Source organism: Monodon monoceros, unplaced genomic scaffold (genome assembly GCF_005190385.1).
Source record: "Monodon monoceros isolate NGI ecotype Baffin Bay Population unplaced genomic scaffold, NGI_Narwhal_1 Super_Scaffold_7, whole genome shotgun sequence".
Taxonomy (NCBI): domain Eukaryota; kingdom Metazoa; phylum Chordata; class Mammalia; order Artiodactyla; family Monodontidae; genus Monodon; species Monodon monoceros.
In genome coordinates this window covers 21,737,668-21,881,846 of record NW_021703784.1, presented here as the reverse complement: position 1 = coordinate 21,881,846, position 144,179 = coordinate 21,737,668, and the positions used below count along the sequence as shown (strand labels likewise).

The window sequence follows — 144,179 nt, the reverse complement described above, 5'->3', positions numbered from 1 at the left end:
CATCAAACGTACATAATGTCTGGTAGTTCTAAGTACAGTGATACTAAATTTGATCACTGCGTTGAGGTAATGACATCCAGATCTCTCCATTGTAAGGTACATTTCTCCTGTGTGATTAGCATAGATAGATAGATAGATAGATAGATGATAGATAGATAGAATTAAACTTAAAAAATCTACAGAGTGATATTTTGGCAGCAATGATTTGTAACCTGAGCTGCTCATTAGAAATCACCTTGTGGGACTTCCCTGGTGGCACAGTGGTTAAGAATCCGCCTGCCAATGCAGGGGACATGGGTTTGAGCACTGGTCCGGGAAGATCCCACATGCCGTGGAGCAACTAAGCCCGTGTGCCACAACTACTGAGCCTGCGCTCTAGAGCCCGTGAGCCACAACCACTGAGCCTATGTGCCACAACTACTGAAGCCCACGCATCTAAAGCCCATGCTCCACAACAAGAGAAGCCACCGCAATGAGAAGCCTGTGCACTGCAACGAAGAGTAGCCCCCACTCGCCGCAACTAGAGAAAGCCTGCACACAGCAATGAAGACCCAATGCAGACAAAAATAAATAAATAAATAAAATTAAAAAAAAAAAAAAGCAATCACCTCGGAGCTTCTAAATAACTTGATGCCCAGAACCCATTCCAGGCCAATTCCATCAGAATTTCTAGTAGTTCATACAGGCATTGACATTGTGCAAAGCTTATCAGTGATTCCAGCAAGCAGCGGAATTTGAGAACCACTGATGGAATGGTTTTAGCCTGATGATCTTCCCCTGATCTTTGCTTCAGTTTTTTCACTGGTGGTTAAAAATTGGTGACTTTCTAATTCTATAATTCCCTCTCCCTGTATTTAAAAAAAAAAAAAAAAGCTTTCCCTTATCAAAGGAGTAACTGGCTATTCTAAAATACAATTCTACAGAAAAGGCAGGATAAACACTTAAATTTTTCCTCATACTTTCTCATTCTTACTCTGGGAAACTCACATGGTTACATTACTCAGATGTCCAAGAGGCTAATGTGAGCCTATTAACTCTCAAATCCTCATTCAAGGAGTCACATCATATGTGCAATCTTTGATATCCCTGTCGTGTGATGCTCTGCTGCTGATTGTCTGCTTGATCTCTGTATTATGTTCCTATGGGCGCTGTAACAAATTAACAAAAACTGGGTGCCTTACAAAAACAGAGATTTACTTTCTTACAGCTCTGGAGGCTAAAAGTCTGAAATAAGCATCAATGGATCAAAATCAAGGTGTCAGCTTCCTTCACACCCTAGGGGAGAATCCATTCCTGGTCTTTTCCAGGTTTTGGTGGCCACCAGCATTCCTTGGCTTGTGGCCTCATCATTCCAATCTCTGCTTCTGTGGTCACATGGCCTCTTTCTCTTCTGTGTATGTGTTAAATCTCTCTCTGCCTCCCTCTTGTAAGGACATGTGTTTTCATTTAAGGTAAATTCAGGATAATCTTGGATAATTTCCTCATCTCAAGATACTTACTCATATCCACAGTCTTTTTTTCTACATAAGGTAACATTCACAGCTTCCAGGACTTAGGAGATAGATATCTTTTGATGGGCCATTTTTCAACCTACCACAATCTCAGGAGAAGACAAGCCATATGGGGACTCAAAGTGTGGTTAGCCTATTCTTCATTCTCTCTCCTCCTAAGTATTACTAATAACAGCTCTTCTTCTATACCTTACTGGAGATGGATCTCTCTCTCCATATATATAGACTCTCAGGTGTATGCTGGTCCTAAGTTATGGTCTGTCCATACAGCAATCACCTATTAAAATAATGTATTAAAATAATGTTCAGAATGCCCATCTCCCTGTGTATATTAGCAACTCAGTTTCCTCAGCCTTTCTCCTTCTATCTCTCTATCACTTTGTTTCTCTTTGTATTTTAAAAACCTAAACATGATCTTTTTTCCCACTGATTCTTCCAGTCCACAAATTTCTGTCTCTCTTTGACTGTATGTATGCTGTCTTCGATTCCTCACCTTTATCATGGTTAAGACTTTTCCTTTCTTTTCTGCCTGGGAAATATTTGCTCTGGAGTTAATCTCAGAATGTCTCCTCCATAGCTGGCAGCACTCCTTGATAAAGATAGGCAATGTTAGACTTCAACAAAAACAAGAATGTGATTTCCAGATAATATCCCACTTCATTCTAGACCTGTGCTGTTTTCTGGAATTTGGAGGCTTCATTAGATCTCACTGGGTTCCACAGTCTTTTCCTCTACTTGATTTCTCAAATGGCTCTATTTAACATCAATATTTCTTTCTGTGTTCATGGCAGGTGGTAATTCATCTGTAAATGTTCATTTGGCCTTGAACGTCTTTCTCAGTATTCTTGTTACGATCAGAGGAAAGCAAAGAGTAGTACAGAAGCACCTACCAGCATGCCAAAAAACAATTATATCCTTATGCTAGGCATCCTTTCCAAGAAACTTCACACCGGGTTTTTAAAAAAATCCTTTGCTTTCCAAATTCCCAGGGAAGTAGTTGAGTGTCCTCACATTTTATAGGGGAACAAGATGGGACTTGATATTAACTATAGCAATCAACACACTAAATTACAGGAACTTTTTTTTTAGTTCTATTCACTTGTAATAACTAAAACCCTTCATGTCATGTCAAATGAACCCTATTTTTATTAACACCTTATCAAGCCAGTATCACTACTGTGTGATTCTCTGCTGCTAACCTCAATTATTTAGAAAACTTGAAAAATGGAATATGCAGATAATTCAATTTTCTGGCATTCAAAAGAAAATTATTTCCAATATTTATTATTACATATCTTTCTAAAATATGAGTCCACTTTCCAGTCTCAGTAAGCATGGAACAGTGGTCATGATTTACTTTATTGCTACATGACTAAGAACCTTGCAATATTGTGGGGTAAATATTCTGAAGAGTAATTATAACTATAGCAAAGATTCTTAATCTGGGTTTCATAGCTGAGCATCACAGTTTATGAGCTGTCAGAAATTATATACAAAATATTGTACAATTTTCCTGTGAGAAAATTGGCCATAACTTTCATCAAATTTTCAAAGGAGCTGTAATGAAAATAGACTAGTTATTTAAAATATGCAATGTATGTAGAGCATGATACTATTTATATAAAGAGCTATGTAGTTCTTGTTCACAGGTCCACATAAATGTAGTAAAAGTATATATCCTGCTTGGGATTGGTAAATACCAACATCAGAATAGTGCTTAACTCTGTGTCTTAGTCTGCTCAGCTGCTATAACAAAATGCCATAAACTAGGTGGCTTAAATAACAGAAATTCTTTTCTAACAGTTCTGGATGCTGGAAGTCCAAGATCAAGGTTCTGGTTGGTGAGGACCCTCTTCCTGGTTTTTAGATAGCCACCTCCTCACTGGGTCCTCATACAGCAGAGAGAGAGAGAGAGAGAGAGAGAGAGAGAGATGGCGTTGTGTCTCTCTCTTTGTTTAAGACACCAACCTTACCGCATCAGGACTCCACCCTTTTGACTTCAACTTTATTACCTCCTTATTGGCCCTTTCTCCAAATACAGTAACATTGGGAGTTAGGGCTTCGAAATATGAATTTTGAGGGGACACAAGTCAGTCCATAGCACTCTGGGAAGGGGAAGCTACATAAAGAGTTTCAACTCTATATGCAGTGTTTTTTCTTAAAAAAAAAAACAAAAAACTAAACAAGTGTGGCAAAATGTTGAGCTCTAACAGAGTAGGGGATATATGAGATTTTGTTAATAATTCTTTATGCTTAAAGATTTTTTTAAAATAAAAACAAGCAAACAACTTATTTAGATTTCTCTAGAATGTGAGTTCCATGTGAGAAGGGATTTTGTTCACTTTGTTCCTTTCTGTATCTCAATTACTTAGAACAGCATCTGGTCCAGAACTGACATTCAATAAATATCTGTTGAACTGAATAAAAGGAAATGGATAAGGAATTAACTCATATCTTTACTGAGCCTACAATATTCAACAACCTTAAAAATTGTTAGTATTGCTGTGTTCATTTTCTAGAGTTACTTAGTAACATAGATGAATATTATAAATCCTATTAAAATACAGCAAATAAAGTCATAAGTGTCAAAATGATGGTCATAGCAAACCTCTGTGTGAGACAGTGTCTTACTTATAGAATTAATAAAAATCAAAAGAGGTTTGGGGTTAAATCTGACTTTTTAAAATGATTCCTGCCAATTGCTTTCAGTTCTAAGGGACTATGACTTTCCTACAGTCCTGCTAAGGGACAGCAGCCATGTTTTCTAACATAGAAACTTATTGTTCACTGACTCTGATTGTGTCAGGATGGGAGTTGATTGCAGGGTTCCTCCTCTATTGGTTGGCCGCAATCTGTAACTGAGTGAATTGTTTCAGAAGGATGAGCTGGGCCAGATTCCTTTCAGGTGTAAGGAATTAAGTGGAAGTGGACAGACTGAACAATTTACAGGAAAGGCAGAAACTGAAAATTAAGAAGTGTCATAAAGTAGAGAGAAGTGGGACCTTCATAGTGGACAAGGTAAAGGTCAAAGTTCTAAGAAAATAGAAACTCAGAGGACACAGAAGAAGGCAAATGGTAGAGAGGTGAATATAGAACAGACCTGCAGAAAAAGAGATGCTGAAAGAGAAAGAAAGAGAAAGGAACCCTGAGGGCATTTCTAAAGCCAAAAGCAGCCCAACTGAAAAGCATCTAGTCAACTTCCTTATTTTATTTTATAAGTCAGAAAACTAATGAGTTTGGTAATTTGCCCAAGGTCAACAGTGATGAAGAAAGGGCACTTCAGTGTATTTACCTTCCTTCAGTGTTTCTCTAATTCTTAGAATGTAGTAATCCAGTGGCAGAGGGAATTAAACAACTCCCAAGGTGTAAAGGCACAGCCTAAAGCAGCTTATCTTCAGTGCAGAGCTTCTGTTTTAGATTTACTCAAAAATTGCAGCCAATGTTACAACTGGTTCCATAGAGTCTCTGTTTTAACACAATGATATTTAACTTCATAATATATGAAATTGTGCTGTATTTGGTCCCACAGTTCGATGCTCACACTGCCTGTCCTCCAAATTTGAGAAGAACATTCCACCTCAGTCCAAGACTATCTTCATTCCCAGAGCACACCTGGCAGTCTCAGATACAGTTCTTTGAATGGTGAACTCCCTTCCTCTGAGCATGTAATAGATATTCATTTGCATGAGATCAGAGAAAGGGTCTTGGGAGTACTCTTGCATTCGTATGTATCACCTGCACCTAGGAGTCCCTGAAGCCTTCAGACTTCTGGGATCAACCTTCCCTTTAACAGCTTGTTTCAGCAGCTTGGCCCATCATCCCACACGTTGTGAAAAGACCAGCTTCCCGCGTCCCCCCACGGCCAGATTTTCTGGGGGTGCATATATTCTCACTGACTTCTTTCTCCTTGGTGGGTCATGTCCACTGCGTTTTCCATCTGCCCCAGTTGAACACTAACTGCACCCTCAAACAAGATAGCTGCATTGCTGCAAGTTCCAAGAAAACAACTTACACTTGAGTGTGAGACAACTTCTTAAATGTTTCTGGATCACCTCTAAATCTTGTTCACATCTTATCCCTGCTGTTCACACTTGTTCCCAGAGCCATCATCCCTTTGCTGGGCAGCCGCCCATGCAAACTTTAAGTTCCCTTCACTTTCTGAGGCAGAGCAGCTCTGATCTCTTTTGCTTCTGCTGTTCTTCTCAGGCCCATGTCCTGTGGGCATCAGCCTGCATTGCCAAATAGATCCATCTATACACATTTCCTAAAGGAAAGAAACGTGGTCAACCCAAGCAAAGGGAAGTTTGTAGTATTAAAGAGATGGGTCAGGGAGGCCTCACTGAAGATGTGAGATCTCAGCAAAGACTCAAAGGGTATGGGGCAGCTGGCCAAGAGATTCTGTGGAGGAAGAACGTTGCTGGGAGGAAGAGCAAGAGCCCTCCAGCAGGAGAGGGCCTGGTGTGTGCACAGAGCAGGGTGAGCAAAAAGAGAGCAGAAGGAGAGGAGATGGGAGACACTGGGGCCTGACCCTGACCGTGTTGCAGCTCAGAGCTTATAGCAAACTTTGGCTTTTACTCTGAGTGAACTGGAGCCCTTTTAGGGTTTTGAGCCAAATAAGCTACATGATCCGACTTTGGTTTTCAAAGGACTCTGCCTAAACAGGCTAGAAGGGTGTTCACAGGGGAGGGATGGTAGAGCACAGCCTAGCACAGGATGACAGAGCCCAAAAGGGAAAGAAGAGTATCCTAGGCAGGACAGCCCAGTGAGGAGCATCAGAACCATGAGCAGGAGAGAAGGGAGACTGTACGGGGAGGGGGTTCCTCAAAAAGAGCCAGCATTCCTTGGAAAAATGCCTGATTCCAAGGCTCAGACAAGGACAATATGAGTCTGGAATGTCTTATGCCAAAAAATAAGAAAATGTTCAAAGAATGATAGGAACATGGCAAAAGGATACATAAGTCTTTTTTTTTGCAGTACACGGACCTCTCACTGTTGTGGCCTCTCCCGTTGCAGAGCACAGGCTCTGGACGCACAGACTCAGCAGCCATGGCTCACGGGCCCAGCCGCTGCGCGGCATGTGGGATCTTCCCAGACCGGGGCACGAACCCGTGTCCCCTGCATCGGCAGACGGACTCTCAACCACTGCACCACCAGGGAAGCCCTACAGAAGTCATCTTGAAAGAGCTCCTACTAACCTAATTAGGGAAAATATGAGCATCAAAATAAGTAATGATAGTAATATGTAAAATAGGAATAAAATATTAAAATGATTAAAATTATATAAAATTAAAATAAGTTAAAAATTAGACAAAATAGGAAACAGTGAGTCCATACAGATTTTAAAAATCCATAGATAAATTGTAAGTGTAATGTGGAATGGGATATGTACAAGTACCTTCATGCAAATTACTTATTAATTATAAAGGAAGAAATGGTAAGAAACTGAAGAAGACCAGCAGACACTAAGTGATTAAATTGAACCTCATCAGTAACAGAAAAAATTGAAATTGTGCACCACCTAGAAAAACACAACTCACTTCTGTCATATTCCTGCCAAAGCAGCATAATTTAATTCTATTTATGAGGAAACATGAGACAGACGCACAATGGAAAACATTTTACAAAATACCTTGTCTGTTATCTTCAAAACTATCAACATCATGAAAGTCAAAAAGAAAAAGTCAAGGAAAGATTGAGAAACAGTTTTAAACTGAAGTTATCTAAAGAGACATGATAACAAAATGCAATGCAGGATATAGAGCTGGATCCCTTTGCTATAAAAGTTACTAAATATTGGGACCAAACTGATGAAACTTGAATGTGGTCTGAGGACTAAGTAATAGAGATGTATCATTCTTAATTTCCTGGTTGTGTTGTTACATAGAACAATGTCCTTGTTATAGGAAATACATGCTAAGGTATTCAGGGGAAGAGAGTAATGAGGAATCAGGTAAGCAATTTAAGCTCACGTGGTTCAGGAAAACTAAGTTCTTTATACTGAACTTGTAATTTGTCTGTAACTTTGTGGAGCATAGAGGATATTTAGGAAAGTGAAACTACCCTGTAAGATACTCTAATGGTGGATGCATCATTATGTATTTGTCCAAACCCATAGAATGTACAACACCAAGAGTGAACCCTAATGTAAACTATGGACTTTGGGTGATTAAGATGTGTCAATGCAGGTTTATCAATTGTAACAAATGTACCACATTGGTGGGAGATGTTGATAATGCAGGGTTAATAATGTGTGTGTGTAGGTTCCAGGGTATGTGAGAATTCTGTACTTTCTGCTCAATTTTGTTGTGAACCTGAAACTGCCCTAAAAAACAAACAAATAAAAAGGTCTTAAAAAAAGAGAGACTATTATAAGAGAAATATTCTGTCTCTTTTATTTACCACATCAAAATTTTAGTTCTGATAAAGTGGACATTATTCTGCAGAGAATACTTGTCTCCTAAAGATACCCAGATAAAAAGACAGGGAGATTAGTTATGCTGAATAGAGCATTTGCTTTAAAATTAAATTTCCCACCTTTTAAAAATGTCACTTGTTGGGGCTTCCCTGGTGGCGCAGTGGTTAAGAATCCGCCTGCCAATGCAGGGGACGTAGGTTCGAGCCCTGGTCTGGGAAGATCCCACATGCCACAGAGCAACTAAGCCTGTGCACCACAACTACTGAGCCCACATGCCACAACTACTGAAGCCCTCACGCCTAGAGCCCGTGCTCCACAACAAGAGAAGCCACCATGGTGAGAAGCCCATGCACCGCAACAAAGAGTAACCCCCACTTGCTGCAACTAGAGAAAGCCTGCATACAGCAATGAAGACACAACGCAGCCAAAAATAAAATAAATAAATAAATAAAAATATACGATATTCGTTTTAAAAAAATGTCACTTGTTTATAAGATAATCTGTGTCTTGTATTGACCTAAACTGTCCTGGATTTTACCTTTTTGTCCCAGGTGGCTCTCTGTCTTGGATTTTAACCCAGATCATGTTTTATGAACCCTGTCAAAAGCTACCTAATTCTAGGACACAAATGTCAATGTTATGATTGGGAATCTGAAGTCAAAGTAAAGAAAAATGAAGGGAATACTTTTATAGATTTACACAGAGTAGACAAGAGTAGGTATAGTAGAAGATAGTGGACATATCATTAATATTTGTTAAGAGAGCATAGTTGACCTATAACTGGTATTACTTCAGCGATTGAAAGAATAAATGTGTATGAATTTGTAAAGTGATTTAAATACTCGCCTTATATTCAGTGCTTCTATTATTATTATATTTTGGCCTTGGAGGTTGTACCTCACTAGGCTTATTTAATTTCCTGTCTAAGAGGACATTTTGCCTTAGATATTTATCCAACATTTAAATATTTTTAAACCTATCTTTCCCATGTCCCCATTATTGTAAATAATGTCATCATTTCATTCTTATGTCATGGTATATGTGGAGCTCCACATCTCCTGACAGTGTAACAAAGAGTTTAATTCTGAGTTGAACTCAAGAGACTTGAGCCATGGAGGACAAAATAATGGCCTTAGACAAAAAAGCCTTTGTTCCAAAAGAATTCAATCTGTGACCTAATTAAGTCCCAAGACATTAGTTAAAATGCAGAATTCTATGGGCTTCCCTGGTGGCACAGTGGTTGAGAGTCCGCCTGCCGATGCAGGGGACACGGGTTCGTGCCCCAGTCCGGAAAGATCCCACATGTCGTGGAGTGGCTGGGTCCCTGAGCCATGGCCGCTGAGCCTGCGTATCCGGAGCCTGTGCTCCACAATGGGAGAGGCCACAACAGTGAGAGGCCCGTGTACCGCAAAAAAAAAAAAAAAAAAATTGCAGAATTCTAGAGTCTTTGAGGGAGGGGATGTTCACTTTCAAAAAGAAATCTTGGGGCAGAGACAAGATGGCAGAGCAGAAGGATGTGAGCTCACCTCTTCTTATGACAGCACCAAAATCACAACTAACTGCTGAACAACCATCAACAAAAAAAATGCTGGAAGCTGCCAAAAAAGATATCCTACATCCAAAGACAAAGAAGAAACCTCAACCAAGAATACTCTATCTAGCAAGGCTCTCATTCAGATTCAAAGGAGAAATCAAAAGTTTTACAGACAAGCAAAAGCTAAGAGAACTCAATACCACCAATCCAGCTTTACAACAAATCCTAAAGGAACTTCTCTAGGGGTAAAAGAAAAGGCCACAACTAGAATCACAAAATTTACGAATGTGAAAGCTCACGAGTAAGGGCAAACATAAAGTAAAGGTAGAAAATCAGCCATACACAAATATGCTATCAAAACCATCAATTGTGAGAAGAGAAGAGTACAAATGCAGGATATTGTAAATGCATTTCAAATTAAAAGAGCAGCAACTCGAAATCTTGTTTATATATATATAGACTGCTATATCAAAACCTCATGGTAACCACAAACAGAAAATCTAGAATAGATACACACACAAAAAAAGAAAAAGGAATCCAAACACAACACTAAAGTTAGTCAGCAAATCACAAGAAAAGAGAACAAAAGAGGAAGGGAAGAAAAAAGACCTACAAAAACAAATCCATAATAATTAACAAAATGGCAATAAAAACATACATATCAAAAATTACCTTAAAGAAGAAGATAAAACAATTGTAAATATATATGCATCCAACATAGGAGTACCTCAATATATTAGGCAAATGCTAACATCCATAAATGAGGAAATCAACAGTAACACAATAATAGTGGGGGAATTTAACACCCCACTTACACCAATGGACAGATCATCCAGACAGAAAATCAATAAGGAAACACAGACCTTAAATGACATATTAGACCAGATGGGCTTAATTGATATTTATAGAGCATTCCATCCAAAAGCAACAGAATACACATTCTTCTCAAGATCACATGGAACATTCTCCAAGATTAACCACATGCTGGGCCACAAAGAGAGCCTTGGTAAATTTAACAAAATTGAAATCATATCAAGCATCTTTTCCAACCACAACGTTATGAGATTAGAAATCAACTACAAGAAAAAATTAAAAAACAAACACATGGAGGCTAACCAATATGCTACTAAACAACCAAAGGATCACTGAAGAAATCAAAGAGGAAATCAAAAATAACCTGGAGACAAATGAAAACGAAAGCATGATGATCCAAAACCTGTGGAACACGGCAAAAGAAGTTCTAAGAGAGAAGTTTATAGCAATAAAATCCCACCTCAGGAAACAAGAAAAATCTCAAATAAACAACCTAACCTTACACCTAAAGCAACTAGAGAAAGAAAAACAAACAAAACCCAAAGTTAGTAGAAGGAAAGAAATACTAAAGATCAGAGTGAAATAAATGAAAGAGAGATGAAGAAAATGACAGAAAAGATCAATGAAACTAAAAGCTGCCTCTTTGAAAAGATAAACAAAATTGATAAACCTTTAGCCAGACTCATCAAGAAAAACAGGGAGAGGGCTCAAATCAATAAAATGAAAAATGAAAAAGGGGAAGTTACATCAGACACCACAGATATACAAAGGATCATAAGAGACTACTACAAGCAACTATATGCCAGTAAAATAGACAACCTAAGAGAAATGGACAAATTCTTAGAAAGACACAATCTCCCAAGACTGAACCAGGAAGAAATTAAAAATATGAATAGACCAATCACAAGTACTGAAATTGAAACTATGATTAAAAAACTCCCAACGAACAAAAGTCCAAGACTAGATGTCTTCATAGATGAATTCTATCAAACATTTAGAGAAAAGTTAATATCTATCCTTCTGAAACAATTCCAAAAAATTGCAGAGGAAGGAATACCCCCAAACTTATTCTATGAAGCCACCATCACCCTGATATCAAAACCAGAAAAAAATACCACAAAAAAGAAAATTACAGGCCAATATCACTGATGAACATAGACACAAATGTCCTCAACAAAATACTAGCAAACTAAATCCAACAATACATTAAAACGATCATAACCATGATCGAGTAGCATTCATTCCAGGGATGCAAGGATTTTTCAATATCTACAAATCAATCAGTGTGGTACACCATATTAATAAATTGAAGGAAAAAAGAATATAATCACCTCAATAGATGCAGAAAAAGCTTTTGACAAAATTCAACACCCATTTATGATAAAAATTCTCCAGAAAGTAGGCATAGAGGTAACATACCTCAACATAATAAAGGCCATATATGACAAACATACAGCCAACATCATACTCAACTGTGAATAGCTAAAAGCATTTTCTCTAAGATCAGGAACATGACAAGGATGTCCACTCTCCCCACTTTCATTCAACATAGTTTTGGAAGTCCTAGACATGGCAATCAGAGAAGAAAAAGAAATACAAGGAATCCAAACTAGAAAAGAAGAAGTAAAACTGTCACTGTTTGCAGACAACATGATATTGATACTATACAAAAAAAATCCTAAAAATGCTACCAGAAAACTACTAGAGCTCATCAGTAAATTCAGTAAAGTTGCAGGAACAAAATTAATACACAGAAATCTGTTGCATTTCTATACACTAGCAACAAAAGTTCAGAAAAAGAAATTAAAGAAACAATCCTATTTACCATCACATCAAAAAGAATAAAATACCTAGGACTAAACCTACCTAAGAAGGCAAAAGACCTGTATTCCAAAAACTATAAGACACTGATGAAAGAAACCAAAAATGACACAAACAGATGGAAAGATATACCATATTCTTGGATTTGAAGAAACAATGTTGTCAAAATGACTATACTACCCACGGCAATCTACAGATTGAATGCAATCCCTATCAAATTACCAATGGCATTTTTCACAGAACTAGAACAAAAAATTTTTTTAATTTGTATGAAGACACAAAAGACCCCAAATAGCCTAAAGCAATCTTGAGAAAGAAAGACGGAGCTGGAGAAATCAGGCTTCCTGACTTCAGACTATACTCCAAAGCTTCAGTCATCAAAACAGTATGGTACTGGAACAAAAACAGAAATATAGATCAATGGAACAGGATAGAAAGCCCAGAAATAAACCCATGCACCTATGGTCAATTAATCTATGACAAAGGAGGCATAACTATACAATGGACAAAAGATAGTCTCTTCAATAAATGTTTCTGTGAAAACTGGACAGCTACATGTAAAAGAATGAAATTAGAACATTCTTTAGCACCATACACAAAAATAAACTCAAAATGGATTAAAGACCTAAAAATAAGACCGAATACTATAAAAAACTTAGATTAAAACATAGGCAGAACACTCTTTGACATAAATTGCAGCAACATCTCTTTCAGTCCACCTCCTAGAGTAATAGAATTAAAAACAAAAATAAACAAATGGGACCTAATTAAACTCAAAAGCTTTTGCACAACAAAGGAAACCATAAACAAAACAAAAAGACAACCCACAGAGTGGGAGAAAATATTTGCAAATGATGCAACTGACAAGGGATTAATCTCCAAAATTTACAAACAGCTCATGCAGCTCAATATCAAAAAAAACAAACAACCCAATCAAAAAAATGGGAAGAAGACCTAAACAGACATTTCTCTAATGAAGACATACAGATGGCCATGAAGCATATGAAAAGATGTTCAACATTGCTAATTGTTAGAGAAAAATAAATCAAAACCACAAAGATATATCATCTCACACCAGTCAGAATGGCCATCATTAAAAAGTCTACAAACAATAAATGCTGGAAAGGATGTGAAGAAAAGGGATGTAAATTGGTACAGCCAGTATGGAGAACAGCATGGAGATTCCTTAAAAAACTAAAAATAGAGCCACCATATGATCCAGCAATCCCACTCCTCAGCATATATCCATAGAAAACCATTGTTCAAAAGGATACATGCACCCCAATGTTCATTGCAGCGCTGTTTACAATGGCTAAGACATGAAAGCAACCTAAATGTCCATCAACAGATGAATGGATAAAAAAAGATGTGGTACATATATACCATGGAATATACTCAGCCATTAAAAAGAATGAAATAATGCCATTTGCAGCAACATGGATGGACCTGGAGATTATCATACCAAGTCAGACAGAAAAAGGCAAATATTGTATAATATTGCTTATATGAGGAATCTAAGAAAATGATGCAAATGAACTTATTTACAAAACAGAAACAGACTCACAGACTTAGGAAACAAACTTATGGTTACCAAAGCAGAAAGGTGAGGGAGAGGGATAAATAGGGAGTTTTGGTTTAACATTTACACACTACTATATTTAAAATAGATAACCAACAAGGACCTACTGTGTAGCACAGGGAACTCTGCTCAATATTGTGTAACAACCTAAATGGGAAAAGAATTTGAAAAAGAATAGATACATGCATATGTATAACTGAATCACTTTGCTGTCCACCTGAAACTCGCACAACATTGTTAATCAACAATACTCCAATGTAAAATAATTTTTTTTAAAAAAAGAAGAAAAGAAATCTTGATAATTTTTCCTGACTTCAGCCTGTCCTCTGTTCCTTTACTTCCTCAGCCTCTCCACTCTGGCCAGCTCGCCCAGAACCTCTCTGCCTGCCTCCTGCTCCTGTGTCACTGCCGCAATTTCCATACCATAATTTGCCCACTCATTCTTTTGGCATTTGTATGGAAGCAGACAAAGTAGAATCCAAGGTAAAATGCACTGACCCAGCATAATGAGACATTTCATACTGATAAAAAGAATCATCCAAACTTTAAAACTCTTATAACAAAACATAGGCAAAAAGCTTCATGACATTCGATTTGGCAATTATTTTATGAATATGACACCAAAAGCACTGGCAACAAAAGAAAAAAATACTTTATCAAAATTAAAAAATTTTGTGCACCAAAGGACACTATCAACAGAGTGAGAAGGCAATTCTCACTCTGGAATGGGAGAAAAATATTTGCAAATCATATCTGATAAAGGATTAATATCCAAAATATATAAAGAACTTTTACAACTCAACAACAACAGAAGCAAACCTGATTTTTAAATGGGCAAAGGACTTGAATAGATATTTCTCCAAAAGTTATATAAATGACAATAACCACATGAAAAGTTTTTCGGCAGTCCTAGTCTTCAGGGAACTGTAAATCAAAGCCACAATGAAATACCACTTCATACCCACTAGGATGGCTATTATTAAAAACAAAACAAAAAGCAGAAAATAACAAGTATTGGCAAGGATGTGGAGAAATTAGAACACTGTGCATTTCTGATGGGAATGAAAAATGGCATAGCTGTTATGGAAAAACAGTATGGTAGCTCAACAGAAAATCCTCAGAATTATCATATGATCCAGCAATTCCGCTTCTGAGTATATAACCAAAAATACTGAAAACAGGAATTTTAAGAAATATTTGTACACCATGTGCATAGCAGCATTATTTACAATAGCTAAAATGTGGGAACACCCCAAGTGTCCAGAGACAAATGAATGAATAAACAAAATATGGCATATACATTCAATGGAATTTTACTTAGCCTTAAAAAGGATGAAATACTGACACATGCTAAACCATGGATGAACCTTAAGGATATTATGCTAAGCACAATAAGCTGATCACAAAAAGACAAATACTTATATAAGGTACCTAAAGTACCTAGAGTAGTCAAATTCATAGAGATGAAAAGTAGCATGGTGGTTGCCAAGGGCTGGGTAAGGGGTAGAATGAAGATTTTGTGTTTAATGGGTGCAGAGATTATGTTTGGGATGATGGAAGAGTTCTGGAGATGGATGGTGGTGATGGTTGCACAACAATGTGAACATACTTAATGCCATGCAACTATACATGTCAAAATGTGTAACATGGTAAATTTTGTTGTGTGTATTTAATCGCAACTTTTAAAAGGTATACTCCAATTTGAAGACACAATGAAAGACACACTGGTCATGCATTTTTATTAATCTCACAACATAAATTAAAATATATAAAACAAAGTTATTAAAAATACAAGGAGAGAAAGGATAAAAGTCATCAGTATTGGAAAGACAGAAGCTGTTATTTACCAACAGTGTGATTGTGTACATAGAAAACCCCATTGAATCTACAAAAACAAAACCCACTAGAATTAATAAGTGAAATTAGCAGGATTAGACCATATAAAAAGTCAAATTTTTGCCATAGATGCCACCATCAAACAATTGGAAAATAAAACTTTTTAAACATAACATTTAAACAGCATCAAAAAATGTAAAGACCCTAGAAATACATCTAACAGTGAATAAGATTTCTAACTGAAAACTACAAAACATTGCTAAAGAAAATTAATGGAGTTCTAAATAAAGGTTTATGGATTCAAAGACAATATTATTAAGATGTTCACTGTTTCAAAACTACTTCATAGATCCAATACCATCTCTATTAAAATGTCCACCAGATTTTAATAGAAACTGACAAGGTCATTTTAAAATTTATATGGAAATGCATAGGAGCTTCAATAGCTGAATTGAAAACTTAATTCCTATTTTAAAATTTACTGTAAAGCTACAATAATCAAGACAGTGTGGTATGAGTATAAGAATAGACAAATAAATCAATAGAAAACAATACAAAGTTCAGAAATAGATCCTTATATATGTGCTCAGTTGATAATTGACCAAGGCACAAAGCCAATTCAATGGGTTAAAAAAGACTTTTTAACAAATGCTTCTGGAACAATAGGATATTTTTATGGGAAAAAATGAATCTTGATCTCATCTCACTCTGTATGCAAAAAATAATACAAAGTTTCTTGAAGAAAACATAGAAAAATATCTTTGGGACCTTAGGAGTAAACCACTATTTCTTGAAAAGGACAGCAAAAGCATTAAAAATATAAAAATAAATTAGGTTTCATCAAAATTTTAAATTTCTACTCTTCCAAAGTCATCAATACGGGGGGGCGGGGGGGGACGACATCAAGATGGCTGAAGAGTAAGAAGTGGAGATCACCTTCCTTGCCACAAATACATCAGAAATATTTCTACATGTGGAACAACTCCTACAGAACACCTACTAAACACTGGCAGAAGAACTCAGACCTCCAAAAAGGTAAGAAACTCCCTCACGTACCTGGGTAGGGCAAAAGAAAAAAGAAAAAACAGAGACAAAAGAATAGGGATGGGACCTGCACCAGTGGGAGGGAGCTATGAAGGAGAAAAGGTTTCCACACACTAGGAAGCCCCTTCCCGGGCGGAGACTGTGGGTGATGGAGGGGGGAAGCTTCAGAGCCACGGAGGAGAGCGCAGCAACAGGGCTGCGGAGGGCAAAGTGGAGAGATGGTCGCACAGAGGATCAGTGCAGACCAGCACTCACCAGCCCGAGAGGCTTGTCTGCTCACCTGCCGGGGCGGTCGGGGGCTGTGAGCTGAGGCTCGGGCTTCGGAGGTCAGATCCCAGGGAGAGGACTGGGGTTGGCTATGTGAACACAGCCTGAAGGGGGCTAGTGCGCCACTCCTAGCCAGGAGGGAGTCCAGAAGAAGGTCTGGAGCTGCCAAAGAGGCAAGAGACTTTTTCTTGCCTCTTTGTTTCGCGGTGCGCAACGAGGGGGGGTTAAGAGCGCTGCTTAAAGGAGCTCCAGAGACTGGCATGAGCCGCGGCTATCAGCGCAGACCCCAGAGATGGGCATGAGATGCTAAGGCTGCTGCTGCAGCCACCAAGAAGCCTGTGTGCAAGCACATGTCACTATCCACACTACCCCTCCCGGGAGCCTGTGCAGCCCGCCACTGCCAAGGTCCCGTGATCCAGGGACAACTTCCCCGGGAAACACACGGTGCACCTCAGGCTACTGCAACGTCACGCCGGGCTCTGCCACCACAGGCTTGCCCCGCATTCCTTACCTCTCCTTCCCCCTAGCCTGAGTGAGCCAGAGCCCCTTAATCAGCTGCAACTTTAACCCCATCCTGTCTGAGTGAAGAACAGACGCCCTCAGGCAACCTACACGCAAAGGTGCAGCCAAATCCAAAGCTGAATCCCAGGAGCTGTGCGAACAAAGAAGAGAAAGCGAAATCACTCCCAGCAGCCTCAGGAGCAGCGGATTAAATCTCCACATTCAAGCTGATGTACCCTGCATCTCTGGAATACCTGAATAGACAACGAATCATCCAAAATAGATGCGGTGGACTTTGGGAGCCACGATATATTTTTTTTTTCCTTTTTCTCTTTTGGGAGTTTGTATGTGTGTGATTTTGTCTGTATAGTGTTGCTTTTATCATTTGTCCTAAGGTTCTGTCAATTTTTTGTTTTGTTTTGTTTTTTAGTATAGTTTTTAGTGCTTGTTATCATTGGTGGATTGGGTTATTGCTTTGGTTGCTCTCTTGCTCCTTTCCTTCTTTCTTTGTTTTAATTAATTTTTTTATTTTTAATAATTATTTTTTATTTTAATAAACTTTATCTTATTTTTTCTTTCTTTTTTTCTTTCTTTCACCCTTTTATTCTGAGTCATGTTGATGACAGGGTATTGGTGCTCCGGCCGGGCATCAGGCCTGTGCTTCTGAGGTGGGAGAGCCAAGTTCAGCACATTGTCCACCAGAGACCTCATGGCTCCATGTAATATCAAATAGCGAAAGCTCTCCCAGAGACCTCCATCTCAACACTAAGACCAATATCCATTCAACGACCAGCAAGCTACAGTGCTGGACACCCTATGCCAAACAACTGGCAAGACAGGAACACAGCCCCACCTAGCAGAGAGGCTGCTTAAAATCATAATAAGGTCACAGACACCCCAAAACACACCACCAGACATGGGCCTTCCCATCAGAAAGACAAGATCCAGCCTCATCCACGAGAACACAGACACTAGTCCCCTCCACCAGGAAACCTACATAACCCACTGAACCAACCTTCGCCACTGGGGGAAGACACCAAAAACAATTGGAACTACGAACCTGCAGCCTGCGAAAAGGAGAACCCAAACACAGTAAGTTAAGCAAAATGAGAAGACAAAGAAACACACAGCAGATGAAGGATCAAGGTAAAAACCCACCAGAAAAAACAAATGAAGAGGAAATAGGCAGTCTACCTGAAAAAGAATTCAGAATGATAGTAAAGATGATCCCAAATCTTGTAAATAGAATGGAGAAAATACAAGAAACATTTAACAAAGATGTAGAAGAACTAAAGAGCAAACAAACAAAGATGAAAAACAAAATAAAAGAAATTAAAAATTCTCCAGGAGGAATTAATAGCAGAAAAACTGAGGAAGAACAATGGATAAGTGACCTGGAAGGTAAAATAATGGAAATAACTACTGCAGAGTAGAATAAGAAACAAGAATGAAATGAATTGAGGACAGTCTCAGAGACCACTGGGACAACATTAAACACAACAACATGTGAATTATAGGGGTCCCAGAAGAAGAAGACAAAAAGAAAGGGACTGAGAAAATATTTGAAGAGATTATAGTTGAAAACTTCCCTAATATGGGAAAGGAAATAGTTAATCGAGTCCAGGAAGCACACAGAGTACCATACAGGATAAATCCAAGGAGAAACACGTCAAGACACATATTAATAAAACTACCAAAAATTACATACAAAGAAAACATTTTTAAAGCAGCAAGGGAAAAACAACAAATAACATACAAGGGAATCCCCATAAGGTTAACAGCTGATCTTTCAGCAGAAACTCTGCAATCCAGAGGGAATGACAGGACATATTTAAGTGATGAAAGGGAAAAGCCTACAACAAAGATTACTCTACCCAGCAAGGATCTCATTCAGATTCAATGGAGAAATTAAAACCTTTACAGACAAGCAAAAGCTAAGACAATTCAGCACCACCAAACCAGATTTACAACAAATGCTAAAGGAACTTCTCTAGGCAGGAAACACAAGAGAATGAAAAGATCTACAATAACAAACCCAAAACAATAAAGAAAATGGTAATAGGAACATACATATCAATAACTACCTTAAATGTAAATGGATTAAATGCTCCAACCAAAAGACATAGACTGGCTGAATGGATACAAAAGCAAGACCCGTATATATGCTGTCTACAAGAGACCCACTTCAGACCTAGGGACACATGCAGACTGAAAGTGAGGGGATGGAAAAAGATATTCCATGCAACTGGAAATCAAAAGAAAGCTGGAGTAGCAATTCTCATATCAGACAAAATAGACTTTAAAATAAAGACTATTACAAGAGACAAAGAAGGACACTACATAATGATCAAGGGATCAATCCAAGAAGAAGATATAAAAATTGTAAATATTTATGCACCTAACATAGGAGCACCTCAATACATAAGGCAAATACTAACAGCCATAAAAGGGGAAATCGACAGTAACACAATCATAGTAGGGGATTTTAACACCACACTTTCACCAATGGACAGATCATCCAAAATGAAAATAAATAAGGAAACACAAACTTTAAATGACACATTAAACAAGATGGACTTAATTGACATTTATAGGACATTCCATCCAAAAACAACAGAATACACATTATTCTCAAGTGCTCATGGAATATTCTCCAGGATATATGATATCTTGGGTCAGAAATTAAGCCTTGGTAAACTTAAGAAAATTGAAATTGTATCAAGTATATTTTCTGACAACAACACTATGAGACTAGATATCAATGACAGGAAAAAATCTGTAAAAAATGCAAACACATGAAGGCTAAACAATACACTACTTAATAACCAAGAGATCACTGAAGAAATCAAAAAATACCTAGAAACAAATGACAATGAAAACACGATGACTCAAAACCTATGGGATGCACCAAAAGCAGTTCTAAGAGGGAAGTTTATAGCAATACAATCCTACCTTAAGAAACAAGAAACATCTCAAATAAACAACCTAAATTTACACCTAAAGCAACTAGAGAAAGAAGAACAAAAAACCCAAAAGTTAGCAGAAGGAAAGAAATCATGAAGATCGGATCAGAAATAAATGAAAAAGAAAGGAAGAAAACAATAGTAAAGATCAATAAAACTAAAAGCTCGTTCTTTGAGAAGATAAACAAAATTGATAAACCATTAGCCAGATTCATCAGGAAAAAAGAGAGAAGACTCCAATCAATAGATTTAGAAATGAAAAAGGAGAATTAACAATGGACACTGCAGAAATACAAAGGATCATGAGAGATTATTACAAGCAAGTCTATGCCAATAAAATGGACAACCTGGAAGAAATGGACACATTCTTAGAAAAGCACAACCTTCCTAGACTGAACCAGGAAGAAATAGAAAATATAAACAGACCAATCACAAGCACTGAAATTGAGACTGTGATTGAAAATCTTCCAACAAACAAAAGTCCAGGACCAGATGGCTTCACAGGCGAATTCTATCAAACATTTAGAGAAGAGCTGACACCTATCCTTCTCAAACTCTTCCAAAATATAGCAGAGGGAGGAACACTCCCAAACTCATTTACGAGGCCACCATCACCCTGATACCAAAACCAGACAAAGATGTCACAAAGAGCGAAAATCACAGGCCAATATCACTGATGAACATAGTTGGAAAAATCCTCAGCAAAATACTAGCAAACAGAATCCAAAAGCACATTAAAAGGATCATACACCATGATCAAGTGAAGATTATCTCAAGAAGCAAGGAATCTTCAATATATGCAAATCAGTCAATGTGATACACCATATTAACAAAAGAATAAAAATCATATGATCATCTCAATAGATGCAGAAAAAGCTTTCGACAAAATTCAACACCAATTTATGATAAAAATCCTCCAGAAAGTAGGCATAGAGGGAAGTTACCTCAACATAATAAAGGCCATATATGACAAACCCACAGCCAAGAAAGAAAAAACACCAAAAACAACATTTTATAAGAATACTTACAGAAACCCTATTTATAGTAGCCAAATAGTGGTAACCATCTCAAATGTCCATCTACAGGTGACTGGATAAAAAAATTGTGGTATATTTATACAATGGACTATTACTTAGAAATAAAAAGGAACCACCACCTTCACAAGCAGCAACATGTGCAAATCTCACAGATATTTTATTGAGTGAAATAACCTAGACACAACAGAATACATGTGGAGTGTTTCCATTTAAATGAAGTCCAAGAACAGGCAAAGCTAATCAACAGTGCCAAAGTCAGAAAGCAGTTGCCCCTGATCAGGAGAGGAATTGACTAGAAAGTGGTATGAGGGAATATTCTGAGGTCACAGTCTTATATCTTATTTTGGGTGGTGGTTAAATGAGTAAATGCAATCGTCAAATGTACTGAACACTTAAGATTTGTGCATCTCAAGATTAGTGTGGGTACATCATACAGCAATTTTTTTAATGTGACTTTCTAAAAAAAAATGTATTAGAAAACTAGAAAAAAAACTGGAAGGAGACTTCTTTTACTTGATAGAGTATCTTCCTGAAACACACATCATAAATAATAGGGAAACAGAAACAGTCCCATTAAAGTCAGAGGTGAAACAAGGATTCTTAACACCATTGCTATTCAACATTATCCTGGAAATGCTTGTCAAATAATACTACAAAAAAAGAAATGAGGTAAATAAAATGGAAAAGAAAAGACAAATTTCCCATTTGCCAATGATTGTCTGCCTAAAAATTTGAAAAGAGTCAATTGAAAACATATTAGAACTAATAGGAATTTTAGAGATGATCAGACATAAGATCAATATACAAAAATCAATTTCATTTCTGTTTCCTTAATCTTTTCAAAGCACAATGAAAAACTATTCCATTCACAACAGAATCAAAACTACAAAACAGCTATGAGTAAACCTGTCAAGAAGAGTAAAAGAAAACAACAAAGAAAGCAATAATAAGAAGTAAGGATTTTTTTTTTTTAAAGACTAAACTAAATACAAAATTTGTAAAGTTTCTGGATGGAAAAACTCAAAATTGTAAAAATATCCATCTTTCCCAATTAATCCATAAATTCAATTTAATACTAGATAAAGCTTCAATAAGAATATTATGAATCCTTAGCTGATGCTAAGTTTCATATGATAAAGAAAATATGAGTTAATAGCCAAGATTAAAAAACAAAAACTATAAGAAGAAAGCACTCTTCCAGGTAGTCTTTAAAATATTTTGAAGCTACAGTAATAAGATTAATGTGATATGGATTTAGAAATATATAGATAAATAAAACAGAATACAAAGTCTAGAAACAGACTCATATGTAAATAGGACTTCAGTATATTCCATAAAAGTGGCATCATAATCAGTTAGGAAATGATGTACTCATTGAACAAATAGTATTAGAATAAACATCTATTTGGAAAAAATAAAACAAACCGGACCTTCACTTTAACTTACATAAATACAAAATGGCAAATGTAATAGAAAGCTAAAGGTGAAAAACAAATTTAAAAATTAGAATTAGAAAAACAAAAAAATCAATTTTGAAATCTTAAAATTGAAAAGGCTTTCTTAAATTATAAAACTCCATAATTCAAAATGGGATAGATTGATGGATTTAATTAAATAAAACTAAAAACTTCTTAATGATGAGATTTGCCATAAAGTTAAAACACAATACCAGTAGAAAATAATAGAACATAAAACAAATAGAGAATTAATATTCAATCCACATACAAATCAAAGGTTGTATAAAGGTAATTGTCAGAAGAAATCTAAGTGTCCCATAAAAACCTATCAAAAGTTGTCTGGCCTCTCTAGTAATCAAGGAAATACATTTTAAGATAATATATTTTAAAAGATAATATTATATTCCTCCCATCAGACTAATAAGAATTTAAAAGATTTATAATACCTAGTATAAGCAAGGAGGATGTGGGAAAATAGTTACTGCTAGTAGATAAATTGGTAAACTCTTTTTGGAAGGGATTTGGCAGTACTTAATGAAATTTTAAATGCATATACCTCTGGTCCAGCTATTTCATTCCTAGGAATTTAATTTACAAAAATTTTGTACATGTGTACAATAAATACACATTAGGATCTTCATTTAGTACTGTCCAAAACATTTAAAAATATAGCTACATATTAAAAAGGAAATTAATAAGCAAATACTGTAGTTAAAAAAACCATGAAATAGTCATGTGGAATGTATTACTATTACTCTAATGAGGCAGACCCGATATTCTGACATGCAAAGATCTCACATGCATAGTGCAATTTGTAAAGCAATGCATATAGAATGAGCCCACTTACACATTTTAAATATATATATATCTAGGGCTTCCCTGGTGGTGCAGTGGTTGAGAGGCCGCCTGCCGATGCAGGGGACACGGGTTCGTGCCCCGATCCGGGAAGATCGCACATGCCACGGAGCGACTAGGCCCGTGAGACATGGCCGCTGAGCCTGTGCTCCGCAATGGGAGAGGCCACAACAGTGAGAGGCCCGCGTACCGAAAAAAAAAAAAAAAAAATATATATATATATATATATATATATATATATATATAGTGTAAATATTCAGAAAAAGACTGAAGGATATACTTCCAAAAGTTATAGAGGTTACTTCTGGGAAAGGAAGTGTGATAAGTAAGGAGAGACAGCTTCTGACATTTGGTTCTGTGTACTTTCTATTGCTTGACTCTTTTTTTGTTTTACCTCTTTTATTAGATTGGACTATTTGAAATTGCTTATTTGGCCATTTTAACCTACAGAAATATAAACTTCATAAGATTCAGTTTAACAGAGTAAGAATTTTTGGTGTATTGCCTGTGTAACTAAAATAAATGGATAAGAAAAGAAAAGAGAAAACTAGAATATGTATACACTCCCTCAGGACTGAGTTAAATGAACAGCATTAGCCAGGACTCTAAGAATTTATGAGAAGCTGTCCGAGAGAAGGGCCACCGTCGGTCACTTCTCATTTAAAATGGCTGCCCATTCATCATGTTGTCGTTCCGGCTGTTTGTCCAGGAGTTTTATAACCTTTTCAGCTTTGGAGAGACATGCCCTCTTGCCTCCTCCCAGACCCTGGGACGCTGCCTATTGAGTGTGACAGTGGTTCCAGAACAATGTGTTCCTCTTTGAACACATCTTGACATTTTTGTGTACGGGAAATAAAAATACCACATTTTACAAGAAGCACTGAGAAATGTGATAGTCACTATTTCTACACCTCCATTAGTAATTTTCTAAAATAATCCTGAATTCAGTGGCGTATTACTGTAAAAACAGTGACCCAGGCATCTTTTTTTTTAGCCATTACCGAAAACCCCATTAGCAATCTTATTTGAATAGACTCAGCCTTTTCCTGTAACCACTACAAACAATTTTAAACCAATCCACCTTTCTTCTTAATTGAATATAAAATTGTTAAAAGCTTCATTTATTTTTGTAACCATGCTTTTTTATGATCTTTGCACTGATTTACAGAGAATATATCATCTTAGTTAAGAAAAGAATTTCTCCTAGTCTATTGAAAGATGACAGGTATAATCACTTTTAAAATTTTTACCAAAGTAAATTTGAATAAGGTCTGTAGGTTAGATAATAGTATTAGATTGATGTTAATTTCCTGATTTTAAAAATTGCTCTGTGGTTATATAAAAACATATTCTTGTTTTTAAGAAATACACACTGAAGTATTTAAATGTAAAGGAGTCAATATATCTCAACTTATTCTAAGACATATCAGAAAAAAATTATACACTCACTTATAGAGAGAACTATAAAATAAATAATAAAACACGTGTGGTATGATGTGTACATCTGGGTAAATATGGATAAAAGGTAAACAGGAATTTTTGTACTATTTTGCAACTTTTTAAAGTCTGAAATGATATTGGAATAAAGACTTTTTTAATCTATATTTTCTCCCAAAGTGATCCATGGATTCAATAATGATAACAATTTCTACTGCCTCTCAGTGCCTCTGTGTGCCAGGCATTGGGGCAGACCTTTACAATTCCAGTCCCTGGGAAGTGACACTATTAGCCTCACACTCCTGAGCTTGTGAGGGCCTTGGCTAGGAGTTCAGCAATGCTGTCTTGGGCCTGTGGTCAGCCCCCGATCTATGGCTTTAGAGGCTGTTCTAAGCCTGCACCACTCTCTTCAAGCCCCCTTCCTCCCTCACTGCCCTAACACCCTCCACTCCCTCAACACATTAATTCATTTCTTTGCTCATTATGCAATTATTTCATTTCTCTTCTGTGTATCCTGAATCTCTTCTTCTCAGCTGACCCCCCTCAAGCCATACACTCACAGTGCAGTTACTCCCATCCTATTTAAAAAGTCCATCCCTAACTCAGTTGTGCTCCTCTGGCTTCCACCCTCTTGTCTTCCTTTCACAATCAGGCTTTTGAAAAGAATAATCCGTATCTCCAACCCTTCTTCATTCACAACAGTGGAAAGAATCTATATCCTACGCTGTGATTGAATTTTGCCAGTTTTTTTGGTATAGGCTTCTAATAAACAGGGAATATTTTAATTGAAAAAGATAGTGACAGTGTCTTCAGGAAGAAAAAGACAGACTTTCTCCTAGGTATGCAAAACACACAATGAATCAAACAAATAGCTCCTGGGTATCTATGTACAAAGTGCTCTGTGAGGGATTAGCTACTGGATGTTTAAGAGAAGAGTCTTGTTCATAATCTATTTCTGGCTATAAATATAAATCTCACCACCAGAAACAAAATAAATGCTAAATACAAAGATTCTTAAAGTAGTGGGATACTATCAAATAATCTCAATTTTTCTAGGTCAAATAAGCTACTGGCAACCAAGGACAAGGAAAAAAAACTGCTGCCAGGTGAATCTGAGCTCTAATTCTTTCATCACCAAAGGATAGTCAAGTATTGTTCTCACTTAGTCCTAACCATACCCAGAGAAAACCATAATTCAAAAAGACACATGTACCCCAATGTTCATAGCAGCACTATTTACAATAGCCAGGACATGGAATCAGCCTAAATGTCCATCAACAGAAGAATGGATAAAGAAGATGTGATACATATATACAATGGAATATTACTCAGCCATAAAAAGGAACGAAAGTGGATCATTTGTAGAGATGTGGATGGACCTAGAGAGTGTCATACAGAGTGAAGTAAGTCAGAAAGAGAAAAACATATATCGTGTATTAACACATATATGTGGAATCTAGAAAAATGGTATAGATGATCTTATTTACAAAGCAGAAATAGAGACACAGACGTAGAGAACAAATGTATGGACACCAAGGGGGAAAGGGGTGGGGCGATGAAGTGGGAGATTGGGACATATACACTATTGATACTATGTATAAAATAGCTAGCTAATGAGAACCTACTGTATAGTACAGGGAACTCTACTTAATGCTCTGTGGTGACCTAAATGGGAAGGGAAATCCAAAAAAGAGGGGATATATGTATATGTATAGCTGATTCATTTTGCTGTGCAGTAGAAACTAACACAACATTGTAAAGCAACTATACTCCAATAAAAATCAATTTAAAAAAAAAAAGAAGGCTTAAAATCCAGGACAGTTTGAGGCTTTGCTTGTTCCTTTGGGTTCAAAGTATCCAGTAGACCCCAATCTTGAGTTGAATGAGCCCATCCCCATTGCCTTCTCCCTCCAGGAGGGGGTTGTAGTTAGTTTCCTCACCATTCCCTGAGGGTAAGGCTTCATTCCCTGAATCTGGACACTTATCACTATACAAAGACAACTTGGAGCTGCAGGAACAGGGGGCAACATTCAGCATTGTTAAATGAAAGGATGAATGAATGAATTGTATCTCTAGTATCCAGCACATAGATGAAATTTTAGGAGTATTTCTTGAATGAGTAAGTAAACTCAACCCAATAGATAAAAGTCAAGGCAGAATTGCTGGCCTTGCAATTATAATCCCAACCTTTCCCCACTGCCCTCCCCCATTCCCAAGCTCACCCTATTATTTGGAAATATTTGAGGAATCAACAGAGGCTGAAGACCAATTGATCATGTTTCAACTAGGATCATTTCTAAGCTAAATGCAGGTAAAAGCAAAGAACTTGCATAGCCAGCTCAGAGGTGTGGGTGATAGGGAGCTAAATGCCATGAGACAGTCCTGCAGTTTTTCTCAGTTTTTAGTTTTATTTACCCATTCATTCAACAAATAGTTACTGAAAAATTATTGTGAGCCGGACAATTTTCTAGTCACTGGGGGCAGAGCAATGGACAAGCCAACAAGGTTCTTCTTTCATGGAGTTACCGTTTCATTCATCCAAATGACAAATAATGACTGTGCCAAGCCGTCTATAGGGCAGTGGATATACATTCCTGCCTCCAAGAACTTTACATACATATATATATGTGTATGCCCAGAAATTAACAAACACTGATATATTGGAAAGTAATAAATCCTGGGGCTTTGGGGGCAGATACTGAAACAGGAAAGGGGATGGGAGTGTGGATAGAGCATGCAGTTTTAAATAAGGTGCTCAAGGTTGAACTCACTGAGAAAGTGATACTGGAGCAAAGTCCTGTAGGAAGTAAGGGAGCAGGATGTCCAGGGAACAGCATTCCAGGCAGATGAAAGCAAATGTAAAGGCGCCAAGTTGGGAACACTCTTGGCTTGTTCAAGAAATGGCAAGGAGCCTAATATGACTGAAGCAGAGTAAATAAGGAGGAGAAATGAGGTGGGGGCAGAGGGAATTATGTTGGATCTTGTTGGCCATTTTAAAGATTTTTCCCTTTCCTCTGAGACAGGAAGCCATCAGATGATTTCTAACAGAGGAATAACATGATGTGACTCAGGTTTTAGCAGGATCACTCTGGCTGTTCAGCTAAGAACAGGCTCTAGTGTGGCAGGGAAACGCTGTGATATCTGTGGGATTTTGTAAGCTGATAGTGAAAATATAAGAAATGATGCTCCAAGGAGAAGAAGGGATAATTTCTGGGAAATGTCCTTGAGTGGGCAAGAGGGGGATGGCTCTGGTACCCAAGTGGAGGAGCTCCCAACACAGAGGTTTCACCAATAGTCATGGGGGGAAGACAGAGTTTATGGGCATAGATGCATGTAAGTGGGTAAATGTGATGGTGAGAGCTTGTGTTATTTGTCTCACATTTTCCTCAATTTTTCAGTGAAGTGGGAAGCAAGACCATCAACTGAGAATGAAGATGGAGTAGGCGGTATTACAAATTTGAAGAGAAAAGAATCATTGCTACACGAATGCATTTTAAAATAATCCCTTAAAAAAACTCATAATACACGTAATACTAAAATTTTGGCTATAGATGTGGTTCCAGAAAAAAAAGATGAAAATGTTTTTACACACACACCATATGTAAAGCCATCTGAGTGCAACAACATGTACAAACCAAGTGACATGATTTGGCACATTTCCATGAAACAATGAAAACGGTAAGTCAATTCCCTAATTCTATTGAGATTTGAATCAGGTAAACATCTCTTTATTACTGAAGTCTTTTAAATTTAGGTCATTGCATAGGAGTGAAATACTGGAGTGTAAAACACGTGTCCAGAGTTAAGCAAGTGAGAAACACTGGTTTAGGAGCAAGATTGCAGGGTCTGTCTCACACCCCGCACTGAATTTCAGCCACCAACTTCCTTTCGAACTGATTTCTGTGTTGTACCTCCCCCAGAGGTGAGGAACCTGGAATTCCCAGGGTTGTTTCACCCCTCCAGTCCCACTACAGGAAAACATGCTTAGAGTATACTCAGTGTCACTGCTGCATTTTACCAACTGGGTGAGACAACCTTGTGGTGTACCATGCAAAAAATTAAGGTGAAGTGCAAAGCCAAACACACCTGTCTATTAAACATTTTTAAACCCGGAACATTTTAAAGCATGAGACACTCTCTTGGTATCTTGGGAGACTGTCTTCCAGCTGAACCTTTGACAACATTGTCCAGCATCCAAGACTGCTTGTTGGTGCACCAAACTGGGCTGTCGTACTGCTATGGCCTAGGGTAGGGACTCAACTGTCCCACAGCACAGAGAGCATTTAGCCAAGAGGAGACGTGGGCATGGTGAGAACCAGCAGTGAAAGGGGAGGGCAGAGGCCAAGGTCCTTGCTCTGGGTCATCAGCAATCTGCAGACTTACCTTGGAAGTAAGTGGCCTCATCCTGGAAGCTTTGAAAGTTTGTCCCCACATGGAGATCTTAGCCCTAGAATTGTTATCTGTTTTGCATTTTCACTTTCATTTTTAACCCATTGGATTTTAATTTTTTAAATTTCTCAATCTCTTGGCTTAATTGCATTATTTTAACATTTTACATTATTATATTTATTTTTGAAATATCTTCTTGGCATATGATGGTTTTCTTTTGCTTTAATTATATTTAGTCTATTTTACCTTCCTTACTATTCAATTTTTGCCTTTTAATATTTTTAACAATATTCAAAAGCCTATATTTTATCTAGTTTTCTAGTCACTTTTAATTCTCTTACTACTTTCTATAATAGCTATATTTCTGTTTGTCTCTTTTCTTAACTAGTTGCAGGATTGCTTCTGATTTCTTAGCATTGCCTGGGGGTTCCCCTATTTCTTCCAGTTTTAACAGCCACTTTCCACCCACCCTACACACGCCCAAACGCCCAGCTGAAACCTTTAACACAGACAATTCAGAAGACCCAGCAGCCACGATTCCTTCCTCAGACAATAAAGTTCCTATTCTAGCTGTACATACTAGCACATTTGGAATGATGGTTGCTTCTCACACTGTGCTCTGTGATGTCCTTCTGTAATGTCCTTCTACCATGCATGGTCTCTGCTGTACAAATCAATGGATGGGAGCCAGACCTGTGGAGGATCACTACACAGCAGAAGGGAGAGGAAGGTGCCAGGTTTCTTCCAGAGAGGTACCACAACATGCTGTCCTCAAGCTTATTTTAACAAGGGGGAGTCTCAAAACTTAAAACAACTCTGCTAAGAAGTCACATTATGGACCAACAGAACCTTCAAAATATAAACTCCCTTAACTTGCTATAAGTAATATAATTAATCTAGACAGGGTGGGATGATGTGTCCATGATAAAAACAATATATGATATGATGCTGTTCATGTATGAATTTATATTTTTATATATACTCCTATAAAGATACACAAAAACAGTGATCACCAAAAGTTAATGATGGTTATATCAGGGTAGTGGAATTTTAGATGAACCTGACTTTCTTTTTTTTTCTTTGTATGTTGCTTGAATTCTTTAAGAAGAGCATGTGCTACTCTTATTTTATATAAATTTATTTATATATTATATCTGTGGAAATAAAGACCAACCAAATGAGTAAAGCAAAGCCTATTTATTCAGAGCTTGCTATAGCAAAGGCGTGAACTACATCACTTGTGTTAGGCTCAGAGAGACTCAAAGGCCGGCAGAGGAGTGGGAAATGTTATAACGGCGAAAAGAGAAGGCTTCAGGTGTGCCCTGACTGAAGGCTGTGGGCACAGGGAAGCTGTGGCTAGGCTAACTAAGACTGGGGCATCCTTTGAGATTGGTTAGGGGTGCACATTTGGCTTTCTCAGGTTGGTCCTCAGCTGGAAGCAGGGACAGAAATCAGGGAAGCCATTAGTTATTCATCAAGTTCTGATCATTTTGGAGTGATTGTTAGGCAAGTTATTGTTTAGCTTCCTGGATTACCACTAGAGATAGCAAGCTGGCTTCCTGCAAGACTGATTTACAGTGGGCTGGCTTCCTAGGCTCATTATTGTAGATAACGGGGTTGGTATCATGGGCAGGTTGCTGCAGGTAGTGAGTCAGAGTTCTATTTGTATTTATGGTCTGGCCATTGGCTGTTTGTATATTCAGTCTCTCATACTTTACTATATGTATAGATAAATATAGTTATACTTATTGACAAACATATTTTATATAATAAATTTAAATTTTATATAAAAATAAAGCTATCTAACCGTGAAAAAGGTAACAAAATGATCTTTAAATAAAGTAGACAAATGAACGGTATAAAGGAAAAAATGCCTCCTCTTCTTAGCCCTTACCTTAATGTAGTATTGGTTCCAAAACCTATTTATACACATCATCACACTATCAAAAATAGGAGTTTATTAAACTGAAATGGGAAGGACATTCCTACTTCTATAGGAATCTTTTTTAACCAGAAGGACTTCTAAATTCCATTTCCATTTGCACTAAGTACATCCTGCTGATAGATTGATAACCCCATCACCCTTCTACAGGTGTTTGCTGAGGACTATTAGGCAGCAGGAATGAACCTGGCTTGGTTAGCTAGGTAAAGGGCAGGCAGTGTGCTGAACTGGCCTGGAAGCACCGTGATCAACCATCCTAGTCACTTGCCCCAGGTCCTCTCATTGAGGAAGTTAAAGGTGAAAAACACCCCAGATGAGGGTAGTTGGGGCAAGGGAGTTAGCAAACAAGTAAGCCAAACACTACGGCAGAGCTGTGCAGAGCTCCTTAAATAATCCTAGGGTCACTGGGACATGTCTTTTCTTTGCAACTGAAAAGAGCGAAGCTAACACTTAACCACTCAAGAAATAGATGATACTTAAAATTTTTGAAAGTATTTCATTAAAAAATGTAAAATAGGGCTTCTCTGCTGGCGCAGTGGTTGGGAGTCCGCCTGCCAATGCAGGGGACACGGGTTCGTGCCCCGGTCCGGGAGGATCCCGCATGCCGCGGAGCGGCTGGGCCCGTGAGCCATGGCCGTTGAGCCTGTGCGTCCGGAGCCTGTGCTCCGCAACGGGAGAGGCCACAGCAGTGAGAGGCCTGTGTACCGCAAAAAAAAAAAAAAAAAAAAAAGTAAAATATCAAGATAGGAGGCCCTATGTTTAGTTTGATTAACCAATGACAAAGATGTGTTTATTGACAGTTTTCCACCGTACCTCTTTCAAAAAAAGATACTGGAAGCACAAATAAAAACTGTCTGAAAGGCTTATATCTTCCAGCTTTATAATTCTAAAGGGACCTTGTATGACTCGGGTTCCTCAAGTGTCATAGACTCTAAGCTGTTCTCAAACTGAACCTGGTCACTGGTTTTGCAATTCATCTGAATATACCTCTTAAATTGAAGTTTAGGGTGTCCCTGCTTTGTCACAGAACCATTTAGTACTTACTCCACTACTGACTATGTAACATTCTCATCTCATAGAGAAATCAGAAAAGAAAAATTTAAGACTGTGGAGTGAATGTCTGCTTGAGAATAAGTTTGCATTGTTTTCCTTCTGTTCGCCCTGAAGACACCTCTTAAGAAGGGGTGGGTAGAGGTTTAGTACAGCCACACTTAGGTCAGGGCAGGACTGTAGGGATTAAAGTTAGGCAGCCTACACATATATACAATGGAATATTACTCAGCCATAAAAAGAAACGACATTGAGGGCTTCCCTCAATGGGTGGCGCAGTGGTTGGGAGTCCACCTGCCGATGCTGGGGACGCGGGTTCGTGCCCCGGTCCGGGAGGATCCCACATGCCGCGGAGCAGCTGGGCCCGTGGGCCATGGCCGCTGAGCCTGCGCGTCCGGAGCCTGTGCTCCGCAATGGGAGAGGCCACAACGGTGAGAGGCCCACGTACCAAAAATAAATAAATAAATAAACGACATTGAGTTATTTGTAGTGAGGTGGATGGACCTAGAATCTGTCATACAGAGCGAAGTAAGTCAGAAAGAGAAAAACAAATACCATATGCTAACACATATATGTGGAATCTAAAAAAAAACAAAAAACAAAAAAAAATGGTCATGAAGAACCTAGGGGGCAGGACAGAAGTAAAGACGCAGACCTACTAGAGGATGGACTTGAGGACACGGGGAGGGGGAAGGGTAAGCTGGGACAAAGTGAGAGAGTGGCATGGACATATTTACACTACCAAATGTATAACCGATAGCTAGTGGGAAGCAGCCGCATAGCACAGGGAGATGAGCTCGGTGCTTTGTGACCCCCTAGGGGGGGGGAAGGGGGGGGGGGGGGGGGAGGGAGACACAAGAGGGAAGAGATATGGGGATATATGTATATGTATAACTGATTCAGTTTGTTATAAAGCAGAAACTAACACAGCATTGTAAAGCATCTTTATACTTCAATAAAGATGTTAAAATAAATAAATAAATAATAAATTAAAAAAATAAAAATAAATAAAATTAAGTTAGGCAGCCTGGAAAGGAGGATGTTAGGATTTAGGGCAACCACCTTTCCAAGGGGTACATGGGTAGCTAGAGTGGCCACCTTTAGAAAGGAGAGTAGAGCCCCACTGACTGGAAAAGAAGGTTAGACAGCAAAGTGGTGAGGTCACTGGGGACAAGGAGAAGGACAGGACGAAAGAGTTGTGTCATAGAGAAGAGCAGGCACCTCCATTACTACTGCTTACAACTCTCAGTGCCCTGTCATTGCCCTTTCCTTTGGGCAGCTTGCCTCTTGACCAAGCTACATGAGCTCAATATAGTCTCTGGTTATTTATGTTCACACAAAATGAGGGTAGGCACAAGTGGTCTTCTGAGAAGTCAGATGATAACCTCCAGTGGTATGTGTTCTGACCCCACTTCTTTATAATTTATACATTCATAGCTTGAAATTACACTTTAAATGGCCTAGAGAATGTCCCCTTCCATATATAATAAGAAGACAGGTATCTCCCTACATGCTATTAACAAGGTTTTATTATGAACAGGGAATGGATTCATAATCAATTGGTCCTTGAGTCTATTGCCAGAAAGAGAGGCTTGGTATTAGTTATGTGAAAGCTAAAACACATTGTCTTTGATAGTCTCCAAAATTAACTCCAAAGTTTAGCATAAAATAAACACTTACCATAAATTAATTTGATTCGTCATCTAGTGATACATTTTATCGTTAATTTATCTTAGAAAATATCACAAGAAAGCAACTGAAAAGCTCTAAAATCCATCTCTTCCTCTTTATCAGCTCTGCCACTCATTCTTCAATGTTTCTTGACTGGACAACCATAAATGAGTTCTAACAAGTATCCTTGCTTCTGGTCTGCCTCATCCTGGCTACTTTCAATGAACTCATTCTGCCCATACAGATGTGTGAAATTATAAAAGTCCCACCACTTAACAGCCCCAGTGTAGGTTCCCACTTCCATCCTCGGAATTCACTCAAGCTGCCTCCTGCTCCATGTATTCCAGTCTGGTACCCTTTGCTCTTGTCTCTTCTGGATTTCTGACCCCAGATTTAATGGTTTCCTTTGGACAATTCTACTCCAACTCACCTCCAGTATCTCTCTCAGACAGAATCCTGATATTCACCTCATATCATTTTCCACCTAGCACTTGGGTAAGAGATACCTCTAACCCTCCCCACACCAGTCTTTTAGCACCTATGCCAAGGGAAATTGAAAAGTTTCTAGTTTTAATTTCTTCATTATCTATCCTCTAAACTTAAGGCAGATTCATCTCTCTAAAATTAAACATGATGTTTCCTCCCTGCTTAAAATTCTTCAGCAGCTCCCTGTGGCCTGACTTCAAGAGATAGTACAAATTCCCCATGGCAAACATGGTGGACAAAGTCCTTTGTGATGTTGCCCCAACCATGTAATTGTGGTGCACAGGCTTAGTTGCTCCATGGCATGTGGGATCTTCCCGGACCAGGGCTCGAACCCATGTCCCCTGCATTGGCAAGCGGATTCTTAACCACTGTGCCACCAGGGAAGCCCTAATCATTTGTTTTTAATATTTGTCTTCTCACTAATTATCTTTGAATCTCTAGTTCCTTGGATAGTATCTGACCCATAATTATCATTGAGTGAAGGAACTAATAAATGAATTAATGAATGTTAGTGTAGATACAAAACACATTCTTAGAAAAAATGTAACATTACTTTTAGATGTATAACTCTACCAGAGTTGAGTAATATCACTGATTTTTTTATGGTGAAAGAGAAGAAAAAGAAGTAGGCATTCTCTAGTTTGAACAATATTTTGTGAGAGTTTCTCTTGGGATCCTGGTGATTCCTGCACATTCTCCAGGAATTCTGAAATAAAAGAGGTTGTAATGGAAAAGAACAGAAGGAAATTGAAAGAAACTCAAAATGATAGCAGCTGACGGTTTTGCCAGGTAAAAACATTAAAACTTTTTCTTTGATAAATTTTCAAATATATGAGTTACTAAGAAAAACATATTAACCAACCAATATTATACAAGTTAGGAGGGAAGGAAAATTTGCATCCAGTGATGTAAGTCTGTAGGTGATGCTATGAGGAAACATCATGCTGGCAGGCAGGCAGGACATCAGCCAGGAAAAGATGACACTGTAGTATTGTTATTATTAGTTGAGTTTTACAAGGGGTTCATAATTTTGCTGCTGTTGTTGTTGTTGTTTTCTATCGTAATGAAGGAAAAAGAAGACATTTTTGTGTGGCATCAGAAGATAAATAGAACCTGAGACCTGTTTTACAATGTACATAGCTGATTATATATGCTTTCGTTGGTTCTACTGATTTTTTTCTTTTTTTAATTCTGAAAAGTTGGATGGGAGGAAGAAGTTTCCTCCCCTACCCTACATGTCTCAGATGCTTTTGATTCTCTGATCTATTTCCATGTAGAGATAGAAATGATTATCCAAGAGTGTACTGAAAGAGCTTATATATTAATAATAGGATAACAATATGACCTCTATTGTTTTTATTTTCAAAGCACATATCGATCTCAACCAGCCACAGAGACCACTAGCATATCAGGCACTGGACAGAGAAGGCAACCTCAGCATTATCTACCTCCTACTCAGCTCCTATCAAGAGCCTCTCTGAGAGTGGTATGATTTAGAAATTATCTTTCATGATATGCAGTCCCTCTGTTCTTCTATGGTAGAAGATATGTTACTTTGTTACTGCATCGAATCAAATCAGACTGTCAGATGAGATGTTTATCAACAAAACCTGCAAGAAATAGTGATATTAAATCCCCTATTTGATTTCCCATAAAAAAATAAAATCACTGGAATCATCAATGACCATCCTTAACAGAAACTTTCATGTGTAACATTTCTTAAGATAAAAAGAAAAAATAATAGGACTAAGAAAATCTCAGTTACTCTGAGAGATATTGTGTATGATTCCTCCTTCCTACTAAGTGAAGTCATAATTTAAGCCCAGTAGCTTACTTCTCCAGGTCCTCTGAGCCCAGTTTGCAATAAAAGCTCCGCTGGTCATTATCAGGTAATATGGCCACTCCAGCCATAACTTGTTATCTCTTGAGTTTACAAGCCACCTTCTCCATTTATTCTTGCTTTTCCTCTATTTGCTTTAGGCTTAAGCCTTTTTTAGTGGTAATTTCTTAGTCTTATTCTTTTATTCACTCATTCAACAAAATGTATTGCCGTGTATTGAGAGCCCACTATGTGCCAAGTCTTGGAGCTCGTGATTAAGACAGAAGCAGTCATGGAGTTTACAATCTAAGCTAGGAATCAACTCACACTAAGTTATTTTGGGCTCTTTTACAAACTTATGATCTCTCTGTCAAAAATTCCAGGCTCTTTGCAACTGTCTCATCCCCCATGTTGGTCTCTCTGAACCAGAGGGCTCTGCAGACACTACCAGACACATGGCCATCAAGGACCTGCGTAGCAGAGTAATACAAATTTCCATTCTACCCGTGTGCAGCCCCTGACCCCAAGTTCATAATGGCCTTCTAGAAAGAAGCAATTTAACATAGGTGCAGATTCTGCCAGAGGCTACTGACTTTTGAGGATATTCTAATTCCCATGATACGATCCTTGTCTAAACCTTCCCGACTTCCATTCCTTGCACACTAAGCTTAATCAACACAAAACTACCCCAGTTCCCTGAACACATCATGTCTTTCAATTCTCCACATCTTTGCAAATGTTCCCTCTCACCCTTCCTTTGCCAACTTGTCTATCTGACATAGTGCCATCTGTCATTCAGATCACTGCTTAAGGAACGCCTCCTCCATGATGCCTGCTGTCCTCCCTCCTCCCTTTCTCTTCTCCTTTCCCAAAGTAATTCCTCCCTCTTCTGTGCTGGATAGTTACAGTGCAATGGTTTCTAGCTTAGTCTCTGAATTCAAATTAACCTGAGTTCATCTCCTGGCTCCACCACTTAGCAACTACGTGATCTTGGACAATTTATTTAACCTTACTAGGTCTCAGTTTCCTGATCTGCAAAAGGGGACAATAATAGTATCTATCTCATAGGGTTGTTAGAATTAAATAATATAAGAAATTAAAAGTATTTAGGTTCTGACACATAATAAGCACTTTTACCATTGATCATATCACATTGGGTTGTAGTTATTTATTTCAGTTTCACTCCACCCAACTAGACTAGAAGCTTCTTAAGAGCAAGAATCACGTCTTATTCATCACAGGGCCTGACATACAGTAAATGCACAATAAGTGGGTTTTTAACTGAACCTAAAAGTGGCATAAAATGTGCATAATTCTTTGTAATTTAATGCAATTCAAATGAAGGACTTTTAAATAACTCCTACTGTACTAACTGCAGTTAGAGAGCATCCTTCTCCCACACCCTCTTTAAAATTTCCTACTCCTTTATGGCTTAACATCAGTCACTCAACAGTTATCTATCTAGTGCCGACCATGTGCCAAGCAATGTGCTAGGCAGTGGAACTTTCTTAGTGAACATGAAGCAGTTCCAAGCCTCTAGAGAAGAGACAGACAAGTAAACCAGCTTACACAATAAAGTCCCGTGGGAGTCACAGTGGGATAACATACAAAATGCCATGGAAAAACTTAAGAAGAAGCAACTATGCAAATTTCGGAGTCAGAGAAATGAAACCTGGCTGAAATTCAGAGTGCAGGGTCTTTGGGAGTTATACTCTTTACCCACTAAGTTAATAGTTGACCAACCAGCTGCCCAGGGGCACCCCTGGTCCAGAGGCACCCTTCTCTTAATATTAATGACAGGTTCTAGGGTACTCTGGAGAGCAGTACCTTAGGGTCTTGGGCAACCCTAACTTCCTTGCAACATTACTGCCTAAAGGATATTCAGCCTTTAGATGGTGATATAGTTAAATGCAAATGCGTTGTGAAAAACACGAGATGCCTGGGCCAGTATCATCTGGAGCCTCCCAGGCCTCATAGAATTCACTGCAATAAGTCTTCCTGTTTTAAACAAACACATGTCTCTTCTTGGAAAGATCCAGGTTTTTTCAAAACACCTGTTAAAATTATACATGCATAAATTATTTTACTATGGTCAGGAAGATCTTAATTCTTTTTGCCTGTAATCTGTGCTCTACATACAAAACATTCTGTGACAATCTCTAAGTTCTTTCATTAAATAAAACATTTATTGAGGTACTATGATTATTATCATCACCCCAAGGGTTAGCATAGCTTGAGTTTTTAATTCTTTGTTTCCTGACTCAATTATCACACACTCAGTTTTCCCACACCTGTGGGTTTATTTATATAGTGAAGTAATTTGGGGGAAGTGTAAATACACTGAAGAGCATAAAAGTCAACAGGATCCCTCATCAAAGATTAAAACGGCTTTTGGCTGTAGCTTAAGGGACTCCATTCTGGAACTTCCAATCTGTTTAGCAATGGTCCCTTCCTTTGTCTGAGCAGCTCACTGGGGCAGTTCTCTTTAATGAACGCTTTTTCCTTTCCACGTGAAGTATACCACTCCCCCCCCCGCCCCCCGCTCCATTTCCAACAGAATATAATTCTAGATGTTGAATTTGAGTTAACTGAAAGGTTGAGTTCTAGATGTCAGGCAGAACTGGATTTGAATTCTGCCTCCAAATCATTAACTAGCGGTGTGACTTTGGATAAGTTACTTAACATCTCTGAATCTAGTTTTCTTATCTGAATAGAACTATTATAAAGATTAAGTGAAATAACATTTATAAAAAGTTTAACTACACATTGTTCTAAGTGCTTTATATGTATTAACTAATTTACCCTTTACCAGGTGTCCATCCCATAGGAGGCTTAGGGATAAATATCATGTGACCACTTTACTGTGAGTTCTACCAAGCCCACATCTCTCCTACATGCCATATTCTGTACCTGCCAGTCACAAAATAAAGGCAGTTTTTCCTGCCGTGGCCAGCCTTGACATGTTACTAACCCTAGGCATCCAGCCCTGACCCCTTCTGAACAGGGCCTTCAATGTGCTCAGTGTGTCTGCTTGGCTCAGATAGGCAGCCTGCAGCCCTTCGCACTAGCTGCTAATGCATCTCTGCATTTTAATCCAGCAGAGCTGGCTTTGCTGACATTAGGGACATGATGCAAAGCACAGCTCTTTAGTTTCCAAATGAATGAAAAAATGGCACATTGAAAGAGAGGCTGGCCACAGCATCTAGCTAGAAAACAATAATGACTCACAGGAAAGACAAAGACTGAGTAAGCACCAGCGACAGGCCACTCATCCCTTCAACATCACTCTGGGAAAATATGGTCTCACTATGGAACAACCAAAAACATATAGACAAGATCTCCCAGGCTTCTGAGGATAGTCTAATTCCTCCCTGGCTTATACACTTCGTAACTTCTAAATTAGCTACACTAGGAGTTGGGGGAAGATGTACAGGGACCATGGATATTAGAAATATTTACATGTGGCATGTATCTGCGTCATGACTGGCACTGCTAATCAATTATGAAATGACTATTAGACAGCTTTGATAAGAGAGCTTGTTATTTACAGTCTGGATGTTGGACCACAAAATATTCCACTGGTGACAAAAAGAGATTGAAACTAGTTTCTGTATGTATAAACTCTCAGAGGTCTGGGCAGAAATCTAAAAAAAAAATCTAAGAATACATAAAATTTTTAGTGTGATACCCTTTCCTTAATGATGTTGATGACGATTATCACCACATAATGCTACCTAATCATGGCATATTTTAAGTAGGAAAGTATCTTATTAATACATAAGCTTTTCTTTTAACCTATTCATTATTTTTATGGGTGATTATTCAATATATTAACAATTATCTTTGTGCAACAAAAAACATGTCATAATTTTTAATACTAGTAAATGTTCAAAATTTTGAACTAAGCAAATGTTTACATAATATCCCACAGGGGAAAAATTACTTTGGTAAAAGGGTCTAATGAATCAGTATTGCCTTCACTTTCTTTGGGATTTCTCAGGAATTGCCAACAAGTACTGGGAACAAAAAGGATATGTCTAGAAGACTGCTTGTGGTATGCTAAAATATCTTGAATTAACTAAATCAAGAGTTTGTTGACCAAAACCAAGCAATCTTAGAAGACAAACCTTGTATACACTTTTAATGTTTTTGGCTCCCCAGCATCCAAACCTCTTTGCTATGCATGAGAAACCTTATGAGACAGAACCCACCTTCCACTACAGAAGCTCAGCACTCCAGGTATTGGCTTGGCCAGTTAGACTGCTGCTGGCACATGGTCTAGATTCCTCTGATTGGATGCACTCACCTCAGATTTTGAACCAGGACCAAAGAAGGAGGAAGCTCAGAGTCCATTCTGAATAGATTAATAATAGCAGGGACAGAAGCTGCATTCGTTTTCCGAAGTGCAGCGATTCCAGGCCACCTCCAGTGCCAGCATCAGGTTGAAGGCAGGGCAAGCTGTGGCGTCTGAGCCTATCATAGGGACAGTGATATCTTACTGGGATGCTTCTGAGATGTAATGTTGGACATGGTACCTGGTTCTATCACTTACAAGCCTGGTTTTCAAGCCCTTCTGGAGGTTATATCAAATACCAAACATTTTAAAATAATTTTTTGTGTGTAAGAATCCTGACTATTTTGTTATATTTATTTTTAAATATTTTAAAATATCAAACTCATTACTCCAGCTATATGTGGTAGCTTGAGAAGCGGGTGGGAAGTTGGTAGCCATTGCAAAAACATTTGCTGGTAGTCGGGGGCATTATCACTTTGAATTCCAGAATGTACCTTCCAGGTGGCAATGACTGTGCACAGACATGTGATGTGAATCAGCATTTAACTGTTTTCTCTTACCTGTTCTAGAGCCCTCACACCACACTATGGCTCCCAGTCTGCTCTTTCTCTACCCCCAAATGGCCCACTCAGGGTGCTTGACTGGGAGTAATTCCCATTCCCATTCACTGAGAACAGCATTGAAATCCTAGGTCCACCTTTTGTTCCGCTGGACTTTCCCTCATTTAGTTCATTCTCTTTCCCCTTTCTTGTCAGAGTTCCTTAGTACAATATTCTGCTTCTTTGAAGAAGAGCTTTAACTAGCTAGCTCTTCTACCCCATTTCATTCTACTTCTTAGGAGGTAAATTCATAGCAGTCAGTTGTGCATGTGGAGACTGTCCTTGTTGGCGTTACCCTATTATCTCTCATTAGCATTAAAGAATGTCTTCTATCCATACCTCTGAAAGATGAGAGAATCTTTTGTGGGAATTTTACCTTTGTTCTATTCTCAGAGAGTGGTTCACTTTAAGTAGTATCTTAACAAAATTTTCAGTAAATAACTATTCAATTGAAACCATCTCTCCTTCTAAGCAAAAAAGGTTATTTGGGACCTAGCTGATTCAAGGTGGTGACAGTTCACATAGAGCTTTCCAAAGCTAGCATCTGTGAAATCATGAGCATATCCACTTGATGAAGGAGAAGTTAGATGTTAAAGAAAGTTACTAACTTGCTCAAAGCACAGAGCTGGTTCAAAGTGGAACTGAATTGCTGGGACTCAAAACCCAAGCTTCAAACACCCTACTTTTCCTCTACATAACTGTACTTCTCAACTATTAGTCTCATTTGTGGTGCCTGCCACACCCAGAACCCAGAACCACTTCTAGGGGAAATTGCCCATCTTGAGTCCCTACTGACAGGGCAGCCCCCAGCCACGGTGGTTTGATCATACCCCTCTCTGGCCTCCACTAATCGAACAGGGGTGGGCACCTGACCCAAAGGAAGCCAATTCAACAGACTGATCGGCAGTCTATGAGGTTGCCTGACACAAAAAGTTTTGACTCAACAGAGGTGACCTGAGTCAACCAGATCCTAGCTGAGTCTTACTCCTTTTAACTAAGAAGCCTAATTGACTCAACCTTACTGTAGATAATTGTTGTATACAGTATTCTAATTAACACATTGTGTGGAACAATCTTGTTCAATTTTCTTTTTCACCACTCTCATGTAAACATGTCCTAATGGAACAGGACATCACATGTTGGAAGTTCCCAATCTTTTATCCTCTGATAATTGCTTTTTTCTAGGAACTTATGTTCTGTGGATTCCTTGACCCCACAGTCTTGGTCCTCTCTCTACTTTTTGGTCTGTCCTTCTATGTGCTAGGCAGCATTCCTAGTGCTTTACACAAATTTTCTTATTTAAGGTTCATAACAAACCCATAAGGTAAGCACTATCAGTATTTACATTTTACAGATGAAGGAAGCGAGACACAGAGGTGGTGGTTTGGATCAGGGTGGCAGCAGAGGAGAAAAGAGGGCAGATTAACAGATGTAGTTTGAAAGTGGGACCAACAAGGCCTGGCCACTGGCTTACATGTGGAAGTGAGGGAAGTGGAGAATCAAGAATGATACTGAAGCAACAGGGTGAATTATGCAGCCATTTGTTCAGCCTCTTTGTCATCTCTAATTGGATGTTCCAGAAGCCCTTCCAGAAGACAAGGTCAACATGTCTAAAACTGAATTTTATTAATAATTCTTTCCATAAGACCTGCTCCTCTTTTTAATATTTTCTTTTTCAAAGAGTGTCACCATTACTGTTATTAAATGGCAAGTACTTTATAGAAAGCGATGCCAATGAGAGAAGCAGTTAAAAGTACAGTTTTAGATCCTACTATAGTGAAGATCCTTCTAGTGTTCAAACTGTTTTCTCCAACTTACTAATATATTTACTAGACTTTTAGCTCCCTCATTTGATCATAAGCTTCTCAAGGGCAGAGATTATGTCTGTAATTAGAGCTAACATTTACTGAGTATTTTCCAAAGGTCAGAGCTGTGTTAAGCATTTGGCATGCATCATCCCATGTAGTTCTCCCAACGGCCTTATGAGGCAGGGAATAGAGCACAGTGGTTAAGAATGGGGGCTAGACTGCCTGGGTTCAAATCCTGACCTCGTCACGTGATTTAGGGGAAGCTATTCAACTTTTCTGTGCATTAGTTGTCACACTGGACTCTGGGAGAACAGAAGAGGGACATGTAACTCAGATAGATGAGATCAAAGACAACTTTCTAGCATGAAATGAATCGCTGAGCTGAATCTTTGTTCACAAGGGCCAGAGTGTTGCAGGCGGAGAGAGCAGCCTATGTGGAGGCCCAGAAGTAAACAAAAGCATGGAACCTGACTGTTTTAAACTGTCAGTGCAGTTTCCCAAGGGCAAGGAAGGGTCACAAACTCAAATACCTACAAGAACCAGGCAAGTAAGGTAAGTAAAGAGACTGGCCAGCGGTAAGATAACAGTAAGGTGTGAGATCTGGGCAAACAGGAGAGCAGAGGACTCACCTATAGGGGCCCAGCCTCTGCTCCTGCCAAACTCCTTCCCGCTCACCAAGCTCCACTACACTGCCCTTCATTCTCTGCCGCGGGAACCACCGAGCTTATACTGCCTCCAAGCTCCTTCACTTTCTGTTTCCTCTAACTGAACGTCCGTTCTTTGCATAGCTGGCTCTTTTTGCATCATTTCAGTTCAAATGTGATTTAAAAGAGGTCTTCCCTGATGCCCACCCACAAGCCAGTCCCAGACCTAGTGATTCATTCTAATTTATTTTTTTCAGAGCACTTGCTACTATGTGAAATTATTATACTCCTTTGCTTATTTGTGGATTTTGTGTATTTGTTTAATTATATATTGGATAAGTAATATAAGTTCTCCTGGAGCAGGAAACCTTTCCAGCACCTAAAACAATAGCTAACACAACAGTAAGAGCCAAAAAAAAAGGTCATTTATTCATTTTGAATACATAAAAAGTGCTTTTATTGTGCACCTACTCAGTGCCAGGTACTATAGGCTGCAGAGATTGAACAAACATCAGAATGTAGGTAGTAGTTAATGCCAGAGGAATGGGTGAGAAAACCCAGGACGTGGGTCAGACAGGAATTCTTTGTAGGAGTAGACAGAAGAAGAAATATCCCGAAGATACTGATCAGGGGAGATAAGGGGGAAGCAGGAGAGAAATGGTATCACAGAAGCTAAAGGAAAACAGAGTTCACAATGTAAATCACAACTTGATTAGATGATTTGCTGTTGGCTGATTATGATGTACAGTAGATACATAGATAGCTAAGACTCCTCTCATTACATTGTCTCATTATTGTGCCCATCTGGGGACTTCTGAAGCCTCACCTACTTATCTACTGTCTGTCTAGTTTTCCTGTAATATATCTCAGTAGTGATGCCATGTCTGTTCTCCTTTTACCTATTCAAAAAAAACTTCCCTGCATTCTCATCTTCAAATAAATAAATTTCCATTTATATATTCATCCTATCTGGAGATACTGAAATACATATATATATTATAAGTACTAAAAAAATAGGCAAGGTTAGGGATGGATAGTGACCAGAATGTATATGAATGAAGGATATATGTGATATTCTAGATAAGGTGTTATGGAATGGCTTCTCTAATAATTAGATGGCATTTGAGCAGAAATCTTAAGGACATTAGTGAATGAGCCTTGTATATATTTGGGGAAGAGTGTTCTAGAGAGAGGGAACAACAAAAACAGCAAGAAGTCCAGTGTGGCTGGTGGAGAATGAGTGGGGGTGGGGGTGGGTGGAAGAAGACAAGGGGTTGGTAGTGAACAGGATAGACTGAAGGAAGCAGCAACTGCTTTCAGCTTAGGGACTCTCCAAGTCTGCCTTAGGAAGTAGGGTGCAACCAGCGCCCAGCACACAGTAAGTGCCCAATAAACATTTGGTGAATGAATGAATCCCTCAGGTGGCAGAGAATTATTTGAGATCTGCATCGTGGAGAACACAGCTGACTGAATGAGCCCCTAACTCAGGCAAGTTTGTCACTTAATTATATTTAAATTAGTGTTTTCTCTAGAATTTTTTCAAATGTATGTCTTACCTTTCCGAGAAAATATATATATATATTTTAAGTTATGGACCATGTCTTTTCTGATTCCAACTTCAGTGCTGGAACTCAAAAAAATAAATCAGGAAAGGCAGTGGAATATAGATATATAATGGAAGAAAAAGAAAAAATTATAAAGGGTGGTTGGTTATATCTGGATGATGGGATGAGAGATGATTTGTATCTTTGAAACCTTATGTTTTTATGTGTCTTAAAACTTTCTACCATATACATGTATTCTTGTTATAATTTAAAATGATACATTAGAATACTACAAGGTACTAGCTGTTAAAGCCAGTGAAATGCACCTCCATTAACCCTTGTTCAAGATCCATACAGCTGAAGTAGTTGAGTCTCAATTTCCCTATTAGTCAGCTACATATATTTAAAAAACCTTGGAGAGAGAGACCTTCAAGATGGTGGAGGAGTAAGATGTGGAGATCACCTTCCTCCCCACAAATACATCAGAAATACATCTACTGATGTGGAACAACTCCTACAGAACACCTACTGAACTCTGGCAGAAGACCTCAGACTTCCCAAAAGGCAAGAAACTCCCCATGTACCTGGGTAGGGCAAAAGAAAAAAGAATAAACAGAGAAAAAAGAATAGGGCGGGACCTGCACCAGTGGGAGGGAGCCGTGAAGGAGGAAAGGTTTCCACACACTAGAAGCCCATTCGCGGGTGGAGACTGCGGGGGGCAGAGGGGGGAAGCTTCGGAGCCCCGGAGGAGAGCACAGCAACAGGGGTGTGGAGGGCAAAGCGGAGAGGTTTCCGCACAGAGCATCGGTGCCGACCGGCACTCACCAGCCCGAGAGGCTTGTCTGCTCACCCGCCGGGGCGGGCGGGGCTGGGAGCTGAGGCTCGGGCTTCAGAGGTCAGATCCCAGGGAGAGGACTGGGGTTGGCGGCGTGAACACAGCCTGAAGGGGTTAGTGCACCACGGCTAGCTGGGAGGGAGTCTGGTAAGGAGTCTGGTAAAAAGTCTGGACCTGCCGAAGAGGCAAGAGACTTTTTCTTGCCTCTTTGTTTCCTGGTACGTGAGGAGAGGGGATTAAGAGCGCTGCTTAAAGGAGCTCCAGAGACTGGCGCGAGCCGCGGCTATCAGCAAGGACCCCAGAGACGGGCATGAGACACTAAGGCTGCTGCTGCCGCCACCAAGAAGCCTGTGTGCAAGCACAGGTCACTCTCCACACCACCCCTCCTGGGAGCCTGTGCAGCCTGCCACTGCCAGGGTCCTGTGATCCAGGGACAACTTCCCTGGGAGAACACACAGCGTGCTTCAGGCTGTTGCAATGTCACGCTGGCTTCTGCCGCCACAGGCTCGCCCCGCATCCGTACCCCTACCTTCCCCCCGGCTTGAGTGAGCCAGAGCCCCCGAATCAGCTGCTCCTTTAACCCCGTCCTGTCTGAGCGAAGAACAGATGCCCTCAGGCGACTTACACGCAGAGGCGGTGCTGGATCCAAAGCTCAACCCCAGGATCTGTGTCAACAAACAAGAGAAAGGGAAATCACTCCCAGCAGCCTCAGGAGCAGTGGATTAAATCTCCACAACCAACTAAATGTACCCTGCATCTGTGGAATATCTGAATAGACAACGAATCATCCCAAAAGGAGGTGGACTTTGAGAGCAACTGTAGACTTGGGGTTTGCTTTCTACATCTAATTTGTTTCTGGTTTTAGGTTTATCTTAGTTTAGTATTTAGAGTTTATTATCATTGGTACAATTGTTTATTGATTTGGTTGCTCTCTTCCTTTTTTTATATATATATAGTTTTTTTTTCCTTTTTCTCTTTTTCTGAGCATATGTATGCTTCTTTGTGTGATTTTGTCTGTATAACTTTGCTTTTACCATTTGTCCTAGGGTTCTGTCTGTCCTTTTTCTTTTTTAGTATAGTTTTAGCACCTGTTATCACTGATCATAGGTGGATTTCTTTTTTGATTTGGTTGCTCTCTTCTTTCTTTTTCTTTTTCTATTACTTTTTATTTTTTTATTTATTTTAAATAATTTTTTATTTTAATAATTTTATTTTTCTTTCTTTCTTTCTTTTTTTCTCCCTTTTCTTCAGAGCCATGTGGCTGAGAGGGTCTTTGTGCTCTAGCCAGGTGTAAGGTTGGTGCCTCTGAGGTTGGAGAGCTGAGTTCAGGACATTTGTCCACCTGAGACCTAATGGCTCCATGTACTATCAAACGGCAAAAGCTCTCCCAGAGATCTCCATCTCAACACTAAGACCCAGCTCCACTCAACAACCAGCAAGCTACAGTGCTGGACACCCTATGCCAAACAACTAGCAAGACAGGAACACAACCCCACCCATTAGCAGAGACACTGCCTAAAATCAAAATAAGGTCACAGACACCCCAAAACACACTACCGGACACAGTCCTGTCCACCAGAAAGACAAAATCAGCCTCATCCATCAGCAAACAGGCACCAGTCCCCTACACCAGGAAGTTTACACAACCCACTGAGAAAACCTTAGCCACTAGGGGAAGACAGCAAAAACAACGGGAACTACAAACCTGCAGCCTGTGAAAAGGAAACCCCAAACAGTAAGTTAAGCAAAATGGGAAGACAGAGAAACACACAACAGATGAAGGAACAAGGCAGAAACCCACCAGACCAAACAAATGAAGAGGAAATAGGCAGTCTACCTGAAAAAGAATTAAGAGTAATAATAGTAAAGATCATCCAAAATTCTTGGAAATAGAATGGAGAAAATACAAGAAATGTTTAACAAGGACCTAGAAGACCTAAAGAGCAAACAAACAAAGATGAACAACAAAATAAATGAAATTAAAAATTCTCTAGAAGGAATCAATAGTAGAATAACTGAGGCAGAAGAACGGATAAGTGACCTGGAAGATAAAATCGTGGAAATAACTACTGCAGAGCAGAATAAACAAAAAAGAATAAATAGAATTGAGGAAAGTCTCAGAGACCTCTGGAACAACATTAAACGCACCAACATTCGAATTATATGGGTCCCAGAAGAAGAAGAGAAAAGGAAAGGGACTGAGAAAACATTGGAAGAGTTTATAGTTGAAAACTTCCCTAATATGGGAAAGGAAATAGTCAACCAAGTCCAAAAAGTGCAGAGAGTCCCATACAGGATAAATCCAAGGAGAAACACGCCAAGACACACATCAATCAAACTATCAAAAATTAAATATAAAGAAAAAATATTAAAAGCATCAAGGGAAAAGCAATAAATGATATACAATGGAATCTCCATAAGGTTAACAGCTGATCTTTCAGCAGAAACTCTGCAAGCCAGAAGGGAGTGGCAGGGCATATTTAAAATGATTACAGGGAAATACCTACAACCAAGATTACTCTACCCAGCAAGGATCTCATTCAGATTCAATGGAGAAATTAAAACCTTTACAGACAAGCAAAAGCTAAGACAATTCAGCACCACCAAACCAGCTCTAAAACAAATGCTAACAGAACTACTCTAGACAGGAAACACAAGATCTGCAATAACAAACCCAAAACAATTAAGAAAATGGTAATAGGAATATAAATATCAATAACTACCTTAAATGTAAATGGATTAAATAATCCAACCAAAAGACATGGACTGGCTGAATGGGTACGAAAACAAGACCCGTATATATACTGTCTACAAGAGACCCACTTCAGACCTAGGGACACATACAGATTGAAAGTGAAGGGATGGAAAAAGATATTCCATGCAAATGGAAATCAAAAGAAAGCTGGAGTAACAATTCTCATATCAGACAAAATAGACTTTAAAATAAAGACTATTACAAGAGACCAAGAAGGACACTACATAATGATCAAGGGATCAATCCAAGAAGAGGATATAACAATTGTAAATATTTATTCACCGAACATAGGAGCACCTGAATACCTAAGGCAAATCCTAACAGCCATAAATGGGGAAATCGACAGTAACACAAAAATAGTAGGGAACCTTAACACCCCACTTTCACCAATGGAAAGATCATCCAAAATGAAAATAAATAAGGAAACAAAAGCTTTAAATGATACATTAAACAAGATGAACTTAACTGATGTTTATAGGCCATTCCATCCTAAAACAACAGAATACACTTTCTTCTCAGGTGCTCACGGAACATTCTCCAGGACAGATCATATCTTGGGTCACAAATCAAGCCTTGGTCAATTTAAGAAAATTGAAATTGTATCAAGTATCTTTTCCAACCACAACGCTATGAGACTAGATATGAATTACAGGGAAAAATCAGTAAAAAATACAAACACATGGAGGCTAAACAATACACTAAGAAACAACCAAGAGATCACTGAAGAAATCAAAGAGGAAATCAGAAAATACCTAGAAACAAATGACAATGAAAACACGATAACTCAAAACCTGTGGGATGCAGCAAAGGCAGTTCTAAGAGGGGAGTTTATAGCAATACAATCCTACCTCAAGAAACAAGAAATGTCTCAAATAAACAACCTAACCTTACACCTAAAGCAATTAGAGAAAGAAGAACAACAAAAAAAAAACCCAAAGTTAGCAGAAGGAAAGAAATCATAAAGAACAGATCAGAAATAAATGAAAAAGAAATGAAGGAAACAATAGCAAATAACAATAAACCTAAAAGCTGGTTCTTTGAGAAGATAAACCAAATTGATAAACCATTAGCCAGACTCATCAAGAAAAAAAGGAGGAAGACTCACATCAATAGAATTAGAAATGAAAAAGGAGAAGTAACAACTGACACTGAAGAAATAAGAAGGATCATGAGAGATTACTACAAGCAACTCTATGCCAATAAAATGGACAACCTGGAAGAAATGGACACATTCTTAGGAAAGCACAACCTTCCTAGACTGAACCAGGAAGAAATAGAAAATATAAACAGATCAACTGCAAGCACTGAAATTGAGACTGTGATTAAAACTCTTCCAACAAACAAAAGCCCAGGACCAGATGGCTTCACAGGCGAATTCTATCAAACATTTAGAGAAGAGCTAACATCTATAGTTCTCAAACTCTTCCAAAATACAGCAGAGGAAGGATCACTCCCAAACTCATTCTGTGAGGCCACCATCACCCTTATTCCAAAAACAGACAAAGATGTCACAAAGAAAGAAAATTACAGGCCAATATCACTGATGAATATAGATGCAAAAATCCTCAACAAAATACTAGCAAACAGAATCCAACAGAACATTAAAAGGATCATACACCATGATAAGTGGGGTTTATCCCAGGAATGCAAGGATTCTTCAATATAAGCAAATCAATCAATGTGATATACCATATTAACAAATTGAAGGAGAAAAACCATATGATCATCTCAATAGACGCAGAAAAAGCTTTCAACAAAATTCAACAACGATTTATGATAAAAAAAAAAAAACCCAGAAAGTAGGCATAGAGGGAACTTACATCATACAATAAAGGCCATATATGACAAACCCACAGCCAACATCATTCTCAATGGTTCTCAATGGTTCTCATCGTTTTCAACAGTGAAAAACTGAAACCATTTCCTCTAAGATCAGGAAGATGACAAGGTTGTCCACTCTCACCACTATGATTCCACATAGATTTGGAAGTTTTAGCCACGGCAATCAGAGAAGAAAAAGATATAAAAAGAATCCAAATCAGAGAAGAAGAAGTAAAGCTGTCACTGTTTGCAGATGACATGATACTACACATAGAGAATCCTAAAGATGCTCCCAGAAAACTACTAGAGCTAATCAATGAATTTGGTAAAGTAACAGGATACAACATTAATTCACAGAAATCTCTCGCATTCCTATACACTAATGATGAAAAATCTGAAACAGAAATTAAGGAAACACTCCTATTTACCACTGCAACAAAAAGAATAAAATACCTAGGAATAAACCTACCTAAGGAGACAAAAGACCTGTATGCAGAAATCTATAAGACACTGTTGAAAGAAATTAAATATGATACAAACAGATGGAGAGATATACCGTGTTCTTGGATTGGAAGAATCAACATTGTGAAAATGACTATACTACCCAAAGCAATCTACAGATTCAGTGCAATCCCTAACAAACTACCAATGGCATTTTTCTCAGAACTAGAACAAAAAATTTCACAATTTGTACGGAAACACAAAAGACCCTGAACAGCCAAAGCAATCTTGAGAAAGAAAAATGGAGCTGGAAGAATCAGGCTCAACCTATACTACAAAGCTACAGTAATCAAGACAGTATGGTACTGGCATAAAAACAGAAATATAGATCAATAGAACAGGAGAGAAAGCCCAGAGATAAACCCATGCACATACGGTCACCTTAGGAAAACTGGACAGCTACATGTAAAGCAATGAATTCAGAACACTCCCTAACACCATACACAAAAATAAACTCAAAATGGATTAAAAACCTAAATGTAAGGCCAGACACTATAACACTCTTAGAGGAAAACATAGGCAGAACACTCTGTGACATAAATCACCACAAGATCCTTTATGACCCACCTCCTAGAGAAATGAAAAAATAAAATAAAATAAACAAATGAGACCTAATGAATCTTAAAAGCTTTTGCCCAGCAAAGGAAAACATGAACAAGATGAAAAGACAACCCTCAGAATGGGAGAAAATATTTGCAAATGAAGGAACTGACAATGGATTAATCTCCAAAATTTATAAGCAGCTCATGCAGCTCAATATCAAAAAAACAAACAACCCAATCCAAAAAATGGGCAGAAGACCTAAATAGACATATCTCCAAATAAGATATACAGATTGCCAGCAAACACATGAAAGGATGTTCAACATCACTAATCATTAGAGAAATTCAAATCAAAACTACAATGAGATATCTGCTCATACCAGTCAGAATGGCCATCATCAAAAAATCTAAAAACAATGAATGCTGGAGAGGGTGTGGAGAAAAGGGAACACTCTTGCACTGTTGCTGGGAATGTAAATTGATACAGCCACTATGGAGAACAGTATGGAGGTTCCTTGAAAAACTAAAAATAGAGCTACCATACTACCCAGCAATCCCACTACTGGGCATATACCCGGAGAAAACCATATTTCAAAAAGAGTCATGTACCACAATGTTCATTGCAGCTCTATTTACAATAGTCAGGACATGGAAGCAAACTAAGTGTCCATTGACAGATGAATGGATAAAGATGTAGTACATATATATAATGGAATATTACTCAGCCATAAAAAGAAACGAAATTGAGTTATTTGTAGTGAGGTGGATGGGCCTAGAGTCTGTCATACAGAGTGAAGTAAGCCAGAAAGAGAAAAACAAACACTGTATGCTAACACATACATATGGAATCAAAAAAAAATGGTTATATAGAACCTAGGGGCAGGACAGGCATGAAGACGCAGACGTAGAGAATGGACTTGAGGACACAGGGAGGGGGAAGGGTAAGCTGGTACGAAGTGAGAGAGTGGCATGGACATATATACACTACTAAATGTAAAATAGATAGCTAGTGGGAAGCAGCCACATAGCACAGGGAGATCAGCTCAATGCTTTGTGACCACCTAGCGGGGTGGGATAGGGAGGGTAGGAGGGAGACACAGAGGGAGCAGATATGGGGATATGTGTATATGTATAGCTGATTCACTTTGTTATAAAGCAGAAACTAACACACCACTGTAAAGCAATTTTACTCCAATAAAGATGTTAAATAAAATAAAAATAAAAAGCCTTGGAAAATGCCAAGCTCCTGCTTTTGTACGTAAAGAGTTGACCACCAAGACAATACAAGTAATTGTTTAGACCCAGTCATACCAACTCTCTAAAATGTTCTTGCAAACACATATTTTAGCAAAGGAAACACAGAAGGTAGCAATAATACATTCATCAGGAAAGTGTCTTCTAGTAAACAAGTTGTCCTTGCCAAAGTTTACAGAACATTTAGCTGCCTCCTGTAGTTTTCCAAAATAAAGTGACAAGTTCCTGAATTTCTCTAGCAAGATCGCCATGAAAAAGCAGAAACTGCCAAAGACAAATAATTCTCACTTTTTAAAATAGATGCTTGTAAAAACAACCCAGAAGTCCTAGCCCTTCTCAGTAAAACAGGGGCCTGTGTATGAAGCTAAAAAAAGCAGAGGAAGTCACATAATAACTGAAGAGTTAGAGAAACGTTTCAGGGGAATACTGACGTTTCAAATTAGGTAAATATTTGGACGAAAATGAAGGGCCGTGAGACATAGTAATAGATAAATGGGGACTTCCCAGGTGATCCAGTGGTTATGACTCCAAGCTCCCAATGCAGGGGGCATAGGTTCGATCCCTGGTGAGGGAACTAAGATTCTGCATGCTACATGGCACAGCCAAAAAAAAAAAAAAAAGAAACAAAGGAAGACAGAAACAGATAAATGGCTGTACTATATCCAAAACTGTTAAAAGCCATCAGATACTTCCAGTCTATTTACCTCTTCAGCCTAGATCATCTCCTCCCTGGGCCTGTGGCACTCGCTTGTGGGTCCCATCGCTGCCTGGCTGGACTCCTCATTTCTGACTCCTGGATGATCTTTGACTGAATATCCCCTGGAATGTCCACGTTCAAACAAAAATAGCTGACAGTGTAAATGTCCCATTGATTTCTACTCTGCGGATGGAAGGGAGTACCTGGAACCACCTAGGTTACCCATTTCCTCTGTATTCCTCAGACCTTAGCGTCTAGGCTCACTCACCCCTATCCTAGACTCTGAAGCCACTGTAGACTCTAAATCAAGGTGACTCTCCCACCTCAGCCACCCAACTCTCCAGCATACAGTGACTCAGCAGCAAACTTGCTCTGTTTATAGTCCTGCTCTTCCTGTAAACTGCAGCCCTAATTATGCAGCTATCTCTTCTATTTTATTGTTATGCTATTTGTTGTTTGGGGAGATTCCTTCATTTTAATTTGTTTTCTGGTTGGTTATTTTTCTTTTTTCCTTCCTTTTGTTTTTAAGCCAACCCCTACCTTGTTCTGCTACTTCAGTAGTTGGTTCCTTGCCTTGTTTCTCCATGCTTAAGTAGTTTTCTAATTCCCCAGTTGCTTTGAGGTTTGAATTCTGCTTTGCTTGCTCTTTCAGATACTAAGCCATAAAACTTGGTTCCCCTGGCCATGTCTTTACTATGTCCTAACAGATTAAGGCCTAAATAAGTAGCCACAGGCTGGAGAGTCACTGGGTGTTATGGTCCCCAGTTTCAGTAGTCTAGAACCAACCCAAGTGCCTTCTACATGTCAGGCACAGGAGAACTGAGGACACTGCAGGGAACAAGACAGACAGAGTTCCTGCCTTTGTGGAGCTTACGTTCTGATGTGAGGATACACAGTAAAATAAATAAGCAAATACAATCCTAGGTGATGAGTATCATGAAAAAAACAAAAAAAACAAAACCTGCTTCATCTGCCCAGGCCTACTGCTGACTTGTGATGCCTGCAGCTTATAGGAACTTCTCCTGCATCTGCTGATGAGAATGTCCCTGAATATTTCCCTTAGTTAAAGCAGTTCCCATCAGAAATCTTCACAGAATCTGAGTTTGGAGCTTTTGACAATTACGTTGTTATAAAAAAAAAAAAAAAAGTGACCAGTCCCACTAACGCTGGCTGGGAATCCTTTAGCAATTATGGGATCTCCCCTTCCACACGATCACAGGACTCTTCCCCTCGCCTGGGAAGCCCCAGACTCCACACGTGCAACTCACAGGGCTCCCTCAACTTCTTCTTCTCTTTCTCTTCCTTTTCAACTATTTAAAAAAATAATATCTGCTTATTTATAGAATCAAATAGAAAGGTGTGGATGATAGTACCCATCACCAATGAGTGTAGACTTAAAAGACTTTTTTTTCAAATAGCTAATTCAAGTATCCAATTTAAAATTCAAAAGCCATTATTGGGTATAGGCTAAAAAGTGAATCTCTCTTCTGCCCTTTCTTCCAAATCATCCAGTTTCCCTGCCCAAGACAACACTTAGCAGTTTCTTGTGTGCCCACCCAGAGATGTTATACGCATGTATAAGCAAACACAGAGACATTCTTTGTCTTTCTCACAAATGGTAGCATACTATATATACTGTACCTTACTTTTCCAATAAACAGTGGGTCTTGAAGTTTATTCCATACCCATAGAGCCACTTTACTCTCTTTAATAGGTGAATGGCATCCTAATATATGGCAACACTGCAACTTATTTAAATAGTTTCCTATTAATGGACTTTTAAATTGATTCTAATTTTTTGACTTTGTAAGTAATACTGCAATTAATAGTCTTGGATATAGCCTTTTAACATAAGATGTACTCTAACCTGAAATTTCCATAATTATGTTTCCAACTACCATCTCAGTTTTGTACATTTGTAATTCTATATACCAATTTCCTTATAAAACAACAGATGTTTTCGGAGGTGATGAGGATGTTTTTGGTACACTTAAAATTCCACGTTGAAACAAAAATTTTTAAACTTCTGGGCAGGGTGAACTACAGTGACAGGTGTGATCCTTGTCAAGATGGCAAAATGTCACCTAAGGAGCATTTCTTATTTTAAGTGTTTACTGTTTACAAAATTTCTACGTTGGTCAAATATGGTGAAATTAGGGCAGCCACACTGTCTGGCTCAGGTAGAAGAACAAGCACACAACTGTATGACATAAGCGTATTGAAAACCTTGCTGCCTGGCTTCCCACATGCTGAAAACCAGAGTCATGCTGCTAGTATGGAATCCTGTGGTAACTCATCAAAAGAAAGAAGCCCTGGGATTGGCCAACAGCCTGTTATCTCGTGCCGTCTAGTTCCTTTCCCCAAGAGCTCAGTACTGAAAAGCAACTCTAACCAATCACTGAAGCACATGGGCAAGAGTGTGTTGTATCCTTCCATGTCTGTCTTATATAGATCATGTGCTTGGGAAGTGGTCATTTAGGGTAATAATATTAAGGAAACATTACATTTCATGGGCTGTTGGAATTAACCAGAACTTCTCTGAAAGACATAAAAGAAACTGTGAATGAAAAATCTCAGTAGTCACCTGGCTATGTGTGTGAAGCTCTTCAATCAGAGGAAATCAAGTGCTGGACAAAGAGCTGGAGAGGAAGGTGCATCCAAGGGACTATTGACATCACTTTAACTAAGGTAAGTGTTTTGACATAAATGATAAAGTGGGAGATGTGAAAATAAGAGAAATAATTATCTTGCATCACCAAGTGTAACCAGTGGGTCCACACATTTTTCAATCAGAAAATTCCTAAGGACACCACTAGCTCTGGATAGAACTAGAAGTAGTTTCCAGGGTTGTGTGCCAGTTTTGAACTTGAGGGTGACTTATGGGCCATCACTTTTGAAGCTCCGAGAGGTCTTAGATAAGGTGGCTGGGCAGTTGGAAAATCTAGGCTGAGGCAGCCAAGTAGGGGGTGATGGGCACCTGAAACTCTGTCTTTTAAGGTTCAAATGTGAATCTCAGTGTGAGGTAGTCTACTTGGGAACTACATTTTAGAAAGAAGTGCTGACATTGCAACCATTCTCCCTCCCACCTTCTGCTCACAACCCGTCCTTTCCAAAGCATTTGCTTTTAACTAGTGAGGCTATTCCAGGGCTTTGCCTATTATGGATCCATAGCCACTCAAATTGTTTAATTATGTGCAACTCGAAGTCACAATTCTAGGTCCAGACTTGAGTTTACAACTAAAATACAAACAGGCTATCCAGAATTGGTAATAGCAAATGTGCCATACTTGCCTAAAGCCTATTTCGAAGTTTTAGTATCAGACATTCAAAAATTTGATCCTCATTTTCACCATTCGCAAACTGAAAAGTGGGGTCAGATTCAATGATCTCTTAAGTTTTCTTTCATCAGTCTGACATTCTCTGAAGCATGAAATTTCTTTCCTATACATTTTCTTTTCCTTTTAAGTAAAAAGAACTTGGAGTAAAGAGAAGAGGAATTCCCTAATGCTCATTTATCTGACATTGAAATTTTCTTTCAACTCTGGTTTACTTAAGATGAAAACCATGGTTGGTTATTGTTATAACAGCGACCATTTAAAGTGTTCATACTTACTCTCTCAGTAGCAGATAAAAGCCTCATTTACCCAACTCCCTGCCTTTTCTAGATAATACTATGAAACATTTCCACAAGCATATCCCCACTATTACCACAAATACATGCCTAAAACCAAATTCCTCTAAACATTTGCTCAAAACAGTAGTTCCTCTATCCGTAACTTCCCTTTTTTCCCAGTCGGTGATATTACAGGTTTCATATTCACACCCCCAAGTCATTTTGGACTTCTCCCTTTTCTTAGCTTCATCTCCATCAAATGTATCCAATCATTTACAAAGCCTCAGTGATTTTTTTTACGTCACAATGTCTCACTAACTGGTCCCTTCCTCACGTCCCTCACGATTTCTTCATTATTCCCTGTCAGTGCTCCCATACTGGCCTTCAAACTTGTTTCCCTGCTTCAAGCCTTGCCTTTTCCAAACTATCCAATAACCAATACAATATTGGGTTTACTAAATTGGGATATTCTCCATGTTACCTTCTGTTCAAAACCTTCACAGACTTCCCAGTGTATATAGGATACATTGAGCTCAAACTCTGTCTCTGTCTGTCTGCCTGTCTCTGTCTGTCTCTCTCCCTCTCTTATTTGCAAATTTGTGTAATTTTTTCCTAATTTTCCTTTCCAGCTTCTTTTATCCCTATTTCCCAGATTTCCCTGGCATTCTATGTTTGTTTATGCTGTACCACTCATATGCCCTTCCTTATCCTCTCTGCTTATCAAAATACTATTCATCTTCATTATCTAGCTTAAATTTCCCCTTTTTGAAACCCAGAATAATCTTCTATGTCTTTCCAACCATTCCAACCTAAAGTGATTCCTCTGTCCTCTGAAACTTCATTGCATTTATTACCCGTGACACATATTTAACAGTTAAGAATTCTCTTGCCTTCTTAGTTTTCTTTTAACTTTCATATTTTTTTATCTTCCAACTACATAGTAAGGTAATTAAGGGCAGTTACTGTATCATTCACATAATGAGTCCTGAATTGTAGGGTTAGAATGCCTGTGTTTTAATCCTTGCACTGTTATTTACTGACCTTAAGCTTGGCCTCAGTTTTCTCATTTGTGAAATGGAAACAGTGATAGTTATTTCCTTGTAGGGGTTTTGTGGGTGTTATGTGAGAGAATATAAAAGTGCTCAGAATAGTACCTGGAACATGATAAGCACTCACTAAATGTTAGCAACTGTAATAGTTATTCATACTTCTCACTTCCAAAGTTCCTAGTATAGTGCCTTGGCCCATAACCATGCTTTATCAATATTGAGTGAATTCAGCTGAGTCAACTGAGGGAAATAAGTAGACTGTGTGGGTGGTACATTGTGGAATAGGGGAACTTCCTGGTCTCACTAAAATCATGCCATAGATGCCGTCACGTATTGTTGTCAGCAAGCCAGACTCTTTCTAACTCCCTGCCACTCCCTAATACTGCTCAAGAGGCTTCTGAGGGTTTGGCTCAGTGAACAGGGAATTCTTTCCTGAGCATCCCTCCCTTCCTGCCAATTCAAACTGATCTGTCTGCAGACAGAAGGTTGCCAAACTTCCTAAGGTGGTACTAAAAATGTGGACCAGAGAATTCTCATATGTCCCCCAAAAAACCTACCAGTCTACTATTTCATTTACTAGGCTCCAAGACTGGCCTGCTGTAGTGGAAAACAGGCTCAGTGAGATGCTCTCCTTTCATCTCGCAGTGTCAGCATGCCATGGACACCAGCCAGCAGGATGCTCTCAGCTGGGACCCCATATCATCCATAGCTAAAGAGCAACAGATGCTGGCCAATGAGGCGGGGACATCTATGCTGCTCAACTGAGCCATAAAAGCAGGGTTTTTTAAAATAGAGAAACTATAAAGTTTAAACCCCAGTAAGCATCACGGATATCACTACCATTAAGCAGCCCAATCAGATTCAACTGATCCATGCTTAAAGCAAGTATGCCCTCATTCAAAACAATTCAGAGAGGCAAGAAATCATTTTGTTAAGGGTGAAAAGTGTGATCAAAGGTGTGAACTCAGGTCCACTGAAACAAATATGTGCTTTGGATGCAGACAGACCTGGATCCTTCCTATGCAAGCTGTGTACTTTTGGGAAATTTTTCTAATCTCAATATTCTGTGGGATAAAGGGGATTATAACACCTAGCTCAGGTGGCCGTGGTGACACTTAAACGAGTTAATGCACTTAAAGCAGCTGCCAGGTCTGTGGCACGTGGTAGAGGCACAATCCAGGGACGGAGATGTTCCTTTCCCTCTCACTCCAAAAGCAGATGCATCCTGCCCAAGGCTATGAGTGACACACCTGGTGACAATTCCACAGGCAGGTGAGTGAGATGATTTGAACATTTCTGAAATGTTGGCCTAGATTGTGCTGGGTGTTGGACAATTCACAAAGTAGAAAGACCCGCTGCTCTCAGTGCTTTCACACTTTCAACTCAGGAGCCCACCTCCGTGCAGAGGGCTCTCCTCCCAACCTCCCGAAGGAGATCTGGATTCAACCTGACTTTCACCTCAATTTGGACATGTTGCCACTTCCAACAAGGCCAGTTTCCTTACTGAAAGAAGTCCTTCCTCTGGGTAAAATCCCAACAGCTTCATTTGTTTAAATTCCCTCATTGGTCTTGCTAATGCCGGGTGTGGTTTTTCCTCATTACGGAATATTGATAACAAGCAAACTAGCACGGGAAAGGAAGGCAGCCGCTCGATTCCCTTGCTGCCCAGGGAATGATCCGTGGTACTGCCGGGTGGAGGAGGCGTAGCTGAGTCGAGAGGCGCCGCCGGCCCGGGCCGGGGGAGCGGAGCGGGGAGGTCGGGACCCCTGGGCTGGGCGCGAGGAGAGGCGGAGCGGGAACCTCCTGCGGCCGCAGTGGCCCGGCCAAGCCCGACAGGTTCCAGCAGCTCCCTTCACCCCTCCCCACGCCTCCCGGGTTTTCCCCTGGGTTCGGGGTTTCCTGTTTCAGTTCTCGGTGATCTCCAGCAGCAGGTGCTGGTTTGCCAACCTCAGCTCCAGACGAGGCGAAGGAGGAGAAGGAAAAGAGGAAAGGGGAGGAGGAACCGGCGCAGCGGCTGCCGCTGCCGCTGCGGGCGGGCGAGGGGCTAGGGGCGAGGCGACAGCGGGAGATCCAGGCTCGCTCTCCCCGCGGAGCAGCGGCGCGGGCGGTGGGCAGAGCCGGGGCCCCGGCGTGTGGCCGGTGTGCGCGCAGGCGGCATGGGGGAGCCTCCCACTCGCCCCGCGCCCTAGCGGCGGCCAGAGGCTGAAGGAGAGGCGGCCGTCCGCCGGAGGGTCCCGGGGCGGCCCCGCTTCCAGGGCATGTGGTGATGGCTGATGAGAAGAGACTGAAAGTAGGTTGAGCAACAGATCCGGGTGCGCGCGCGTGGGGGGCGGGGGGGGCGAGTGGTGCCAGCCGGGGGAGGGGGAGCCGGGGCTGCGGCCGGGGCGGAGGGCGCGCGGGCTGGGCAGGCGGGCGCGGCGCCGAGCGGGGAGGGCCGAAGTGGCTGCTGTCGCTGCGTGCCCCGCCGCCGGCTCGCCGCTTCCTCGCGGGGCCGGCCATGCCGGGTAGCGGCCCCCAGGTTTGTCCTTCGGGAAGGGGGTGGAGGGGCGGACAGCGGCGACAATGGCCCTGAGGGAGCTGGGCGAGGGGAGGGCCGCGGGCCGGGAGGCCGCGCCCGAGCGCCGGGCGGAGGGGCCGTGGCTGGGGCGGCCGCGCCGGCGGATCTCCAGGCCCAGGCGGGTCGGGCCGCTGGAAGTCGAGTCCCTGAGCCCCGGCTGCTCCCGGGGTTCGGGCGGGGTCGAGCGAAAGCCCAGCGCATCCTCCCGGGCGGCAAAGCCGGCCCCACCGGGGATCTCGGGCGAGGGGAGGCGGGTCTCTCCGGCCCCGCGGCCTAGGGCTTCGGTCCACTCCCGGCCGCCCCAGGGTACGGCCGCCGAACATGGAGGCGGACCCGGGCGCCCCGGATGGAAACGGACCCACAGTCCTTCTCCTGAGGCTCAGACCTCGCGCGCTGGGAGGCGGGGGGGGCGGCGGGGGGGTGAGGCAGCATCCGACAGCTCGGATACAGCCCCAGCCATTAGCTTTTATTATCCATCCCTCCAGCCAAACACCCAGGCGGGCCGTGGCGAAACGCCCCTCTGCCCCCGCGTCCCTCCTGCACCCCTCACCCCTCAGTGTACAGCCAAATTCCCATTTTCACCCTGCGTTCATTTAGCCGGACAGGTCCCCATGTTTAACTCCCTACAAAGAGGTGTCACAGATGTAACTTGGAGAAATGAATCCCTCATTTCCTCCCTCAACTGTCTCGTCCTTCACCCCTTCAAGACCTTAAAAACAGTCTAAGCTTCCAAGTACTGATCACCCTAACTGCATTTCTTGCTGTTTGGGTAACCGTTAACAATCCTGGTCTGTGCTCTGTGTTTTGTGATAAAGAGAAGAAATACTAATCCAGATTTAGGGAAAGTTTTCCTGTTGGTTGCAAGAATGTGTTGGAATATCCCCAGGCCCATGAGGCGTTTATTGATCCAGATTTTTTTTTTTTTTTTAACCATCTTAGAATAGTTGCAGAGATACTTGGGGCTCAGTATATTTAGAAATTTGGAAAAATTCATCAGTTCTTCACTTATTTCCTCATGTAGTTTTTCTAATGTATATTATAAACAGAAAACAGTGGATATGCCTCATACAAGTTTTTGGGACTTGGAGAACCACAAGAAGTGGGAAGGTAATGTGTTATATATTTTTTAAAGTCTTAATATATTTAGGGTATGAGGGTATGACTTCCATTTATTTAATCACATATGCAATTAATTTTAGCCGCAATTTCTCAATTTTGGTGTTGTCTGTTGTTCGAATATAAGGATAGCTTCACCAAATATTTGTAAAATTGTCTTACTATTGATAACCCCAGGAAGATGCTTATTTCAGACTTGCCTCTCTATTCACCTGCTTTCTTCCAATTTGGCATTTGGATTTTAAGTTACCTTAATCTGTCTACTTGAAGATACCCTAAACATCAGAATCGTCTAGTAACTGTGTATCTATGATTTGAAATGTTTGAGTATTTTTACTTAGTTTAACAATGGATTTTGCTTTCAAAGTAGGTTACATTTCTACCTCTAGCATCTGGTCATCACACAAGTACTTAAACTCTATATGTAAAGTAAAATGGACTTTTAAACAAAACAACAGCAAAAAAGAGGCCACTATTTTTTTAACCTGCTTTTAATAATGGAAGTCTAATGAACTAGTTTATTATAATGGAAAATATTATAGGAAACACAAACTTGGAATGTTTGTATGCTGATGGAAGTTTTTATTAGTCATTTCCTTTTACTACATTTTTGTTTTAATTACCATACTAATAAAATTATCCTATTTTATATTACTGGTTTCTCTGGAGCTATGTTTTCATGGATTACATCTGCCAAATTGAACCCCAAGTGTTCAATAGATATAGTGTTTTTTAAGTATTTTTCTCATTCTACAACTGGGTTACCTTGTCTTCATTCTAGCACACCACAGTGTTTTCTACATTAATTTTAATTACTGTAACAGATGTAAAAGCGTTGTTATCATTTTATAGTTTTTAATACCATTTTTATATCATTTTATACCCTTTTAGTGCTTTCAATTGCTTTTCTACATATATTCAAAAGAATTCTACTTTTCATTATTTGATAGCAGTTTTAAAGAAGCAAACGTAAGATTTATGTAGGAGGGTTTTTTTTTTATCATTTTAGTATTAGAATTAGAATGTAGGATTGTAAACTAATTGGCAGTTATTGCTCAGGTGAGACTGGTAAACTTCTATTACCTCAGCAAATAATTATTTAGTATCAATCTAGGTGCTGTATAAGGACCCTGACCGCTAAAAGAAGAGAGATTATTAACAGAGAGCACATAAAGCTAGATGGAATATTCTACATGCCATAAGCAAAGAAGTAGGAGATTCAGGCACTGAGAAAGGTGGCATGCCAGGCCTTAAAGGTGGGAGTCATTTCCAAATGGATACCCTGAGTCAAGGAAAGCAGGGAGTAGGTGATCCAGTGTGTCTGGAGCATTCCCCGGATGATAGGAGTAGTGGATGATTAAGGTGGCAAAGATGTTTCAAGGTTATATTTTATTGGAAAGAAAAATATTAAGTAAGAAGGTCAGTGAATAACAGAAGCATATTAAATCAGGAATTCAAATTTAAGCCTAAAATATCGTGATTCTGGGGTTCAAAAATACCAAATGTTCTTAAAAAAATTTGTGTTTTAAGTGCTGATATGCCTCCTGTATGATCATCTCTAGGTCCATCCATGTTGCTGCAAATGGCATTATTTCATTCTTGTTTTATGGCTGAGTAATATTCCATTGTATAAACATACCAGATCTTCTTTATCCATTCATCTGTTGATGGACATTTAGATTGCTTCCATGTCTTGGCTATTGTAAATAGTGCTGTAAGGACCATTGGGGGTGCATGTATTGCTTTGAATTATGGTTTTCTCCAGATACATTCCCAGGAGTGGGATTGTAGGATCATACGGTAGCTCTTTTTTTAGGTTTTTAAGGATCCTCCATACTGTTCTCCATAGTGGCTCTACCAATTTACATTCCCACCATCAGTGTAGGAGGGTTCCTTTTTCTCCACACCCTCTCCAGCATTTATTATTTGTAGACTTTTTGATGATGGCCATTCTGACGGGTGTGAGGTGATACCTCATTGTAGCTTTGATTTGCATTTCTCTAATAATTAGTGATGTTCAGCATCTTTTCATGTGCCTTTTGGCCATTTGTTTGTCTTCTTTGGATCGTCTGCCCATTTTTTGATTGGGTTGTTTTTTTGATATTGAGCTGTATGAGCTGTTTATATATTTTGGAGATTAATCCCTTGTCGGTTACATAATTTGCAAATATTTTCTTCCATTCTGTAGGTTGTCTTTTCATTTGCTTCATGGTTTCCTTTGCTGTGGCACACTGTGTTTTGGATCCAGTGGCATAAAGATAACTTTCAGATCTGTGATGTGGAGATATCAATTCCATCTTTGGTTTTTATAGCTGACATAATAATAGTTATTGTGTATTGTGCACTGATGTGCTAATGTCATGCTTATGCTTGCTTTTATTATCTTCATTCTATAGATGAGGAAACTGAGACACAGAAAGTTTAAATAACTTGTCCAAAGTCACACATCTAGTAAATTGCAGACGGAGTTTGAACCCCTGAGTCTGACTTTAAAACTCATGCCCTTAACCACTGGGCAGTTCTTCCTTCCTGTGATACTATTTTTAGTTCTATAAAAAGTGTGTCATCGTGTGTATGTTCGTATGTTGATACACATTGTTTCAAAATTAAGAGATGCATGATGATTCTTATGCCCAGTGAACTGGCATAAAGTAAAGCCCATAAGCAGATGTCTGAACACTCAAAGCATTCTGCCTTTAAGATAAATTATCATATCTCTAAAGGTACATAGGGAATAAAAATCCCAAGTTCTTCCTGCTTGCCTGGACATTTTTCCCCTATACCCCCTCATCTTTTGCCTGGCTCACACCTCATTATTCAGGCTTCAGCTTAGATCTCACTGGGTTTACTCCATTGTAGGTTAAGATTGATAATAGGAGGTGACACTGTGCCAAGCACTGTTCTAAGTGCTCTATATATATTAATGCATCTAATACTTACTGTACTCCTATAAAGAAGTATTTCAATACTTTTTTTTTTCTGATGAGGAAACCAAACTACAGTGTGGTTAAATAACTTGCTAGAGGTTTCACAGTTAATAATGGCAGAGCAGGTGTCCCAGCTTAGGCTAAGTACGAAATATTAAGGTCTCTTTAACCTAATACATGTTAATATATTATTGTGAGATTTAAACTATATAATAGAATCATCTCTCTTGGGAGTTTATAGAGCTTGGCGCCCCACCTTTCCATCCCCATTTAACATTCACTAAGGATTTTCTCATGACATTAAAAATATTTCAAACATTTTCTTCCTAAGAACATATCATTTTACTTAATCATTCTCCTATTTCAGTTAGACATTTGTTTTCCCCCAGTATTTCAAAATCATAATGCTTTAGTTGAACATCCCAGTAATTTTTCTTTTTTCTGCATCTGTGTTCTTAGGATGGATTCCTAGAAGTAATGATCAAAGAGAATAAGCTTTAAGGTCTTTGATGGCCAAAAAGTTTTCCAGAAAAGCTGTATTGGTATGTACACTTGTCAGAAAAGCGTGCAAGAGCTGATTTCATTCCATGTTTGAATGAACTATTAACTGTAAAATTTTTTGACAGTTAGATGAACATTAATATCTAATTTTAATGCTGACTTTTTTCTACTTATATTTTAAGATATTAAAGTAGGCAGGTTGATTAAGAAGAAGCAAAGAGAAAAGTAAAACCACCTGGAATCTTCTTACGCATAAATAACTTCTGTAAATATTTTGATAAACACTCTCCTATTTTTTATTCCTGTAGTTATACTTTACAGAATTTTTACTTGAGTTTTAAATTTAAAATACAAGCATTTTCTAGTCACCCATCTTTAGGCAAAATTATTTGTTTACTCCCCTGTGTTTTCAAAATACTTTAAATCCCTCTATAACACTTGTATATTTGGTGATAGTTAACTGTTTCTTCTTTATTTCTTTTTTGCTTTCTGTGTCTCTGCTCTTCATCTATAAAACAGAAAAAAAAAATACTAGCTAGGGCATAGATTTGTCATAAGGATTAACTGATAATACAAAATACAGTGCCTAGGATCTTCTTTATTTTGTTTGTAGTCTTTAGGCAAGGACTTTGGTTTACACTGTTTTATCCCAAGTCTTCTACAGTGTTTAATACCTAGTAGATACTTCATGGATGTGTTTTTATTGTTAAAGGCCATAGAGTATGTTCTTTAAATGGACCTGCTGATGTGGTAGGGTGAACAAAAGTCAGTAGATGGCTATGAGATGATCGCAGTAATCAGTAGAGCAAATAACACAATTTGTGTACCCAAACATTTTAAAATTAACTTAGTATGTATGATGTGATTTCTTGAGTGGTCACATGCATTTACCCTTATCTACCCCACTTAGCTGGGGAAGGATATTATAAAGGCAAATTTCTAGAAGTTAGTCTTAAAGTCTTTCAAGAACAAAACATTTTAACTATTTTAAATGGAAAAATTTAAATACATGGATTATATTTTTCTACCTTCAAGTAACATGTAGCCTATAACTTCACTTATTATGAAGCATAATAATACCTAACATTTGTGGGGCACTAACTTTATGCCAGGTACAGTATTAAGCACTTTACTTACATTATCTAATTTAGTTTTACAACAATTGTATAAAGTTTATACTGTTGTTTTGCCTATCTTCCAGGTGATAGAACAGGGGTTATCAAGATTCCTGATTTATCCTATCTAAATAACAATGCTTGTTTTGCTTTTTTTTAAAAAAAAAAAGATGGTGAGGACAGCAGAACTCAATGATTTCTGTTGATGTATATTAATGATTTTTGGTCTTCTTTCCTTGCTGTTAGCTGTTCCTTGCTGACGTTGTCACTTCTTCCCTCTAATTTGAAGAAGATAACTGCTATGGACTGTGAAACTGAATGACAACAGCTAATATTATGGCTAACATAAAAGTATTTAGGCAGCAATTAAAGGCCTTTAGGACTCAAAGATTGTCTAGGTTGGAGAACTGAGAAATTGCACTTTCAGAGAGTAGTTGGGGCCTCTAACAATCAGATAGACCTGGGTTTGAATCCCAGCTCTGTCCTTTACTGGCTGTGACCTTAGACAAAACTCAGTTTCTCTTTGATTTCTTGTACTTTGCAAGTTGTTTTTACTGATTTGAGCTAATGAGTATAAAAAGTGCCTGGCACATAGAAGGCAGTGAATGTTATTATAAAATGACTTAGCAGTATTCACTGAATTGATTAGACAGAGATTTTGTTTGTTTGTTTTATTTTTCTGTCTACTTATTCACTGGCTCTTAATTGTGTTCTGGGTAATTGGGCTTACCAGATGAAAAATACCTAAAAAATCAAGTTTACTGTTATTGCTTTTAATATGTAAGTTTATATTTTAGATTTTTCAAAGGGCTTTTAAATTTATTACTTCATGTCATTTAGGGTGAAGCTAAAATTAGTTTCTGTTCTTTGTTCTTAGTCATCTACTCATTTCCTATTCAAAATTACATGGGCTTAATTTTATCCTTTATTCTGTGACTTAGTCTGTTTCACATCTTGGCTTTTACTTTATAATTTATTTTTATTATTTTGTATACTTATAGGGAGCAGTTCTCCCATATAATTGAGGCTGCCTCCTCATTGTTGACTTAGACGTTTTTTAAGTCATCGTTTCTTTGAATTGCCCCACTGAGTTGGCGATTTTATGTATTAGGTACTTCTTGGAATTTTGCTGTAATTGTAAATGATTAGTACAGATCTAAAATGCTGGAAGTGTGCAATAAATTATCTATTTTGATAAAGTAGGCATTATTTCTATTTTTGCTAAGATAGAAAAATGCCTTAAGTAACATAAAAATTGTGTTCATAACGTTATGTTAAAATTAGCAATATCATGCATAGGAAAAAATAATTTTAAATAGGAGAGATGTTTTCCAAAGTGCATTTCTATTATTTTGACTACTTCGTTTTATCTTTTAAAATTAAATTTTGAGTTAAATATTTTAGCATATTTATTTTATCACATTTTTAAAATAGAGAAAAAGTAAAAGTGATAGTGAAAAATCATCTATAATTTTCCCATAGAGATAACTTAAAGTTTTGGTAATGTTTTCATTTTTTTTTAATCTCCTAGTCAATATAAACACATCCTTTAAAAAATTTGTATGCATATGTAGTTTTGTTTCTTGCTGTTCATTCAATATACGATGTTTTCCTGTATCATTAAATATTCTTTTAAAAGATTATTTTTGTTGGGCTTCCCTGGTGGCGCAGTGGTTGAGAGTCCGCCTGCCGATGCAGGGGACACGGGTTCGTGCCCCGGTCCGGGAAGATCCCACATGTGGCGGAGCAGCTGGGCCCGTGAGCCATGGCCGCTGGGCCTGCGCGTCCGGAGCCTGTGCTCCACAGCAGTAGAGGCTGCAGCAGTGAGAGGCCTGCGTACCACAAAAAAAAAAAAAAAAAAAAAAGGTTATTTTTATTGGCTGAATGCATTCAACACATTCAAATACTGCAATTTAATCAAGCTCATATTGTTGAGTATTTAGAGTATGACCAATATTTTTATTGTTATAGTGAACAATGTGATAAATGTCCATGTATATAGATCTTTGTACACATTGATGAATATATTTTAAACAAGTTCCTAGATGTGATCATGCAAATTGCCCTCTAGAAAAGTTGCACCAATTTATATTCTTAGAAATGCATGTGTGTCGCTCTCTGCACCCATCACAGTTTCCCTTCACAGCCTGTCTTTGTTAATTTGATAAACAAGAATGACATAATAGTGCTAAGAAGCTCCTTCAGTAGAGTCAGAGAGATTGAGTTTGAGTTCCTGTTCTGACGCTTGTGTGATCATGGGCAAATTTCCTATATTTTCCTAAGCCTCAGTTTCTTTGTGAAATTGTGATGATAGTACCTATTATCATGGTAATATCATATAATATCATGGTTATGGCTATCAACCAATAATGTACATTGAAGTATAAGCCCTTGAGAGATGTTAGCTGTCATTATTAATTATGAATGAGATTTCACCTCATTATATTCTATACTTGGTATGCCTATATTTTATACCTTGTAGTGGGTGGTATAAAGGAAAGTTAGTCAATTTTAAATAACCATCTTTTATGTACCGTTAGTTATATTGTAGGACTTAGTTCCAATACTTTTTCAGTTGACTGTCTTGATTTTCAGGATACTTAGTTCCAATACTTTTTCAGTTGACTGTCTTGATTTTCAGGATATATTATAAGTGACCCCCAAATAATATAAATTTTTAAAAATATTTCAACTTTTTTTTCTTGTCTTATTGCATTGGTTGAAACCATAGAACAGTGATAGTAGGCATTTGAGCTTATTTCTTTTTTTACTGGGTCTTTCTCCCTGTTATTTCATTTTTTAAATGCCAATGGCTATTGTTTCCTGACATAGATGTCCCCTGCTTACATACACATATTCCTGCAAATATCTATAAAAGCTAAATGTGAGAAACTTGAAAATAGATTTATATATTATGGGAGAATTCCTTTAAATTGTTAAATTCCTAAGTATCTTTTAGGCACATCTTCAAAACTATATTTTCAGCATTTGACTCATGTTCTCTTCTTTTTAAATTGAACATACAGTCAGTCAGTTTAAATAAGGCTAAATGTCAGTAAGGCTGAAATTTTGCTGCTTTCAACCCACTTAATGATTCCATCCTTGTCTCAATGATACAGACTTTGAGACCCACTTTACTTTTCAGCATTGTCTGCTATTACATTATATTTATAAAATACTAGTTAAAGTAAATGAAACAAATTTGCCCCTTGGAATAAAACCCTTATTCAAATAAAGTCTTAGGGTCATAGTCCCAGAGCCCTCCTTACTCAGCTTCTGAGGCATCTTTCAGAAAACTGTTTAAAAATGACTACCCCCAAAAAAAGATTCAAATAATTTACAAATCACAAATATGACAGTGCTCCTGAAACTGAAGTTTTCAGGGGCTAGCAGGAAACCCACCCTGTGATATTGTAAGGTTTTTGTTAAATAATTTTTGTACCAAAGTCCTGATTTAGCATGTTTTAAAAAATGATTAAGTATAGCAACATATACTGTATGAAGATATGGTATTCACAGATCTAGGTAGTGTCTTTCTATTGTTGGGTTACTAAAATTTGAATCCTGGACTCTCTTCTTTTTTGTACAGTTTTCCATCCATGCAAAACTATATTTTTAAATACCATCTTCATGCTAATGACTACCAAATTTTTATCTCCAATACTGACTTCTCTCTTTTACCCAGCTGTCTTGGAACAGCTCTACTTGGATAGCTATTAGTATCTGAAACAAAATTATCTAAAACAGAATTTTTGTCCTTCCAAATCTGTCCCTTTCCAAGTCTTCCCCACTTTAATAAATGTTACTACCATCTTCTCAGCTGCTCACACCATAGATCTAGAAGTTCTTGGTTCTTCATGTCTCTTTCATCTTCCACACCCATCCAATGCAAGTCTTTAATCAGTACTTATGATTAAATGAACTGAATTAACAGTGTTCAATATTAGAAAAATCTATTATCATAGAATGAAATCTACTGGTTAAATGTGTATTGTTATAATTTGAATATACTATATACTATATAAATTACCTTTCTTATATTTAGAACTTTGTATAAAGTATAAGTAAGATTATACATACATTTGATTAGTTTTTGTGCCATCTTTGTTAGGTTTTGTCATAATTAGGCCAGCCTCATAAACCAGTTGGGATGCTTTCCATGTTCTCAGGTGCCCTAGAATAATCTCAGTAACAAAGGGTTTTGCCAGAACACACCCACAGAAAAAATGGGTATAGCATTCTTTGTCAGGAATGGAATAGAGGGTATAAATCTTTAACAAAGTTTTTATTTCTTCCATGGTTATTCACTTACAACCTTTTCTTAAGTCGGCTTCAATTATGGATTCTTATTTATTGGCATAAAGATTTATGCAAAGAAACCCTTCCATTTCATTGAACATTATATTTGTATTGTTAATTTGTAGAGTTCCTCAACCTCTTGGTCACATTTTTAGGAAGTTATTCACTTATTCATTTATTCATTCATTCATATTTAGAACCAGCTCTCCATTATATTAACCATTTCTACGTTTTTTTGCTTCCTAATTTACTTACTTATGCTTTTAATTTTATTACTTTGTCTACCTTTATTTTGGCTTGTTTGCTTATTTTAACCTTTCTAATTTAAATGTTTAATTCATTTATTTCTTTTTTCTATTAAATACATTTACACCATTAATTTTTTCATTGAGTATTAATTTGGCCACATCCCATAGGTTATAATTCTATTGTCATCCATTTTTAATGTCCATAATTTTATTTTTTATTTTTCTTTAACTGCAGTGTTATCTGGAAGAGAGTTTTAATGTACAGATATTGGGAGTTTTAGGGTTTAAAAAAATTTTTGTTAGCAGATGCTGACTTCTCATTTTTGTATCTCATAGTCAGAGTATACTTCCATTCTCTATGTTTGAGTTTTTCCTAAATGCCTTGAAAAAGTTGGTCAGTCGAGTGCAAATGTCCTCTGTATCTTATCTTTGAAGTCAAGAAATCCCTAGTAGGGTTTCCCTGGTGGCGCAGTGGTTGAGAGTGCACCTGCCGATGCAGGGGACACGTGTTCGTGCCCTGGTCCCGGTCCGGGAAGATCCCACATGCCGCAGAGCGGCTGGGCCCGTGAGCCATGGCTGCTGAGCCTGCGCGTTCGGAGCCTGTGCTCCGCAACGGCAGAGGCCACAACAGTGAGAGGCCCACGTACGGCAAAAAATAAAAAATTAAAATAAAAAAAAAAAGAAGTCCCTAGCAATTACTCTGTGAATACTTCAGATAAGGGCCATTCTAATTGTTGTTGCTGTTGTTGATTAAATACACATATACCCTGGAGTTTAATGCCATCATCATCATTTAAGGCCTGTGGATAAAAGAAGTAAATCTAAAGCTTTAGATTGTCAGGGTTTTTGTCATCTTTGTGTAAGGATAGGATGGTGTAACTTTCAAAATAAGCTGATTTCTAAGTTTGTTTGAAAAGTATTTGAGTTCCTTAAATGGGGCATCTCTGCCTGCAGATCTCTACATCTCCTTGGCCCTTGTGTGCTCCCTTCTGTGTGTGTTATAGGATTTCCTGGGGTTGGAAGTTGAGCCAGCAGCTCTGTTTTTCCATGGGCCCCACTATGCTCTTTACCAGTTTATAGTATTTCAGGGTGCATCTTTCAAATACTCTCACCCCCAAAATTGTAAAGCTTTGGAAATAAAAATTAGTTCTTCTTTCCTGACCTGTTTATGGATGGGATGAATACATTGGCCAAGAGAAATGACAGAATTATAGAAAATACTCCACATTCTTTGAAATGGATGGTGGACAATTCTAGTGATCCCTATAAGTAAGAAAAACAAAATGCTTTAAATTGCTTCTCTTTTATTTCCCATTAAGTTCTCTATTTTTCAGTGTTCTTTCAGGTCTTTTGATTATATTAAATAGAGGCTCTGCTAGGTCCTAAGGTCTTTAATCCCTCCCTTTTAAATAAGAACCTCAGTAGGGAATCAGAGGCAGCTAATGTTTGAAGTCAAATACTGATCCACAAATTAGAAAAATTTTCTGTACTAGGAGAGAGACTAGGTTTAGAGTATAGGTAGTATAAGTGCGATTTTGAAAAAAAAACATAAGGAGTTGGCTTATAAGGAAAAATTTCACAAAATTAATTCTGTGAGTTTGGTTGATGTAGAAAATTTTACTGCTAGCCTAGGTGGCTGGGAAACATGTGCCAGGTTGACAGCTGCAACTTAGCTTCTAGACCATCCCATGCTGGGAGAGCACCTGAGTGAAGATGTGGCAGGTAGAGAAAACACTTTGGAATTCCTGAGTGATAGCCAGAAGCCAGAATGCCAATTTGGCAAGAGTGCTACCAGGTGCTGAGTCTTGGGCCTGAGCATTCCTCAGAATAACAGGTAGATCATAAATGTTTATTTCCCACTTTGAGAGCAAATGAGTACTTAAGTCTTATGTGCATTTTAATAGATTGAATACTATTTTATGATAAACACCTAATATAAGCTAATCCAGTTCAACATGGATTTATATTTGATCAAAATCCTGAAATAATTTTCTTCTCAATGTGTGCTAACCTCTTCCTCAACTTTTTATATTATCTCTTAAAAAATAATCAGAATTAGAAGATAAAATAAAACAATCAGTTATTTTAGAAATACTGGGTCTAGGGACTTCCCTGGTGGTCCAGTGGTTAAGACTTTGTGCTTCCACTGCAGGGGGCATGGCTTAATCCCTGGTTGGGGAACTAAGATCCCACATGCCAGCATGGCATGGCCAAAAAAAAAAAATAGAAATACTGGGTCTGAAGACTGATTAATTTGTTTTATTGCTAAATCTTTGCTTCCCAATAAAGTAGCTTTTTGCTTACTAAACCCAAAGGCTTAAGAATCTCTTCCAAGAGTGAGAAATGCGGTAAGTTGGTTCTGTCCTCCCTGCACCCCCTTCTCTCCATGCACATGTGTGCATATGCACACACAAGTGCAGAGGAGGAAAGGTGCCGACAAGGAAGGAGGTCCAGAGACCAGGATTACGCTAAGATTCTTATATTTAAAAATCTTTCATCAATCGTTTTATCTAAATAAATAGTCACTTGGTTTAACAAGCCATCCTTAGAGCATCCATTGTACTTACGCCCCTTCCTCAAGAATCTTTCATACTTAAATATTTAATAATTACTTTAATCATATAAACATCACAGTACCCTCAATGATCTTTCTTTTGGAGTTTTGATTTTTGTGGGAAGGGAGACTGGACGGAGCAACTAGGATGGGAGTATCTAGACGGCCAAATGGCAGCATTAAGCCTCTAGGTATCTTGAGAGCTGGGAAAGAAGACTGGAGATGCGTTAGAAAAGGAGGCAGAAGAGCAACAAGAACGCACTTCCTGCTCCTGAACATTGGCAGTTCCCTGGCGGCAGTGCTTGTCCTCGCCTTTCACTCTTCACCCCAGTCAGTCCTGGCCCTCTGGGTCTTGTGGAGGCTGGGAAAGGACTGCAGGGTTGAGGGTGGTAGGCTGGTTAATTTTGACCGAGAATTAGAGGCTAAAGTAGAGGCAACGTTTGCCTCATTGAACCAACTCTGTTTTCCCAATTCACTGCTATTCCTTCTTTTTTTTCCTCTAAGTTGTTGTCCTTTTATTTATTCCCAGTCTTTCATTCATACATAGGTGGGCATACCTTTTTTCTCTCCTGCCCCATTAAATCTATTCTTCTGGTTTAAAGTTCTTAAAAGAAAGAAAAAAAAAACCTTACCCTCCCTACCCACCAAAATATCTTTCTATATCTTATTCCTTTCCTGCCAAACTTATTAAAAGAATACATATGCTGTCATCTCTTCTTCAGCACACACTTACTCCTTAACTGGGAGTTTTTAGCCTGTGTTCTGTGGTCCCCCAAAGGGTCCATGGATAGAATTTGGGCATTCTGTGATGTTGGGTGGGAAAAAAATTTATGTATTTATATTCATATCCTCTGATTGAAATTTCCTTCAATTATGAATGTAAGCAATAAGTCCAATTTTAATAACAGCATATATGACTGTGTCATCCATAGAAATCATAAATGTTTCCCTATCATGTTACAGTTGAAGTAAATACTCTGAAATATCATTTTTACTTTTAATTACTTCAAAATCATGGTAGTTATTAGGTCTGCTGCTACATCTTATTTTAATGTGTTAATAAAAGGCATATATTTTACTATATCACATTTTTACATATTTTGATATTTTAATATAATTGGCTTCTTTGTAATGCAGTCTCTGTTTTTGCTTTATCATTTAAAAGCATTACTTCAAAAAGAGATGTATAGCCTTCATTAGACTGAGAAAGGATCTATGGCATAAAAACTTGGTTAGGAGCAGCTGCCTGTTCACCCCACCTGTCTTCTTATCTCCGAAAAAGCTCCCTCAGTGGTCACTAATCACCTTTACCCAATGTCCTCAGTCATTCTGCAGTGTATCTGTATCATTTGGTGCCATCAGTTATTTTTTGTTACTCCTTCCTCTTTTGTCTTTATTATCAAATCCTTACTGGACCCATTGGCTCATCTTAGAAAATATCTCATATTTGTTTCTTTTTTTCTGCATAACTTTAGATACCAGTTACCTTTTGCTTAGACCATTATGTATTATAATACCTTCCTAACTTGTCATTGAGTTTCTTGCCCCCTCAAACCTAGTAGAGCTGGAATTACCATCCTAAAATGTAGTTAGAAACACATCATTCACATTCTCAGAAACTTTCAGTGGTTCCCCATTACCTTTCTTTTTTTAAAATCAATAATTCTAATTTTATATTAGTTTTATATTTAATTTTATATTGATTTAATTTATATATAAATTATTATTTATTTTATTATTATTATTATTAATTTAATTTATATATTTATATATTTTTAATTTTATATTAATTTTATATTTAATTTTATATTGATTTAATTACCTTTCTAAAATGTGGGTAGAAATACACTATTCCCTTTTTCAGAAACCTTCAGTAGTTTCCCAATAACAAAGTTGAATCACTAGTATGGCATTCAAGACTTTCCATGGACTAAGTACATCCTAACTTTCTAGGCTCTTCTACAGCAGTATTAATCTCACAGTATTCTGTATATTTTATCATCTTTCACGTCTCTGGGCCTTTGATCCTGTTTTCTCTGGGCAAAAATCCTTTCTTTCCCTACCTTACCCCACTCCCCATCTTGCCCTACCACAGACACATACACCATAGTATATATAGGAATGTGTCATCATCATTCTGTTCTCAGCTTATATGTTGCCTCTCAGAACCTTCTCCAATCTGAGCCAATGTCTTTGTCTCTTGTATTCTATGATATATCACTATTAATAGCATTAATTTTGACATGCGCTATATTTTATAGGTATTCATCTATTTGGTTTCTTTAGTAAATTTATATTCCTTAGGGTAGCAACCGGATTCATGTTTGTACCCTCTCTCATCTTCTTCACTCAATGTCACTTTCTCATAGTAGGCATTCAAATAAATGTTTCTTGAGTGAATACATGAATTCATTGAATACTGGCTTAACCTCTGATTTAGCTTGATTGGGTGACCATGGACCAGGCTGCTGTTGTCCTGCGTTTCATCAGAGTATTACTTTCAAAATGTATTAGTTGTACACATTTTAAAATAGAATTTGATCACCTAGCTAACATCTGTAAAAATGCCATAAGAACTAAATTACTCTGTATTTAATGATATTACTATCAAGAAAATAGATTCCTAAGTCATAGGATTTTTTTCCATAAAAGATTTGTTAAATAACAATTATTTAAAGGAGAAAATTATTATGGCTTTAATTTTTTGATAGTAACTTACAGATCTTAAGAGAAAGCTAATTCTGAAAAGTATACTAATTTATTACTTTATTAAAAGTTAATGAGATTATGAGAGAGGTGGGAGCCGATGGCTGATCTTTGTCTACAGCCATTTATTTTAAAATAATTTTGCACAGTCCACCATCTATATTGTTAAACTGAAAGAAGTATTTTCTCATTTTCCATAAGAAAAACCTTTGTTTCCTTTCAGGTGCTTGTTATAATTTCTTCTAATTTTACTTCCATTTTCTCCCACATCCCTTCACTTCTGCCCATCATCAGATCAATGTATTTCTTCTAAATTACTGATTCCCAGCCATTTTTATACTCATGTTCCTTACTAAGCTTTCTACCATTATCTTCCTTTTTGAATATTTTTTCCTCCAGTTTTATCAAGATATAATTGAGATAAAGCATTGTATATATTTAAGGTGCACAGCATAGAGATTCAACTTACATACATCAAGAAATGCTTATCACAGGGCTTCCCTGGTGGCGCACTGATTGAGAGTCCGCCTGCTGATGCAGGGGACACGGGTTTGTGCCCCGGTCCGGGAAGATCCCACATGCCGCGGAGCGGCTGGGCCCGTGAGCCATGGCTGCTGAGCCTACGCGTCATGCTTATCACAGTAAGTTTAGTGAACATCCATTATCTCATATATATACAAAATTTAAATAATAGAAAAAAAAAATCTTTCCTTGTGATGAGAACTCTTAGCATTTACTCTCTTAACTTTCACACATAATGTACCGCAGTGTTCATTATCTGCATCATGTTGTACATATTACATCCCTAGTACTTATTTCTCTTATAACTGGGAGTCTGTGCCTTTTGACCACCTTCATCCAATTCCCCCTCCCCCCACCCCCTGCCTCTAGTAACCACAAATCTGATCTCTTTCTATTTTTTGTTTGTTTGTTCTTGAAGTATAATTGACCTACAACACAATGTTAGTTCCTGTTACACAACATTGTGATTTGATATTTCTGTACTTTTCAAACAATCATCAGGGTAAGTCTAGTTACGATGTGTCACCATACAAAGATACTCATAGTTATTGATACTATTGTCTTCTAATTATCCTTATTAGCCAAAGTATTCCATGACACTTAAATCTTGAGTAGTTTTTCTTACAAAAAAGGATAGGTATGTTTGGCTTTTCCAAACTAAATGTCATTCCCCTTTCCCTCTGAGAAACATTGTTCTAAATTATTTTATTAATTTAACAAAATTCATGTTCTGAGATCAGGAACAAAGGCAGAACTTTAGAATTATATTAATGAGAACATAAAATAATGAAAATCAGGTTTTCTATTGTTTTGTACTGAAATTTCACTTTTAGTATAAACTTTTAAGATAATAATATTTACTATGTGCCAAACACTGTTCTAAGTTATTATATATATTACAACCCTGTGCTGTTGGTGTTGTTATTATCCCCATTTTATGGTTGAAGAAACTGAAACACAGCAGTTGTGTAATTTGTCCAGGATATTTGGATACTTTTTGGGAGAGGGTGTGTTGTGGTGTTGGTTCTTATATCCATAAATTATAAGATCTCTCTCTTGCTCATCCTCTTTTCTTTGGACCCCATGCTGGAGTAAACTCGACCCTAGAACTTATAGTAAGGGGTCAGGTACACGTTTCAGAATACCAGTAAATCAGGTATTAGAAATAGTGCTGCCTGTATAGGAACACATGGCCCAGTCTAGTCTAATTCCCTTTGGTACGTGGGGCAATTCGTTTGTCATTGAGAAAAAGTTTGGATGGAATACCATACCCCTTTTCTAACATCAGCAAAATAGTAGTACCCAAATGTGGCAAAGCAAATAAAGAAAATGACAAGCCAGTCTTATGATTATTGATGTAAAAATTCCTAAGGAAATACCAGCATATACAGTATAATCCTCCAAAATGTAATAATGTTTCTATATTAGTAAATCTGTTAATATAGTTCACAATATTAGTAACTCAAAGAAGAAATTATGATCATCTTAATATATCATTTTAATGCAATACACATTTTTAATTTTTTTCTTAAATCTTTCATGTAGGAGGAAAACATTTCTATAAGTGACTTTTTAAAGGCTACATATTATGTGGTGTGTAAATGTATAGTTGTATATAAACTTATAATTACATACAGCTAACACTTACTGAGTGCGTACTGTGTGCCTGGCACTGTTCCAGGTGTCAAGTGTTTTACATGTATTAGCTCATTAAATTTCAAAACAACTATTTATATGTGTGTGTGTGTGTGTCTGTGTGTGTGTGTATTTTATTTCTTAACAGATGAGGCATGAGGAGGTAAATTTGCCCAACGTGATAGATGTGTATGTTTTATATGTATATGTATGTACAACCTAACCAGCCATCAATATAATGCTTAATAATAAAACACTAGACGCATTCCCATTAATATCAGGAATGACACAAAATAACCATTGTTAACATTACAATGTAATTAGACAGAAGTATGAAGCAAGAGATGTAAAAATTGGTAAGGAAGAGGCAATCTGATGATTTTACATTATTATATATGCCTGGAAAACCCAAGAGCCTCAGTGAAACACTAATAGAAACATTGAGTTCACTGAGATACCTAGTTCACTAAAGTTTTATGTACAAGAATAAAAATAATTATTTTTTAGACACCAACAATAACTAGTTAGAAAATATAAGGGAAGAAAAAAACCTCCACAGCAAGAACAAAAGCAAAATATTTTAAGACAAGTTTAAAAAGAAATTTATAAGCCCCCTACAAAGAAATCTAGGAACTGTATTGAAAGAGGAAATTTCAATCAATTATTCTTGATTAAACAATATAGTAAATCAGTAGTGCTTTTTAAGCAAGGATTACTACAACACAATCTCCATCAAACTCCCAACAGCAGCTTTTCTATTAAAACTTGTCAAACTAATTCTTAAGTAGCTGGAAGCATATACATGCAAAAGATTCTTGTATGATTCCCACGCTGTGTAAAGTTTTGAGGTGCGTTGCCCTTCAAAGCTCTGCATGACATGGCTGGTCTTGACCTTGACCTTTCTGACCTCATTTGCTGACTCCTCCCCTTGCTCACCTGCCACCAGACATACTGGCCACCTTGCTGTCCTGTGGACGCTCTCATCTCTGGGCTTTGTACTTAACCCTCCCTCCTCCTGTTACACATTCCTTTCACTTCATTTAGGTATCTGCACAAATACCACCCTATCATAAAGGCCTTCCCTGATTAAAAGTTTCTCTATAGCATTTACCATCACCTGATGTGTATTTACTGTTTACATTCTCTCCCTCTGTGAGTTTGGTGAGAGAAGAGACTGGCTTTGTTCTTGCTGTATCCCCAGCACCTGGCACCTAGGAGGTGCCCGTTTGCTGAATGAAACTGGCATTAAAAATTACAGGTAAGATCACTAAGAGTTCTGAAGAGAGGATGAAATTACAGTCAATCTTGTTTTTCTTGAACAGTTTACCCTTGAACATCACAGGCATTAGGGGCACCGACCCTCTGTGCAGTCAGAAATCTGAGTATAACTTCACAGTTGGCCCTCCTTATCCAGGGTTCTGCATCCCCAGATCACCAGCCAAGAATCTCATAGTCCTTATGTATCTGTTGAAATAAATCCACATTTAACTGGACCCATGCAGTTCAAACCCACTGTTGTTCAAGGGGCAACTGTAGTTATGTTCTATGAAGTCACTGCAAATACTGAACCATTGCTTCTAGAGGAAATACGGGATTAGGTTCCTGCAAGCCTCCGGTCAGAACATTTTCATGGACCAATCAATACATAACCTTGTTGTACATGCAGTACTGTTTAGAGACACTTTATTAAATATGTACTGTTGATTCATTAACACTGAACAGCCAACAGCACTGTAACTCATGCCTGAACAAAGCTTACCTAACACGCATATTTCTCCACAAGGCACATCACAGACTTCTTGCACTTAGATAACACTTCAGCACTAGACTTGGGGGCCATTTAAACAGCAAATTCACCAACAGAAAGCACAAAAATGCAAAAATCATAGCACTAACAAGCCCTTTTTAAGACACTTGTTTCAGCATGAGGGCTTTGTTCAGCCTCCGCTGGAATGCCTGTCTGGCAACTCAGATGTTCCGCCTCTCTGCACATGCACGTTGCCGTGGGGCGACTGTAAAGCAACGCGAGGATTTATTGGGGTTACAAATAAATTTTAGTGAGTAGGCAAATTTGCAAGTACAGAATCCACAGATAACAGGGACCAACTATACATCATTTTTTCAATAAATATTTACTGTGTTTCTGCTATGTGCCATGCTCCCAGAGTTATTTACCACTCAGACATTTATCAAGTCCTAACCTTATGCCAGGCCCTGTGCAAAACTCAAATAATCCAAAGATAGGTTTAACAGTGTTCCGGGGAAGGTTTCATGGCAGAGTTGGGGTTTTAGCTGAATCTTCAATACTAATAGATAAGATTTTTAACCTGTGAAACTATGGAGAAAGTTATTTTAGAAGAAAGAATCTTAAACTTGGCTATACATTAGAATCACCCAGACCAAAAAATAAATAAATAAATAAACATCTCTAGGGATGAAACTCTTACACCAGTATATTTTAAATCTCCCCAGAGGATTCCAGTGTGCAATCAAATTAAGAGAACCACTGCTTTAAATCCTTGTGTTTGGCTGGAGTGTAGGTTATGTGAAGGGATGTAAAGAACAAATAAATCTGGAAAAGAGATTTTGGCCCAGTTATTGGAATGCTATCATTTAGCACATATTTATTAAGCACCTGCTGTTTGCCAGGCACTCTGCTAGTTGCTGGAGATACAGCAGAAAACAAAACACAAGAATCTCTGGCCTGTTAGAGTTTATAGTTGAATTGTTTTGGCAGCTGTTTAGGATGATTCATAGTCTAGATTTAACTTATAGTATATGATGATTTGCATTTAGAAGGAACCTTATCCTAAATGCTCAGAATTCTAAATTTAATGTCTAAATTACTATATCATCCTCTGATATGAATAGAACTCTGTAAAGAAAAATTGTGTTGTGAACTTCTGTGCTAATTTGACTGAGCGTTTTCTAACACAACCATTCGTTTTGTTAGCCTCTCAAAGTTTTTCAGTTTCTTACACACTGGGACAATTGTCTAAACCAGTAGAATGAGGACCATTGGAAGTACTAACTCAAGCATTTCATTTTCTCATCTTATAGGAGCTGGTATGTAAGGAACTATTATCTGTCTTGATTATTAGCAAGAATTTATACTTAGATCAAACTTATAATTAACAAAGAACTTTTATTGGGTCATAATTTGCTGTATACCATGTTTTATATATTTTTTCTTGAGTTCCTTTACATTTAATGTACCATTACACTGTCTTCTAGACCATTAGCAAGAACAGAGACCTCTAATAATAGAGTCCTCTTTTAATTCTGTCTGATACAATTATTCTTTATAGCCTGAATCTGTCAATTTCACTTAAACTTTTGGTCAAGAAGTTTTGAGTTAGTTTGCTAAATAGAGTTATTTAATACCCAAAGAATAAGACATGCACCGTCCTCAGCTGGTACACTCAGCCTGAGATGAAATGATGTGCACACATGAGCACGTGCAGGTGGGAAGTGAGGGGTGCTGTCAGGAGTGAGAGGTACAGTGCTGTGGCATCAAAAGGAGAGATGGGTTGAGTTCTGACTAGGATTGGAGAATGATGTTGTAAATCTTATCATTATTGTCAGAGCCAAAGTGCCATTTAACTACCATCCAGCTGTGTTATAATGCAGAGAATGTGTCTTACATATATTTTATATAAAATTACACAGTTTGGGGGCTTCCCTGGTAGCGCAGTTGTTGAGAGTCCGCTTGCCGATGCAGGGGACACGGGTTCGTGCCCCGGTCCGGGAAGATCCTACATGCCACGGAGCGGCTGGGCCCGTGAGCCATGGCTGCTGAGCCTGCGCGTCCGGTGCCTGTGCTCCACAGCGGGAGAGGCCATAGCAGTGAGAGGCCCGCGTACCAAAAAAAAAAAAAAAAATTACATAGGTTTGGTCAGCTTTTCCTCAGTTTCAGTTGTACTTAATATAACTGTGTTTTGTTAACGTGGATGATATCATGTGCTTTATACTTCTTTTAAGATCATCTATGTCCTTTTTTCCTCACGAATTTTCTCTATCCTGCTCTGCCACACATTAGCTGCTTTAGCAACCTAGTACATCAGCATTTTGGATGTCATTTGTATTCTCTGAGCTTTTCTAAAATTTCTCATTCCTTGAGTATTTACAAGTTTTATAGGAATTGAAGATCATCTTTTTAAAAGACTTGCTTGTTTATTTGAACTTTTAAAAATACTAAATGGGGGGAATTTCCTGGCAGTCCACTGGTTAGGACTTGACACTTTCACTGCTGTCCGCCCCCATTTGATCCCCGGTCAGGGAACTTAAATCCCGCAAGCTGCCAAAAAAACAAAACAAAACAAAACAAAAAAAATACTAAATGGGAAGCTAATCATTGGGAAATATTTGAAAATATAACCCAAATAATGATATGGGTTATATTGTCACTTAAAGTGACTATAGAAAAGTTTCTTTGTTTTTAGACCACTGAGAAGAAATACTGTTTTTGTGGATTTCCTATTTGCCTCTGAACCCTGGAGAGAATTGAAAGATATCTGCTCTTAGTGATATGACACTGAAATATTTTTATAATCAAACCCTAAGAATTTTGACTTGAAGAAGCATTATCTTCTTTCTTTGTCACAGAATTGTTTTTTTTAACTTTATCCCTTTATATGTATTTTTAAAGTGGTCTGTTAATTTATGTAAGTCTTTTCATCACCTTTTTTTTCCTTAATAGTTCTTTATATCAAAACATTATTATTGAATATTGTTTGAGGGGGTCTTTTTCCTGCCTTAGTTCTGAACCAATTGAGAAATAAACAAAGGAGCCAGGTAGATGGACATCAAAATAGCAGCTCTTTTTTTGATGGAGCTATTGCAGAACATGACTTAAAAGCACAGCATAAAGGACTTAGCAACATTGAACCCCCAAATTAGAAAGATGTAGTTATCCAATCTCAGGCAGTGCTGGAGAGCAAAGCAACTGTGTGCTGTCTGCACCTGGGCAGATCCCAAGAGAAATGTGCAGAGGAAGGGGCTGCACTTTGCTTACACAACTCCTCTTCCCAGACTTACCCCTCAGATAAGTCATCCTCAAGTGAGGTGGAAGAGGCCAGAGCATTACTCCTAGGGATGCCACTCTAGTTAGAAAACTGAAGCCAGAGAAGGAGACTGCAGGAAAAGACCTCTCATCCCTGCCAGGCTTGAGCTCACTCAATTTCACAGCTGCCTTGGATGTTGAAAGCAGCCCCAGTGGCAGAGCCAGGGCTACAGGAACATTGCAAATCACTGCAGGCTCTTTGATAAGCTCACCCTGTCACAAAGAGAAATAAAAACTAGCAGGGAGCATTTTGTTCATATGAATGCCTGCATTCAAATTTGCTGGAGCCTGTTTTTTACTGGTCCCGTTTTTCACTCAGATGTCTTCTAGATAGCAACACACTGCTGGGTACCATATAGGCTTTTTTTGCTGTGTGGATTATCAAAGATTAAATCGATCTGCCCTCAAGAAGCTTACAGCCTGGTTCATAAATAAGTGCTATATTGTGCAGTACAGACTATTAATGTTATAGAAGTTCAATAAAAACTAGACTGGTCCAAGAAGATTTTTATGGAAAAATAAGCCTTGAGCTGGGCTTAGAACAACAGATATGATCTGGGTAGGTGAGGCTGTGCAAGAGAACACTTGGGTGAAGGGACAGTTGTTTCAGCATCTGGGACTTCACTTTTGCTATTCCTTCACCTTAATTGAAGTGGAAAATAAGAATACAGGGCTAGAGGAGCCCCGGTTGTAAGAATCTTGAAAACAAAGCAGAGGACCAGAGATGTGATCTGCTGAGATTTTTTTTAAACCTAAGCGTGGTGTCATTGAAAATTACTTTGGCAGGGATGTACTTAGGGGGTATTCAAGGAAGGAGATAAATTAAGAAATGAAAGTAATCTAAGCCTAAGGAAATGAAATATATTAAAGCTCTCATGCCCATCTGATTTACTAAATATAATAACTTTCAGAGGTTAGAGTTAGTGCCTGATTGATTTTGCTCCATTCTTTTACACCATGTGTATAAATTAGGTTTTTGGTTGGTTTTTTTTAATCAAAAATAATGAGAGCTTTTGGTTAAAAATTTAACCTTCCAATCTTCTGGGGACAATTGGGAAAATTTGATTTAATAATCTTCTATGGAGGTGTTTTAGGATGAAAAGAATTGTAGATTGAAGGAGAACGAATCCATATTAGGAGAAAGGTACCGGGAAAATTTGATTTAATGATCTTACTTCTATGGAGGTGTTTTAGGATGAAAAGAATTGTAGATTGAAGGAGAACAAATCCATATTAGGAGAAAGGTACCTGGAAGGCAGCTTGGATCACTGCTGACAAAGAGAATTGATTCCAACACTAGCATCAAAACCCACGTGTGTCACGTTCATACCTCAGCAAACAGTTGAATTTTCAAATGTTAGAAAAGCCCTTGACATTGACAGATTTTAGTGTTATCACTAAAACCACACTGTCATAACTGCGCCCTGTGCTCAGTCATTTATTGCAGTGACCCAGACAGCCCAGTACAGCTGTTTGCATTTTCTCTGCAGTGGGAAGTGGACCAGGGCCATGTGACTAAGAAAGGCAGGCAAGGGCCCCTTTTCACCTACAGATGTTTTAATGTGCTTAACGTTATCCAATACTAGCAACCAAGATAGTCTAAATACCACAGCAGGATCTGATTAGCTTTTTCAGATCACTGCCTTTATTTGCTGTTTGCAAAAAAGCTTAATCCAGTGCTAGGGATCAGGCTTCCTGCTGAGCTCTCGGGTAGTTTTCTCTCATTCTTTGTGTTCACAGTGGCAGGAATTAGTGAGAAGATTCCTCCTCCTCCTGAATTAAAGCTATAAAGTAGTAACTATAGTAGCAAAGGGGTAAAAAGAAGAAAGAAAGCCCAAGGGAAAGAGAGACTGTCTATTCATACTAAAGAGTGTCTTTTTTATATACAAAAGGGAAAAGATTTTAATGTAAATTCATAAATATTGACCTCGCTATCTCTAGTCAGTACATAACTTAAGTTTTATTAGGTTTTAGTTGTAACTACTTTGCATGAATATGTCATATTTTTCATCTTAATCTTATTTAATCAAACTCAGTTTTACCAGAAGTACATTTACTAACCATACTAGTGGACTTGATTTATCTTTCTTACTTTTTTCAGAGTTGATGATACCTTTTTACTCATGAAATTAAAAGAAAAAGAAATTACTACCACACCAACAAAAAAATAATTTCTGACTTGATTTTTGTGATGTTCATATGCTTACTCAAGACATAAAATTTGAACTCTATGTAATTCACATTATACTTTGCAGTAAACTATAATATTAGAAATGCTTTATCTTGATCTTTTGTGGGCTTATGGAATTAGGCTATGGGTGTAACTATTGCAAAAAACATTACTGTAACCCTTGGCAGAAAAAGAATAGTTCTTCCTTTAGAAATTAGTTTGGCATTCAGAATCTAATAATTACATTTAGTTTAAAAATACTTTCACAGATTTTTAAATTTTCTAACATTTTTGGAATAACATACTTTCATGGAATATTAAGCTCTTTTTGAGGAAAAATATCTATAGACAAATGGTGATCGACAAATACCATACTTTGTATTTTAGTTTTCTTTCTGGAAACAGCAATAATTTTTAGGCTTTTAGTAGGCATAAGGAATGTTTTGAGGTAGCTGAAAAATTTTAACCATTTAGAGTAGATTTCTCTCTTATTTTGTAAATAGAGTACCTCTCATTTACATTTGACTGGGCACAATAAGGACATGCCCAAGAGTCCCCACCAATATTAACTTTTTTTCTAAGTATTGTCACATGGTCCTAAATGTGAGTAGCCTCTGTTTTTGTGTGTGAGAAGAGAGACTGATTTAGATTGTTTGAGATTGTTTGGGGTGCTTTAACCAAATTTTATACCTTTTAGGGTACTTGATTATATAATGGGAAAGCCCAGGCTCTGCATAAATCAGCCTATCTCAGAAAATTGTATTTTAAGAGGAGCTTTTTCCTTCACTCTTTTAATTTGCACTGGAATGAAAAGGGGAGACGTGTGTGTGTGTGTGTGTGTGTGTGTGTGTGTGTGTGTGTTCTACATCACATAAGTAGGTAGTAGAACCGCCTTAGATTGCCTTTTTCTTTAGTAAGGAATTAGTCTCACAACACCTGATGGTGTTTAAATTTTGATTGAATTTCCGTAATCAGAGGTCACTCAAGATACAATTTATGCAGCTCTCAAAAGCAAGTAGTCCATAACATTATAAATACTGTAGTCTGGAACTTTGAAATAAATCAGGGATGATAAGCTTCCTCACTGACAGAGCTGATTTTTGTATACTCATATCCTTTAAAAATATTACAATGTTTCTTCTTTGTAAAGTTAACCTGTTCCTGAACTGAAATTTGAGTATTACATCTTACAAATTTTATGAAATATAAATATAACAAATAACATGTTGTATATTAAAACATAATGAACGATTTTGCTTTTATTTAATTACATGATTAACTAGTATCCATAATAAAATAATTTTACACTGTTATTTGACATAAATAAAGTGGGTCGTTCTGGTGATTTTAGGTTGAAGTTAAGTAGTTTTGTCTAAATATTAAGTTTAGATGACTCATTTGGCACAAAGTTGGCCAAACTTGTTTTATCTTATGAACTTTAAAAAAATCAGTTCTGTTTGTACGCTTTTAAACCTTTTTCTTTTGCAATCTTATTTTCATCATCTCTTTTTTGTTTGTTTTATTCTCTTGCCACAAATGAACCAATACTTACAAATATTTTATATTTCCCAGTATTTCCAGGGAAGTAGCTTTGCTATAATCTCTGTCTCATTTCACCAGTAAATCATTTATTAAAGAAAAGGGATTGCTGCAGTAGTTAATTGCTACTTTGACACACCTCGTTTTCTTTATTTCTCAGAAACAAAAAGCTAATAGACTAGAGGATAGCCTTGACTTTTTGGAAACATGCAACTTTTACTACTTTAAAATATAATTGGTTTCTTTGTTTTGTTTAAAACCAAGGAGGAAAAGCTGGTCTGCCCAAGCCAGGTGTTTTCTTGTTGGCAGCCTGCTCCCTCATGGCTCTGCTCTCAAAGAGCAGCTGCCTACTACAGCTTTGTATGGCCTATTGTTGCCGCACACCCCTCGTTAATACACATGCTGCCCGGGGCAGACCCGAGAATGACATCAACTTGCTTATCTTAGAAACCTGCGAACCTGACGCAGGGTGCTGAGGTTGGCTTGCATCTGCCTGGCCGACTAATTGTGAGCTTTCTGGCCTATGATTGGTTGTTATTCCACTCAGTAATAGGTTAAGCAAAGACATTGCCATTCCATCTGTTCACCCATTCATTGTTCTTCTTGCTTGCCTGGAAGGCTGCAGCTAAAATTGTGTTAAGGAGTTACTGCTGAAGCTGCTACAGAAACCAATGTCTTTGTATTTTCCTGCGAACGTGAGTATATGTGCTACTTAATGCCTTGGAAGTTAAACTTTGCTAAGTATTCAGGATATTAATTTGAACTCTGTTAAGGATAGAATGCACCTCAAATGAAAGCCTACAAATTATTACATAGTGCCAAAATACCAGAAAGTTAAATTCTTTCTGTAAAATATGTCTGTGAAGTGGATTTTTTACATTTTTATATTCTGGAGTTATATAAATAATTACAGTTTCATAAACATTCACAAGGCATTAGGCATGCCATGTAATCATTTGTACTTAAAGATAAGTTATAGTGTGTTCTGATATTTTGATAAACAATGAATTTAGATTTTATCTTCTTGTCACATTCTTAGGTTTCTTAAGGTGTCACTGTCAGACCTAGGTGCTGTAAAATGATAGTAAGATTTAATAGATTTTTCCATTGTTTTAAAAATCTAGCTTGGGGAGATGGATTGCTATTAGATGTTTCAGCTTGTTTTAATTATGATGATTAAGTACTCAGCTGCTTTGTCAGCAGTTTCAATATTCATGTATAGTTTACAATTTCTTCTCTCCCTTTTTTTTTTTTTTTGCTTGCATTAGTTTCAGATATTAGATTGAAGATGTCACTTGGAGAACTGTTGCTTTCAAGAGATCTGTAATGGGGAAGGGAGGAGACAAAGACTTTCATCTATCAGTTGGGAGGAAAAGAAAGAGCATAAAGGGTTAAAAAGAGGTTTTCATTTCTACCACATGCCCTATTGTATGAACATATGCATAAGTCTATTGAAAGTTTTCAGAAGATGGGCAGGCCACCAGTTGCTGGTCTCCTGCAGTTCCAGTAGACATCTGTTGCCCCAGAGCATTAACCAATCTGTTCAAAGGGACATCCTTCTTTTGTTAGCTAGAGGGATGCAGACAACAGCACTCACTAAAATACAGTGGTAATTAAATACACAGAGACTATAGCAGTAGGTATTTATTACATATTCATTATTTTATTTTCATTGTTCTCATACTATTACCATTTGGATAACAATCAGAACCCACTTTATGGCATTGTAACTTGATGTTACAAACAAACATTGATTTAACAAGTTTATGGTCTAATATTCTTGATAATATGATGCTTTTTAGAATATAAAAAAAATTTTACTGGATTTGAGATGAAGGATTATCTAAGTTATCTAATGAGAGCTTTCAGAAAATCTCACTAAATGGGGGAATGTTTGTGTATGCAACAAATTTCTAGTAAATAGCCTTTATATAATAAAATCTGCTTTCAGCTAGTATAAAGCTTTTTGGCAATTAAAATAATTGGTTACACTTTATCATCTATAAATGTCATCTATAGCATGACATTTTAGTTCTTTTTCAACATATAGTATTATTTGATTTTTTACTTATTAGACCTTCAATAAGAAAAATTGTTTTAGTTTCTACAATATTTGGAGGAAATCTAAAGCTCTGTAAGTACAGAAATCTGTTTTCAGACCAATATATGTTTGCTCAGTACCTTTTGTGTTCATGAATATAGTGTAAAGGCCAATTATAATAGGTCTCTGATACCTAAAAGTTAAGCCGTATTCTTGGAGTTTTTTGATAACTATGGGAATATAAACATTGACCTACTTTGTGTGTGAAACTTTGTCTAGGCTGCTTCATGAAATGAGGAAAATTACTCTTGTTAATAGTTGATTAATTTAAAGATTATTTATATGCATTTGCATTTCAGTAAATGGCAAAACTTAAAAGTCTTATTTAAAAATTTAAGAAGAAAAGTGTTTTCTCCCTTGCATGTAATAGTAAATTTTGTGTTGTTATTGTAGTCTTTGCTAATCATTTTCCAAGTTATATTGATCATTTTTTTATATTGTTCATTTTTAAAGCACTGAACAAAAATAAAGATCACATACCATTCTTTGTTCTAAGATGTAATAATTCCTTGTTAAGTTTTACACATTACATTAAGTAGTACTGCAGCCTATGAAGATATTTTTGTCAGCTTTTATATCTTAAGACTTTTGTCAGCTTTTAAATTTAATTTTTTGGTTGAATGATTTCAAAATATTGACTTTTTTTTTAGTGCCATATTAATTCAGGGCAATCTTTTTTTTTTTAACATCTTTATTGAGTATAATTGCTTTACAATGGTGTGTTAGTTTCTGCTTTATAACAAAGTGAATCAGCTATACATATACATATATCCCCATATCTCTTCCCTCTTGTGTCTCCCTCCCTCCCACCCTCCCTATCCCACCCCTCTAGGTGGTCACAAAGCACCGAGCTCATCTCCCTGTGCTATGCGGCTGCTTCCCACTAGCTATTGGTTTTACATTTGGTAGTGTAAATATGTCCATGCCACTCTCTCACTTTGTCACAGCTTACCCTTCCCCCTCCCCATGTCCTCAAGTCCATTCTCTAGTAGGTCTTCGTCTTTCTTCCCATCCTGCCCCTAGGTTCTTCATGACCAATTTTTTTTTTTTTTAGATACCATATATATGTGTTAGCATACAGTATTTGTTTTTCTCTTTCTGACTTATTTCAGTCTGTATGACAGACTCTAGGTCCATCCACCTCACTACAAATAACTCAATTTCGTTTCTTTTTATGGCTGAGTAATATTCCATTGTATATATGTGAAGGGTGATCTTTTACTAATTACAAGTGAATAAGGAAGCATTTTAGAGATTAAAGTTTTAAAAACCAAATCTTTACCATTTGAGTCAATAAAAGTAAGTTATTTCAAATTTATATTATGTAGTGGAGAAAATATATGCAGCTTATAGCCCTGGTAATTGAACTTATTTGTCCTTATAGTCTGTTGGTTTATAGGAACTAAAAATTATTTAACTGCTTGTTTAGTACAAGATGACATTGGTTACCTCAAAGAAAGTTATCCAGTGAAATCTGGAAGATGAAGAGAGGCCTGTCAGTATGAAAAAAAGTTCAACCAAAATATTTTAAAAGAAAAGTTATTTTGCCTAACAAAATTAGGTGTACATTTTTTGAAGTAGTGTAAATCAAGCTTACACTTATACCTAATATTAGCTCACTTGGAAACATTATATTTAAATAGTATATATAAATTATATGAATTATCACAAGTTCAAGGTGTGTGGTATTCACTAAATACATTTGAATACAAATGAGTTTTATCTAGTTTAATATTATAAAAAGCAAACAATGGATAATCCCATTTTTCTCCCTATTTAATCATTATAGCCATATAATAAAATTACATAGAAAAGCAGATTTACATAGTGTCACCATCACTTTTTTAATATTAGAGTGAAAGTGATACTGAAAGATTTAAATATTGGGTTGGCAAAACGTTTGTTCAGTTTTAGGTAAAAATAGGAGACATTTTTCATGTTCATGAAGAACTTTATTGAACAGCGTATTCACTAACTGAACGAACTTTTTGACCAACCCAATACGTTTTTAGGGTGGATAATTTTCAGTTTAAAAACTTTATAATATCTGGTTTTGCTTCTTTGAAAAATGTGAAAATTAAGAATTCACTATTCTTTAAACATAACATTTCATTCTAATATTCCCCACCGGCTGTATGTTTCAAAAAGTATTAATCTTGTTTAAAACAGTCCAAAAGAAAAACACTACAGCTCAATATTAAAATAATATTTCTTAGTTCAATTCAGGGGTTTGATCAGTGAGTCATTATCTTGAAAAATTATCTCACAACAGCACTTATGCAAAATCCAAACTTTTCAGGGGAGATCAAAAATGTTGCCCGTTAAATACACTTCCTGCAGTCAGAGCAGATTGTGGGGTTTACAGAACAATGATGTCGGAGCTTCCAGATTGGTTTGGCAGCTGCATTGTTCTCAGAGGGTAAACCAGACGCACTTAAGTCCCAGTCTCTTTTATAGGCTTTTGTTCATACCAAATTATTCTTTTACTGTGCTAGCATTCATGATGGCACGTTAAAAGAGTGCCGCTTAGCAACCAGCTCTGGTTGCCAGGCAGCCCAGCTTCCAATAGGTTTTCCTTGTTTAAGATACTTTTGGTGGGAGCTCTACCAAGGCCACAGTGCAGATTTTTCTTTTTAACTGTATCCCTTTATTAGGATGCTGTTGTGATTTGTTGCTTGCATTATGGTGTCAGTATATTACAGTAGTTAATAAATCACTGAGTATTAAGATTTGCTTTCAAAACTGCTTCCTTTAATTCTAATAATTGGGCTCATGCATATCCATATTAATAGAAAAAAATTGAAATGGTTACAGCTTCATAATGGAGCAGATGGATATAGAGGTCTCCCAAGGAAAATCTCTTTTTATCAGTTGTGCAGTCAGGAGCCAGGAGAGTGTGATGTTTCTTTAAAACTAATGAATGCTATATTAGTAGAACAATGATGTTAAATTTATCTGTCTTCTCAAGGGATAAAACTGAAGAAACTCCTGTAGAAGTGTGTAGGAGTTCTACACTGAAGGAATTTTAAGTGTACTGTTATCAAGTTAAAGATTCCATGGTCTCTTCTCTATTATTTACCATAGTTAATACAATTTATTTCATTGTATAGAAATACTGCACTCTCTAATAAGTTCACTCTAATGCATTCAAATGTGCAACTTCTTAGAAAATCACTTAGCATTTTCTCTTAACATTTATATAATAGCTCCTTTCTAGTGTAAATAAGATGTTGAGGAACTGTAGAATAAAATATTTTTCCAATTTTCTTTTTTAGGTTATTTAAATAGGTGTTCTATGACAGTCTCATATTCAGCTGCCACTGGCTTACCAATGTTATCCATGCGTAGAACACTGGAATTGCCTTAATAAGTAAACTACTGATGTGCATGTAGTCCTTACAATGAAGCACAAGAGAAAATAATTTTATTTTGCTAACCTATTCCTGGTAGAGAAATAACAATTATTCCCAGTAGACTTTTAGGAAAACAGTAAAACAGCCAAAGCCTTTTAAACAGTAAAAGCATTCTGTAGGGGGAAAGTAGAATAAAAGATGACTTTTTAACCAAATGCAGATAATAATTAGCTAATCACCTAATATAATACAGAAGTATTTTCTGCCATAAAATTCAAGAAATTAAGATAACATTTATTCAGTGTACTTAATTATTTGCTGCTAAATAAAATTAGCAGCAAATATAATTATAGGAATATTCCATTCCTATGCTTTCTATAAATGTGCATAGAATAAGAGCCGTTTCCCCTGGAATGAAATAGACTGTAGTCCCTGGCACTTAATAAGGGTAGCACAGTGTTGTATTCTGTTACTGTGTTCAGGATTTACAAAATAAAGATTATTAGGGCAAAACTATTCATCTCTTAAGTGGAATATAATTCACTTTGTAATTATTTCATTCCTTGTTGGCTGTTGTAGAATGTGTGCTCTTTCATCGCAGTAGTACTCTAAATCGTTTTTGAAAGTCTTTAAATTGTTGTTACGCTTGATCCAAATTAATAACTTTTAAATTATAATAAGTTAATGTTTTCCTTTTCACATGGCTTTCTCTTTAAAATAATTTTTGCAAATTTTTGTGAATTATTTTAGAGAAAATATACATAACCTGTCATAGCACATCTAAAACAGGGTTTTTTAAAATAATATTCTGTGTGTCACTATAGAAACATAGGCCTTCTAACTGTGGGAAAATCTCTTCCATCAGGATTGAGAAGCAGCATGATATAGTGGGGAAAGCATGGGTTTCGGAGTCAGACAAAACTGGGTAAAAATTCCAGTTCCCCTACTTATTTACTTTGTTGCCTTGGAGGGAATACTTAATTTTTCTAATTCCAAACTTTGTCATCTGAAAAGCAGGACATGATACTATCTTGGAAGTGTGTTATAAGGGATGAGAGGATGTAGACAAAACAAAGTTGATATTCAATAGTTTGGTAATTCTCTCCCAACTTCTTTATTGAAATAGAAATGATACTGAAATATCATTCAGTAGACATGAAATTCTAAATATTTTACATTTTTCTCTAGGAATACGGGGTGCTTTGCATTCAAGAATACAGAAAAAACAGCAAAGTGGAGTCAAGTACACATAACAGCTTCATGGGCTTGAAGGATCATCTGGGGCATGACCTAGGCCACCTTTATGTGGAGAGCACTGACCCACATTTAAGTGCATCTGTACCTTGGTCAATGGTAGAAAAACCAACAATGGATAAAGTTAATTCCGGAAAGGAAGAAAAAGAGGTGTCTGAAGAGAATGCGAGCTCTGGTGACTCTGAAGAAAGCACAAATTCTGATAATGAGTCAGAACAATTGAGTAGCATTTCGGTAGAGCCATGCTTATTAACCAAGACTCACAGACAGCTATGTAGGTCTCCGTGTTTAGAGCCTCACATACTCAAACGCAGTGAAATTTTGCAAGACTTTAAACCTGAAGAGTCTCAGCCAACCAAGGAAGTGAGGAAACCCCCTGATGTGGTGCGAGAGTACCAAACAAAACTGGAGTTTGCACTGAAATTAGGTTATTCTGAAGAACAGGTTCAGCTTGTGCTAAACAAACTTGGTACCGATGCTTTAATCAATGATATTTTGGGAGAACTTGTCAAACTTGGAAATAAAAGTGAGGCTGAACAAACGGTTAGTACAATTAACAGTATAATGAGAGAAACATCTTCCCTGGAATCTCAGCGGTCTGAGTCTCCGATGCAAGAGATTGTAACAGATGATGGGGAAAATCTGAGACCAATAGTTATCGATGGCAGCAATGTGGCGATGAGGTAAGTGGGGAAATCTTCACTCATTATTACCAAACAATCTTTAAAACGTATTTCTAATTTTGTGACTGTTTCTTTTCTAACAGTCATTAACGTCAAGGTTGTTCTGCATCCCAACATTAGCTTCCATATTTCTAATTGTGTCTCTCTTAGTTCTCTCTCTACTTCCAGAGCAGTCAACCACTCTTACCTCATTTGTCCCTAAATAAAAGACCTCCTTTTGCCTAGTTATGTCTTTTTTTTCCCCCTCATCTGATAAATTACTATGGTATAAAAATTAGCATATATTCCCGGTATAGTGTTAAACATTAGTTTTAATTGAAGAACTTGAGTATGATCATATTGAATAACTTTGGAACCTAGAGAGATAAATGGCCTTTTTCTATACAAAGTCAAATAACCATAAGATAAAATCCCAGTTCTTGAGAAAATTATTTTTATTGGTTTCAGGAACAAATCAAAGCCATAATTTCAGGAGTTTTTTTTGTTCCATTTAAGAAATGTAATTCAAAAATAATTTTTTAGGAACTGGGGGGAAAAAAAAGCACAAATCTTCCAGAGAAATTTTTTATGGATTTTGATGGCTAAAAACGTAAAGTGCATCTAAATTCAATTAGTATATAGTTAACTGCCCACAGTGTTCAGAATACTGTGGTGATATAAAGATATGGAAAGGCATCAGTTCTTCTTTCAGAAAGCTTAATATTTCATATATTGTTTCTCAAGGTGACCTGAGGATAGCTATCAAAGAATCATCTGGGGAACTTGTTCTAACTAGTGTACATTCTAGAGCAGTGCTGTTCAATGGAAACGTGATGTGAGGCACATATGTCATTTAAAATTTTCTGGTACCTACATTAAAAAATTAAAAGAAACAAGTGAAATTAATATGAATAATATATTTTATTTAGGTTAATATAGCCAAAATATTATTTCGATGTGTGTTCAATAAGAAAATTGTTAATGAGATATTTTTGCATTATTTCTTTCATATTAAGTCTTAAAATCAGATATCTTACACTTATAGCACATCGCTATTCAGACTAGCCATACTACAAGTGCTTAATAGCCACATGTAGCTTGTGGCTACATATTAGACAGTATAGTTCTAGAAACCTACCAAGTCCACACACAGACCTACCAAGTCTAGATCAAGGTGTAGCCCAGCCATCTCCTTTTGTAACAAATACCCCCACTAATAATGATGCCTACTAAAATTTGAGAACCACTGTTTTTTAGGTGATAGCAGCATTTCTGCATAGAGTATGAGAAGGACCAACTTGTAATCCTCAAAATAATACTGCTTCCACCTGATGGAAAGGTTATCTTTCTTTCATTTATAAGCAAATGAGATTTGCAGTATTTAAATTACTTGTCCAAAGTAAAACATAATTCAAACCCAAATATGTCTGACTTCAAAGTCTATACACTTTTCATCATAATGAAAGGTTAAAAACAAACTGAAAATGTTCAAGCCAGATCTTCCAGGGCCTTCAATGCCAAGCTAGAGAATTTAAATTTGGCTCCAATCCAAAGGTAATTGAAGATTTTTGAGGAGGGTAATGTCACGAGTAGAGCTGTGCCTTAAACTGATAATCTGGCCATGATATTTAAAGTGGACTACAGGAGATAGGAGATAAATTTGAATGCAAACAACCCTTTCTAAGGGAGTAAAAAGGGCCTTAAGTGTCATAGAGGTATGAAGTGTACATACAACCTTGAGAAGTCCTTCAGTAAAATAACCTCTCTGTTGTCTAATCTTTCCCAAATTTAGCCATGAAATGATTTTTTTTTTTCTTGCAATAATCCAGAACTAGTTAACAGTTACCTTAGCAGAGTGATAATGAGTAAAGCCAAAACACCATGGAATCGCCAAGCGAGAGAGTAATGAAGGAAGGTAATAGGTCCTGGAGAAACACCTACAACCATAGCCATATACGAAAAGCACCAGAGAGGTTCTTAAAGGGCTCAACTCTTGGAGAATCTGATTCAATGGGGTATAGTAGAGCCCAAATAACTGTATAGTATTTTTAAAGTGCCAAGGTATTTCTGATGCATAGCCAGTGTTAAGAACAATTCAACATGGAAGGTGTGGATATCAATAGGTCGGGAGGTAGAAGAAACTGATGATCCAGGGAAAGAGTAGTGTGAAAAAGACCAGTCTTAGAAAAAAGTTTAGTGCTAGTAAAACCAAGAGACATACAAATGCCATCAACTCAAGGAAGCGGAGGCTTTAAGGAGAGAGTATCCTGTGGGTAGAACTGAAAAAAAGATACAGGGACATGACAGCCAGGAAATCATTGTCTTCAAGAATGCCATATGGTGTTAAAGATAGAAACCCAGTTACAAGATGTCAAGAAATGAAGGAATAGAGCTAGACTGTTATTCTCAAAAGTTGACAGAGGAAGGGAAGAAAGAGGAGTGAGTTGAGAAAGGATTTTTAGTTTTATATAAAACAGAACTATATAAGCTGAGGGGATGGGGAAAAAGTCCCCACAACAGCAATAATATGAGAGTTTAATTTCTGAAGCAAAGTTCTCTGAAGGAGGAGACAATCAAAATACAAATAGAGAATTTGGCATTGGAGGTAAATACACTTTGGGGTAGTCAGAAGAACACCTTGGAGGGGAAAAACAGCATCAGACTTATAAAACTTAGAGCCCATAGAAGTGAATTTTTTTAATGGATATCATTTAGGTAAATGATGTCACAGTTGGAGCAACTCACATGACTGAAACCTAGTTCCCAGTGGCAATTGAAAAGTACTTGGATAACTGAAAATTTGCATAAAACTCTAAACTTTACTTATCCCACATGATGAGATACAAAAATAAATGGCATAATTAAGGCATTTCAAACAATCTACTATATGTAATTAGAAAACACTTCCACCCCCACGCTATTTTGGCCCCATTCTGTTTCTTTTGCTATAAAGACGGGACAATGCACATTGTATGTTTTAATCTGACATGTAACCTGAGATGCTTCAGGCATTGCAGGAGAGAACGAGTTGACAGGAAATTTTATTATAGCAGCGTTATACTGTCAGTCACAATGAAACGTCGTACCACGTCCATAACTTTGAAAGTGCCAGAACTCATGGAAATGCATAGTAAACTTTTACATTCTGCCACTTACGAGATCTACGTAAAGTAATAAAAGTCAGTTAGAAATGCATATCTACTTCAGATTCAAAATCTTAATTTAACAAAATGCAGAGAGATTTTACCCATTTCCTGTTGCATAAAATATAGCAAACATGCTTTTACTTTTTTTTTTTTTTTTTTTTTTTTTTTTTTTTGCTGTACGCGGGCCTCTCACTGTTGTGGCCTCTCCCGTTGCGGAGCACAGGCTTCGGAGGCGCAGGCTCAGCGGCCATGGCTCACGGGCCTAGCTGCTCCGCTGCATGTGGGATCCTCCCGTACCAGGGCACAAACCCGTATCCCCTACATCGGCAGGCGGACTCTCAACCACTGCACCACCAGGGAAGCCCCATGCTTTTACTTTTAAGTTAATGTCGTACTCATGTTACTTTAGCAAACCTATTATATAATAAATTTATATACATCATAATAAATTATAATAGGTAAATGCGAGGATGAGTTAAGAATAGAGTACTATTTTATTTCCTTTCTGATTTCTCAGGCAGGTATATTCCACATATAAGAAGAATATATTTTAGTTTCATTTAAATGCTAGCAGTGGAACTGATATAAATGATTCTTTAGACGTAAATTAAAAGTAGGAAAGAAAGGCATTTTAGTAAAATTACCAAAATGGACTTTAAAAAACAATTAATTCTCTACACACTACCTTTGTGATTCTGAGTAACTTGTTTAAACTCTCCAATCTCAGTTTTCAGGATTGTAAAAAGAGGAACTCATCTTGCAGGCTTGTTATTAGAATTAAAGATAATTAATACCAAGTGCCTGGCATGTAGTAGGTGCTCAGTAAATTACAGTTATTATTACATTAAAGAGCTAGATTCTGTATTTTAATCCAGAACATAATAACTAATGTAATGAAAACTTAGTTCTTCAGATTTTTTTAAATAAATTTATTTTTATTTTTGGCTGCGTTGGGTCTTCGTTGCTGATAGTTGTGGTGAGCGGGGGCTGCTCTTCGTTGCAGCACACGGGCTTCTCATTACTGTGGCTTTCCTTGTTGCAGGGCATGGACTCTAGGTGTGTGGGCTTCCCTAGTTGTGGCTCGCGGGCTCTAGAGCACAGGCTCAGTAGCTGTGGCGCATGGGCTTAGTTGCTCCACGGCACATGGGATCTTTCCAGACCAGGGATCGAACCTGTGTCCCCTGAATTAGCAGGCAGATTCTTAACCACTGCGCCACCAAGAAGTCCCAGCTTTTCAGTTTTTTTATTCAACATTTAACAAACCGCAGGTTAGCAGTCCATCCTATGATCTATAGGTATATTTTAATTCTTTATGTTTATATCATCAATTGTTTTCAATGATTTCTATGGTTTCATAAAGAAGACTTGGGCTTTTAGATCTGGGTGACGCCAAAATTGCCCAGGGACAAGCCATATAACCGTAATATACAGCATAGGTTCCAAAATTGCAGGAATCCTGTGTTGCTTTGCAGGAAGCATGCTTTCAGCTTATTAATATCTCTTAAAAATGTGCCACATTGATAGAAGTTCTGGGTAAGTTCGTTGAATAAGCAATTCATTCAAAATTGACAAATACTTAGACTGTAGTCTAGCATAATTTGTGATAGCATTTCAATGTGAGGTATAAGAGCAAAGAGGACATAAGTATTCAAAAATAGAAAACAGCAAACTATTAAGTTTAGATAAAGCCCTAAACTTTTGCACAAAACTACTTGGTTTTTGAAATATGAAACAGAATAAATTTATATTTAGTGGAACTGGACTAACTAACAAGTACTGACAAAAAGCTGCAGTTAATTTTAATTCTTAAAAAAGCAAAAACAAAAAAAAACTCTCAGTAATTTAGCAAATTGGTCATTCAGCAAATAGGCTTCTTTCCATACTAGGGCAGATACTTCATAATATAATTATACTGTGAAATGTATACTCCAGATATAGAAACAGAAACAAAGCATAAGTAATATTTATCATATTTCTGAAATGAAATTCTCATGATATTGTGATTTTTATTTCCTCCAAGTAGCTTTACAGTTCTTCAAAATCTGATTCTATTAAACCTGAGGTAGTTTAGCAATGGAGTATAGAATTATTCTCTATCCACATGTATCCAATAGTTTAAATTCATTTTTCCTTAAGAAAGTCCAGTGTTTTAATTTACCCATGGTTTTAGGTTCAGATGACTTGTTCTGCCATTAACAAAGTACCATCTTGTGAGCCGTCAGGGATGGGAGTGTAAGTTGGGTGTTGTTGCTCTTGGTTTCCTAAATGTCCTTGATTTTTCAGTATGCTTCCATAACATAGTCACCTGACTTCATAAAATTATATCTCCATATTTCTACTTCAGCTTCTACCAAATATGTGAAATAAGAGTGGTGAACAAGAGAAAACCCAGAGCCTCATCACTACCTCTACACTATGTGCAGCACAAATTCTCCAGTTTCATGGGATGGAAGCTAGGCACACCAGCCTTCTCTTTTTGATATGAACAAACTATTGAGATCCTCCCCACCCTGACTCCCCTGTCATTGCAAGTCCTCTCTCTTGGTCAGTGAATCCAGGCTTTTGGTTTTAGATAAAATCTCCTAACTGGTGGGTAGGCTTTATTGCTGCTTGTTTGAGCAGAGTATTAGGATAGATATTTTGTTTGCTAAAAATCTCAGGTGGACCACTTTTGACCAATAGGATCCATGCTTGTATTGCCTCTGTGTTAATGATGGGGGACCACGAAAAGAATTTAAGCAAGAGAAGAGTGGCATATCACATTTACCTTTAAGAAAGTTCACTCTGTAGAGAAATTTAGAGAAGGATTTGAGCACTAAGACTGCAGACAAGGAGACGTACTTATATTTGAAAATATATGCAAAAGTTAAATTGTGGACAACTCCTGGAAAAAGAAGAATATTGCCTTTGTATACCAGTCTAATGGCAGAGAGTACATAAATAAAACAGCCATCTGCTCGACCCCTACCCCTCAAAAAGACTCGTGTTAGAAACCAGCTGGTGTTGTATAAATCTGAATCTTAACTGGGGCGTAGAAAAGCACTCAGGTAAATCACTGAAGTCATTTTCTTAAAGTTTGAACAGAAATCATATATAGTCAGATTATAGAGTCAGAATATGAACAGAAAAATGCCCAAGTTGTAACAACTTTTCTTTATATCAAGAATTGTGGGCTAAGCCTATATATTTATAAAATATTAGCAGAATTTAGCAGTCTGTATAAATAGGATTTATTTATCTAGATTAATCTTTTTGAAGGTACAAAGGCTTTTATGTATCTAATCTGGTTTGTGAAGTTGTATGGACTTGAGAACTCTTTTCAGTGTGAATTAGAATATTGAAGACCATGTTGCCTGGGCTCCAAAACTTGCCTTCAATTGTTTGATGGGTTTGCTATTCTGTTGCCTGTTTACCATTTTAGTACAGCCCTGTCTCACAGTTAATAAAATCCTCCAGGACACCTAGTCCAAGTTTTTGGTTTAGATTACAGGTGTGAGACTACAGCTTGCCAGGGTTCATTCAAATTTGGTTTTGGCTCTCAACAAAAATGTATCAAAATTATGTGCAGTAGATCTGCATGGTCCAGTACGGTGACCACTGGCCACATGTGGCTATTGAGATTTTCAAATGTGTCTAATCCAAATTAAGATATTCTGTAAATGTAAAATACATGCAAGATTTTGAAAACTTAGTACAAAAATTTATGAAATATAACAACTTTTAGGCTGAATATGTGTAAAAATGATCAGTTTTGATACATTGAGTTAAATGAAATATATTACTAAAATTAATTTCACCTACTTTTTAATTTTTAAAATGTGCTATTCTAGGTCATTTTAAATTATATTTGTGGTTCACATTATACTTCTATTGGGTAACCTCTCAGTGAAATGTTTTTTAAGTTCCAACTTAGTGGGGGCTTAACATCAATTAAAAGACAGCCTGATTTCCCTCTAGATGAGTGTCAGTGTCATCGGTACTACTTACAGGTTAGTTGGCACTGTCCCATTTCTCATTGTTTTAAAGAAAATCCTTAGGTAATATGAAAGGAATCAGAATCAGAATTAGTTTTTTCTGTTGTTTGATTATATCAGTGTGGAGTCTGACAAAGACAGATGTTAGTTCTGTTCCACTGCATCTCTTTATAACCCTAAGTATATACTTTTACCTGTCATCATTAATGAATTTTCGTAGACCAATGGTCAATAAACTTTCCTGTTATCTCAAATATGCTTATTTAAACCCTAACCTAGGAAATAGCAACATTAATAATCCTATTACATAATGAATAAAGTTAATTATAAATCACCTAACTAGTGATTGTAAGAAATGGGAAAAGTCACCCAATTATAATAGGAAAAAAGTGATTCGAGTTTTACGTTTCCTACCTGTCTTAATATTGAAGACATTATTACATCTACTTAACAGGTATGTTCTGTTCAGCATCTTTAGACTAATGACCCACTTGGAGCTAGATTAGCTAGATGTGCTTCCTATTATTGATTTTGGCTTCAAATTATGGACCTTATAAGGTGAGGACATCTTTCTACTTTCCTTTTTCCTTATCCTTTCCCATTCTCAAAATTCTCTTGGCCACACTGCTCTTGTGTCTGTACCAACTGGAGGGTAATAATGAACTTTCATGTGAAGACTCCGACTGTAATTTTGGTGTTGAAATTTTCATTGTCCTAAATCAGTAATTTTCAGACTTTTATTTTCCTTTGAAGCAGTACAATCCTGCAAATCTTAAAAGGAAGCCCAGTATTTAAAACAAACAAAAACATAGTATCGTTTGAATTGGAGGGTATAAGTGGGGGCTGTGTTTCCCAGTTAAAAATTCCCTTCATTGTTCCCTAGAGGGCCTCTGGGATTTCTGTTTGGAACACAACTTGATAGACCTGATTAAATTATCTGTAAGAAGGGAGTTTATCTGTAACAAGGGATTTAGTTTTCTGGGTATATTGCATCCTGACCACTAGGTTTAGGTTCAAAGTGATCTTGGTGTAGTGGGAAAGAGATCAGAGATTAAAAGTTCAGTAGCTGTAAGAGTGACAAAATAGACATAAATCACTCGTTATGAGCCTTCAATATAAAAGAAAAAGTTCTAGATGCCCATGAGTCAGCACATGGAATTATAGATTCTTAAATACGATATGAAATTTAATTAGACTACAATAATAGGAAGGAAAATATTCTCTTATTTCCATATTGAAGATGATATCCAGCTGTACTCCTGTTTCCTTGCTTAAGGGAAATGGGATAGATGTAGGAGAGTTTCTTCTTCACAATCATTAAACGTTGCTAATGCATTAGTATTTGAAAGAGTTCTTTAAAATTAAAATCTATTTTCATGTATACGACATGGGTTATGTACAGTCAGGCCTAAAAATTGAAAAACTAAGTCATCAAGTATTTGAAGAGCACCTAGGTGTATTAATAATTTAGTGTTCGATAAATACCTATTATTATTATATTAATATAATATAATTATATAAGCTAACTATATCTAAGCTTAAAGGACTTTGGTACTAAAGATTCAAATACGGTTTTCTAGTTTAAAATTATACATTTGGGCTTCCCTGGTGGCGCAGTGGTTGAGAGTCCGCCTGCCATTGCAGGAGACGCGGTTTCATGCCGGAGTCCGGGAGGATCCCACATGCCGCAGAGCGGCTGGGCCCGTGAGCCATGGCCGCTGAGCCTGCGCGTCCGGAGCCTGTGCTTCGCAACGGGAGAGGCTGCAACAGTGAGAGGCCCGCGTACCGCAAAAAAAAAATTTAAGAAAGTATACATTTTACTCATACTGTTCACTCTAGGCACTTCACTGACAAATTTGTATCCTTATCATTATATGCAGTTTGATATAATGACCCATTAAAGTCACAGAAGTTTTATAATCATACTTGAATCTTCCAGTGAAGGGTGTAGCAAACTTGTAGGTCAAGTTTTTGATTTAAATAAAAGATGATATATCAAAGGTTATAAAAAAGCAATGGATTGTTTTTTTGAGTCCCCTGATACCTTGATCTCTTTCTGTTTTTTTTTAAAAAACTAAAACTGTTTAGTGATCTCCACATATCAAACACATTGATCTAAAAAATCATAGTTTACCATCAGTAGTGAGATTAAAGCTATTAAAGATTTACTGGTTTCATTTTCATTCCAAAGCAAGCTCTTTTCCATTTTCTAAAAATTAGGACCAAAGGGACATGAGAAAGTGAAGGCACTAATATTTGTTGAAGTCTTCTATGTGCCAGGCACTCTGCTCAGTGGATGTTACCTTGTTCAGTTCTCACAACCCTGTAATGTAGGTGGGATTATCTCCATTTTAAATATGAGAAGATTGAGGCTGAAAATAAGTAACTTGCCAAGGTCACACAGAAATGTACTAAAGAAAATACTTAAACTCATGTCTAGTTCCAGACACTGTTATTTTCACTGTGTTGGCCTACTCATGAAAAGCCATCTCTATTTAGTAGTAATGCTAGTAGTAGTATTAATAGTACTAATACTGTCATAGTAATTAGTAGTGCTAATTTACTATTAGTAGTACTAAACATGCCATTCTAGGTATGATTGTTACAATTAGATTTTAGATGAGCTATGGAAAAACTTTTTAAGAATGGCTTTCCTTTGATCATATAAGGGATAGACTTATTACATAAATATAAGAAAATAAAAATCAGCTATGATTTCCAAGGTTCTTTGCAAGCATTATAAGTAATATGTTAATTCAAAGCAAATACTCAAAGTTGAGCAAAATCAAATTTGAGGAAATAAAAGATAATTGACAAAAGACTCATTTCTCTTTTTTTTTTTCAATGCCATGAAAAGAATTAAAAAGAAGTAGTCCCCTTTAATAGATGCCTTCATTCCCTTGTTAGATTTCTCCATGTTTTTCAATTTGCTCCTGTCTACCACAGGAATATAACAGTTATAATGCTAAAATAACCCTTTCTATCCTGTGGTTAACCTAGTTAATGATATGTGTGTATATAACTTAACAAAGTATATAATACATGAAATTATGTTTCCTAGACACAGCAAATGGAATGGTTTGCCCATTATCCCTCTCTTCTAGGTCCTGTATTGAGGCAAGCTACATTAAAGTGTGTGGTTCCCTGAATTTTTCTCTGCATTACAAAATACACCTTTGTAAATCCGTTAACCATCACAGGTGACTAATTTGATGGCACATAATAAGCAAGTGTACTTCAGTTCTCTAGTGGGAAGTATATATGATGTTTTTATAAGATTTAGCAAATATCATATTAGTTTGAGTGCTTATGGAATTGCCCTTCTGTTGAAGACAGAAAAGTAGAACTGAGGGGTTTTCAAATTTGTTGCAGTAGTATATATGAAGAGATTAAAGATAATCCCATTAGATACAAGACAAAGTGAATTTACAGAATAATAAAGTTATGATAGTGAAAATCTTATGAAGAATATGTTTGTCAAGACAATTTGTGTTCATTTTAGCTCCCCTTAGTTTCCAATTTCTAGTTCACTAGAAGGTGCATATGTCTGAAACTCCGAGTGGGAGTCCCTGCATAAAAGAAATGGGGCTTCAGTTACCCCAGTCCAGACCTTAGTAGCCCTTTTCACAGCTTGCAAATTAATTTCATCTTATTGTCTGGAATAAGCTCTGCAATGAATTACAGAAATCTGTTTGGGAAGTTGCAATGACTAATAAATCAGCAATTAGTTTTGCACGTGGCACATTAGTTGTGGGATATTAGAAAACCTCTCATTCAAAATGTGGCCCATAGCATGGCAGACCCCTAGCACATATTTACTCTCAGTATAGATAAGCACATATTCACTAACTCAGGTGGCTTGTCTCCCAGGAGCTTCAAAAATCCTCTACCTGGAGTCCAGAATATGATAGCCTTTAGTTTATACAGGAGATCTCTTTCCAACAGATGAACAGCATTAAGGGACAAGAGAGGCATGTTCCTCCAACAGAGGACCTATTTGCTCAGGAATCTCAGAGGAGAAAGAACAGGTAGAAGGTTGTCCAGAGATACCCACAACTTATATGTTTTTCTGGATGTAGGTGAAACAAGAGAGGTCAGTAGAAATTGCAGAATACATGCATGGTTCCAGTATCTACAAGAAAGGACAAGAAAATATTAAGGCAGGAAAAGGAAACATATAAGACTTTTCCATTCCCAGCTCTGAAGCTCCTCTATTAAGTCAGTTTTGCTCATTAGTTTGCACCATTTGCTATTTGTTTCCTGTCTGATTTCAAGCGGAGAGGGGGTGTCTCCTGATGGAGATGGTAAAGTTTTATAGGTAGCATCCCTTGTATCTTTCTCAGTCTCTAGCTATCTTCTTACAATAGTAACGTACTGACTTTTCATTGGCAACATCCTATCTTCTTACAATAGTAAGGCACTGACTTTTCATCGGCAAGTCCTATCTTATTTGTTGGTAGCCCCAGAAAAGTATTTGCTCCCTGTGTGAATAAGTAGGCAGGTAACACTGCAATCTTGAGTTTCTTTTTGGCTTCACCTTTCTCCATTTTTTTCCCCCAAACTGGATTACTGTTGCCAATACCTGAGAAACTGTCTATTTTTGACATACAGATACCTTTTCTCTTACTTGTGCTTGCAACAAGGCTACCACAGAAGTGGAGAGGATTAAGAGTCTATTCTGATCCACCCCATTCATTTAGAAAATGCCTTGGTGAACCACTGATGGAAATCACTGGGGGACTCATGCAGGAGCAGCACTGCAGCTTCTCTCAGGCCACCTTTTGCAGAAAGACTGCAAAGTCTGCCATCAGCAGTGCCTCGCAATCGGTGTCCTAGGTTTGAGGAGCAGCCAGAGTTGTTGCGGAAGGTACCTGAAGCCATGACACTCCATTTGCCCCATCACACCTGTTCCCTTAGTCAAGCAGACTCATCTAAGGCAACATTCCAAGTTACAGTCAGTGTCCATCCTCACACACAGGGCTGCAAACTGAAAACATGCTGTAGAAAACCTTGGCACATTTTTGCAGATCTTTCCAGGGCACTGGAAAATAACTCTTAAGATGGATATCAGCTAGGGGAAAGGGATGTGGTACCCTTACCACATCTGATCCACCCAGCAGTACTGGATAACTTCTGAAGGGTATTTGAATCCCTGTAGCTCCAAAGGGAGAAGGCTGATTTTCTCTACACTGAGATGAAAACTAAGTTGGTTTGTATGGCACTATAGTTTCAGGCTCATTTTGCAATTTAAAAGCCTGACTCCTTTTGTTTCCCCTTCCCTCCAAGTTATCAGGGAAACCATTTGCCAGCCTGATGCCTTAATTCTAAGACAGTTTCTTATCCAGATTTTCAGACTCCTTGCTCCTTCCTCTTAATCATTTCTGCTTCCCTAGCTATGTTTTGCATGTTGAGTGTAGGGGGAGTCTTGGAGGTGGAGTCCATACCAGAACATTCAAAATAAGGCTGGCAATTCTCCCTCTTCCAAAGGGAAGTTATCCCGGGATCCTGAAGTCCCTGGGAACCATCTGTCCAAGAAGGCATCATCTCCTCTTTCTAGGTCCCAGATAAGGCAAAGAAGATGAAGGGGGGTAGAAGGAGCAGTAGCAGAGAAGTGTTGAGAACCTGGAGAAACAAAAAGGTGCTTTCAGTTTCTTAATCTCTTCCTTCAGTTTTTTTAATTCATTCTTACTGGCTATCCAGTTCATTCTTTCATTTATTTCCTGAGATCCAGAGATACCAATAATCCTTTTATTTTAAGTAGGGTTTTTCTAAAAATCTATGTAAATATACCAATTTGTCTACTTTAAATGAGCCTTCCTCTGGCCATTGCAAAGCAGGATTTTTATAAACATGCCTATTCAAAACATGACAGAGTAAAGTAAGCCCTTTAAGAAAGAGACCTTCTGGCAGGCTTCTTATATTTTCTACATTAAAGCCAGTGTTGAATCACACACAACCTTCAAGCCTCTATTACCCATTTTGCTCAGCAGGAACTCAGAATTAGCAGTGAGAGTTTGGCATTTTCCCTGGGAAACCAAACCCACTGAGCCAAAGTAGTCAAAGGAACACTTTTTAGCAAACATCCAGGGTCTCCAACCTAATCAATGGTGGCTACAAACCCTCTAACAAATTCACCAGCAGGACTCACTTGAGGTATACCATCCTTATTGCCAAATTGTTGAAATACGAAAGAAATTGAGGCCCACAGGAACATGCCAATTCATAAATATAGAACTAGCTGTTTTTACTACTGAGGAAAAAAACCCTAAATGCACGCAGATACAGCCTGTAAGATGGCTACAGAACTATAATGAATTTTCTTCTCTATTTGTGGAATTAGAGCTACAGTTTGTAAACATCATCCTACTCTTTTAGTAAACACTCAACAGACAGTTAATTTGCACCAGTAGCTACATTGTGCTCACTCTGACACCCTGTTTTTCATATTTTTTTTTATCAGGCTTACTCTTTTTATAATTCTTTATCAGAGCCTCCTACCCTTGCCCCTTATATAGTAACCAGCACATATGATTAGTCACATCCTTCAACACGCCTCATAAGGTTAGGTCAAGTTCAGTCTCCCCCAGCCTCTCCCAGTCTGTAAGTCCCACCTGCAGTTTGGAGCTACCTGGTAGTTGTCTGCTCAGGCTTTCACTGTTACTAGGGATGATTCTGGGCCTTGGCAGCTAGCAGGGACTTCCATGCCAGCAGCAGCCATTCCAGGGATTTCCTAGCTGGCATTCATTTGTTTGGCCTGATCAGGAGAGGATTGGCTAGGGAAGTATTGGACATGCAGGGACCAAACCTACACATCCCCACTTGCCTGCTTCTTTCTGTCCCACCCATAGAGAAGACATTAGCCTGCCCCCATGTGAGATCTGAGGCTGGGCCAACTGCTGATTGCTTTAAATCTGATTTCAAGTTACTATGGGGTTTTACTCTACCTGGATGTGGAATTACTATGTTTGAAAGAAAACACGCCTTCACCTTTATAAAGTATTGCCAAATTGCTCTCCTAAATAGTCATACCATTTATACTCCCACCTGTAATGTATGAGTTCCTACTTTCACACATCCTTGGCAACATCTGGTGTTTGCAGACTTTTATTTTTTCCAGTATGATGGGTGTGAAGTGGTGTCTCACTTTAGCTTAATTTGCATTTCTTCACTGTTGAGCATCTTTTCATGTTTGTTGGTCATTTGGGTTTCCTCTCTTGAGGATTCACTGTTCATATCTATTGCCTTAAAAAAAAAAATGGTTACCCTTCTCAATGTATAGGAGTACTTTATGTATCACGAGTACTAGTCTTTATCAGTCCTATGTATTGAAAATACCTTCTTCCAGGCTATGGCATTTTTATGGAGTCTTCTTCATAAAGAAGTTTTATGTGCTCAAATGTATCATTCTTTTCCTTGATAGTATGTGATTGTGTCTTCTTTTAGAAGAATCTCCCTATCTTGACATGAATGTCTCCTTTAATTTCTTCTAAAAAGTTTTACAGTATTTTCATTTTTAAATCTTTGATCTATATACAATTTATTTTTATGTATGGTATGAGGTAAAAATACAATTTTATTTTTTCCACATAAATAATTAATTGCCCTAGTACCATTTGTTAAATGATCCATCTTTTCTTTATCTGTAATGACACTTTTATGATTTATACACACGTGTGTGTATGTGTGAGAGAGAGAGATCTTAGGCTCACTTGTCTGTTATACTTTTTCTGTTTTTTTATTTTTGCCAGTAAAACACCAATTGGATTTCTGTAGTTTTATGCACAAGTATTGATAGCTAGTGGGGAAGTTCCTCCTCTTTTGTTCTTCAGAATTGCTTAACTATCCTTGGCCTTTTATTTTTCCATACTAATTTTAGGATCAGCTTCTCAAGTTCCATAAAAAAAACACTTTCAGGATTTTTATTGGGATTTCAGTGCACTTATAGATTAATTTGAGAATTGCCATCTTCATACATTGAGTCTTACCATCCATGAAACTGGTATATTGTTCCTTTCATTTAGGTTTTCTCTTACTCCCTTTAAAACAGGTTTTCAATTTTCATTTTCTCTATAAAGCTCTTGGGATATCTTTTCTTCTTTAGATCTGTTTCGTTTTTGTAACTATTAAAAATGGCGTCATTTTTCAAATTAAAATTTTCTTTTTTTGCAGTATGCGGGCCTCTCACTGTTGTGGCCTCTCCCGTTGCGGAGCACAGGCTCCGGACTCGCAGGCTTAGCAGCCATGGCTCAGGGGCCCAGCCGCTCCGCGACATGTGGGATCTTCCCGGACCGGGCCACGATCCCGTGTCCTCTGCATTGGCAGGCGGACTCTCAATCACCGCGCCACCAGGGGAGCCCTAAAATTAAAATTTTAAATTGGTTTACTGGTGTATAGCAACCCTAATCTTTAATAACGTATTGTCAAAGAACATTGTATGATAGATTCTTGATGTCTGTTGAAATCTGTTCTGTGGCCTAGTGCACAGCCAATGTGTTCTTGTTCCATGTGTTCTTGAAAAGGTTTTCTCTTTAATTTTGTACAGGGTTTTGTATATGTTCATTAGGTCACCTGTAATCGATTATTCACTTGTCTGTATTCTTACTAAATGTTTTCTGCTTCACCTGTCAATTAGCATGATTGTGGATTTGTTTATTTCTTCTTGTCATCCCGTGATCTTTTGCCTTACACTGAGTTCACAATTATTATAGCTTCCTTGTGAATTGTTCCCTTTTTACTATTATGTAATAACTTTTTACCCCTGGTAATGTTTCTGCCTTAAAATATATTTTTTTCTGATATTCATAGAATTTTCTGTTGGTTTATGGTATGAGTAAGGCAGCAGTTAAGGATGTGTTTAGCTGCAAATAACAGAAAACTTCACTACAGTTTTTTAAACAAATGTCGGGGAGGTATTTTTTCTCAAATAACAGAATCAGAGATTGATGTGGGTCCATCAACAGTTGATATGGTTCTATTTGCCATTCACAGTGTGGTGCCTCTCATCCTCTTGCTCGCGTTCTCCCTAGGAGGTTTTGTGGGAAGGGGGTGTGGGGCTGTGGGCAGAGGGGAAGAGCAGATAATCGGAACGACCTGTTGTCAGTGTCGCACATGGTATAATACCTGGGTTAGCATCTGTAGAATCTTAGTCCCATGTTTGTAAGTGGTTTGCTGTTTTCGCATAGTTTATGAAAGTTATTTAGTTAGAAAGATGGAATCTTCTCTTTCTACAGTAAAATGTGATGGTTGTCTTTACCAAGTGAAGTCACCTGGAAGAAAATGCTTATGCAGTCCTCTCTTTAGAGCCAGAAGCAGTTAAATTCTTAAGTCTCAGTAAACCAAATGTCATACTGACTAGCAAAGCATAATTTAGATCTCAAAGCATTAATGCAAAATAAAAATATACTTGGGTCTTAGCAAGTTGAGTTTTGTATTTAGGAATAATTAGTATATATATTCTCACGAGAGAATGCCATCATTTTTTAATTTTTTATAAATTTATTTATTTTATTTATTTTTGGCTGTGATGGGTCTTTGTTGCTGTGCGCAGGCTTTCTGTAGTCGCGGAGAGTGGGGGCCACTCTTCACTGTGGTGTGCAGGTCTCTCATTGGGTGGCTTCTCTTGTGGAGCACGGGCTCTAGGGCTCTCGGGCTTCAGTAGTTGTGGCACGCAGGCTCAGTAGATGTGGCTCGCAGGCTCTAGAGCATAGGCTCAGTAGTTGTGGCGCATGGGCTTAGTTGCTCCGCAGCATGTGGGATCTTCCCGAACCAGGGCTCGAACCCATGTCGCCTACATTGGCAGGCGGATTCTTAACCACTGCGCCACCAGGGAAGCCCCAGCTATCATTTTTTATATTTCTTCAGAAGACTGCTTAAATTTCAGTATTTTCCATGAAACCTAGCATCACTCTGTGTCATTTGCTGGGGCATTGTTGAGGCCATCAGGTATCCCTTCTTTCCAAGAAAATGTGCCTCAAACTCCCCCTTCCCTTATCCCTTTCTCTGAGACTTTCAGTGCATCTGATTTCATCTCTAATGTTGTCCCAGACCATTAGGACAGATCTGTGGAACATAAACAGTTTCTGAGGTTTGCATTTATAGCCTTCAATACCTATAAAGCAAGTTGGTCCATTTCTGTTTTGTCCTTCAAACATGAGTAGTCATATTTAGATAGTTTTAGTGCTTCCCAGGGGACCACTAGAACAGTATATTAATATACCTAATGTTTGATTTATGCTAAAAGATAACAGAGCATTTACTTACCTTATTCCATTCAGTGCACCTTAGCCCAAGAACAAAGAATATCTGTCTCCATTATAGATAAGAATGGAGCCTTCAGTGCTCAAACTGTAAAAAAATGTACTTATTGCATTCAAAGCAGGAGACTGTTTCTTTTAAAACATTAGAATAGTGTTACTTTGAATTATTAGGTTAAAGTACACAAGCAGAGCCTGGTGCTAGATAAATATTTATTGAATGACTACACTTTTAGTTGGGCATTTTCTTTTAGGCACTAAAACTGCTAATCCAATTTTGAATGCCCTTTTGTCATCATTAATCCTTGTGCAACACAATATTGTTAAACAGAAACCAGGTGTCTTTTCACTGAAGGACGGAAAGTGTTTCTTGTATGAGATTAAGCATTGAGTTTTTCACTTTAGTGCATGTGTGTATGTTGTTTTACATTGGTCACCTGATAAATTTTGTGCATTGCTTAATCACTGGATTGAAATATACACATAGGAACTCTTGAAAAGGAAGAGTTTTTAGAAACTCTTAAGTATTCCATTCCACTGTTTTTACAGATTTTTTTCTATGTGACTTCTTTTTTACATTTGACTGAATTACTCTCATTGTGGCTGAGGCCCGTTTTTCCCTCTCCTATCAAAACGAGCTTGTATCTTTCTAACTAGTTAACCTTTACAACCTCACATTTGAAAACTCAGTTTTCTTTATTCTTCACACAGTAATCATCCCAGTTTTCTTTTTGTTCTTCACAGATTTTTCACTCCTCGGTTATCTTAATGTTTCTCTGAGCCCTAAAACTCTATCTTAAATTTGAATTTCTTATTAATATTTTAATTATGTTATCACATCTGTTTACAAATTTGAATTAATGGAGTCAAATTTAGGTTTTGTTGTGTTTTAAGTGTTCTAAAATAATCTTTTAGCCATGGAAACAAAGAAGTCTTTTCCTGCCGAGGAATAAAATTAGCAGTGGATTGGTTTTTGGAAAGAGGCCACAAGGATGTTACCGTCTTTGTTCCTGCTTGGAGGAAAGAGCAATCCCGACCTGACGCACTCATCACAGGTGAGCCCGCAAGCTTCCGTGTGTACCTGAGCCAGTGTCTTGCTGAATAATCTGTGTGTCTGCTTCTGTTTACTAAGTTTGTGTGACTGCCACATTCACTTGGGTGGGACATTAAAGTTATTTTCGAGTTTAAAAACTATTCGGTTATGTTAACTAAACAGTAATTCTTGCTACATAAGCCAGTTCTTTTTTTCTCATTTGGAAACTTTTTACTTCAAATTTTGTAAAAATTCTGACTTTTAGAGACATGCTAGGAGTCAAGAGGCCTAGATTCAAATTCCAACTGTGCTAGGTACTGTCCATGGCACTTTGAGCAGCACATTGACCCTCTTTGGACCCCAGTTTTCTCATCTGCTGTATGAAATTAGGTGGTAATCAAATTCTAGTGACTGCAGATCAATAAAGACCTGTGAGATCCTGGGAGCATGCTGTCTGGTGTCAAGTAGAGGAAATGACTCGATCCCAATAAAGTATCAGTATTTTGCATTATCTTGTAATTTTTAAATGTATGAGTTTCAGGCAGAGGTGTCCCCTGTAACTGTTAATTATTGCTGCCCAACCATTTGCTCAAGTCAGTGATTCTCAACTGGCACCCAACCCTTCCTGCCCCTCTCTTCCCCAACATTAACAAAACTGAGGAACCTGTGTGAAGAAAACAACAGCACTTGTCAAATCAATGCAGTCCCTATCAAATTGCCAACGGCATTTTTCATAGAACTAGAAGAAAACATTTTACAATTTGTATGGAAACACAAAAGACCCAGAATAACAAAAGCAATCTCGAGAAAAAAAAAACAGAGCTGGAGGAATCAGGCTCCCTGACTTCAGACTATACTACAAAGCTACAGTAATCAAGACAATATGGTACTGGAACAAGAACAGAAATATAGATCAGTGGAATAGGATAGAAAGCCCAGAGATAAACCCATGCACCTATGGTTACCTCATCTATGACAAAGGAAGAGAGACTATACAATGGAGCAAAGACAGCCTATTCAATAAGTGGTCCTGAGAAAACTGGACAGCTACATGTAAAAGAATGAAATTAGAACACTCCCTAACACCATACACAAAAATAAACTCAAAATGGGTTAAAGACCTAAATGTAAGGCCAGACACTATAAACCTCTTAGAGGAAAACAAAGGCAGAACACTCTTTGACATAAATCGCAGCAAGATCTTTTTTGACCCACCTCCAACAGTAATGAGAGTAAAAACAAAAATAAACAAATGGGACCTAATTAAACTTAAATGCTTTTGCACAGTGAAGGAAACCATAAACAAGACAAAAAGACAACCCTCAGAATGGGAGAAAATATTTTCAAACAAAGCAACTGACAAAGCATTAATCTCCAAAATATACAAACAGCTGATGCAGCTCAATATCAAAAAAGCAAACAACCCGATCAAAAACTGGACAGAAGACCTAAATAGACATTTCTCCAAAGAAGACATACAGATGGCCAGCAAACACATGAAAAGATGCTCAACATTACTAATTATTAGAGAAATGCAAATCAAAACTACAATGAGATATCACCTCACACCGGTCAGAATGGCCATCATCACAAAATCTACAAACAATAAATGCTGGAGAGGGTGTGGAGAAAAGGGAACCCTCTTGCAGTGTTGGTGGAAGTGTAAATTGATGCAGCCACTATGGAGAACAGTATGGAGGTTCCTTAGAAAACTAAAAATAGAGCTACCATATGACCCAGCGATCCCACTACTGGGCATATACCCTGAGAAGACCATAATTCAAAGAGAGACATGTACCACAGTGTTCATTGCAGCACTACTTACAATAGCCAGGACATAGAAGCAACCTAAATGTTCATCAACAGAGGAATGGATAAAGATGTAGTACATATATACAATGGAATATTACTCAGCCACAAAAAGGAACGAATTTGGATCATTTGTAGAGGTGGGGATGGACCTAGAGACTGTTATACAGAGTGAAGTAAGCCAGAAAGAGAAAAGCAAATATATATTAACGCATATATGTGGAACAACCTAAATGTTCATCAACAGAGGAATGGATAAAGATGTAGTACATATATACAATGGAATATTACTCAGCCATAAAAAGGAACGAAATTGGATCATTTGTAGAGGCGGGGATGGACCTAGAGACTTATACAGAGTGAAGTAAGTCAGAAAGAGAAAAGCAAATATATATTAATGCATATATGTGGAATCTGAGACCAATGGTATAGACGATCTTATTTACAAAGCAGAAATAGAGACACAGACATAGAGAACAAACATATGGATACCAAGGGGGAAGTGGGGGGGGGGTGGGATGAATTAGGAGATTGGGATTGACATATATACACTATGATACTATGTATAAAATAGATAACTAATGAGAACCTACTGTATCACAGGGAACTCTACTCAGTGCTCTGTGGTGACCTAAATGGGGAGGAAATCAAAAAAAGAGGGGATATATGTATATGTATAGCTGATTCACTTTGCTGTACAGTAGAAACTAACACAACCTTGTAAAGCAACTATACTCCAATAAAAATAAAAATAAAAACAAATGGAGTGACCACCCACTATGTACCCCAAGGGAAGATTATTTTATTTTTATCTATAATTATTAAATTTTATTAAATTAGAATAAGAATCCATAGACAAGTTATGGTGGAACTCAGAGCCATGGAATCAGACCCTAGCCTATATAAACTGTAGCGTGGGAGGGGTGGGCATAATTCAGTTGGCCGTACCAAGACATTGGATAACTCTTTGGAAAAAATATACATATTTAGATCCTTATCTTACACCATATAACGCAGATGGTTGAAGAATTAATTGTCAAAAATCTCCATTAGAGATTATAAATAGTCTTTGAGTGGCTGGGGAAGACCTTTCTAAAATTAAAATTTTTAGAAGAAATTATGAAAGGAAAGATAGATTTAATTGGATCAAACTTCTGTATTTTGGGACGTTCTCTTAACAATGAGAAAAATTTTTTATTTGCTTAAGAAAAAGTACAACAAATAAACAAAGAATCCATGTCCTGAACATGTAAAGAGCTCCTACACACTGATAAAACAGTATATAATTGATAACATAGGAGGAATAGACAGTTCACGGAAGAATGCAAGTGCCAGATAAGACAAAAAAGTGTTCAACCTCATTAGTAATTAAAGAAATGAAAAAAAAAAAGAAATGAATATTTTAAAAACTGTTATTTTTTTACCCATCAAATTAGCAGAGATTAAAAAACTGATAATACTCAGTGCCCGGAGGGAGTTACTCCTATACTGATGTGGAAACGTAGATCATTACAACCTTTCGGGAAAAGTTTGATCTTAAAGTGTAAATACTTGGATCTACTAGTTCCCCTTCTAGGAATAATTCCGCAGAAAATAAACAGAGGTACAGGCAAAGATTTTAGACCACAAATACATCCAGTACAATATGAGTTAGAAAAAAAAATGGAAAAAAAACATACATTCATTAGAAGAATGGCTCAATAAATAAGTATATATCTATATGATAGAATATGTAGTATTAGAATATTTAGGCAGAATTTTTAATGATCTCAGGAGGTGCTCTCTTACGTAAAAGGCAGCCTTTGTTATTGTGTGTGTGTATGCACATATACATACATATATACACGTGTATAGAAGGAAAAAAATACACAGAAAATGATTAGAAGGAAATATGCCAAAATATTAACAGTAATTGCCTCTGGGTCATGTCCTTATGAACTCTTATTTTCTCCCTACTTCTTACTTTTTCTTACTTTCCCAATTTTTTACAGGAAACTACAATACGTTAATAATCAGGGAAAAGATAAACCGAAAAAGAAAAAACAATGTTTAAACACGTAAATGAAAGCTTCTTGAGTGTGAAAGGAATATGAGATCAAGAAGGGAAAATGGTAATACTCAGTGTGAGATGTGGCTGAGTTTAGTTTTTAAAATAGCAGCACGCCAGGCCTCTGGAACTCATCAGTATGCAGTTTACTTTGTAAAATGTGTACCACTGTAATCAGAGGTTGTCAGGTGTTTTCTCCCCCAGGTAATAATTCTTTTGACTAAAACCCTCAGCCAGATAATGCCTGGTAAACTGAATAGCCCAGTCTGTTTTCACCATACCAAAAAAGAAACTTGATAAGAAATATTTTAAAGTTCTCAGTATAGATTCAAACTAGCGCGTTAGCCAGGCTTCCATTGATTGAATAAATATTTAACAAGCAAGCACGAGGCTATGTATCAGGTACTGTGCTAGGAACTAGAGATTCAGTTAACTTACCAGCTAGACTGACTTCATATTTATTTAGGTTAGGACTATTTATCCCAATTAATTATCACTAATTTTCTTCCTAATTAGTGTCCTTTTAACCTCCTTAGCTGGTAAAGAAATGCAAATTAAGCAAGATGGTGATGACTATTAGGCCACCACCTCACTCCTCCAGTTGCTTCCAGGATCCAGGCATATCCTATACAAGTAAACACAAATAAAGGGCCACGGATTATGCATGAACATGGACAGTGAATAAACTGGAAGCCCTCAAAATACACATCTTTAAGTAGTTTACATATTCCTTTCACAGACATTTATTGAGGATCTACTGATGTGCTAATATGTCCTTGTGCTGAGTGCTGATGGGCACACAGATAAATGAGCCACCTGCCCTCAAATTGTTTGTTAGGGGGCACACAAAATAACTATAATATGGCAAATCCTGTGGCTGAGACTGGGCTTTTGATTTTGTATTGGTTTTCTGTGTTTTTCAAAAGAGATCAATAATTACATGCATCTATTAGGCAAAATCAAGTTGAAGGACACAGTGTTTATTGAGAGCTTGCCCGGCACTCTACTAGGTGCTTTTACATGTGATAACTCATTGACTCCTCATGGCCTACAATCTGCATTTGAGGACATGACAGAGCAGGTTCAATAAGACCACCATTGCCAGATAGAGAAAGTGGCAGAACCTGAGATTTATCCACAAGTTGCTGACTTTGACATTCATATTTCTTCCACTTCTACTCTGCTGCTTTTCTAAACCAAAGTTCTGGTCTTAATGAACTCATTTGTCTGGAACATCATGAAATCTGTATGCCAAGCTGACCCATGTCACTCTTCCTTCCCCCTCCCCCTGCACCCTGCTCATACTTCTCTTGTGGCGATCACAGCCCCTGCTCTCCCAGTTTACAGGCTCGTCCGGCCCAATAACTTGAGGCCTCCTTGAGGAGAAAGTGTTCTTCATCTTGAGGGCCATTGACACTTAGACAGCACGTACCATAGAGTAGTGATCATCTGCTGAAAAGAGAGATTTTTTTTAAATTAGTAACTCCAGTTAATAAGCATTGAGGAGAAGTGAGCCTTTGTTTTAAAAAATTCATGACATCTGTCAGCTTATACCCAGCACTCTGTGCCAGAATTTACAGGGGTGGGAAGTCAGGGAGTGGAAAAGCAAAAGTAGGAAGGAAGGCATGGTGGGGAGAGAATTTTATCATTAATCAAAATATGAGTTCTGGCACCTTTTTTTTTAAAAACCACTAACAAGTCAGTAGAATTAGAAAGTACTGAAAGAGTGTGCCCACCAAAGAGAAAATGGGCATTCCCCTACCTGTCCATATTTAATCAATGTCTGTTTTCCCCATATAATCACTTCTAATTTCTTATTCACTCAGTCCAGCCCCACAAGACTGCTGGCCTTTGTTAACACCTGCTTCACAGGAAAGGACACAGAATGCAGAATAGCCATGTCCCTTTTTGAACCTTCTGCATCTTAAGACTCTTCCCTTTGCTACCTCCACCTCTTCTACTTTTCAAACTCTCCCACCATCACATCCACTAGTTAGAAAAAGAGCACTACAAAATAAACAAATTTGGGGGAAAGAATCTGTTGCTCACACCTGAACCCAACACACCTGCTTCATTAGAATGGTGTAGTGCTAGGGATGCGTGAGAAGTTGATTCACAGTGTAGAGCTTCGGGCTCCAGCTATCAAGCAAAAGCTTTATGTAATGAAAATCAGAATTTTCTCAGTCATGTTCAGGTTTTATGCTTTTAAAGTTTTAAACTTTTCATGTTTTTCAGGTTCACTTTTTTGGCTATTTTTTAAACCTTTTAAATCCTGAAGAAAAACTATTACTGGGAGTTACAAATTTGCTACATCTACAAACTGTAAATCATAATCCCTAATTAAGTGGTTACAGGTATCCAGTTCATGTTATAAACACTCACTTTGTATGAAGGTTGCGAGATGTGTTTTGTATGTACTTATTACTGAAATTCTACCCTGATTATTCCTGCAGATCAAGAAGTTCTACGCAAATTAGAGAAGGAGAAAATCCTGGTGTTCACACCGTCCCGGAGAGTGCAGGGGAGGCGAGTGGTGTGCTATGATGACAGGTTCATCGTGAAGCTGGCGTTTGAGTCGGATGGTATAATTGTATCCAATGATAACTACAGGGATTTGGCAAATGAGAAACCAGAATGGAAAAAGTTCATAGATGAGCGACTATTAATGTATTCATTTGTCAATGACAAGTAAGTAAAACCACTTACTTACAGTAACACTGCTTCTCTGAAAATATAACTATCCCTGGGCAGCTGCTACAGAAGCCCTCTCTCTTTGCCACTGACCAGACCTAAGACAGTTTCTTCCAACCACTAATCCTCAGTGAGAGTAAGAAAACGGCAGAGTCCTGCCTCGGGAGGCCCTGTGTGAGTCGCAGGCTGCCCTTCCCCATAAGTGACTAGCAGAGCAGGTCTTCTGCGGCTGAGTGACTGGGAGTAACTGACACAGGGAGACTGGCCATCTTCAGAGGATGCAGATGTAGAACATACTGACCGGTAGAACCCTGCCTTTTGAAATCGACTTAGAGCATTGAGAACTTACTTCAATATACGATTTTTGAAATATATGATTTTTAAAAATTTAAAGCAATATAAGACTAGTCACGATTAAGTTGATGAATGGACAGGTGACATGAACAAGATTTTCTCCTGAGAAATAAGTACCCAAGGATCAGTGCACCCACACAGTTCAAACCCATGTTTTCCAAGGGTCAACTGTATTTACAAATATGTGGGAAAGGCTCACCTGTTGATCATCAAAAATGCAAACTAAATCTACAAAGGGTATATTTTTTCACCCATTTAATTCATAAAATTAAAAAACTTTTTTGCATATGCCTTATGCCGATGCAGGGGACACGGGTTCTGCCCCGGTCCAGGAAGATCCCACATGCCGCGGAGCGGCTGGGCCTGTGAGCCATGGCCACTGAGCCTGCGCATCCGGAGCCTGTGCTCCGCAACGGGAGAGGCCACAGCAGTGAGAGGCCCGCGTACCGCAAAAAAAAAAAAAAAAAAAATACCCTCTCAAACCAATAATCTCATTTCTTAGGGTATATAATGAGGAAAAAAGGAAGCCCAAATATGTTCATTTCTGTATATTTATAATTGCAAGACTTCAAAGGCAACTAAAGGTACTATAGAGAAAACAATTAAATTGCAATACATGTCCTAGTGAAATATTATTCAGCTATTCAGAATTATGATTATGAAAGCTGTTAAGAAACATGGAAAAATATTTCTGTTAAAAAGACAAAGCATAAAATTACATCTGTGTTTGTAAAGTGATATGTACATACAGGAAAATGACTAAAATGCAACACGTAACTGGAAAATAATTGTGTTAAGATTGTAGGATTGAGTGATTTTGTCTTCTATTTTTAAACTTTTCGTGTTGCCATATTGTTTTTATAATAATCTTAAACATCATAGTTGCTAAGTGTTATTACTCAGGCATATTGACACTCCCTTAAGAGTTCAAACATTATTCACATTTTATGGGTAAACACTTGGTTTATTTCATGTTCAAACAGTGACATAACTAGTAGTCAAACTGCAATCATAACCTTGTTACAGTATTCATGCCATGAATTCTTGCTTCCATTGGACAATCAATCCAAAATAATAAGTTTATTTTCTTAAGATTTTTTTCTGTCTCAGCTGAGAAGTACCTTATTATAGGGGGAAGAGAATGAATGTGGAATTAGACAAATTGAATCTTGACTAGGCCATGTGAACAGAGATAAAAATACTCAATTCATCTAAGCCTAGATTAGAAAAGTGTATTCATCTGTAACGTGGGACTAACACTTCAAGGGAATATTGTGAGGATGAGATGTAGTGATGTGTGCAGGGTGTCCAACATGTACTAGGTGTTTGGGTAGTTTCAGTCTTCCCGTTCCTCTCTCCCACCTCTCCCTTCTGTCCCTCAGCTGCTCCTCCTGGCGCCCACCTGCCTCATATTGCTTCACAAGATTAATGTTCATAAAACTTCTCCTAAAATGTCATTGTAGTCATTTTCTAAAGTCCTTACAAAATCCCAAGACTAAGAAAAGGAAGAATTAATTAGAACATGGTAGGCTCAAAACTTACTTGAATTAAAACAAATACAGGTTCAGCTTGAAACATTTTAATTTTGTTTTCATTAAGAAAAGAAAACTTCCTGTACTGTTTTTTTATCCTATAAATGTTTTATTATCTTTTTAAATTTATTCATTTATTTTTGGCTGCGTTGGGTCTTCATTGCTGCACGCAGGCTTTCTCTAGTTGCGGCGAGCTGGGGCTACTCTTCGTTGCAGTGCGCAGGCTTCTCTGCGCGCAGGCTTTCTCTAGTTGCGGCGAGCGGGGGCTACTCTTCGTTGTGGTGCGCAGGCTTCTCACTGTGGCGGCTTCTCTTGTTACAGAGCATGGGCTTTAGGCACGCAGGCTTCAGCAGTTGTGGCACACAGGCTCAGGAGTTTTGGCTCCCACGCTCTAGAGCACAGGCTCAGTAGTTGTGGCGCACGGGCTTAGTTGCTCCGCGGCATGTGGGATCTTCCCGGACCAGGGCTCAAACCCGTGTGCCCTGCATTGGCAGGCGGATTCTTATCCACTGCGCCACAAGGGAAGTCCCTATCCTATAAATGTTGAATCAAAATACTTGGATTAAAATTTCAAAAAAATACCTTGGGGTGAATAATCTTTACACTCTGTCTTTAGAATTAAATTGTCAGCCTCCTACTTAGGTATAATTTTGTATTATATCCATGACAGGTTCATGCCCCCAGATGACCCTCTTGGCAGACATGGCCCAAGCCTGGATAATTTTCTGAGGAAGAAACCTATTGTTCCTGAACACAAAAAGCAGCCTTGTCCATATGGTAACTTTCTTTATGAGTATTTAATACATGCCTTTAGAACACAATATGTTGTTAAACTTTTGCTGTTAAAAATAAATTTTGGATGGCATATAGTATGTGGTTCTTTTGAATGTAATTTAATTTAAGAAAAAGTCTATGTGAAAAAATTATTATTTTTACCTAGCTGGGTTCAACGCATATGCATTTCCCTGAATTAAAACATGGTTTTGGTTAACTCTACATGAAGTAAGTTTTCAGGTAGATAAAAATTTGGAGTTCTTTCATCTAGCTACACATCAGATTAGCTTGGTTTTGTCACATCACGGCAGTACATTATGTTCTGCAAAACAGAATGTCCTACTGATTGCAGAGTCATAGTGGAAGAGAAGAGGCAGGTAGGAATTAAGGACACAGGGTATTAACCAAAACTCTGGAGGTGATTGTTACTCATTCAGCCAACTTTCTTATTGCTCTTGATAGTGCCGACGGGGGAAGACTGAAAGGCGGCATTTCTCAGAAACAAGTAGCGGAGTAGCAGTGAGCACAGCTCTCATTTCTGCCCTTGTTTCTTCTTCACGTTAAAAGAGCAGTGCCACACTGGGTGTCCAGGGTCTGATGGAATGAATGGCCCTTTGCCTAACTGATTTTACTCTTCACAGGAAAGAAGTGTACCTATGGACACAAGTGCAAATATTATCATCCAGAAAGGGGCAGTCAGCCTCAGCGGTCAGTGGCTGATGAACTGCGTGCCATGTCTAGAAACACAGCAGCCAAAACTGCAAATGAGGGAGGACTGGTGAAAAGCAACAGTGTCCCCTGCAGCACTAAAGCCGACAGCACTTCCGATGTTAAGCGAGGTGCTCCAAAGAGGCAATCGGATCCAAGCATAAGGACTCAAGTCTACCAAGACCTAGAGGAAAAGCTTCCCACCAAAAACAAACTGGAAACCAGGTCTGTACCTTCCTTAGTTAGTATACCGGCTACTTCTACCGCAAAACCCCAAAGCACTACATCTTTAAGCAATGGCCTTCCATCTGGAGTTCATTTCCCACCTCAGGATCAAAGACCACAGGGACAATATCCTCCAATGTTGATGGCAACCAAAAATCATGGAACGCCAATGCCTTATGAACAGTATCCAAAATGTGACTCGCCTGTCGACATTGGATATTATTCCATGTTGAATGCATATTCAAATCTGAGTATCTCAGGCCCACGAAGTCCTGAAAGGCGTTTCTCCTTAGACACAGACTATAGGATAAGCTCTGTCGCCTCTGACTGCAGCAGTGAAGGGAGCATGAGCTGCGGGAGCAGTGACTCGTACGTGGGGTACAGTGACCGCTCCTACGTCAGTTCTCCTGACCCACAGCTGGAGGAGAATCTGAAGTGTCAACACATGCACCCTCACAGCCGCCTTAATTCTCAGCCCTTCCTGCAGAATTTCCACGACCCCTTAACCAGAGTGCAGAGTTACAGTCACGAAGAACCAAAGTACCATCACAAACCTCCCCTCCCACACCTGGCCGTGCACCTGCAGCACGCCGCCGTGGGGGCCCGGTCCAGCTATCCTGGCGATTATCCGTCTCCTCCGAGTTCAGCGCACTCGAAGGCACCACACCTGGGGCGGTCCTTGGTGGCCACGAGAATAGACAGCATTTCTGACTCTCGGCTGTATGACAGTTCTCCTTCCAGACAAAGAAAGCCTTACACCCGCCAGGAAGGGCTGGGAAGCTGGGATAGGCAGAGCTACGGGATCGACGTGTACGGCTACCGGCAGACTTATTCTTTGCCTGACACCTCCACGCAGCCGTGTTACGAGCAGTTCACCTTCCAGAGCCTCCCTGAGCAGCCGGAGCCCACCTGGCGCATCCCGTACTGCGGAGTGCCGCAAGACCCCCCCAGGTACCAAGACAGCCGAGAAAAGATTTATATCAACTTGTGCAACATCTTCCCACCTGACCTTGTGAGAATTGTCATGAAAAGGAACCCTCACATGACAGACGCCCAGCAGCTGGCTGCAGCCATTTTAGTGGAGAAATCACAGCTGGGTTATTGAAAGATGATGCATCTTTGTGGTGTTTAGTAGTTTTTTGTTCAGCTCAAATGCTGAAGGAGGTTTGCTACAATAGCACATGTGATCTCCTTCTCAGCAAGGAGGTTATATAGTATCCATTTATGTGAAATACTGTATCATGGAATCTGTATGTATCGCCCCACATAGTGGAAGTATCACGGGATTGCTTTACATTCAAACTTTTTTTTAATATTTCCTTTTTAAAGCTATATCCTTGGCTGGAAATTTTTCCAGTTTGATTTATTAGATGTATCTGTGATCTTTGATATTAATCTTTGGTGCATCAGGGGTTTATATGCAGCACTTTTTATCCTTGTTTCATGTTTTATTAACTTGGTGTTTGTCTATCAATTGCAAGCAATTACAATACCTTCAGAATGTTGAACATTTGACTAGACCTAGCAAACTATTTTTTCAAGCCAAGCATAATTGGAATCTTTTACAGCTTTTTAAGTTATTTTTATTTGGGGAAAGTGGGCTTCTTTGTGCTATAATCATTATTTATAGAAACAAAGATATATACTACAGCACTGACTTTATATTTTAAACAAAATGAAAGTTACCAGTTTATGTTGAAATGGGTAACAGTATATATTAGAATGATTTACAGTATGGCACTTTTCGTTGTTTTATTTTCGTTTGGATTTTCTGTGTTAAGTAATTTGTTAATTTAATATGGTTGATTTAAAGGAAAGCAGATGCAATCAATGGAAAAAATTGTTTCCATTTTTTTTTTTTTATAAAAAAGGCAAAAGCCATCAACTGTTACAGTTTAGAGCTTTGTTATCCAGCTATGATGTGCTTCTGGACAGTAGAAATGGAATTGAATTCCTAGACTTCCATTAACCTGTATTTTTTAATGTGTTTGTCTTTTTGTTTTGGGGCACAATACTGGATAAAATAACCCTTTTGCAGTACTTGCCTGTTTTTAACGAATCTAATCATTCTCAATGCAACTTTTATATTTAATATACCCTTTAGCTTTCCTGCTATTTATCAAGGCTGGCCTGAGGTGGTTTTATGTGTTGAGGATATGCAACATTTATTGATACTGCACTTATAGAAATGGTGATGCAGGAGTTGTAAATGGTAACTTAAAATTTTTGTAAAATACTGTATATTTTCCATTTTCCTGAAGGTAGTTTTTTGGGGGGGCCTGTTATATTATTAAGGCCAGATTCTTGCCACAAATAGTGTAGTTTTAGATACAGACTAAAGTCTGTTCTCGTATTAGTAAGGGATATTTCTGGTTTCAAAGTCATGGGTTTTGCTGAGCGTGGATTCGTTTCTGTCGCTGGTTAGAAGAGAGATGATGCAATCAGTGGCAGACAATTGTGTGACTGACACGACTTCACCTCTGCCTCCAGTTTTTGAATTTTACTTAGTGTAGCAGACGCATTCCGATCTGTTTCTGGAGTGTGCCTAGATGCCCTGGTTATCCTTATTATTCTACCTGCTACAGTTTGAAGTAAAGCCCTGAAAAACCAGAAAGTACCTTTTACTGTTGATACAAATTGTATCTTTTTAACTATAAGAACTATTTTGATTTGTAGATCTAGTTAAAACACAGATGTGTAACTATGATTAGACTTTTGGGCAACATTTTATCCCTTATTTAAATACAAATTTTTAAAGTAAAATTGAGGTCTAGAATAGGATAGAAAATAAAAACAATTTAGGTAAATAAAAGTGTCTGTCTTAGTTTTATATATTAAAATATATTAAATGAATTTATTGGCATTTTCTTTCTCCTAAAACTTATCTAGCGTGAACTTAACTTAAAATAAAGGTAAAATGCTGCCTGAAAATAACGTCCAAGCACCTTTGACTAGGACAACATTTTCACTACTCGTGTGACACTGTGTGTCGCATGAAGTAGGATTTGGGTTACAGTAAATGCTTCTAAAAGGCATTGTGCATATTGACATATCCAATAATCTGAACCATGTTCAGCAAACCTAATTCAGGAAAGTGGGGTTCACAGTCGCTGCTGCCGCCTGCTAGGTGAGGTGCCCCTCGCTGCGCCCGCAGAGGATACGGGCACGGCCGCATGGACCCACCGAGGCGTCCTCTGAGCGACCTGCTCACTTGTGAAATCGTTCTCCTGATTTTGTCGGTCACTCTCTGTAACAAGTTTAATGTAGATGCTAACCCAGTGCCAAAAGTAGAGTTACAAACGTGGAGTACCTTTCATCTCAGTCTTATTCTAAGCTTGCTTTTTTTTTTAGTATGAAATCATTTTTAAATTGTACAAGTAGGTTTTGCCTCCATTTTCTTAATTTTTGCATTTGAATTATTTGAAGATTCTGCCAAATTTTATGAAATTTCTTTAAATGAGGTCTTCGGTGAAATGTGTAACACACCCTTTAATTTGACCTCCTAATGTCTGTAGCTAAGTAGCTCTCATTGCTTTCCGGATTTTAGACTATGAAAAAACAGTGGGGCTTGCCGCCACATGGCCTGATGTGAATAGCTCTGAATAGTCACGCTGAAATCCTGCAGTGTAGTTGACTGTGAGTTAAGAAATAGTTTTCTTATGTCAACAGGAAATTTGTCCCACCCCACCCGCGCTTTTTTTTTTGAAGCACCGATGTTGCTTTCAGAGCTTAAGAATGAGATATTTGGCTGACTTTAGATGCAGCAATTTCTTAATTATCTAAAGCAATAAGTAAAAGGATCCATCATTAATTAAATTCAGAGCTGATCCCAAAACTTCATTTTAGCCAAAACTTTCACCTTAATCGTATCTTCAGACTTGCTAACAAATAACCGGAGAGAGGTATGTTAGTAAGTAGTAGAACTGCCAGAAGTGGTCAACTGATAGAAGAGGAGGATTCAGATTGGAATATTCTGCCCCTGAATAATTGACAGTTGACTGTTTTACACAGTAACTAGCCGGTTTGTTGTCTCTGTGTCTTAGTACAGAGGGAGTAGTACCCAACTGGCCAAATTCTGGCCCTTAGTATTTCCTCCTTTCTTGCATGTGACATCTAAGTTTTCAATCTCCTTTTTGTGATCACTGTATCCTCATAGAGTTTGTCATTGACCTAAACATTTGAAAGAAATGCACACCAGTATAAAATATTTGATACTGGTAGAAACTTGAACTTTGTGTTTTTATGAAAATTCATTTATGAGAATATGTAATATAACTAAAAAGAGTGTTTTTATATATATATACATACATGCATACATATTTGTTAAGAAGTATTAAAAATGGGAGAATGCTACGCTTTTGATGGCTAAGTTTTCCTTAATTGAACTGTTTCTTTGAGTTATGGACAACCAAGTCTGGAGTCTGGATGACCAATGATAAGATTTAGAACCACTTGAATGGAAAGCAACTCTTTACTGGCTTTATTCCTGGTATTTTTAAAGAATTATTTTGATAATTTTAATAGAATGTGTAATTTTAAAACACACAAAAAAACTTAAAGTAGTATTGCTTATACAGATAATTATTTAACATGTCTTTTATGGACGTATCTATATGTATATAGACAGTAATATATTTATAAAACAAATATACTCTATGTTGTAGTCATTAGTTTGTAATAGGTGGGAAGATGGCCCTGGATATGTTTGTGTGTGTTTTGAAAACTCTTGAGCTGTTTTTCCCCTGACTTAATGGCATATACCCTAAGGGATATTTGTTTTTTATTATTCTTTTTGCTATTCAACTTCCTTATTCAAGATAAAATAAGATGTACAGTTTCCCGGCCATTCTGTTAGACGTGGCTCATCCATTTTATTATCCTCCAACTCCTGGAAAATTCCTGAGTGACCTGGAATCAAACAGGTTATGGCCAGAGAGATCAGTTATGTTCCAAATATGTTAAACATGGGAACTCAGCTGGGATGTTGAGCTTCTTTGGTATACACCAACAAATAAAATGAAGTATAAAATACATGAACTACACACGTGCATTTGAAGAAGAGAAAGCAGAGTGTTCATAAAAGTAGAGAAACATATGCGTTATTTTAGATTGCTCTGGGAAACCCCCTAGGGCAAGGGTTGACAAACTTTTTCTATAAAGGATGGGATAGTAAATAATCCAGGGCTTTGAGAATCATATGGTCTCTATAAACCACTCACCTCTGCCCTTACGGTGTAAAAGCAGCCACAGAAAATATATAAGTGAACGGGTGTGGCTGTATACCAATGAAACTTTATTTTACAAAAAGGGGCAGCAGGCCCGATTTGGCCTGTGGGCCATAGTTTGCTGATTCCTGCCCTAGAGGGAGAAAAACAGGCATGTTAAGCAGTAAATCCTGATATATGTTAACGTAAGAAATAATTATATTTTAGTTGGCATTCAAAGAAAATCCATTATTGATGGCCTTCGAAAGATTTGTGAGACAGTCACATATGAAAGCATCTTAATCCACTTATGTTTTTTGCCTGGTCACACCCATTATTTATTAGAGATATTTCTTGTGTTTAACCACCCAAAAAAAGCATTGTGTAAAAAGATGTTGTAATAATTATTGGAGTTTTTTCATGACCTTTCTATTTCTACTGATAAATGGGAATCCTTACCTGCCTTTTGTTTTTTTAAGGGCCTAATGGACCAAAAATTCTGTTGTGTTTTGAAAATTAGCATATAATTAGCCATAAAATATTGTAAAGACTGCATTTATCAGTTACATTTTTCTGCTAGTTTTTGATTTCTAAAAAATGACAGATCAAAAATGGTTTTAAAGTAGATCAATATATTGTAAGTTTACATACTGTAACTTTATTCTGTAAAATTAAAAATTGTGACTAGTGTAATTGTGAGTGCACTTGCTGTATTGTGACTCTCTTTATAGGAAACAAAGTGTATCCCTGCTTTCTCTGTCCAAACCTTTAGTATAGATTTTTTTAAGACACTTTAGGACTGTCCTTGGTGAATGATATTCTTAACATTATCCTGTGTGATTTTAAATTCATTGGAGTACACACCACTGAGCGTGTTCATTCACAGTGCTTCATAAATTGTGTTAACATCGTAATATCATTTCCACTGGAACAGTAAAGTTTTGAACATTGCCATCCACTTAAGTAATTATACTTTCTTTTAGGATTGGAATATAACTCTAGCTTTTAACAGGTGTTTACTGTTTTAAATGGTTAATTTTTTTTCTTTAATGCCTTCTGTTCACCTGCTTTTTGCTTCCGTTATAATAACACTTTCGTGTGTTGGAAGCAGCTTTTTCCCTAAGGTCTTTAGTCTTTAAAGGATTTAAAAACAATTTAAGGTTTTGACCACTTGACAATTGGGCAGTAAAAAAAAAAAAAAAAAAAAGTCTGTGCACATTTCAATTCAATTTTATAGAATGTGTAAAATTTTTTAAACCATGTACCCAATTTGCCAATTTTCTGTCCAGATATTTCAGGTGAATAACAAACTATTCATTAAAGCTTTTGACCCCTTTCTTGAAGCAGCTTGTGCCTCAAGGGAAGAAGACATTGAAGAGCAATGGTTTGTTTTTATAAAGAATATGTTTTAGATTTCCTAAAGTTTTTGGAAATTATAAACGTCCCAGCTAATACACACATGCACACTTCCGCAGAGATGTGGACACGGCATTGCCAGTGAACCCAGTTACTGATTTTATCTTTTCCTTCTAGGTTTTCTCCTCCCAAACCAGAGTTGTTTGCTGAGCGTAGAAGTTCCAGTTTGATCCTTCAAACTTTTCTTATAAGAAAATAAGACAAAGAATATGTTTAGAGCATCCGTCTGATAAACTGATGTGATTCTATTTATCCTATGCCTGTTCTGTGTGTTTGTGTAATGGGATTTTTACAACTCCAAAAAGCGGTATTTTAGACCTACTGGAAATCCGAATAAAAACAGCTATGTGATTCTGCCACTGAGAAAAAACATTAAAAAATTCACTTTTCTTATGGTGGTTTGTTTTTGTTTCATGAAAAACTGGACATGCAGCAGCACAGACACCATATAAGTAAAAGCGTCCTTCCCTAGTCCCACGGCCGTCCTCCCTGCGTTCAGTGGCTAGTGACACAGGCGTCCTCTGTAGGACAAGCACACATTCAGTATCAATGGTTATGCTAGAACCGTAATTAATTCATATGAAAATCGAAATTAAATGCCAAAGACAATTAGTCCTACCTTACGGTTCTAATCATTTCCATCAGTGAGTCTTTGTTGTATAGATCTTTCTAGTTTCTGCATCTCTCCTTGCATGAATCAAGTTCAGTATCTTACTAATGCTGCCCCCAATAGGTTCACTTCGTTTCTTTTGTGACCTCCTAGGAATTTTCCATTTCAGATATGGTCACAATTCTGAAATGATCTCACGATCTGCATGCTTTAACATACTCATGTCCCGTGTCAGTGTATAAGAAACCATTTTATTTCAGATAACAGATCTCTTTCCCCCGATGCTTTTCAGACTTTTGCTTTTCTTACTATTTTTTTTCCTAAAGTTGCTATTTGCCATAGTTGGGTATTCTCTTTTTCCCCGTTTAACTGGGGTCTTATGCATCTAGGTAACTTATTTCAGCTTTGTCAGCAGATTTGATTATTGATGTTCAGCTGTGGTTGGCAGGGAACTCAGCAGATCCACAAGAAGTATTAGGTGGGAGAATCTGAGCTCAGAATCTCGGAGAATATGAGATTAGGCTACAGTGCTGACTAGAGCTAATAGTTTATTTCTCCCCCACCTAGTAAGTACCTTTGTCTAAAGAGGAAGGATTCATACACATTGATGAATCAAGTAACGTTTGGGAAGAGGAGACTGTAAAAAGCAACTGCAATGGTGAATTTATTCAAAACAAAACAAAATGCTTCTAGTTGGACCTCTCATTAGTTAAAGTATGTACTTTATAGCATTTATGCCCTCAGTCTTTGATGCTGTTTTTGAGTTAATGATGTTCATTTGGTGTTTTAAGGCTTTTATAAGGATTTTTTTAAGTCTTTCAACAGTTTAAAGGTTTTCTTTTAAGATCTTTAAAGGAACCTTTTAAAAAAATGTATTTCTCTCTACATGCAACCATCAACCTGGGCATTAAGAATACAGCCTCTGGAGGCTTGATCCCACTGCACACATCCTACAGGCAGAGACAGGCAAGTTACGGAGGTAATAATGGCCCAAACCCTAGGTTTGTTAAGACTAAATGAGTCAACCCTCTGAACAGGTAGATCCATAATGCGCATTTAATAAATTACAGCCATTGTTAGGTGAATGCGAGGTGCTTATACATAGTCGTTTTCAGATGTTTTCATGAGAGCCTTCCTATCTATACGTTATGTTGCAGAGGAGCTGGATTTTAGCCATCAGTGTAATATATATTCCATGCCCACATGCCTTTCAGGAGTGACATTTTAAAGAGTTCTTGGCACCCCATGTCCTTGCTACCCCTGTTGTTAGGCCCTTCTTGGCTTAAGGGTTTTGTATAATATCTTAATGGGGAAATAAATGGAATAACAAAAATAACAATGATAAGACAGAAGTCAACCTTTCTAGAAGCTCACAGTTCAGTAGGCTGTGGGCTGCATGACTGACCCCGCTCTGAGCTCCAGTTTTGCTCCTGAAGATGACACTCGGCAGACGTGTGTGCACCCCTCTCCTCTGACCTGAGTGGAAGGGGATGTTGGTCCCTCACTATCAGAATCTGCAAAGCCAGTCTGGACAGAGAAGCCGGTGCTCTGTGGTCTCAGGTGGATGATGCACATTTCCAGGGAGGTGTCAGATGAAATTGGGTGATTGTTTTCAACTTATTTCCTCCTGGTTTATAACTAACTGCTGCTCTTAAAGTTGGAGAGATAGGGCTGGTGGGGAGACCACTCACATGTGAAGGTTTTAGATTAACTATGGATAAGTTAAACTAAAATCCCATGAAATAGGCATGATCCCTATTTTAGAAATGAGAAGACTGACTTTAAAGCACTTGCTCAAAGGCAAATGCCTCTCTGCATGCTTCCAAAATCCTTTTTTCTTTTTATTCTGCTGGAAGACAGTAATAGGAATGGGCCCATGATCATCCTTGGTGTGTATTTTATTAGAATTTGGGTCTGAGGAACGATCACCAGTGGCACTGTAGCTGCACATTCTTAAACATGCTGACTTACCTGGGGGCAGGGCAAGACCCGGAAAACTGAACTAGAACTTTTGCTCCTCTGCTTCACTAGACCCCCCCGACCCCAGCCACCTTCCACGCTCGTTCGTGTAGCTTAATGACAAAGATGGCTCTTGCGTGGGAAGGAAGTTTACCCAGAGAGCTGACTGTCCGGAGGTCTGTGAGGACAGCCCTGGCCCAGGACCCAAGCTAGCTGCCAGGCTCAGCGCACAGACCTGCAGCCTCTCCAATGAGCAAGACTAATGGGTTCTGTGGTGGAAGGAAGCTGTTTTACAGTCTGGACCCCTGTCTTCACTCCTTGGTGCTCTTTGTGGGCCTCGAGAGTAAAAGGCAATACATTCATTTCTAATGTTTCCAGTCGTGCACAGAGCCCTTCGCAGGTGTCTTTTGAAAAGCCCCATTTAGCTTTCAGACTCCTGACAATGCCCTCTGCACACACAGCACCTTTTATGTGAGGCAGCTGCCATTTGCATTTCCCATGCTTTCTATTTGCACAAATTCAGCATGAGATTAGAAACAGAAAAGTTTAATTAGGTGGTTGAACAAATTCCCTCCCCAGGTCCCCAGGAGAGCCAGATGAGGGACAGAATACTGAAAGAAGGGGAAATAAAATATTGCTATGCACTTCCGGTCCGCCCGACCCCTGGCCTCCCGCGCTCTGGTCCCGAGGCCGGAGCGGCTAGGCTCAAGAGCACAGGGCGCCCTCCACCCTCGGGCCGCTGGCACCAGACACTCGAGTCCCGGGCACAGGCTTTGTCACCACCTCAGCCTTCAAAGCTCTCCGCTCCCCCTCCACTCTCCAAAGATGTAATTATCATTCATTTCAATAATTGTTTCAAATACGCATATGAAAAGAGTAAGGGAGATGGCAAATACAATTTTGTAAGTACATGAAATGCCATTCAATAAACTCCAGAGATTTATTGGTTTGCTTTGTCTGTTACTAAATTAACAAGAGCATGACAAAGCACCTTGCACAGTTGTGAAGGCAGCACACGTTACAATGCTGCAAATTATAAAGCGGGTGAGGCAGGAGATAGATGGGCTCCAGGTTAGACGTTTACAACTGGCCTTCTATTTACATTTCATGGGGCAGGAAAAGTGGGCTTCAGGCCGGACACTTAGAACTAGCCCCCTGCTTGCATTTCCTGACACAGGAGGTAGGTGGGCTCCAGGTCAGACATTTAAAATCAGCCTCCTGTTTGCTCTCTTGAGATAGAAGCAAGGACAGAGACAGGGTAAATAGCCAAGCTTTGTCTCTGGTAGACACCTTAAGATAACAGTCATGGCGAGAACAAAGAGGGGCAAAACCTTGTTTGAGTAAAGGATCAAAGGATCTCCGCTTCCCCCCTCCTTGGTGCAAGGGAGACACTACACATGTGCAGAAAGACTCCTTGGGGGTCAGGAAACAACTCCAGGCCGTGGTGACTCTTGCCTCTCTCAGACGCCTACACATCGGGATCCATCTTGGCTGAGAGGTGTGTGCGCACCTAAGGGGAGGGTCCTGAGACAAATGGGGGCGGGGGGCGGTGGCTCGCGGACAAAGCAAGATGACTGGCCAGAAGGGAGACGAAGACCCGAGAAAATGCCCCCTTATAAAGGACTTAAACTTCCCAAAGGAGCCACTCTCTCTGAGTTCACCCGTGTGCCTTTCCGCATGTACTCTGCTTTTCCAATAAACTTTTTACTTTTCTCTTTACCTTCCGCCTCCTCGCCTGAATTCATTCTTGACAAGGCAGGCATGAACTAGAGATCCAGGCCCTAGCTGCTGGCCCCTGTGGTCTAGTTGTTAGGACTCCCGGTCCTGGAACTAAGATCTTGCTTCCAGCTACCGCTCACTGTTACTTGCTGCAAGCTGCCGCTTACTGCTGCTTGAGTCTGAAATCACAGGGAGGGGGGTGGAGAAAAATGCACTTCCTAGTCCAAGCTCAACTTCATGGATTATGTGGAGCTCGGGCAGGCGGGGAGCTGTGGGAGGGGCGAGAGAGGGCCTGGACGAGGGCCCCGGCCCAAGGGGCAGCGTGGATGATAGGGTCACCAGTCCCAGGTTCTTACGGGCCCTGGAGCAGAGCTCTTGCCTTCACACGCCCTGCCCTCTCTTCCTGCTTCTGAGTCACCCAGAAAGGTGAGCATCCTCAGCTCTGCCCCCTCACCCTCCCCAGCCAGAGTTTGCCTGGGGACTGAGATCACCAGGTGGCCGTGGGCCTGGGGAAAGAAGAAAGAAGAGGATGGCGACTGGCTCTGAAAGACCCCCCCCATCCCTCGAACAATTTAATATACAGAATTCTGATGCCACTTCCCAGATTGGGAGTGGGAAATGCCAGGTGGTTAAAGGGAAGGTGCAGGGAACCTTTGAATCTAGCCACAGGCTCTAGTTCTGTCGTTAAAATATATGTGCATTCAAGGATCGAGCAACCCAGCTCTAGCGGCCGGAGCAGAAGTTAGAGGGCAGTCGCCACAGCCCGCTTGCTCAGGTCCTGGGGAGCCCTGTGGGTGTGGTTCCAAAGTTGCAGCCCATCTTGCAGGTCTGTGTATTCACTTAAACAGGTAGCAGTGTCATCAGACTGCCTTGCTGAGCCTCCTTTGCTGAATGGGAGGCACAAGACAATTTCCCCTGCTCTGCCTGGGGTCAAAGTGCACCACGTCCCCAGCTACCACCGGTAAGCTCTGTCCACACGGCCCTCCCCTCCCAGAGACCCAACATTTCGGAGGCTAACTGTACGGTCCCAGGGGAAATGAAATGGTTTTGAGACACATTGGGTCTTTTGGGTTGTAAAGCAAAAACTTGTGGTTCGCAGTAATACTGTGCCTAGGGCCTGGGGCAAAGCAGAGACGCTAACAGCACAGAGAGCTGGGTGGAGGGAACCAGCGAGAGGGAATCGTGAGAGTCCAGCCACTCTGGCCTGGGGAACAGCGGCGCTAAGTCCTGCGCGGGAAGGTGCGGGGAGGGTAGGCGTGGGCAGAGCAGCAGCTTTGGAGACACACAGACCTGGCTGCCAACCTAGTGCCCCGTTGCCACACTTACAACCCTGAGCAGGTCATTAATCTCGAGGCAGCTCAGCTACTTCCTCTGTTAAAAAGGGGGATCTTTTTACCCACCTTCCAGAGGTGTCAGTATAATCAAATAAGAACTAGAACCTGGGACATAATAGTGGCTGAAAGATGTGAATTCCCTTTCCAGCCAGAGCCCTGAGCCTGGCCCCAGCCTCCCTCTGCCTCCCCCACCACCCCCAAAAGCTTGCAGGGCACACACAGCAGCTCTGCAAGGCCTCCATGCCACCCTTTCCAGATCTCACTTCATCACCTCCTGCCCAGCCTCCCCACTGTGCTGGCTCAGCCTCTAGTAACCCCGCTTCCCTGGTCGGCCTCCCTATGCAGCCCCCCTCAGATCCACCCCCTCCCTGTAGCCAGACCAGAGTTAACCAGCACTTTAGAAGCCCTTGAAGCCCCACACCCGACACGCACACACTTCCTGTGTGACGCAGCCAGAACTCCTTATAATATTCAGAGCCCCCGTCACAGTGATATCCAGTGCACCTCTGTCCCCCGACACCCGCCGTGACCACTGACCCTGCAAAGTATGTACTACAAGTGCTTTCATTCCTCTGGGCTGTGTCCTGTAGGCTCCTCCACCTGGACAACCTCCCAGCAGACAGGAAAGCTTCACAAAGAAAGCAGCCTTGCACCTGGGTCCCAGAGGTCGACTGCTTTGGGGAAGCAGAAAATATAAAAGTCAGAAGAAACTGACCGGGCGGGGAGACGTGACAGAGCAACTTCGGAGGACAGAAACAGAGAGGTTCGGAGCGGCCGAAGGACTGAGTTCATGGAGAGGAGAATGGGAGGCCAGCTTGTAGACACTCAGGGTGGGGGCCTTTAAACTGAAAATGGCCAGTGGGGGGCGCGAGCCTGGTGGGATGGCGGATGCACACGCGTGGGCACAGCTTTCTTGTGGTGCTTTCCACTGACCGCCTCCAGCCGGGGCCGCACCCCCTAAACAGGTCATGCCTGGCTCCTGAAGCCATTCGTGTTTGAGGTCCCCGCAAACAGGCAATACCTGGGCCAGTAGAAAGTACTGAAGATTTTTACACAGGATCACGATCTTGGGGAGAAGGATGAAACGATGGGAAGGTCGGCAATGGGGACACTGCTGGCTGCAGTTGCCCGCCCGCCTGAGGGTGGAAACAAGGCCCGTTCAGTGGGCGGGAGCGGAGGACGGCTGGACACGCCTCTGAAGCCCAATCAAACTGGGCCCTTTATGCGGGTGATGCTGACAACGGCTTTGCCGCGTGGGCCTTCATGACAGTAAAATCCTGCGCCTGAGGCAGAGTAGCGACTAATGCCACACCCTAAAGTCCTGCGCTGGCCCAGAGCGGCTGCCCAGCAAATGTCAGTTCCCTGGCCTATAAATTCTCTCTAGAACATTAAGGTCTCATTGTCCCAATTCCACTTTTGCCCACAAACCTGCTCTCCACAGAGCAGCCAGAATATTCTCTATATATATTATAAATAGAGACAGTAACTTCCCTACTGAAAACCCTCCCTAGGGCACCCTTTATCCTTAGGCTTCTGCACACCGCTCTTGACGAAAGCTACCCAGTTGCAAAATTTGAGGTCAAATGTGTAGATCTGCCTTGTCCTTTGGGTCCCATCATTCCGTGTGGCAGCCAGGTCAGACTACACCCGGTCCCCTCAATATGGCCAAGGACTTCCTGAACACCTCCAGCTTTGGGCCTGGACTTGCTCCTCCCGCACTGCACCTTCCAGAATCTGGGGGCCAGAACTGAGGCTGCTCCCGGCTGGCACGCTCTCCCATCACCTCCGGGATGGCAGGTCCCATCCTCCCTTGTCACCCGCTCCCCAGGCCACTTCTTGGACAACAAATAGCACCATGATCACCCTGGCTCTGCTCTGTGGGACTGCAGCCCCTGTACTGGCCTTCTAGCTGCTTCTATAGCTTCAAAACTAGGCACCCTCCTATCTCAGGGCCTTTTGACTTGTGCTTCCCTCTGCCTGGTTTATCCTCCAGCTACCTGCATGGATCCTTCTTTCAATTTCTACTCCAGTGTCGCCTCCCCAGGGAGGCCTTCCTGACCACCAGTAGAACTGCAATCCCAGCGCTCCCTCAGGGACATGGCCCATCTCCATTTCTGCGCAGCACTTCTCACTATGTAGCATGTTTACTACTCATCTTCCTCAGCTGGAAACAGAATTCCAGGAAGGCAAGGGCTTGATATGTTTGGTTGCTCAATACGTGTGTGATGAAGGAACAGATCACACTGCAGGCATCACCTGGGAGGCAGCCTGGCTCTACCTGAGTGAGCACTGCTCAGGTGGTGGCTGGGACCCAGGCTGCACACACTCAGGGGTGCAGGGCTGCAGGTCCAAACTCTGAAGCCATGAGCTACTTGAGGTGGGCCCCTTCCACTGCCCTGGTCTTGGGGGGACAGGAGGTCGGGGAGCTGGAGCCTCAGGGCTTGGCCGGCAGTGGGGTCAAGGGCTCTGTGCCCTGGGGTTACGACATGTGTATTTGAAGGGTTTCTCACCCTTCAATGGACAAAGTCAGGACACAGCTGTGCAGTCCAGAGCTGAGCTATCATCTCCCAACAGAGCGAGGAAAGGGAGGTGTCCAAGGCCTGGTCACCACACAGACGAGGGTGACATTTACCAGAGCAGAGTCATTTTCTTTTTTTTTTTTTTAATTAATTAATTATTTATTTTGGGCTGTGTTGGGTCTTCGTTGCTGTGCGCGGGTTTCCTCTAGTTGTGGCAGGCGGGGGCTACTCTTCATTGTGGTGCGCGGGCTTCTCATTGCGGTGGTTTCTCTTATTGTGGAGCATGGGCTCTAGGCGCGTGGGCTTCAGTAGTTGTGGCATGTGGGCTCAGTAGTTGTGGCACATGGGCTCTAGAGCACAGGCTCAGTAGTTGTGGCGCACGGGCTTAGTTGCTCCGTGGCATGTGGGATCTTCCGAGACCAGGGCTCGGACCCGTGTCCCCTGCATTGGCAGGCAGATTCTTCACCACTGCACCACCAGGGAAGCCCCAGCAGAGTCATTTTCCATCAGCTCCAGCATCCCCAGCAGGAGCCTGAAGAAAAGGGCAGCTTTTACTCCCAGGCATTGTTAGTCACCTCACACCTTGGACCAACGGGCACATGTGAGAGTGAACTTGATGACTGAGTACAAACACTCCCCACGTGGCCATCTGTAGGCTCTAGGCCCCCTCCTGCCCTCCCAAAGCCCACTCTCCCCCCCGCCCCCCCACTCCTGGTGGCTTCAGGACAAGGACAGAACATGGGAAAGGTAGCTGGTGGGATAAGGCACAGCAGCTGGGCTTGCTGCTTGAGCAGCTTTCCTGGAGGACGAAGTTGCAGCTTCCAATTCTACCATGAATTATCGGCGAGTGAGGCACCACTGGGCCTGGCCCTGGTGCCAGGGGACGTGGGAGGCCAGGGACCCCTTTCAACCACTCATTCTGAGACCACTGCCTGGGGGACCCAGCGGAGGAACCTAAACAGTTGTCAGATGAATGAGTGAAAGAGCCGCCTTCTCTCAGGTGACCTTGTTCCCCATTGTCACGCACAAATGCTCCTCGACACTCATCCCAAATTCTTCATTTCTACCTTCAGGTCACCTTTTGGGCCAAGTGAACAGGCTCCCCAGGGTGATAGGACTAGCACTGCTGCATTAAATTAAGCCAAAAGGAACCAAAAATGGGTTCTGAGGACCAACAGACTTTATTTGTGGAGAAAAAAATGTGTTGTAAAAATCAATTTATTCTTTTATAAAAAGTACTTTCTGGGACTTCCCTGGTGGTACAGTGGTTAAGAATCTGCCTGCCAATGCAGGGGACATGGGTTCGAGCCCTGGTCCGCGAAGATCCCACATGCCATGGAGCAACTAAGCCCATGTGCCACAACTACTAAGCCTGCGCTCTAGAGCCCACAAGCCACAGCTACTGACCCGGCATGCCACAACTACTGAAGTCCACATGCTCTAGGGCCCGTGAGCCACAACTACAGAGCCCACGTGCTGCAACTACTGAAGCCTGCACGCCTAGAGCCCATGCTCTGCAACAAGAGAGAAGCCACGACAATGAGAAGCCACGACAATGAGAAGCCCGTGCAATGCAACGAAGAGTAGCCCCCACTCACCACAACTAGAGAAAGCCCACATGCAGCAACAAAGACCCAACACAGCCAAAAAAAAAGTACTTTCTATTGTTTATAGAAAGTAAAGCCCAGAGAGGTTAAACGAGTTACCCAAACTCACACAGCAGAAGATGGCAGAGTTGGAATTAGAATGAGTCTCACTTCAGGCCACAGAGGCCAGTCCACTGTGAGGACAGGAAGAGTAATGACTCACACTTGCTAACATGGGCTCCTTGGTTCAGCCACCACACCGGAAAAAGGTGGTGCCAAAGAGATGCAAGAGGTTCAGGGTGCAAGAGGTCTGTGTGTTCACGTTCCAGGGCCCCGGCTCCTCTCAGGCGCCCCTGAGGTCAGTGTTGCCCTGTGTGCAGTGAGGGTCTGCGGGTGAGGGGCTCCACCCAGACCTGCTGTCCTTGAGGACGAGGTTGCGTAAACTGTTCCTGTCCCCTTCTTTCTCCACCACCACTCCATACCCTGGTCACCTACTTCATTTCTTTTAGTGGCCCCCTCGAAGGGACAGGCCACAGGCCACAGTCCAGCCTGGCTGTCTTCCCACGCCGTCGTGATCTGCTGGGAGTAACGCAAGATCCGTGCGCAAGGGAAGCAGCACCAGGGACAGTGGGGCTCTCAGCAGCGGGGGTCTGGCACTCCTGGGGCTGGGTGATTCTTTGAGGGACCACACTGTAGGATGTTTACCAGCATCCCTGGTCCCTCCCTGCTAGATGCCAGTATCTCATACACATCCGCAGGTCCTAACAAAAAAGTCTCCAAGCATTATCAAATGTCCCCTGAGAGGCAAATCGCCCTGGTTGAGAACCAGTGGTGTAGAGAATATAAATATTGTAGGATAATGCAGAGGAGAGGGAGCATGGTGAGTGCCCGAGGGCAAAGGAGGACAGACTCTGGCCTGGAAGAGTCCAACCGAACAGCGTAGCAGAGATAGTGACGCTCACCAAATATTCCCTGGGCTCCCCTACCTCTCCCAGGCCCCCTGGAGCTAAGAGGGGCCATGTGACTATTTCTGACCAGTGAAATACGAACAGAAGAGACACGTGTCACACCGGGGCAGGTGGTGGGAAGCCCATATGGGGGTCCCCAGTCTCTACCCGCCTGCGACAGTGCCTAAGAAACCATGTGTTCTGCACGGTGCAGGGAAAACCAGGTGCCTGCAGAGCCGCGGGGAGCAACGTGCCCCCAGATGCACACAGAGCAAGGGACGAGCCTCAGAGGCCTGGGCGTTGTAGGGGACCAGGCTTGAGCCCCGCCCATTCTGACTAATGGAAACAGGGACAAGAGCCTGCGGGAAGACCTGGGGGTGAGAAGCCCAGCTGTGACAGGTGAGGGCGGGCCAGGAGGGGAATGCACGGTGGTGATCGGGGCACAGCCCCATAACAGTGGCCGGAGGGGCCAGAGTGAAGTGCTGAGAGGTAAGCAACAAGGCACACTGGATGCATGTGATTTTTAAGAATCCATGAGTCTGTTGAGTAAAAGAAACCATTCACTGAAGAGTATGAGCAGAATGACTGCGTTTATATAAAGAACATAGTAGTAAAACCTAGCTCTCCTGTTAGAATTCAAGACAGCACTTACCCTTGGAGGAGAATCTAGTAACAGAGAAGCACAAGGGTCTCTGGAGGGAAGAAATGTTCTCCTTCTGGTCTTGTGCTGATTCCACTAATGCATTCACTTTGTGAAGATTCTTCACACTGTCCACTAAACTGCAAATGTTTTTACTTTATATTTCAATGAAAAGTTTTTTCAATGCAGAGCTTCAGCATTAACAAAAAGTCCCAGTTAAATGCTGATTTGTGCACAGTACTCTGCAAGGTTTTATCAAAGGAGAACCACATACACATCTTGGATTCTGTTTTTAAATCCGCATTTCAGGGCTGATTTATGGCTGGCATTGATTCATCTTGTGTTTTACTTAGAACAGAAATGAGTATAATCCATAACCATTTGTTCCTGCCCAAGGCTGTGGGCTAGAAGACGACACTGATTTGCGAGAATTACTCATACAGACCGAAGAGTGTTTGCTGGCCCCAGTTGAGTGAAGGGCGCCCAGCTGACCCAGACAGCCTTGAGAACATTCAGTTCCGGGGTTTAACAGGACCAGTAAACAGAACTCCTTCTCCCATTCTGGCACCCCCTAGGTCTGTAAGTGTGGTCCCCGGTCCAGCAGCCTCACCTGTGTACTTGGGAGAGGTGCACATCTTTGGGCGCCACCCCTGACCTGAGAATCAGACACTGGGGGTGGGGCCAGCATCTGTGGTTTCACAAACCCTCCGGACGATAATCACGCTCATAAAGTTTAAAGTAAAAAGCACTGGGTGAAATCAATTCAGAATTAAAGCAAAAGAATGAGCAGGTGAAGCCCACAAGATCACCTTTATCATTGATGAAGCTAATGCTGGGAATCTAGGCTTATGCCTAAGGCAAATGGACTCCCTAATATCGAATCCCAAATGAGACAGCCACCCCTCTCCTGTGGGAGCCCGGACCTGCCTCAGCAGAACTAGGGCATGGAGGAGCTGACAGTCATGTGTGCTTCCTGTGGACAGAGAACAGGACTGGGTACACGGCTCCTCTCCAAACTCACTGCTCAAGCAACCCGTCCCACCTGCCTGGAAAGGAAGGAGGGGGCCGAGGGGGCCAAGAGGACGGGAGTGTTGTGCTCAAGAGTAGTGTCTGCCCACCAATGCGCTCCTAAGAGTGGATGTGGATTATTCATGACTGGAAGAGATCAGCTTTTCTCCCTTTGGGTGGCTACACCCCTGTCAGCTTCGCTTGACCAGGACTGAAGTCCAGCAGTTCACAAGGGCCTGGTGGGTGTGAGCAGCTCCTGAAGAAAAGTGGCTTCTGGTTCTGAGGCTTCAAGTCCCCACCTGTCCGTCCCAGCACGCAGTGTAGACAGGAACCTTTCTGCCCAGTGCAAAAGAGAGCCCAGGAAGAAATCCAGCCAGTTTCCTCTCCCATGGGAAGTGATAGCTAAACATATTTCCTCAGAAGGGGTGCGACGAAAATGGTGCTTTAACTTGTCATTATCTTCATGCATTTCTTGTTACCTGAAAATAAGCGATCTTCATAACTCCCCTCTGCCTCTCAGCTGCCCACCTATGCCATCCCATGACCTTCCTCTTTAGCACTGAAAGTAGGCTAACTCCCTTCCCTTTCCAAAGGAGGAGACTCAAAGAACAGAATGGATCTTAGAAATCATTTAGTCCAAACACCTCATTTTCCGGCAGACGCGTCAAAGGCCCAGGGCATTGAAGTGACCTATCCAGGGTCTTAGTCATGACCCATGCCCAGGCTTGACACCCACTGGCTGAAAACCCTCAACCCTCCACAGCTCCACGAACAAGCTTACGAACTGCTAGTTATATGGCATTATCTATAATTATGTTTATATCATCGCACTATAACCAGAAGCAACTGATAATCTGTCCTCTTTTTTTTTTTGTGTGTGTGTGTGTGTGTGTGTGTGTGTGTGTGTGTCTGGTACGCGGGCCCCTCACTGTTGTGGCCTCTCCCGTTGCGGAGCACAGGCTCCGGACGCGCAGGCTCAGCGGCCACGGCTCACGGGCCCAGCCGCTCCACGGCATGTGGGATCTTCCCGGACCGGGGCACGAACTCGCGTCCCCTGCATCGGCAGGCGGACTCTCAACCACTGCGCCACCAGGGAAGCCCATGTCCTGTCTCTTTTTTAATAGTTTCCCCCTGTATTACCAGTCCGGGCCAGACCAGTCTGTGTGTGGAAGAGGTCTGTATGGTGGTAGCACATGGGAATTTGCTGTGGCGGCAGCAGCCCAGGCTGTGCCTTCTTTACCTGTTGACCTTGAGCCTCAGGTTCTCTGATGGATCTGCTAAAAGGTGAAAGTAAGAACACACCTGGCATGATTGTTCAGACAGTTACCTGATCAGTGGTTCAAGGGCCCCAACCAGATGATTTCCTCAAGCGCTTCCAGTCTGTATTAATACATAACACGCAGTCTTTCGGGTGCTGCCTGTGAACCTTGGCCACAGGACACCAGCTTCTGGCTCCACTGCATCCCCAGGCCTTAGGGCCGAATGGTTCTATACAACCTGCCGCTTATAATCGAGGAGAGGCCTGGCAAACAGCAATTTGATAAGAATCACACAAAGTTGTGTGGTTATCTTTTAAGTTATAAAAATGCCTGATAAGCAAAGATTTCAAATAAATTATGAGAGCAGTTTGGGAACAAATATTTCTTGATAGTAGACAAACAGCATTATTTCTGCCAAATAAAAAGTTTATTTGCTTATGTGTCCACTTTAGAAGGGCACTGTTTCTAAAACAACCAGACTTACTTAGTGCCCTTGAAAGACATCAGGGACAGATGGAAAATTCAATATCATGTCGGCATATTTTGTGTGGTTTTTCTAAAAATCTTTAAGGGGTAACTTTGTGACTGGCAGGTGAGTACCTGTCATATAATCCAAGCACAATACATTCCTGAAGGATTTAAGAGTGACTATAAAATAGCTGACTCCTGTTGCAAATTGTCACCCAATCCTCTAAGCTTCAGTCCTCAGACATTCAAGCCACCTCAGA

The 144,179-nt window shown here is 39.0% G+C and overlaps 1 protein-coding gene across 2 annotated transcripts; it reads left to right on the top strand.

Annotated features, from left to right (window-relative positions):
- Positions 1–56,326: 56,326 nt before the first annotated feature.
- On the top strand, positions 56,327–124,982 carry ZC3H12C (zinc finger CCCH-type containing 12C). 2 transcript variants are annotated; one of them, XM_029209248.1, is made up of 6 exons: positions 56,327–56,409; positions 93,977–94,725; positions 112,993–113,132; positions 119,420–119,654; positions 122,214–122,320; positions 122,959–124,965. In XM_029209248.1, the coding sequence occupies exons 2-6, from the start codon at positions 94,049–94,051 to the stop codon at positions 124,353–124,355; spliced, it is 2,556 nt and encodes an 851-aa protein (XP_029065081.1). In that variant the 5' UTR covers positions 56,327–56,409; positions 93,977–94,048; the 3' UTR covers positions 124,356–124,965. The 2 variants fall into 2 exon arrangements, with proteins under 2 accessions (XP_029065081.1, XP_029065080.1); XM_029209247.1 differs by lacking the exon at positions 56,327–56,409 and adding an exon at positions 60,337–60,673 and having other exon boundaries at positions 122,959–124,982.
- The last annotated feature ends 19,197 nt before the right edge of the window (positions 124,983–144,179 follow it).

Excerpts from the sequence above, each read along its gene's own strand:
- ZC3H12C (XM_029209247.1), top strand. The coding sequence starts at position 60,650 with ATGGCTGATGAGAAGAGACTGAAA. Across the intron at positions 113,133-119,419 it reads ACCTGACGCACTCATCACAG|ATCAAGAAGTTCTACGCAAA; the intron begins GTGAGCCCGCAA and ends TTATTCCTGCAG. Across the intron at positions 119,655-122,213 it reads TATTCATTTGTCAATGACAA|GTTCATGCCCCCAGATGACC; the intron begins GTAAGTAAAACC and ends TATCCATGACAG.